The 122844-nt window shown below is 38.9% G+C and overlaps 9 protein-coding genes, 1 long non-coding RNA gene and 2 pseudogenes across 13 annotated transcripts; 7 read left to right on the forward strand and 5 right to left on the reverse strand.

Moving 5' to 3' along the window:
• Window positions 1-26522: 26522 nt before the first annotated feature.
• LOC131333509 (ankyrin repeat-containing protein BDA1-like) lies at window positions 26523-30155 on the reverse strand. Its single transcript, XM_058368071.1, has 2 exons — window positions 29470-30155; window positions 26523-27481 (listed from the first exon to the last, which is right to left on the reverse strand). The coding sequence occupies exons 1-2, from the start codon at window positions 30097-30099 to the stop codon at window positions 26660-26662; spliced, it is 1452 nt and encodes a 483-aa protein (XP_058224054.1). The 5' UTR covers window positions 30100-30155; the 3' UTR covers window positions 26523-26659.
• Window positions 29210-29323, reverse strand: LOC131334966 (small nucleolar RNA snoR100; annotated as a pseudogene).
• Window positions 30156-33083: 2928 nt separating the features above from the next.
• On the forward strand, window positions 33084-49723 carry LOC131332316 (putative disease resistance protein At3g14460). Of its 3 annotated transcripts, XM_058366470.1 has the most exons (8): window positions 33084-33640; window positions 36954-37031; window positions 37167-37309; window positions 38968-39038; window positions 40268-40363; window positions 41304-41396; window positions 41497-41593; window positions 49180-49723. In XM_058366470.1, exons 1-7 carry the CDS (start codon window positions 33158-33160, stop codon window positions 41577-41579), a joined length of 1047 nt encoding a protein of 348 aa, XP_058222453.1. In that variant the 5' UTR covers window positions 33084-33157; the 3' UTR covers window positions 41580-41593; window positions 49180-49723. The 3 variants fall into 3 exon arrangements, with proteins under 3 accessions (XP_058222453.1, XP_058222452.1, XP_058222451.1); XM_058366469.1 differs by lacking the exons at window positions 33084-33640; window positions 36954-37031; window positions 37167-37309; ... (2 more) ...; window positions 41304-41396; window positions 41497-41593 and adding exons at window positions 43527-47491; window positions 47748-47999; window positions 48348-48407; XM_058366468.1 differs by lacking the exons at window positions 33084-33640; window positions 36954-37031; window positions 37167-37309; ... (2 more) ...; window positions 41304-41396; window positions 41497-41593 and adding exons at window positions 43527-47491; window positions 48348-48407.
• A 2693-nt stretch (window positions 49724-52416) lies between these two features.
• LOC131332430 (uncharacterized) lies at window positions 52417-59811 on the forward strand. Of its 2 annotated transcripts, XM_058366646.1 has the most exons (2): window positions 52417-54316; window positions 59461-59811. In XM_058366646.1, the coding sequence occupies exons 1-2, from the start codon at window positions 52593-52595 to the stop codon at window positions 59465-59467; spliced, it is 1731 nt and encodes a 576-aa protein (XP_058222629.1). In that variant the 5' UTR covers window positions 52417-52592; the 3' UTR covers window positions 59468-59811. The 2 variants fall into 2 exon arrangements, with proteins under 2 accessions (XP_058222629.1, XP_058222630.1); XM_058366647.1 differs by lacking the exon at window positions 59461-59811 and having other exon boundaries at window positions 52439-54320.
• On the reverse strand, window positions 57243-59044 carry LOC131332431 (uncharacterized). Its single transcript, XM_058366648.1, has 2 exons — window positions 58948-59044; window positions 57243-58817 (listed from the first exon to the last, which is right to left on the reverse strand). The coding sequence occupies exons 1-2, from the start codon at window positions 59027-59029 to the stop codon at window positions 57250-57252; spliced, it is 1650 nt and encodes a 549-aa protein (XP_058222631.1). The 5' UTR covers window positions 59030-59044; the 3' UTR covers window positions 57243-57249.
• A 5022-nt stretch (window positions 59812-64833) lies between the features above and the next one.
• On the forward strand, window positions 64834-73017 carry LOC131333325 (uncharacterized). Its single transcript, XM_058367787.1, has 7 exons — window positions 64834-65206; window positions 67559-67677; window positions 67775-67840; window positions 67995-68192; window positions 69634-69752; window positions 71006-71111; window positions 72173-73017. The coding sequence occupies exons 1-7, from the start codon at window positions 64981-64983 to the stop codon at window positions 72734-72736; spliced, it is 1398 nt and encodes a 465-aa protein (XP_058223770.1). The 5' UTR covers window positions 64834-64980; the 3' UTR covers window positions 72737-73017.
• A 2191-nt stretch (window positions 73018-75208) lies between these two features.
• LOC131333857 (F-actin-capping protein subunit alpha) lies at window positions 75209-83900 on the forward strand. Its single transcript, XM_058368640.1, has 10 exons — window positions 75209-75718; window positions 75882-75997; window positions 76829-76918; window positions 79438-79502; window positions 80587-80748; window positions 81715-81793; window positions 81951-82028; window positions 82593-82667; window positions 82744-82779; window positions 83485-83900. The coding sequence occupies exons 1-10, from the start codon at window positions 75577-75579 to the stop codon at window positions 83590-83592; spliced, it is 951 nt and encodes a 316-aa protein (XP_058224623.1). The 5' UTR covers window positions 75209-75576; the 3' UTR covers window positions 83593-83900.
• A 3144-nt stretch (window positions 83901-87044) lies between these two features.
• Window positions 87045-88190, reverse strand: LOC131332936 (uncharacterized). The gene is made up of 2 exons (XM_058367244.1): window positions 87830-88190; window positions 87045-87682 (listed from the first exon to the last, which is right to left on the reverse strand). Exons 1-2 carry the CDS (start codon window positions 88188-88190, stop codon window positions 87045-87047), a joined length of 999 nt encoding a protein of 332 aa, XP_058223227.1.
• A 3241-nt stretch (window positions 88191-91431) lies between these two features.
• LOC131332532 (ethylene-responsive transcription factor 1A-like) lies at window positions 91432-92533 on the forward strand. Its single transcript, XM_058366838.1, has one exon. It carries the CDS (start codon window positions 91673-91675, stop codon window positions 92405-92407), a length of 735 nt encoding a protein of 244 aa, XP_058222821.1. The 5' UTR covers window positions 91432-91672; the 3' UTR covers window positions 92408-92533.
• An 8755-nt stretch (window positions 92534-101288) lies between these two features.
• LOC131333130 (chaperone protein dnaJ 49-like) lies at window positions 101289-103336 on the forward strand. Its single transcript, XM_058367482.1, has 2 exons — window positions 101289-102030; window positions 102457-103336. The coding sequence occupies exons 1-2, from the start codon at window positions 101558-101560 to the stop codon at window positions 102998-103000; spliced, it is 1017 nt and encodes a 338-aa protein (XP_058223465.1). The 5' UTR covers window positions 101289-101557; the 3' UTR covers window positions 103001-103336.
• Window positions 103337-107413: 4077 nt separating this feature from the next.
• LOC131333516 (chaperone protein dnaJ 49-like) lies at window positions 107414-108748 on the forward strand (annotated as a pseudogene).
• A 1455-nt stretch (window positions 108749-110203) lies between these two features.
• LOC131334047 (uncharacterized) lies at window positions 110204-114444 on the reverse strand. The gene is made up of 2 exons (XR_009202012.1): window positions 112406-114444; window positions 110204-111794 (listed from the first exon to the last, which is right to left on the reverse strand). It is a non-coding gene; the product is annotated as an uncharacterized LOC131334047 (long non-coding RNA).
• Between the last annotated feature and the right edge of the window lie 8400 nt (window positions 114445-122844).

A 122844-nucleotide genomic window follows, 5' to 3' on the forward strand; every position in this document is an offset into this window, starting at 1 on the left:
CTCCCTCTCTCCCTCCATTGGAAAGGTAAGGATACGAGGCTTAATTTCTCTTTTATATACGTACATGTTTCGTCGAAGATATCACGACCGAAGGTGATCTTGAATTAAAAAATACTATTTCACCTTTTTTCATTCCAGTTCTTTTATTTGAATGAGTATAGAACCACAAATGTGTTTGATTAGAAAAATACAAACCCATTTGGTTACAAATGGGTTTTGGATTTTTTTGTTTGATTTGATATTATTTGTTTTACCCTCGACCTCTTCCTCTCGGCAATGGAAATAGGTTTGATGAGAAAATACAAACGAAAGTATGTAATCAAAGAAATCAAGGAAAGAAAGGCTAGGAAAAGATAGGAAGGAGATGGAAGTGGGTTTTTGCCTTGTGAAGTGGCCGGTATAGAATCAGGAGATAAGAAGCTGAGGAGAGAGAGACAATGGAGTGGGGTAAAATTGGAACCTCAGCTGATCTTGTCGTGGCATTAAAACAAGGGCTGTGCTACGTGCACAGCAAGCTGTGCACAGCAGCCTTTTTCTCCAGCCTCGGGTCGCGCAAAAATGATCGGAGCCGCTCATTTTGTTCAAAATATGTCGTTTAAGGTCTCTGTAAAAAATGAGCTTCATTCGATATCGTTAGAGGCGCTAACAAAACACCCAAAATTACTTCAGAATTTAGGCTGATTTTGGGTGTTTTGTTAGCGCCTCTAACGATATCGAACGAAGCTCATTTTTTACAGAGACCTTAAACGACATATTTTGAACAAAATGAGTGACTCCGATCATCTTTGCGCGACCCGAGGCGGGAGAAAAAGGCTGTTGTGCACAGCTGCTGTGCACGAATCATTTTGTTGTGGCATTAACGACTATTGAAGTTCATCATGTACATGTGTAAGAGAGAGGAGAGAGAAACCATGTAAAACACCAAAAGTGAGGAGAGAGCATGCATAAGAGATGTGTGTGTGTGGGACGTGGGGGGCTGCTGTCCCCGAGGGGACAGCAGCGTGCTGCTATCCCAATTTTGGGGCTCACTTCGGTCTCGCTCTGATAATCTGAATCGTTCACTTTGTAGAGCTCGTCGAGTAGAACAACTATGCAAAAAATCAGCTTAATTGGATATCATTAAGTATCTGATCGGAGCCCATATAACTCTCAGTCCATGGGTTACAGTGGATTTGATCCAGTGTTTCAGATCCATTCTTTTTAAGATAAAAAGGTTCCGATCAGGTACTTAATGATATCCAATTAAGCTGATTTTTTGCATAGTTGTTCTACTCGACAAGCTCTACAAAGTGAACGATTCAGATCATCGGAACGAGACCGGAGTGGCCCCAAAATGGGGTGCAGCAGCCCCCCTCCCTCCGTGTGTGTGTGAGAGAGAGATAAAGGACAGCAGGGGGGACAGAACATTAATGCGCCCGCCCCTGGGGAAGCAGAGAGGAAAGAGCGCGCGTGGGAATAGGCCATATTGGTTAAGTAATTGTGCCCATTTGTGCACAAAGACTTGATGGAGCATAATCCATCCATATAAGACCGGCCGAGAAAAAGCCCAAGCTTGAAAGAGATCTTGATCAACTTGGCCTTAGTGGTCTGGACCTTTCTGGGATTTGAGCTTCTCAGTGGTGAGAGAATCGAACCTTTGAGGAGCAATGGGCTTGTGAATTCCCGGTTTGGAGATTATTATTCTTTTGTGTTCTTCGGCCCCGTTTCGTCACAATCCCCATCCAGGCCCAGCATGCATCTACTCATATCCGTTCAAACCCGTTATGACGATGACGATAAAATAATTTTCAAAAAAATTGACGAAAAACTAATAAATACAAAAAAAAATTTGTATAAAAATAAAAAAATAAGTCACTTGACTTATTTTGCCGAACGGCTCCAATATACCCTTGCTCTCCTCCGCGCCTTCCACTCCTCCGGCTTCTTTCTTCTTTTTTTCTTGTTCTCGGCCTTCTGCTCTCCTCCACCTCGGCTTTCCACCCCTCCAGCTCCTTCTCCGCACCAACTCCCTCTTCATCCACGTTAACCTCCGTCTTCACCTCCACAACCACCGCAGGAAGAGCAGCAGCCTCCCCACCGCCGGCAGCAGAAGCAACGAGGATCTGTCCCCTCCATAGCAGTAGCCGCGCCGAGTATGGAGGTAGCGGCAGTGGAGGATATGGAGCCGGTGGCGGTGGAGGTTACGGCGATGGCAGCAACGGCAACGGAGGAGGAGGCGGTGGCGGCAGATATGGCTGTACGTAATTCACAGAATCGAGATGCTTCCAGTTTTGTTCGAGTCAACTCGGTTGACCAACTCTATCAGCGTCGCCTTCTTCCCCATTTTCCGACTTCGGTGCGTCGCTGGCTTCGTTTTTCTTTTTTCTCTGAGATCTCGTGTACTGTTAAATAGGAAACACACTTGATTTTCCAGTTTATTGTTTTTACCACTTTGATTTTTTCAAAAGTTGCTATAATTTTTTAAAATTTTAATCAGTTGTTCACCAGAATTTACGTTTTTTTTTTTTTTTTTTTTTAATTTCCCTGCAATGAATTTAGAGGGGTGAATTGTGCAATAGTAAAAGAAAGGTAACCACATGCAAAGTGGACCAAAGGCAATCAAACTAATTAGAGATATGTCAATTGTCGACCATAACATCTAGCTAGAGATTTGTGCGACAACAAAACATGACTAATAATCAAACGTAGAAATAGAATTACTCTAACATCCACAAGCACTTCATACTGATTAAATTTGCTTATCCATATCAATTTGATTATTACAATAGGGATGCTCTAAGTGACTATTAGTTAATCATGATTTATAGATAATACCACATAAAGTTTTGAGAGATTTGTCCATTGTAATATTTGGAAGGAAATGCTTGCTTATAGAGCATAACCGCCATGATTCATGCTCAATCTTTCTACTATAGACTATTATTTGGACAATTGTTGTATAGCCATATATAATACTTAGTATTTTTTACCCAACAATTTTTTTGGTTGATTTGTCATGTGAATCAAGTGAGAGAATGTTGGAATTTATTATATGGCTCACATGCCGCATCAATCCTATTTATATTTTATAGTATTTACGTTTATAACTAAAATATGGGTATTAGATTTAATTAAAGTATTGCCTAAATAATTGGTGACTATTCACGAAAAGATTTGGTGACTATTTGTGAATAGATATGGTGACTATTCATGAATGGGTTTAGTGACCATTCATGTATAAAGTTGCAACTATTAATGAATATGTGTCTTATCACTTCTTTGATGGAAAGAAGTATGAAAGGTTGTGTCCATTAACATTTATATAGATTAGATTGGAAATTCTACCAATTGCTCTCCAAAATCAATTAGTGGGAGCTTGTGTTGGTGGACCATATTGGTTCAAGATCGAAACAGTTTCCGGATTTAACATTTATATAGATTAGATTGAAAATTCTACCTGTTGCCCTCCAAAATCAATTAGTGAAGTTTGTGTTGGTGAACCATATTGGTTCAAGATCGAAACAGTTTTTGGATTTCTCAAGACTTAAACACCATGGCAGAAGGTAAGTAATTTTCCGCTGCGTATTTATTTTGATTCTCCCACATAGGTTTATTATTTGGTATCAAAGCTAACCTTCATGCCATTTTGTTTAGTATAGATGATTCAACTGATACCATTAAATCTGTCGAAACCCATCGCTGCTATTGTGCATGCTTTTAGGAGAAAGCCTTTTCTGTCATAATTTTGATCTTGGCCTTCGTGGGTCTGCCTAAAAGTCACAGGAGCATGTGTTTTGTTTCCATGAGTTTACAATCGACGTTGTCCATTTTTTCCACTAATTGATCTATTGGCTAATGGATTGGCTATTGAGAAATTGGATAACTAGCACTAAGGTCGTTTATTTCTCTGTATGATGCCAATCAGTGGCAAGTATTTTATTTGTTATTGATGTGCATGATTGTCTTATTCTACATGTTCATAAGTGTTCTCAAAATTGGGCAAAATTGGGTATCTAGATTTATATGACACAAGAATGGGTTAAGAATACTTTGTGCCAAAGCTTACAAATTTTTGAAATTTGATTGCATGGTTAAAGCATCGTTTCAGCATGCTACAACTGCACCATTTAGGAGAAGTTGGAATTTGTCTCTTGCGTTGCCAACAAAATCTTTGGATTATCCTTAGTGATGGCAGTAAGTATTAGACGAATTGAGTTGCGTCTTTTCAAAATTTGTAAGAAACGGTTTCAATTATGAACAGTTAGTTCCCGTTGAGAAATGCCAATGATTTGTACAAACCATCTATGGATATTTCAAACCGATGGAGTTAATGAAACCTTTGGAGGCAAATCTATTATGAAACCATTACTCAACTTGTGGTTTTTCGAAAGATGTTTAAATAGTATGGCATGTCAGATTTTTATGGGGCACTTGTTCTTGTGGTTTTACTCTTGTGAGTGCTTTGTTTATTGGGAACTTGTTAAATCGTAAATTTGCCGGATTTGTTCTTCTACCACTATTGCATTTGGTGAATGGTAGAGTCTTACATTATGGTCACCACAGTATATGCTTGGAATATTGATGTACTTATCTAAAAGACATTTCAAGATATGAATATGGGCACGCAGAATATTCATATGTGATGTTAAGCCTTATTGTATACCATTAAATTTTGGTTGAGGCATTTTCAGGTGACTTGAACGATCGATGTAGTATTTTGAGATTAGCCATAGCAACTTGAAATATTATGATTTTCCATATGAAGTGTAGTCACGTGCAAAATAGTCATTGGACTATATATGATTGCATTAAATGGTATCAACCATTAAGCTTGAATTAGTAAATTAATTATTTTTGCCCACAAGAGAATAATTAGTTCTATTAATTCATTTGGGAAAATTTCTACGTTCACATGTTATGGAATTTTCATTTTGATGTTCGAAATTCGCTAGTCTTATTGCAGTGAAGTAGATTCAGTGTGTATTGCAGCCTTTGCCCACAGGGAGGTTTGAGTTTACTTTATTTCAGGTATAGATTAGCATAAAAGTTGAAATTAAAGTTTCAGTTAATTCACATAAATAATAAATCGGTCTTGCGAGGAGGTTCTTATTTTTGTGATTTAAGTTGAGTAAGATAAACGTTTGGAAGTAGAGAATAAACTTTTCCTATACCCACAGGTATGAAGAATTTGTTCTCATTGTTTAGATTATTTATCTTATTCATAAAGTGTTACGTAAATTCATGAGTGATGCACCTCTACCTCCAAAAAGGTTAGAATTTACAACACATTGAGAGCTAGTCTTGGTTATTGTAGCCATTTTGTTGTTTTTTAAAGTTGCTTCTTGTATTCCACTACCATTTGTGGAAATTTTATTGATTGCCTACGAAGTACTATAGTCAGGGATGCATGGATCATGTTTTTTGTGTTATGTGGATAAAGCATCATACCCACATGATTGAGTTCACACGCTAGATAAAAGTTTAAACATTAATAGCGGGAGAATTAGTTATGTTTAATGTTCAAAGTAAAAGTATTTGGAGTTCCATTTATGTCGTTAACGTGTTTATACGAAGATCCAATAAGGTTTCAGATAGCATCCAAAAGAAATTTGCAAAAAGATATCATTTTGTTTATAAGTAAAGACAAATGTATGTTCTTTAAAGTTAGTGGAAGCAAGCACATTTTTCTGGACTATATAAATATTGGCTAAGGATTTATTGGATCTATATCCAATTAACCATGGTATATAGAAAGCTACAAATAAAGATTGTGAGGTACGTATAAGGAGCCAAGAATTATATGTACATGCATGCTAATCAAGAATAATTGATTAAGGTTAAACTATAAATCTCTTGCCACGGTGTTGACATTCAATTTAAAGTGATGTTTTAATATGGATGATAGAATTAGTGGGAGTTATGAAACTAGCCTAGCATGCAATATGGGTCTCAAATTGTTGATGTTATGTTGAGACCATTATTATGTTTACTTTGGCTATAGTTTTGTTCTCTAACATAAAGATGAAAGCCAAATAAAGAATATCGACGTAAAGTACCTCATTAGGGGAGAAAAATAGTTCATAAACACAATTCGTGACCATTGGGTATAAAATATTGAGCTAGTTATTGGCAAAGTGTTTATGTCATGTAGTGAATACATGACTTTTAGCTCATTTCATATTTGTTTTCTCTCATATTGATACTCAATTAAAGTTTTGTCATACTATAAGTGTTCTTAGAGAATAAAGACATAAATGTGCACATAAGGTATGAAGTACGTATATAGTTATCCGTTGGAATAAATAAAGCGGACCCTAAGTGACTATTAGTTAGTCATGATTTATAGGTGATACCACATAAGTTTTGAGAGATTTGTCCATTTTAATATATGAAAGGAAATGCTTGCTTATATAGCATAACCGCCATGATTCGTGTTCAATCTTCTACTATAGACCGTTATTTAGACAGTTGTTGTATAGCCATATATAATACTTAGTATTTTTTACCCAACAGTTTTTTTGGTTGATTTGTCATGTGAATCAAGTAGGAGAATGTTGGAATTTATTTATGTGACTTATATGCCACATCAATTCTATTTATATTTTATAATATTTATGTTTATAACTAAAATATGGGTATTAGATTTAATTAAAGTATTGCCGAAATAATTGGTGACTATTCACGAAAAGATTTGGTGACTATTCATGAATGGGTTTAGTGACCACCATTCATTTATAAAGTTGCAACTATTAATGAATAGGTGTCTTATCACTTTTTTGATGGAAAGAAGTACAAAGAGTTGTGTTCATTGGAAAATGATCTCGATCTATCTATATATAAAGGCTTGTGAATACCATCAAGTTACATGTGTGAAGAATATTTATATAGATTAGATTGGAAATTCTACCCATTGCTCTCCAAAATCAATTAGTGGGAGTTTGTGTTGGTGGACCATATTGGTTCGAGATCGAAATAGTTTCTGAATTTCTCAAGACTTAAACACCATGGCAGAAGGTAAGTAATTTTCCGTTGCGTATTTATTTTGATTCTCTCACATAGATTTGTCACATTGACCTTTGGATGGTAACATGAACACCAAAAAAAAATTTTGGATTAATTTTGTTTGTAATGATAATCGTGCTATCGAATTTTTAGATTTATTATATGGTAAGTTCGCCTTTTTCCATGTTATATCCTAAATAAAAAGAATACTTTCACTCTAAAGTTTCTCTTACCTTAGTCTTCTCTCGCCGCCACCGCAGCCGGGGGAGGGCCCCTCTCCCCTCCTCCCCCGGGCTCTCTCCTCTTACCCTCTCTCTCTTGGATGCTCTTTCTCCCCTCCTTTCTTCGTTGGCGTCTTTTTCCCATTTGTGCTCCATTCTTCATCTGCCCCATCGCTTCTCCCATCAGATCCATTGTTAGGTGGTTTCGAGTTGGTGCCTACCGGCGGGGTGGAGTGCAACGTGTTGGTAAATGATGTTTTGGGCGTCGGGATCCCGCCGATCGGTAGCTCTTGGGCCAATCGGTTTCATGCTTAACGGCCAGGGCTCCTCTCATTGCCGGTGACTACAGTTTGCTCTCCTCTTGCTTCAGATCTCAATGGTCCGTCCTTTGCTTTGGTTTGTTTGGTGGTCTGGAGCGTGCTTGCGAATCGTGCTGGGTTTTCTCTAGCTGGCAACAGTGGCGACAAATGGCAGTTGGTGGCTGTTTGGGCGGTGGTTTGCTTGTTTCGATCTGCGGCGGTTTGTTTGTTGTGGCTATTGTGTTTGTCTAGCAAGTACAGTGTTGGCGGCGGCAGGGGTTGTGTGCTATCCTCTAGGGTTAGGTTTTTGTGGCTTGGGCTGTAGTTAGGTTTTCGGGCTTTGCCCTTTGGGTGTTTGGGCTGTTTGGATGGTATTGGTTTCTTACCATGCAACCTGGGCCTTTTGGGTTTTTGCTCTGGTTTGGACTCTATCAGCTTGTTAGGTCTAAATCAGTTTCCTCTGTGTGGTTTGGAAAATAGGGTCATGGATTGTCAGGCTGGTGTATCTATGACTCTATTAGCTCTGTACTTCGTGTTATGAATTAATGAATTTTTTTTTTCTGATAAAAAAAAAGAAGAAAATAATACGTCTCATTCTTAAGGTCAGATCCATTGTGTCGAACGATTGATCCAGATATTGAAACATTGACAATAAGGACGTGGATTATTGGACCAACCTCGTGCATGACGATGGCAATTCTTAGTGCAACAGCATTGTTGAAGATAATTAATGCCTTTGACGTTCCAGTGATTACTGCCCAATTTGTAACTCTTGGCACTGGACACTTCCCAAACAGAATTACAAAGAGTTTGTCTCAAATCCTGGTCCATTCAGTTCGAAGGAGCATGTCTTTGTACGCATATTTTGACAAGGATGTGCTCCTTACATTTGAACGGACAAAAATAGGAAAACTCGAGCTTCGTAATTTTATTTGGGAAGTGTTTGGTGCCAAGAGTTATGAAATGAGCAATAATCATTGGAATGTTCATGGCATTAATTATCTTCAAACAGTGCTATTGCTTTTATCATTGTCATCACCAGGCATATGATTGGTCCAACAATCCACGACCTTATTGATTGATTCAAGATATGTATCATCAACTGTCAACACGATGGAGCTAGGCGGCTGGGCGAGATTAATCGCAGAATCAAGCAGCTAGACAGGATTAATTGGGATATAATATTTGAGTTGTCAAATTTACGGTGGTTAGTGTCGGCGGGTCTTTTCGATTTACCTCCGTTTGGCCATAGATCGCGATTGATCGCTAAGGTTTTATTTGCAAAGATAAAAACTCAAATGTCCACCAATAAAAAGACGGGAATTCAAGTCCAGAAGCAAGACCAAATGAATGCTGAGAAATCCTAAACAACTCGACTATAAACAATTTCGAAAAACCGAAGTCTCCAATCATTTCCCCCACATCTTTACAAGAAAATGAGTGATTTTCACACTCCCTTATAAGTCACATTTCCCTCTTTTATAATCATCGTTCATATGAATTGCATAATATTGCTCTTTCACTTATTTAGGGAGGCTGGGGAATATGTTCCGGCAATGAGGGGTATGGTGACTGAACCGAGACAGCCTAGCATGGGGCGTGGGGTGTTGGAGCAGTTTTGGCGGAGGCCGGCGATTGGAAAATTGAAAATAAATGTGAATGGAGCTTGGGTGCGTAGATCGGAGGGAACGGAGGAGGCAGGTGTTGCGGAAACAAAGGACCGAACCAAGAACACAAAAACACACATACAAACACAGAGACACAAAGATTTACGTGGTTCCCCAAAATCGGGTACGTCCACGGGAGAGGTCCGACGAATTTCTATTATAGAGGAGGAGGAGGATTACAAAATCACTCAAACTCACACTCACTCACAGACTGATACAAATGCATACATATGCAGCTCTCAAACTCTCTCTGATTTTCAAATGCTCTCTCATTCTGTTTTTGACAGAGCCTAGTAAGAGGAGCTCGGCTGCCTCCCGAAGAAGGAGCCCTCACACTGCTCTACTCTCTTTACACAATTTCCCTCTCTGGTCTCTCACTCAAGAGAGATACTCTTACAGAAAACCAAGGCCTTCAATTTATAGGCCATTCAAAGACTTCCTATTCACAAGCCATGCTAGAATGGCAATTACTCCAAACCCATGCCTGAGATTTTTTTCAGATTTTAGGAGTGCCTTTTGAAGTCTACAAAGGCTGCCATCTCTATCCAATCTTTGACCAATGAGAGAATTGGAGCCACACTTCAGCAACCCATGTGCTGATTTCAACAATCTCCACCTTGGCCACAATTCTCCAATCAACGTCGCCACAGGTCCATAATACAGACAACAGATCGTATTGAACTCTCCAGAAGCTCGAACCGATGAGAGTTAAGAGAGCTAAATCCAAGGAAGCAAAACGACGAACTCTCTTCAAACAGACAAAACAAAACAAAAAATTGCAGATAGATATCCATGCTCTTAAATGGATTACAAGAAACGCAGGTTATCAGAATAATTCAAACAGAAGAGCCATCTGAAGTCTTGAGCAAACTTCAGAACCAAATTCAGACAAGTCACGACAACTCCAAATACCAGATTTTGATAACAAATCCAAATGACACCTGAGACGTGTCACCATCTCCAAGGCTGCCACCAATCGCCATAAGGTGTAGGCACCCAACGATGCTCCAACAAATTTCAACAGATCTGCAGCAAGTATTAGTCCAAAACGACTGACAACCAGGTTAGTCGTCCAATGATCTATCTCTACCAATGCCAATGCCAAAATGCAACTGACTGCATTCAATTTCAAAGAAATAGACCCAAGTGCAACGGAACACACATCGACTAACAAACCAGATTGATACATACCACCAAGAGAAGCAACAACAACATCGGCCAAGTCAAAGTTGGCTTTAGATTGCCTCCCAAAAGCACCATACCAAAAAGCTACTTCCCAAAGTAATCGAAATGCATGTGCTCTAAAAACGGTAGTATCCAGAAAATACGGAACTCCCCACCTTGGCGAGAATCCTCGAATTAACGCTTCTCCACCTATGCCACTCACATATGGCGCTAGCATCACCCTCGTTAGATGGAGCTATTTTTAACAATATCTCCACCTTCGCGAGAATCCAATAACATGATTCGAGCCAACTTCATCTTGAGGAGAAAACGCACAAACCAAAATCGGATGCTTGAAACGTATCAAGCCAAAAACAATGGCTAAGACATATTGAGCCAACGGCCAACCAAAACAATCACTCTAGCAAGCGCCTGTGTCACTACTAGCCGTCAGAAGTCTCACCACCCCCACACCGGAGGTGTATATATCAACTGACCAAGTGTCTCCTTGCTCAACTAGCTCTTACGTGACTGATAGCAGATAACAGATACTCTTCAAACAGAATACGGGTCGCTGGATGCAGACGAACAGAAGAGCCAAGTTTTTGAAGTTTCACATTAACTTCCAGAGACGAATTCCAACTGAATAACTCTTGCTATCAACCATTGGAAAATTCCCAGGACAGAATGGTGGGGACACAGCCTCCTTAAAAACCATTCTCCTTCAACCCTCGGGTTGTTTTGACAGAATTTCCAATGTTGCAAGATTACCATATTCCAAACAGGTTCTGATAGTAGACAAACGAACAGATGCCACCTTAGACATACCATCGTCTCTAATGGCAATGACGAGATTGAACAAGTCCGGTCCATACAGAACATACACGGCTCCACCATGAATTACGAACGGACTCCACCTATTGCCAAGTCTCGTAGATGTGATAAACATCTACAAGCACCAGATGCGCTTAATAAAAAAAAATGCCAAATTTGATAGGAGAATCCCAGAGTACCACTCCACAGAATGGCTAACAGATGATAAACACTGACAGACAAAATCAGAATCTTCATCTTCAGAAAACCGTGAATAAACAGTTTAACACAAACTGCTATCGAACAAACAATCCATGGCTAAGCAACCATGGCACAGAACCAGCGACAACAGACAAATGCCAAACACTCCAGGAGGTCAAACCAATGCCTTGTTCACACCAAGACTTCCAAAATACCTCCACCGAGCTTCACAACAGCGTCAAACAGGTTCCCCTTCCAAAACCGCAGCTAACAGAGGATACACCATCCTTCAACTTCAAACCAAGAGAATCGACCAACCAAGCATCCTGGACAAGTTCTCAATGCTCGAAAACGCCGTTTCAAGGCTCCAAAAGAACAATACAGAAACAACGGGTCGGGATCTTGCAAAACGAACATCACGGTTGCATCTGGAATGGCTGATTTAGTCAGAAACAAGCCCATACTTGTTGAAAACAACTTGACAGGTGCTAAAAAAACGTCGGAAAACACATTTTTTTGCACAAAAGCGAGCAGGACAGCAACCTTTGGAGTCGAATCTTGAAAAACGGAGTGCGGGGTTGGATCTGGAACGTCGAGATAGTCAAAATCGACTACTCACGGGTGAAAAACGGAGTCTGAATGGCTTCGGAATCGAGAAAACAAAATCTGGAATATTCCTTTCAACCAAGGGAATATTCCGCTGACTGTGCACGCTGAGTCAGTCCATCAGCTGACATGGCAGCCACGTGGCGCTTATGTGGCACCTCAAACGGCCTAACAGAAGACGTGGTGGGTTACTTGGCAGGTGATGTGGCAGATGACAGAGCGCCATGTGGCACTGATGGAGCGATGACGTGTCGCTAACTGGATGATGACATCTTGCTGGTGTCATCGTCTTCAACCTGCAGCTACATGTGGAAACGTATCAGAAGTGCGTCAGAACCATTTTCCGATTTGACTGCTTACGCGCAACTTTGACCGGGAAGGTGGGGATCACCCCGACGTCGGATGAAGGCTTATTATACCTTCTCGAAATCGTCTCAACGAGATGAACAAGATGGATAGAACAGATCACGTTTTTGAGTAGTTTTGAAAATCGCGATTTCAGACAGAGAGCCGAAAAAACAGATGGTGTTCGTGGCTATGGCACCCGAAAGCTCTGATACCAATTGTTGCGGAAACAAAGGACCGAACCAAGAACACAAAAACACACATACAAACACAGAGACACAAAGATTTACGTGGTTCCCCAAAATCGGGTACGTCCACGGGAGAGGTCCGACGAATTTCTATTATAGAGGAGGAGGAGGATTACAAAATCACTCAAACTCACACTCACTCACAGACTGATACAAATGCATACATATGCAGCTCTCAAACTCTCTCTGATTTTCAAATGCTCTCTCATTCTGTTTTTGACAGAGCCTAGTAAGAGGAGCTCGGCTGCCTCCCGAAGAAGGAGCCCTCACACTGCTCTACTCTCTTTACACAATTTCCCTCTCCGGTCTCTCACTCAAGAGAGATACTCTTACAGAAAACCAAGGCCTTCAATTTATAGGCCATTCAAAGACTTCCTATTCACAAGCCATGCTAGAATGGCAATTACTCCAAACCCATGCCTGAGATTTTTTTCAGATTTTAGGAGTGCCTTTTGAAGTCTACAAAGGCTGCCATCTCTATCCAATCTTTGACCAATGAGAGAATTGGAGCCACACTTCAGCAACCCATGTGCTGATTTCAACAGCAGGTGTGGGGATAGTGGTGCGGGACTCTCTGGTGGGCACTTCGTGGCTGCGAGTTCTATGAATTTGGGTGTTGTGGGTACTCTGTTGTGTGCTGATGCTTTGGCAGGGAGGGCAGGATTTGGCTTTGCTCTCTTGCGGGGATTGGGCACAATTGTCATGTAGGGAGATTCGCAACAGTTGGTAAGGATTATTCGAGTCGAGTTAGCTTGTCCCATTGACATGGAAAGTGGTTGTAGAAGATATCAGAAGATCGGCTCATGGTGTAGCGGATGTCTTGGCAAATGATGGTTTGTGAAGCCTTGGTGTTGAAACTCGATTTAGAGAGAATTTTCGAATTAATTTTTGAATTACAGCTATTGTACAAAGTGATACGCTCAAATTATGGTTTGACATATATAATGCTAAAATAACACCAGCTAATAACATTTACAGCAGTTTATTTTTCCGACTCCAAGTACCATAGAATCCGGTATCAAATATACAGGAGGCTGAGGCTGTAACATTTCTTTAATGTGGAAATGCAAGAGTTACCTTGAAGTTCCCCACTGTTCAAAGTCACCAAGTTGTCCATAATATTCTCTGGTCAGACTACTCCCTTCTATGGGAGTCTATTTCTGTTGTTAACTCCTGGATCTTCCTTGCTCAATCCATGAATTTGCATCTTGCGAGATATGAGATCAAGCCACAGCTTGCAAATTTTCCAGTCACGGGATGCTAGCTTTTGTGGCAGTTCCGCAATCTTCATACAATTTACTGCTAGCACCTTTTGCATATCATTCATCTTCCTGTCACAAGCAGCAAGGACCTTCCGCAACCTCCCTTCCGCAACCTCTTCTCAGCATCATTTGGGATCTTAACGAAAGAGTTAATGGCATTCACGACAACCACCATTCCAGCACAAAACGCCTTTCATGATAACCCATATATATGTGCTTTTGTCATTCACCGCGTTCATTTCCTCCCTTGATATCATGAAGGGAGGAAATGAATGCAGTGAAGGACAAAAGCACATATGGATTATCATAAAAGGCATTTGTGCTAGAATGGGGGTTGTCGGGAATGTCATAAACTCTTCCGTTAAGATCCCAGATGATGCTAAGAAGAGGTTGCGAAAGGTCCTAGCCGCTTGTGACAAGAAGATGGATGATATGCGAAAGGTGCTAGCAGCGAATTGTATGAAGATTGCCGAACTCCAACAGAAGGTAGCATCCCGCGACTAGAAAATTTGCAAGCTTGTGGCTTGATCTCATATCTCGCAAGAAGCAAATTCATGAGTTGAGGAAGGAAATAGCTTTTCGTGAAGAAAAATTCAGGAGTTAACAACAAAAAGAGACGCACGTAGCAGGGAGAAATCTGACCAGAGGAATATTATGGACAACTTGGTGACTTTGAAGAGTGGGGGAACTTCAAAGTAACTATTGCATTACCATAATAAAGGAATATTGTTATAGCCTCTGGTATATTTGATCTGGATTGTGTGGAACTTGGAGTCAGAGAAATCAGACCAATTGTGCTACAAGTTGTTGACAAGGGTTATAAAAGAACCGAGCAGCTCGCGAGCTCGGCTCGGCTCGGCTCATTTAGTAAACAAGCAGAGTTCGAACTCGAGTTTTCGGCTCATTTGACAAAAGCTCAATTCGTTAAGGGTGGCTTGGCTCGATTAAAGAGGCTCGTTTAATAAATGACTTAGCTCGGCTCGATAAGGGCTCAGCTCGTTAAGGCTCGAGCTCGAATTTTGCGCTCGTTTAGTAAACGAGCCGAGCTCGAACTTGTCAAAGCTCGGCTCGGCTCGTTTACAGCCCCATTGACAGCCAATTTTGCCCCACCACTTGCAAATTCAAGTTCAGAACAACATTGCATGGCGCCGACTTCACCATATTTATCTCCGCATTAGAACAAGAATTTTGAAAGTGTTCGGACCCCAATCGGATATCGTTAAAAAATCAGTCAGAAAACATTGCAGAAAATGCATGCCCCACCAAATCATTTTTCCTTCTCAGCCTCACACGCATAATGGCCCACCTAGTAAAACAGTGCTCTAGGAAAAGGAAATCAAGACTAAGTTTTACCTGTTGCCTATAAATGCTCGACGTATTGGGTTAAGTAGAGCTATTTCAAATGGCTCTACTTGATTGGGTAGAGTTATTCGAAACATCGCTAGTTCCACATCATCTAGCTGTGTACATAGGGTTAGCACCACATGGCATATAGCGCCGGTCGAAGTGGTGCTTCTTGGGTAGCGCCAGTTCAAACGATGCTAGAGAGTAGTTTTAAAAAGAGTTTGAAAAGTGGAGTACTTCAGCGAATTGTTCTTAAAGGAGTACTTTGAAAAAAAACTCTGAGATGAGTGAAGGGCTGCGTGTGCATCGGAAGACGTCACGAGTGAAGGAGAGGGATTTTCTTTTTCACTTCTGGCTTGACAGGGTGACTATGAATGGCAGGATAACTGTGGTTTTTAGACCAAAAGAATGAAAGGCTAGGTTTTCACCTGGGTGTGAAGTCATTCAAATATTTATATGGAAAAATCGAACCAAACCGACTGTGTACTTGTAAATAGACCAAATTTTCTAAAATTGGTTCAGTTCGATTCAGTCGGTTTGGTTTTTCGGTTAAAACTTTCATGGTATTGATGGTGAATTGGTGGTGAATCTGATCGGGTAAGGAGAGATTATTCAGTGCCCCTGGGGCACTCTTGTGGTGCCCAAATCCCCTCTCTATCACATTGTATTGGGGTGCTCACACTTAATCTCGAGCCCCATAAAAATGTGTGATTGATGAGAGGCTTGAGGATTCCAGGTGGACATTGAATAATGTTTCTAAAGGGAGAGAGGTGTTGGGTAAATTATACTAGTGATAATAGTACGAATTTCTGATTGATAGAATAGGAACTTCAGACAATATTCACCTACCACATTCACGAAATTAAAATGGATAGAGGAAGAAATGTAAAACCTTGTGGGTTCGTGCACCTCTGGGAATGATGTACCTTCTCTTGCATCGGGTTAGATGGTACTCCCCCAAGACAACGATCAATCTTCAAGCTTTCTTCAATGCAGTAAGCCAATTGCAGCTTAACAACAGTAGTGGGGAGTAGCCTTTGTATAAATACTACTCCTATGGCAAAATAGTAGGGAGTAGTTACTTACACTGAATGGGGGTTTTTTTAATTAATATTGGTTTGACCGTTTCATTCTATAGGCCGGCTTGTAACAATAGTTTGTTAGGGGGAGAGTTATTCCTCCAATTTTTTAGGGGAGATGTAACGAAGTCCAAGTCAAAGTGGTTTATACAACTAAAACCCACGTTTTCTCTTATTAATAAGAAAATTAGAAATTTTCTAACATTTTTCAAAAAATAATGATCGGAAGAATCTTTGGAAGAATAAGATGCTTTATTAAATTTTTCACGTATAAAAACAAAAAAAAATTGAAATAGCTCACTTAAATTTTTTTGATTTCTAACCTATGTGATAAAAGAATTTATTTAATTGTAAATAAGTGTTTTCATATCTCTTATAGATCACATTCGTACTTTTTAAATGCGAAATTACATAGTATGAAGTAAGTAATGTATGACATTGGGTACCGAAACATTTTCTTAGATTCAATGAAAACCTAACATTGCACTCTAGTCCACAAAGCCCAAGAATTTATATGGCAACTAGGCCTATTTTGGTCTAATAAGACAAATGGCTTATTGTTTTGTTTTTTTTCAATTTTTTTTTTTGCATTTGTTACTTTTTCATCGATTTTTTATGTAGATTATTGTTTCGTTATTACGAGAGGAACCTAAAAATTAAAAAGTTCCATTGAACCCCAATTTTTTTTTAAATAAAGACAAAAAAAAATATTGACTTATTAGGCCAAAATAGGTTATGTATGCTAAGTTCGTCCCTTCTAATTGAAATTTTGTTAATCCGCAAACTAACTTGTGAAAATAGGGAGTACTTCTCAAACTATTTATGGAAGTGAGTAAATCACCTTTCTTAAATGCTAGATAGTTCAATCCGCACATGTGAACTACGACGTGCAATCTGCGCCACAAGAGTTTAAACTTTAATGCTTTGTTTGGATGGTATTTTGAAAAAATTTCAGTTTGATTTTTGGATAATTAGTGGATAAAGAAATTAGGGTAATAATTAGAGATAAATGGAGAGAGATAGAGAGAGAACAAGGCAAGTGTACGTCGAAATTGCATTTTTCAAAAAGATCAAAAGGCGAGTTTATTCCACATAGTAAATTTAGGTTAACATTCCTGCAGGTGCTAGCTGTGCGTAACCTTTCTCTACTTGAAGATCACCGAATCCCCAAATTGGGGTGGCCGCTATTCGCAGTCCAGTTCTTGCTACTCACAGTCAATTGCTATCTACAAACCACCACCTTATAAGGAATTGCTACGTACAACCAAGAAATTATCCTTGAACTCCCCTTTTTGCTCTTCTGTACAAAAACATACAGCCCAGCATCTGTTCCTTCTTCAGTACGACGTTCCATTTTCAAACCTAGGTTTTATTTCTCCTGTCCACAGCTCCATAGTCTGTTCCTTCTCTCCAGTCGACAGCTCCAACTCCCACCCCATTACCGCCACCACCAACTCCCACCCCACAGCCCCACCTCCCGTCTCTCTCTCTCTCTCTCTCTCTCTCTCTCTCTCTCTCTCTCTCTCGCGCTCCCCCCCCCCCCCCCCCGGTCCCCGTGCGTTTCTTCTTCTCTTTTTGCCCCGTTTCTTCTTCTCCTCCACAGTCACCAACACCACTCTCACCACACCACAATAACAGTACAACTTTGAGGCGAAGGAGGTGTGAGAAGAAAGCACAACACGCCGGCATCACCAACTATTTCGAAGTTAAACATCGGTAAAATTTTGAATTTTGTTATTACGCGGGTTTTTTTTTTCCCGATTTTTGTTTGAATTTTTTTTGAGAAACCCATAGTGAGTACACTACTATTTCGTATATTTCAGATTTGATCGAACATTAGAGTCCGATTGTTTTCCACAGTTTCGGGTATTAAAGTCTGATTGTTTACTCCTTATTCGGATTTTAATAACTGAAATTCATTGTATTTAAAATTCATTCGGATTTTAATTTCCGAGTAGCCCCCTAGTTGAATATTATAAAAGTTGAATTGTTAGGTCATTCAGAATTTAATATCCAAAATTTATTGTCTCATTCAGATTTTAATATCCAAATCTTTATATCCCATTCGGACATTACAGTCCGATTAGTCCCCTCTATTTCGATTAGCACCCCTTGGTTGTAGACAGAGCTGTAGCTTTTCTTTCAACCAATTTTTGAAGGTATCTTATTGTAAAAGCAAGCCAAATCGATGAGCTCTGTGGTCTGTACACGTGTTAATAAATTTGTAAGATGCAATATGCATGAATAATGCTCAACACACCAATTGTAGCTCTTTTATTATGCTTATAGAGATGCGATATGGCTTCACAACTATAACTCAATATCATGACACGTAGAAACACTTCCAATTTGTAACACAATAATTTAGTGAAAAGTCTGTTTTGATTACACTCCTAGAAATAGTGCCATTAACACAAATGCGAAGAAAACCCGTTTCTGAAATAATTAATTACTTTCGATTTTGATACCAAAGTCCAATTGGCTATGTTTTTTTGAAACGAGTCACCAAAGGTTGTTAATGTAGTCAATTGGTAACTTGGTATACAAACCATTGACATTGTCCAGGAATGATTGACAAAATTTTTGGATTTTAATATTTAGCTGAATTTGTAAGGTAAGGTCATTTGGAATTTAATATCTGAAATGTTTTGCCTCATTCAGATTTTAATATCCAAAGTATTTTACCTCATTCGGACATTAGAGTCCGATATGTTCCCTCTATTTCAGTCATTAGAATCCGATTGTGAGAATCCATAAACATTCATAACATTACCCCACTCGGAGTTCTTTCTTCCCCATTGAAAAAGAATAGGAAAACCTTAGTTTGGCATGAAGAACTTGAAGTAATTTCTTGGAGTTTGACATGTAATCTGAAAATTTCTCTTCTTGTGGTAAGAAATTTTCATTAAACTACAAGGAGGATGAGCCACATGCTGTTCTACTGGAGGATAAGCCACATGATAATGTAGGGGAAGATGAGCCACATGTTGAAATTTGTGAGGATGAGCCACATGTTGATGTACGGGAGAATGAGCATGAGTCCGTTCAATTATTGTAGAGAATCTGAAATTTCATTGAATAGTCATGTCGGAAAATTTTATACACAAAATCCGTTCTCTTATTCGACAAAATCTCGGGTGTCATTTAATAGTCCTGTCAGCACGTATTTTGAGGCATAAATTCGCTGCAAATAACCCATTTTTAACTACAGAAAAATGCCAGCATCATTGAATTTTTGGACACGAACATGTTTTACGAGGAATAAAATTCCTGCAAATGTATATTTTCATGTTGCCACGTTATACGAGGAAGAATTACATCCCATTTTCACCAATAATAAATAAGGGAGTTAATTTCTAAATTTTCCTTTTAATATCCACACTCTTTTTCGTCCATTAAAGCCCATTCATTCGGAGAAAATTCAATTCGGAAATAAATATCCAAAATATATAACAAGTTTTGGACTTTAACTTCTGATTTATATATCAGTACTTGGATTTTAATTTTCGAAAAGAATGAGAACTATCAGATAGAATAACACCAATCGGACACTAATTATCGAACTGGATCAATAATTTCGGAAACAAATATCCGAAAGTTATACCCATGTTCAGACTTTAATATCTGATTTTCATACCTTTAATTGGATTCTAATTTTCGAACAGAATGAAAACTATGAGATATAGCCTGGCACCATTCGGATACTAATGTTCGAATTGGATCAATAATTTCGAAAAGAAATATCTGAAATTTATACCCAAGTTCAGACTTTAATATCTTATTTGTATACCTTTAATTGGATTCTAATTTTCGAACAGAATGAAAACTAGTCAAATGCATGACACCATTCTTGTTTCTGAACAGAATGTCACAGACTTGACAACTATGAGTTTTCAAACAGAAATACAATATAAGAGTTTCATTGACGATCCGAAAACTAGAAGCAAACGTAATCATCCAATTTTCATAACATTAGAACACATTATATAATACAACACATTAAATCGTTTCTTAATCTTCTGAATGGTTAATTGACATGGATGACCTCCTTTGTTGCTACGTCAACGCCGATGATTTCGTTGAACTTCTGAATGGCTGCAACATGTGCTGCATTTCAATTTTTAGCGATAGAAAGACGATATTTTTTCCAATTGCAAGCTATTGACGGCATAGGGGAACCTTTTTTAAGGAATACCTGTCAAATTGCATTACGTACTTATAAAAGATAAATTAAGATGGATTTAAAGAGTGCAATTCATTATATAGATGACAACAAATCATTTACCAAAATAATACCTGTACAAAGTGTCCGCCGTCAACAAACCCGATAGTAATAACCTTTCGTTTCATAGAGGGTAAAGGCTTCGATTGGAAAGGGAGGAACGTAAGACATTGAACATTTGATAAATGGACAACGACACAATTATAAGCAGATGCTATGATGTGACCCATGTCTGGCATTGTCATCCAATGTTCCTGGGGCGCCAGACTTTCATACCATGCCAAGATGTGAAGTAATTCCCTAGCCCTCTGCGTCCCCCCTACCACTTGTTCGTAAAGGTGTAAATGTGTTTCCAACTCTTTCAGCAAATCACTTCTTACCATTAACCACTCATGAACATCGTCTTTCATGAAGCCCGACACTGCTCGAAACCCACAATTCCCATCATCTTCAACATCCTTGACCGATTCTATGTAAGGTCTTATTGCTTCTGGGAACTGATTGATGAAGGGGCATATAAAAAGTTGTGCTAGAACTTTGCTTTCCCTTTCAGATTACGCCGCGGTTTCTCTTTGACGGGTTTAGGGGTTTGAAGGGATGCCATAACATGCTCAAATTCCGAGGGATCCCTACGCGTCGAATTTTGTTCTTTGGCTGCATTTTTTTCTTTCGTTGACTTCCGACCGCGTGGTTGTGCATTCACTTTGGGTTCAAGGAGAGTACTGATTTTCGGATGAGCAAGCTCTTGCATTTTCTTAATATAATTTAGCTTTACATCAAATTGATCTTCATTCAAGAACTTGTTGTAAAAACAATCAAAGTGAGCCAAAAGCGTCTCCTCCATCGAACCCTCATTCTGAGGTGCAAGCAAAGAAAGTCTCTTCCAATGGTCGTAGATTAACTCAATCGGTAGAGGGATATTTGCCATCTTGTAAGGAGCAATCTCAAGAGCGCAAGATAAACCATGGGTGTGCCTCAAAGAACACTCGCATTGACGCTTCAATTCCACAAACCATTCGACTTGATGGGATGCCGCTAAAACAAGTGTCATGGCATTTGACGAAACAACTCCCCTTAGCCTATCAAATAGAGTTGTCCTAAAATCATGTTGCACAGAATTAAGGCTCTTCTCAAACGAAGCTTTGATTTCAGTAACTTGTAACAACATCAATCTGTGAATCTTCTCCCATATAGTATCAAAATTGCATTGCGAGTTTTCAAGATGATTTTTTAGCTTCGAATGTGAACTCTCCGCTCTATGCATAAATATGGCAAGATATTAACCGTAGCAAATAACATGAATAAATGAAAATTTTCCAAAAACTCGTGAATAACATGAATATCAAGGAAAATGCCAGAGTTATGAATGAAGCGCTTACCTGTTACTTGTTAGGTTTCCGAAATGCATGACTTTGTCTGTCCAAGCTCCTACAAACTTCTCTTTGTAGGGTACCAACCAATTTTTCTTGACGTACTCAAGTGCTGCAGGAACCATTTCAAAATTACTCTTCAAAACACAAAGGCACTCCTCATACTGTGCAACACTCGATGAAAGGACGACTAGGCCCCAACTGCAAATAAACTCCTCCCACATCTTGTCATCAAACATCTTTTTACACTTGGCTAATACGTTCTTGCCAATATGCCACCTACATAGGAGGTTGGTAGTTTGAGGGAAAACATGTTCGATGGCATTCATAAGCGCCAACTTTCTATCTGTGACAATAACGGATGGAAGCGCATTGGGATCCATCATGCCTTTTAGCTTCTCCAAGACCCAAGTGTAGTTTTTCGTTTTTTCACACTCTATAAAAGCAAATGCTGCACAAAAAGTCATCTCCGTCGATGTTACACCAACAATTTGAAGCAAAGGAAACTTGTACTTATTCGTCTTGTATGTGTAATCCATCATTAAAACGTGGGGAAAAGCACATAACATCTCCCCGGCAGATGGAGGAGACCAAAACAACTCCGTGACATTCTCAGTCTCGTTCCCACGGGTCCAATGAACGTAGTGGTACTTTTCTAGCCGATCCAACAAATGTTGCATTTGAGATTTTTCAGCTTTCTCTATCACTCGATACTTTTGTCGTACATTGTACACGGTTTTGATAGACGTTACGTTCTCAGGATCTTGAACCTTCAAATGGGTTAAGATTTCTTTGGGTTTCACCAAAGCAATTGACAAATCAACCACCGTGCTAGTCTGCTCTGCCGACAACCTCCCGGCATATGAATGGCCCTCCAAGTACACCGCTGGAGGATGGTTATGGGTGCCATTGTGGACAGAGACAGTCCAACCATCATTGCCTTTTACAGCTTTCAATTCAAATGGGCATTCACATTTTTTTGTGCCCGTGGACCGTACTCTCTTCTTCACAGCTACCTCCTTCCCATCAACTTTCTTCACAAACGGCCTATACTTACCACTCCTTTCACATGAAAATCTCATCCTAGGTGTGCGATTCTTAATACATTTCTCAGAACCCTTAATCACAATGATAAACCCGTGTTGTTTACCAGTGCATCTTATCCAATCTACCAACGTTTCATCGGATAGAAAAACCTACACACACATAACAAAAAATTATAGCCCGTAATATAAGATTGCACAAGATAAATACTCTATCAAAAAAACACTTACCATCTCCGTTGTAAAATGCTCCGTATAATCGTATGAAGGACAAGTTGAAATAGGTATAGTCGATGGCCCTACAAAACTACCAAGGGTTGAAGTGTCAACCTGTAACACCCAAAGACCAACCAGGTAAGTGTAGGATTTTCTATAGTTTTATTCAGATATTAATATCTGAAAACTGGCACTAAATTCGGATATAAAAGTTCAAAAATGTTGACAATATTTGGATATTAATATCCAAAAAGTTGTACATAATTCAGACATTAGAGTCCGAAAAGTTAGTAAATTTTTGGCACTATGTATCCCACTGTAAATACAGGATTCTCTGCAGTTTCATTCAGAGATTAATACTCCCTCCGTCCCTTTTTAAATGTCCTACTTCGTAACTCCAACTTATTAAAAAAACATCATCATTATACCTTTCACATCAACTTTTTCTTCACTTTCCCTACTTACCCATCATCATTACACTTTTTACTCACTAACTTTTCAAAATGGAATCTACTTTTAGGGACAAAATAGACAATATACCAACTTTTACCCACTAACTTTACCAAATGGACACTTATTAAGGGACAGCCCAAAATGGAATACTGGACTATAATAAGGGGACGGAGGGAGTATCTGAAAACTGACATTAAATTCGGATATAAGAGTCCAACAATGTTGACAATATTCGGATATTAATATCCAAATAGTTGTACATAATTCAGATATTAGAGTCCAAAAAGTTAGTAAAGTTTTGGCACTGCATGTCCAACTGTGTCGGGCCAGAACTGAAATTGAAAATGGAGGGCTTTTGAAATTGAAAATGGAGGGCGGGCTTACCTCTTGCTGCGATTTTTGCTCCGTCACTACAACACCTGTGACATGTTTCTCAACATCCATTGTGTGATCTTCCGACTCCAAATTGTGGTGTATTAATGGGTCAACTTTTTCTTGTTTATCAATGGAGGGAGAAGAAGCAATCGAGGCTTCCATTGACAATGTAGGAGGAAGAGGAGAGGAGGAAGATAGGCAGACTTGGCTGCTGGTAGGAGGGGCCTTGTGGTGGGTGATGGCAGCTGGGTAGGAATGAAAATGGAGGAGTTTGAATGGGGGAGGGAGGAGATGTTTCGGGAGGGAGGGATGGACGGGGAGATTTTTTGAGGTTGTATGTTCTGGGAGGGAGGGAGGGATGGACAGGAGATGATTTTTGTGGTTGTATGTAATGAATTATGTAAGAGGATAAAATGGTCATATAACATGAGATTTTAGGGGTATAATGGTCAAACTGAATAAGGGCATTTTTGTTCATAATTGGTAAAAAATTTAATCGGCTGCAAGTAGCAAGAAGTGCATTGCAAATAGCGACCACCCCAAATTGGTGTTGATCTTCCTCCATATATGTTCAGTGAATAAAACGAATGCGGAAGCAGACGGTTAGGATTACCTAAACCGAAACGAACGAATCACAAACGCCAAATACAAATCTACAAAGCGGATGCGAGTACGTGTCACCCACAATATCGGCTGTACAAAAGCTAAAACCAATCTACGATGGTAGAGAGAGAAATCTAGAGAGAGAGAGTATCCTTGGTCTCAATATATAATTGGTTATTGTGTGTGTTTTTTCTTTTGTGGATTTCCAGCAGGGAATTATACAGAGCGAGCATCCTAGATGCGTTAGGAGTCTAATAATCCAAATATGTTTGGATTCCTTCGTCCTTGCAACTCTTCCAACTCATCTCTCCAAGATAAGAAAATCAGATGGGACTCTAAAATAATGGGTCACCGCCACCGGAGTCATGCCGGCACATGGGCGACCCGATTTGGTCCCGGACCTGTCCCAAGTTCCAACAGTATATAATGTGGTGACAACGATCAGCCGGCTGGTTCTGTCATTCAGTGCCTTGGTCTCTGAATAAATATCCCTAATTTTAACGATACTAATGCTAAAGGGCAGTCGTTTCAAGCTGAACAATATCACTAAATCGTGTTTCGGACGCGCAGATGGTTCCCCTTGGCTGCAACGCACCCTTGCGGTGATGCTATTTCTTGGTATCCTTGCATCAAACAATCCATCGGTATTTTGACTTTTAACAATTTTCTCGTGCAATCTGCACTCGCGTTGGTGCACGCCAACATATTGACCTTTGTAGTTCATTAGCTAAACTGACTGTGATTGGCATTGTTCGAATTCATTACTGAGTTTGAGAGACTGTTAACAGGGTTTCCAGGTTTGCTCGATTTGCATCGAGTTAGTATTCTTATTTCTGGGCTTCGCCCAGATATTACCACAGACGTTTGTTTGCTTCCTCGTTTGAATTAGCACTTTGCCAAGAGGACGCAATTATAGCAACAGCAGCACACAAATTCTCTACATTAAGAGCATCCTCATTGTAATAGGCAAATGGATGTAGAGAGCGACATCGTGCAAGGGAGAATGGAGGGCGTGGGATCCTCAGTCCCCACCCTATGTTCCCAACTCTCTTGGTTCAACATGTGTCTTATTATACCAATGGCAATCCCAGTCGTTCAATGAAAATCCTCTCTTTATCGCTCACTTCTCCAGCGATAATCACTGTGTCTTCACCACCTCTCTACTTTGCTGGCGAACTCACCGACCCGCCCTCTTTTTTTTCCACGCACTCTTCCCCTTTCCTTCTCATCTCTCTGTCTACAAACCCTCTCTTCTACCAAAAAAATACAGTAGCGTTGTACAAAGTTGTAGTTTTCGAGTAGAATTAATTTTGGGTTTGTATGTAGTCCATGAGAGTTCCAGAAATCAGTTCGAAACTAAAAATAAAAATAAAAAACTTAGACCGGAAAATGCAATCCATGGGATTCAGAAACCAAACCGGAAACTGGAAAAAAATAGAATTTGAACTCCGACCAGTATAGTGTCAAATTACCGTATGTGATTCGCACAGATGGTAGACTGACTACCCTCGTCATCACCATTTCGAGTGATGCAGTCTGAAAATGAAGATAAAATTCGTAACTTTTACATAAGGGGATATGTATGGAGCTGGGTTTGTGTATCAGAGAGAGAGAGAGACCATTGTTTTGTTTGGATGTCCGCCGTCGGCGAAGTGGAGAAGGTAGAGATGCGCTGGAGATGTGAGTGAGAAAGGGAGAGATCCAGTACTAACGGCTGGGATTACTTTTGGACACATGTCAAGCGAAGAGGGTTGGGAACAGAAGATAGAGACAGGCTTGAAGGACAGGAGATCACACGTCAGAATGGAGGGAGAGGTTTTAGGAGTGACAGGTTATTCAGGTAGCCCAATTTTAACTTTTTAATTATTTCAATTATTAAAGGGTTGAGATTAAATGGTTAACATCCAACGGCTACAAAAAAAAAGTGCATATGGTATGTCCAAAATAAATGGGTGTATCGTAGCAGGACCTTACAGAGCTACACAAATTAAATTCCATGCTATGCTCGAATGGTTTAAAAAAGAGTTTGCAAAGATGATTTAAAGACGTTCAAAATAATTTGGCAAATTCTACAGTACACTTTAATCACTTCTCAGTTCTTACCAGTATTTGTGTAATCCCTCTCACCAGTATATGTATAATCCCTCTCAAAGATCATCGTTCTCGTCATCTTCTCCGTTATTTGGATCCTCTTCCTCTTTGATGTATCCATACTTTCTGAGAAGCCATGTGATCACCCGAATGAAGTTACCAATGAAGACAATAGCTATCAACAACAGCCAAGCCAGCACGGAAATCTTCGTCACTTCGTAAAGGGTTTTCTGATTGTTTTTGGGAGTCATGTGAATGAACGTAATGAAGTACGTGATAGTTTGCGCGGTGATTGCAATCCACATGGTAACCATTTGAACCCACATCCATCTCCGTCGCTTTATAGGTAATCCGCTTACTTGTAGCAGAATTATGCTCAGCGACGCGAGGAATGCAATGGTGTCGAAGATCATGAACTGCCCGTATGCCACTGGAATGTTGTAGGCCATAACCGACTGACCCGCTTCGTGTGAGGTTTTCTCTCCAGACTCGCCATTTGAATCTGTAGTGCTGTCGTTTTGCCAAACGCCACCTGGGGGTGATATTGCTGCTTGAAATGCAACTGTAGCGATGAGTGACGCCACCACCATCAACGAGCTTCGCTTCCTTCCCAGCCAATCTGTGTGTTTGTGCTTCTTGGGCTGCTCTTTTATACTAATGCCATTCTGCAACTCTTTCTTCTTTCTAATCGAAAAAACTTCTGTTATTTCGCCATTGCTGTTAAATCTTGTAGAAACTCCACCTCCCTGAAGGCACTGCTTGATTTCCATGTCCCTTAAATCTCTTGGACTTTGTGATAAGACATCCAATGCTGTCAAACCATGTGCATTTCTTCTGCCTACTTCAATTGCAGTTGTAACAAGCAAGAATTTTATGATCTGCATATAATATGACCAGAAGTTATCACCCAAGTGTATGGTATTTGTAACAACATGAAGATGGGCTTTTTGTGTCAAGTCCACGGACAGGGTTGGTGGACTAGGCGCTCCTTTAGGGGCAGCTATGTTACATGCACTCGGGCATGGATGTCAGAGGCGGGTAAGTGTCCAAGCATCGGATATTAAAAATAGGCCTAAAATAAGTTTCATTTTCGAATATTACTTAAAAAGAGGCCTAAAATTAGTTTCATTTCCAAATATTACTTTGTGTCTGGGAATTTCAGTTAAGGGTCGGTACATTTAGGCCAGAGCAGGAAGGGCAATTTGGCTGTGAATTTTACAGTGGCAAGCTGTGTTGAAATCCCACCGAAGGAAACCAAAAATTGGTTAAGAGATGAAAACCAGAGATGATCAATAAGAAGAAATGCAATATATCACTTGTTCTCTTACCCTTTTCTATTGAGGCATTACGCGTTGAGCAACTATCTGCCTTCATAATTTACTTTAGATTTTTAACGCATATTCGGAACCAAAGATGAAACAACTAATAATCAATATTTCAAGTCTGTGGTCTTACAAAATGTTAACAAACATTGCCAAGAACATGTAACATTTTTCTCATTGCTATGTTTGGATATAGAATTCGAACAGAAAAAATGAAAGGAAACATGAATTGGAACAATTACTAGCACCCATTAGTTTTTCTATGGGTAACCAAACAAAAATTGTATTTTTTGAAAAATGCCTGTTCTCTCTACATAAAAGTTGAATTTTTTCCAAATTTTTTTTAACAATTCTTTATCTTCTTGGTTTTCCAGCTCAGCCAACAAAAGCAATGAATTCAACTTCCTTTTATTATAACTTCCAAACAAGAAAATTCTAACTTTTCGCTTCTTTTGCAACGAATTGCATTTTTTTTTGACGGCTTCTGCAATGAATAACTACATGTTACACAACTCCAAGATTTTCATCAAATTTGTGTTTCTGTTCAAAGCAACATGCATCAATAATTAACAGCCTGGTCACAAGATAAGTGATGATAAACAACATTCATCAAGCACTGGACGCTTGGGACCAATTGACACCAGAGTCCAGAAAATAGTCCAGGCCCGCCCTGGCCATACAGCCCACCAGGCCACTGCCCACAGCCCCCAATTTTACAGCCCCAATTAGGGCTCCTGTGTTTCGAACTCAGGACCTTAAAAACTTCAATTTGCGTATGCAACAACAACATGCCTTGCTTTGCAATAAAACTAGCTAAAACATAATGTGTGTATGTCCATATCTATATATACACAAAATCAAGTTCACTAATTCCCTTGTTTGAGGGGTTTACGATATGTTCAAAATATGAAGCAAAAATGCTACATTTGATTTTGAAAGTACTAAAATCTTTTTGGGAAACATATTTCATTTTCCTCATTCACAACAACATTACGATCCCGACAATATCCCACCTAGGACAGCCAAAAAGTCAGGGTCGGCCCTGAGAATAATTCGAACCAAGGCAGACACATACCCTCTACCCAGTATTAGTCCGGGAATCCCTTCTTCCCCCAAACAACAACAATAACAGAACTCATCTAGCCCCCAATCATTGGGGTATTGGCTGGGAGGATCATAGACAGACTTAACATTCAGCAATACATGCACAAAGTGCCTGCTCTTAGAAAACAAAAGAATAGCCCTCCTATACCTCCTAGAACCAAGGAGCCAAAAGGACGTTGCGCTTTTGCTATGGAAATATGCCCCAAATCAAAGCCGAAAGGCATCATTCATCAACGAGCGCAGGCCTAGAGAACCAAATCAATTTGTGTGCACATTACCATTCTTCCTTCATTCGTAGTCTAGAGCATTGGAAAGCACAAAATTGAACATTTTTTTATCATCAAAACTAAACATAATCTAATCATTAGTTGTTGTATGAACCTAAATAAACTATTCCAAATTGCACAATTTTGAAATGAAGAAGAGAAATATACATATACCTCAAGCTGTTTCTTGGCCACAGCAAGATGCAGAACAGTGTTGCCATCCCCATCCTTCCAATTCACAAACTCATCTTTCCCAAAACCCTCAACCACCACCTTCAAAGCCTCCAACCGGTTATACTTCACACAAAGATGCAAACAACTCTCTCCTCCTCCGCCGGTCACCGCCCGAGCCAACTCCGGGTTAACTCGGAGCAACTCGGTCAGAACCCCAACTCGCCCTTTGATGCAAGCAAGATGAAAGGGAGACCTCCCGTCGCGATCCAACACGAAACCCACGTCGGGATTCACCGAGACAAGCTCTTTGACTATCTCCGCGTACCCTTTGGCCGACGCCAGGTGAAGCGGCGTCAAGCCGTCGGAATTCGGTTTTCCGGCGAGGTCGGGGTTCTGGTTTAGCAGGGATTTGGCGAAGTCGAGGTGGCCCAGGAGCGCGGCGACGTGGAGGGGCGTGTCGGTGGAGGAGGGCGGCGAAGGCGGCGGGGAGGAGGTGAGGACGAGGGGGGTTTGGTCGAGGGTTTGGGGGAGAGAGGGTAGTGAACCTTTCATTGCTGCTTCGTGAAGGTTTCTTCTGTGTGCTGATTTTTGTTGTTCTTGATCGAACAAGGTGAGTAATTGCGTTCTCATTTTTTTTTTCTCCTGTGGTTGGCTTTCTCCTGTGGTTGGGTTTTCTGCGTCGAAGGTAAGTAGAAAAGTCTTTGGTAGTACTTTGACCTTTGTTTTGGGAAACTTTCAAAATGTCCCCATACTTTCTTTAAAATATTTTTTACTCCATAAATGGAAGTTGCGGATTTTGATTTTCGCCCACTTTGTTTATGAAATTAGTCACATTAAAAGTAGAGCGTCATCACTAAAAGATGGAGCGCGAAAATCAATTTCCTTAGACTATATACTATTATAGGCGTCATTCAACTAGGCTCATGTTATCGTCAAATTACATAAATATGGCATTTGACTCAAATTTTCACCCGAATTTGGGTAAAAATATAGATCAAGACTGGAGATACTCTAACATTTATCTTTAACCTAAATTTAGTGTTGTATTTTTTTTCGTCAAAATATATTAATAAAAATGGCATATTGATAAATAATAAAAAATTGAAAAGAGGTGTGAGAAAAAAAGAGTATGGATTTGAGTTTTCCCACATCCGGAGGAGAAAAAGGGTAAAACTCATAATGAGAGGTCGAAAGAGTATGAAATAGGAATTGGATTTTTAGTGTTTCCACTCTAATTTTGAGTTTGGGTAAAAAAAAATGGTAAAACTAAAAATGGGTAAGGAAAAAGATTTGGGCACCTGCTCGGACCATATTTGACAAAGCACGAGGAGTTGACACAGTGATCAGATAACTGTCCTAAAAGGGATTCCAAGTGTGCAAGGACTTTCTTGTACCACCTCATATCCCACGGGATAACCATTACCTATTCTAATTCTACGAAACTACCAAGGGATTCTTGTTGAGAGGGATTCAAAACAAAAATGGGATTGGGATGATTAGTCGGGATTGGACTTGTCCATCATGTGATCCCATACACAAAACAAACACGGGATAGTGAGGATTAACCACCAAATAGTCTCTAGTCTCCGAACTAATAATCCCAAGGCTATAATCCCTCTAAATCCAATCCACCGAATCAAACAGGGCCTAAAGGGATGAGGATAGCTACGACTACTCAACCCGATAAGTTACTTATTGTTCAATTTAGTAACTTAATTCATGTGATTGTGCAAAAACAAAATTAATGAGAAATTGAGCAAGTAAGCATAATACTACTAATAAGCATGAAAAATCTCAAAAATTTAATGAGTTTTGGAAAGTGAACGATTTGATTACCAAAATAGACTCCAATACGGGCGAATTGAGTTTTGTTCACCCTCCACTTCAGAGAGTGAATATTACTCTTCTTCTTATTGGTTAAAATGATGTGGACTCTACCACAAAGTGATGTCATGCTTACCAAAAAGTATATTGCATGATAAGTATGACATGACTTTGTGGTGGAGTCCACACCATTTCAACTAATGAAAGAGAAAGAGAGAGTAATATTTACCATCTTTTAAGGAAGGTAAACAAAATTACACTCAATAAGAGCTCTTACACAGCCTAACAGGACCCTTGTGTTACTCAAAGGATCTTATATCAAAGGGCTCATACTCCCCCTTTTTTGTTTTTTTTTGTTCATTTTGGAAACGATTTTTCTTTCTATTACACATCATCGTTGAGCCTGCTTAGGCACCTTCTGCAAGGACATTCGATAGTTGGCTTCAAGTCTGTTGTGTTTTACAAACATGCGAGGCCAATTAAGTAAAACAACGATTTTGCCCTCGAATGGGGATTGGCTTCGGTCCAAATTAAAAGAAACACATTTTGTCGCGCATCATCCTGTTTGTGTCAAGACCATGAAAAGGCCATTTTCATGATGGTCGTAAAGAACCGAGGTTGTAGTTCGAGGAAGGAACCACTAGTATGCACATAGATAAGCTCGAACTGTCAACCTATCCTCAACATACCCGAAATCATTTGGTCTGGAGGCTCTCCTCGCGGTAACCACTCATCTCATGTATGGCAAACTCTATCGTCTAAGGGAATTGAGGTGGTCCATGTACGATGGGTGTTCATTTGGCTCGGTTACATGTGAACTACCTCCCTCATTGCTTCCCCCATCTACTAGTACGCGAGTGTGCCAGCTTGATCGTCGAACAAGAGCATTGTTTACTTCACAACCATTGCCAATTGTCCAGCCACTAGCTCCGCGGAAACTATCTCATAAAAGTAATTTCTCCGAATTTAGATACATTGCAAAAAATTGCAACGAATCAATAGAAAAGACCGATATATATAAATATAAAAGCTTGAGAACGCTTAACACAAATCGCACTCAGATAAATGAACATTTGCAACATGCGTTTTCAAGATTTCACACATTGTAAAAAGAGCGCTTTTAGTACGGATTGACAGCTAAGTGAAGCTGTCAAGTCCGACACGCCTTAAAAAAAATTTATCTTGAAAATGCGATGTACACTATATTTAGCAAGTATTTTGAAACTGTTACTTACAAATATAAAGAATTGCACCTTTCAATAAAAAAATTCGTTGCGAGTGATTGTGTACACGAAATACCAATATCAGAAGTAGGGCTGCAAACGATCCGAGCCGCTCGCGAGCGGCTCGGAGCTCGGCTCGATAACGGCTCGGTTCAAGACAAAAACGAGCCGAGCTCGAGCTCGAGTCCTGGGCTCGTTTCATAAACGAGCCGAGCTCGAGCTAGTCGAAACTCGGCTCGAATTGGCTCGCGAGCTCGATTATATAATATATATATATATATATATATATATATATATATATTTACATATTTATATTTATTTATATATATATTTATATATATTTGTTTCATATACGAGCCGAACGAGCCGAGCTCGAGCTCCGTAAATACCTATCGAGCCGAGCTCGAGCTCGAGTTCTGCAGCTCGTCACGAGCTCGAGCCGAGCTCAAGCCAACTAAATTTTTGCCGAGCCGAGCTCGAACACTCTAAAACTCGGCTCGGCTCGTTTGCAGCCCTAATCAGAAGTAACCATTGCACATTTTAAAATCTTCCGCATTTTGATCGTTCACCCCAATAGGTCAACGGATAGTTTCCTTCTACAGAAACTATCCACACACAGAGAGAGAGAGAGAGAGAGAGAGATGAGCAAACCGTTCTCTCTCTCAATCCGATTCGCCTTCGTTCTCTCCCTCTCTGTCGCATCCTCCTACACATCTCACTCCTACTCACACTGCCCATCTTCCTTCTCTCTCTCCTCTTGCTTCTCCGCCTCCGCCTCCTCACCCAAACCCACCACTCCCAAAGCCACACCCTCCGATTTACTCTCTCTCCTCGGCACTCCCCAGCAGGCCTCCTCAATCGACCCGACCGTAGCAAAAGAGCTCAAATCCTGCCTCAAGTTCCTCGTCCCTTTCTCTCCGACTCAACACGGTCTCGAGTCGACAACGACGACTTCCCTCCGACGCGGGCTGAGTTCAAAATCGATCGGGAATCGGAGCTGTGGCGAAGTGAACGAGCTCCTGTGGTGGCCCCCGGAACCGGTGATGGAGCTCGCTCGCCTCGGCGTCGACTCCGGTGGCGACCCTGGCGCCATTCATCGTGCCCTAGACCCAACCATGATTCCTGTGAGTGTTCCTTTTTCGTTTCTTTTTTATCTTTTTCACATTATTGCATATTCTCTACTTCCCAATTTATTTGTCTCTTTTTTACTTTGGCTTCTCCCATCCCATGTTTGTCTAGTTTGAGCTTACTAAAAAACAAACTGGGCTAGCCCAATTAGCTAAGACGTTTGCATCTCACTAAGAGGTAGGAGTTCGAATCTTTCCACTTGCGTGTGAGTGCTCTTCCCTTACAGAGGCTTTTTCTTTCTTTCTTACCTATGATAGACTTATATCTGGTATTGGTTGAGTAGTTGGGTTCAGTTATCTTGTAGTTGAGTGGCCTGCTTTTTTGGCTTTATCTTGGATATTTCAAAATAAAATTTCGATTCCTATCATCGAGACGAATCAATAATCCACAAAAATTTGGTGCAAATTTAAATTTAACAAATGGCATTTTTTTTTTTTTGAGTAAGAACAAAACGGCCACAAAACTCAAAAAGCTAAGGAGAACAAGGCCTTAGTATCTCTTGAGGCTCGTTTGACCAGGGATCGCAATCATGAATCCCTGGTACAAGGAAACATGTGGCCCCCATGTTCCCATGGATAAGCTAGTCGCATGTTTGTAGCGGGAACATTCTAGAACCACAAACAACTACACAACACACTCACATGGGTGTGTGGGCTCCACACACTAGCACCAGTAGCGTGTGGAGCCCACAAACCCATGTGAGTGTGTCGTGTTATGTGTTGTGAGTGTTTGTCTCGTCACCTGTGAGATGAAAGATGAGACAGGATTAGAGGGGGACTATTTCGCTCACTAATACCCCAGGTAAAGGATTATACAATCCCACCTGGAGGTCGTATTAGATAATCCGGGCTTTGGGGATCATTTCCATTGATTGTCCCATGACCTACATGTTCCCCCTCATCACCCATCACATACAACTAATTTCATGATTCTTGTAGAATCCTGATTAAATATAAGAGTATTGGTTCTCAAATCAGCACATTGTTGACCTGATTTTGCTAAATCGGTTATAACAATATCGGTATACCCTTTGTACTTGGCCTAATAGAACTAAAAGGTAATGCGATCTGAATTAACAATAGGCATTTATGAAAGAAGGGTACAAGTTAATGAATCCAATACCTAGTATTCGTTTGTAGTTCTTCTTTTTTAGCTAGTCTCAATAATATGATGAGTCATCTAAGATGAAGGGTTGAAAAAGGGGAGTTTGCGCTCTGCATTATGCCTAAAGCTACAAAGTTGTTCAAGATCAAGGGGTTGGCCTTCTGGAAGATGTACTTGCTTAGCAGGTGCGGGGAATTGGTTTCGGAAACAAGAAGGGGCTTGAGTTGCTGTAGAGTGGAGAGTTGTTTAGGTTGTCGATTTCCTAGTATGCTCTCACTTTAGAATTCTCTTGACCGCCTTTCATTAAAGAACCACGACAATGGGATGAGATAATGCTTGTGACTGTGACTGCTATATATATAGAAATGAATGCAGTGATAGTAGGAATGAAGTTTACCAAACCAAACCCGAGCCTTGTGTCTGAATCTTATTTTTCTATTGAGCTCTGTCCAGGGCTACCCAATCACTTAGATTTAGTAAGCCCAAATCCTTCCATATCAACGCATCCAAAGTCAGTTTAGGTCTTTCTCTTCCCATTTTCACTTAGATTGCAGGAATGAAATTTGCTGGTGGAATTTTGTGTTCCTTTGAGGGTGTATGTCATTGGCAACTCGCGAAGACAACCTAAATAATAAAATCAAATTTCTTTGGGGTCTTGTTTTTTAATACAACCCCATGCTTATCTCATACTTCTCTCGGCAAAATGGTCCCCTTGGGTTTCATCAATGATTTTCTTATTCAGACTAAGGTTTGCATTTACATGCTTAAGTAGTTGTACTTGAAAATTATGGTATGCTTGGTTTGAATCCTGAGGTTAGCTCTTATTTTTTGCCTTTTTGCTTAAAATGTTTAAAATAAGGTGAAAAAATGAACCTTTTAAACTTTGTCTTCTTTTCTGAGAACTTTTTTTAAGTGAACCAAGCAGGGTTAACACCTATGCTTGAAAAGGTATCCTCTACTACAATAGCATATAACCAGGGACCCAATGTTGAATGTCTTTGGGACATGGAGGGTAGTATGCAATGTTCTAAAAAGCGCTCGGCGCTAGGCGGGCGGCCGACCACCTTCAAGCTTCGAGACCTATTAATCGGCCATTAATCGCCTTTTAGCAATTAGTCAGTTTTTTTTTTTTAAATATTTTACAACCTCCCTACCATCAATAATCACAGTTTTTCTAGTTGATGTGATATATCTTCTCTACCATCAATACTTACTAGTTACTACACGTCTACCGGTCTACACGGCTACGGCCTACACCAAACGGTCCAAACCATAAATTTACAATACTACACTACTCTGCTACTTAGACTCAAGTGTTAAATTTTGTCAAAAAATAAATAAAATACTACTAACTACAGAGAGGGGATCAAGAAATTACGGAGAGAGAGAGAGAGAGAGAGAGAGAGAGAGAGAGAGAGAGAGAGAGAGAGAGAGAGAGGGAGAAATTACAAACAAAGAGAGAGAGATTACAAAGAGAGAGGGGGATCAAGAAAGAGGGATCGAGAGTTACAGTAGTCAACAATGAGGCGCAGTGGCGGTGAATGGTGATGAAAGGCGTCGGCGATGACTAGCGTCGACGATGACCGGTGTCGGTGATGAGAGGCGATCGTCGATGTACCGGCGTCAGCAGTAGGCGATGACTAGGTTTCTTCCCAGACCCAGATCGATGAGAGGCTGATCGAATGAGAGCCCTAACACAGTAATTCGAAGCCCTAAATAACCTGGTATGAGTATAACAGTTACCCCCTTCGTTTTCTAAAAATTCAGATTTACCTTGCCTAATCACCCATTAGCCGATTAATCGCCCATGAATCGATTAATCGCCTATCGCCGCCTACACGCCGACCAATTAAGCGGCGATTAATCGCCGCCAAAGTTCGATTAATCTTCTAGCCGCCTAATTCAACCTTTTAGCCATTAATCTCATCGGTCAGCCCAAATTTCCGATTAATCGCCTATTAATCGGCAATTAATCCCGCCTTTTAGAACACTGGTAGTATGTAAGAACTGCATTTCTGTTTAAGCAAATATTATGCGCAACTTGTTTTCTGATGATGTTGGTAGTTGGTTGCTGGTTCAGTTCCTTTTTTCAGAAGTCTGGAACTATGTGATGTTGTCGTTTTGTTTAAATTTGTTTTGAAATTGTTACAGTTGTTATGTTTTTCTATGTAGCAAATGATAGATTCTCCTTTTAGTATGTCACAGGTACCTGATGTAGAAGAATCAAAGGAAAATCGATGTGAGCTTACTAGAACCCCATATGGTCGACGCTTTATAAATGAGGTTTGCCTCCAAAAAACTTGCTTCTAATTTTCCTTCATTTCAGCCTCCTTTCAATTACAGTTTTACTTTGTTCTTGTTATTTGATTATCAACATTAAGATTGTTCTGCCTACCTAATTTTTCTTGTCATTTGTAGGAGTTGAATGCCTACCTAATTTTTCTATTCGAAGTTGTGGCTGCTCGGGGTCCTAGCATTGGCTTGAATGTATCATTAACTCGCTTTGACCTCTTTCATGGCCACATGTTTCTTGCTACGAACTCTGGGAGACTTGGTATATTGTAAGTTGGTATACCTCACAAACCTTCCCTTGTGTCAACTGTACACTTTTTGCTGTACTAAACCTTGAGGGTGGGTGGGGGAAATTGCCCATGGTGGTTCCACTTCAGTATTAACTTTTCAAAAGTTGATTAAAGTATTCCATACATGTGGCATCATTGTCATCAGTTCATTACAAAAAAAAAAATGGAAAAAGCTTTGTCTGGTCATGACTCATGAGTGTTTTTTTTTGGTTGGTATGGTAATGTGAAACCATTGTGCAATGTAAGTTGATGAAAGAAACATCAATCTGTCATGACGTACGTGCATTGAACTATTTCTTGATTTCAGAGGGGGGGCCTGTGGGTGGTGGTTTTTGCTTGACCTTCCCTCATCCCCTTCGCTTGCCCCTCCACGTTACCTGCAACAAGACGTAGGGCTATTGGCAGCCTTACGTCCCTCTGACGAGCAAAGAAGTACAAACAGGAGGAGAGAGAGAGTACTGTAGCAAGGTGTAATAGCGTACCTCCTTTAGGGTTCATCCTCTAGTACTTATAGGGCAACGTACTTGCTCTCCAAGTTAGGCATGCGCAGCACATGCCCATGACGTCACACGTAACCGCCTTGGTTAGTGATGTCATGGTGATGTCCGGCCAGCACATGGCCTCAACTCGAGATTGTTCCAGAAGCTTCTGGAATCACCTAGAGGGATCTCCTCGTGTGTCCACGCATCAGGTCGGGCCGACCCATATTGCCGACTTACCCGTCGTAAGGTGGATGTGGATCATGGGCTCAAACATGGGACGCCCGACAGGTGGGCTGTTCGGCTCGGCCCACCACTGTTCGGCCCATCTTGCCAGCCTCGTGGGTTTGTTCCTAGGTCAGGGCCAAACGGAATGTGTGGGCTCGGGCCCACTGCATTCGGCCCAACCTGTTGTAGTTCTATTATTCAAGCATTTTTTCGATTATGGAAATATGGAGAGAAAAATGGAAAAAGATTGAGCTCTTGTCGGATTGCTTCCACCATCTCTCCTAAAACCAATGGGTGAGTGCTTCAATTAAGTCTTTTATGACATTCTACATCACACCTGCAAGTACCAAATCAATGGGGGCACTCCAGGCCAGACAATCTCTCCTTCATGATGACGCTCCCGCGACTTGAACCCATGACTTACTGGCTCTGATACCACTTGTCGGACCGCTTTTCTATCATCTCTCTTGAAACCAATTGATGTTAGGGAATAAGTTTTTTATGGCATTCGACATGAACTCGCAAGTCTATTTTTAGAGCGGTGGCAGGGAGTGACATTGTGTAACCAAATCTATGGGGGCACCCCGGGCCTAACAATCTTTTTGGTTTCTTGTATAAGAATGAAATTAATTAGGAGGTAATTTTTTATTTATTTTTTGCCTTTATCAACAAATCAAAATAAAGCATCACCATGTTTTATTTCTTGAACTTGGTAATGAGCTGAGGTTTGTATGTTGTTACAGATTGCCCATGTAATCCAAGACATGTTGTGATACATGCAACAATATGTTTCTAATATTTTGTTCTGAGTTTCTTCAGAGACATGAGAAATGCTTTTCTGCAATAGTCCCGGCTTTTGAACCCATCTTGATAAAATATAGCTTTATTTAACTTCACATCCTCATTATATTGTGGTGTGAATTTTTGCAGGTTCCATGCGAAAGAGTACCCGATGTATGATAAGGAAGCTTTCCCTTACAATACAGGGTACTGCCAAATAGGTATGATGACTTGATTATGACCTTGCATTAACCACAAAAGATAGGTACTCACCCACCAACCACACCCCTCTCACACATCTTGTGGGGGCCCACAATTAAGTCTGTGGAACCCACACATATGTGAGAGGGATGTGGTTGGAGGTGTGGTTGATAGGTGTGTATGTAGCACTCTGGTCTTTCTATCGCATTCAAAATGCCTTAAATTTTCAGCTGGGTCATTCTAGAATATTTGTGTTTGTATTAAACAAACTTAACCTTGGAGGAAATTTGTCAACGGAATTGGATGGATGGAGTGAATAGTTTATTTGCTAAATAGGACATGCCTATCTAATATAGAAGCCTTTCTACCTTTCAGACACAAAAACTTGGCTCCATGTTTGTGCCATTAGAAAAAAGAAAAAAACTTGTTTTCCATGGAAACGTGTCAGACACTAGGTATAGTGTCAATAGTTTTAGATTAGATTTCACAATTTTCAGATCCTTGACACTATTTTATCTTTTGCCAATACATGGCCTGGCACTTGAAAATAGGATCAGCTCGATGTGGAACCATTCTCTATTAATGGCATACCATGTGGCTTCCAGAGTTGAAGTACATTCGGGATTCTTATTTATCTAGAGGAACAGGCAAGATTGAATTCGTGTGGATTGAAATAAAAGATCATAAAGGCATAATAGGTTCACTCATTGATATTTCCCGATCTTCACCTTTCAAATTAGCAAAAAAACAATTACTAGAAAAATGAGCAACATTCGAGTTTTGTTACGTGCCACATGACGATGCATAAAATGTCATGTGCCCTTGTTTTCTTTGCCTTACTAGTGTTGTATGTTAGTGTGGTTTATTGAGGAGGCTGTTACCCTTGATGTGTCATGTCTGTGCCTATGTTCTCCTTGGATTTACTGCTGCCAATTTTTCTTAGTTTCGCCCAAGTGAATCCATAGTTCGAATCAAGAAGTTTCAATTTTTCAAATGGCGACAGTGGTTCATATTTATTTGCAAAAGAAATCTTGAGAAGTACTGTGTAGAATGAACCCTTGTTGTTTTGCCTCTCTTCGAATATACTAACATGGCTTCTAACCTTTGTTCTTCGTTGTCTAATGACGTACTTATATGAAGTGGTTCATATATGCAAATAAATCTCGAGTACTGTGGAGTGTGGAGAATGTAGTTATTTTATTTTGTTTATCTTCTCATACTGACATGGCTTCTAATATTTGATCTTTAGGATCTAATGTTATATATGATGATTCAATGAATTTGCGAAACATTCTCTGGCTTGCTCCAATGCCGAGCAATTCCACCAAAGCTTGGTCGACAGCTGGTACCTCTGCTGAACCCTTATTTGAGTGGTAACACATGCTATGTGAGAATTAACATGATACACAGTTTGTCCAGTTACCTAGTTCCCATGTATGCGACGGTGTAGCTTCTGCATTAAAGACTAAATCTTCATCACATTTTCACATGCACTGTTTACCTTTCCTTCTGTGAATTATCTCCATGAGTGGGGCTGCCATCTTCCTGGAAGCTGAAATCATGTTCGTGACACATGGCCATGCGTGTGCATGTATCTAAATATTCTTTGGCTGGCCTTTATATCTATGATCCACCTCATGGTGGATGATTCTGCACGCTTAAAAACCGGTAGTTGTATGTAGAGTAATATGTATGTTTGGTGCTGCATTTAAACTACATTTGCATTGAAAACTTGTGATTCCATGATTACTGTATGATCCATAAATTGACTCACATTATAGTGCTTTCATGATTGAGGGTCGTGAGCCATTATTATTTCTTGGAGAAAAATATTAATTGGACTTTCTTGCTTTGCATTGTGGTATCTTTAACAAAGCATGTTGGATGAGCATATCTTCAATGGTAGACACCCCACACATTCTATCAAATTTTTCGGGGTAGTGAAGACACCCCACATTCAAATATGGGGAGATTAGTTGGCATATACCAACTTTGGTTTGATTATCTGGTTTAAGTTTTTACTTGTTTGTGGCGTAGTTCTTACAATTAGGGAAGGGAAGTAAACAATGATAGTAAAGAATTTGACTAGAACTGAAGCCTCAGCCCCCTTTCAGAAGTTTTTGCTTAAACTTTCTCATCTTTCATGCATATGAACATTGTACTTTTTTGTTGTAATTGTAACGAACTTCAGGCTAAGTATTTGGTTTTAGATTTTGGATGTTCAAAAATCATGGCGTATACCTTGAGGCAAATATTTGCCTTTGCTTTGATGTTCTTGGTTACAGGAGTTCTGGTGGTATTGGATGCACGTCCGGGGGGCATCATATACAGAGATCTCATACCTGAATATGTAAATTATGCAAGGACTATGTATGAAGGTTTTCCAGCAACCCTATTTGAGTAAACAAATCTTTCTATCCAGAGCATTAGCTAGAAATCGGGTGCTTATAGTCGTGTAACTATATTGTTAATGCACAGAGGATCTTGGGGAAGTTGTAGCTGATGTCAACTACCTAAATATAGGAGGTGCAGCGCCTGACTACCAGATTTTCATCTGTTAAGAACCTTCCACAAGGTAGGTAACAGTTTTTCCCTTGGTGCCATGTCAAATTGTTTTCGAAAACTGGTTATGTTTCTTTCTGCAGTACTTATAATGTCCATTTAATTTCTTTTAGTCATTATTATGATCAATCTTTTGCTGTTCGTGTTTATCAGTGACGTTGCTGTACTGTGAGGTTCGAATTTCATGAAGATGTCGGAGGTTATCCAAGTATACTATGAAACTACAGGACATGCTCTCTCTCTCTCTCTCTCTCTCTCTCTCTCTCTCTCTCTCTCTCTCTCTCTCTCTATATATATATATATATATATATATATATATATATATCTGTGTGTGTGTGTGTGTGTGTGTGTGTGTGTGTAAACGTTGATATTGTTGTATTTTGTACTTCCCGCACGAATGAAGTATACGTGCTCAGTGAAAAATGTGGCAAATCTAAATTCCTTGCCACTACTTCATTCTTTTGGATTCACTATCATTGTCAATAAAATTTCCCAAAGACTGTATTTTATGATATTTTTTCGTTCGAATCTGCAACTTTCTAACCAGTAGATTAACTACTAGTCTATGCAGAGGGCCAGAGGCAAATCAGTGGAAGAATGCAAGGCTGTGTGTGGATCTTAGATTTGCGCATGAAATTATGGAGGGAGAAGAATAAGTATGAGAAAGATGTAAATCATTCTACGTTTTATCAAACCTGTCCCCTTTTTCTTCTCCTTCTACGATTTCCATGATCCAAAAATTGTCTTAGAGCTTTTCTATGAAATTTCATCATTTTCCATCAAGTTGGTTTCGAAGTTTTCTGGCCCTAACAATTGTACATGCATTAATGATTTGGGTCACGCTTTCAATTTCGGCATGCATAAATGGAGGATCCCATGCTATAACCAGCCGAGAAACGCAAGATTGCATTGCGATGACAAGGATACTTGTTGCACTTCGTATGTTCTTTAACAGTCCGTGAATATTGCATGGCTTGTGGAAGTTAGGAGTTATACTCAGAATGACCGGGAAACATTTGTTTGCTTTTCCCAGTAATGGAATTTGGTCATTGTGACTCTAGATGTGGGTTCTTGAAACTGTAACCCAGTATGAAAATGTGAAGTCTAAATGACCGAGAACTTCTTAGTATAGGTGCCTGTAAGTTAACTGGGCATAATGCTGTAACTAGTGTTTGAGTGTCAATTACAAATGGGAACTTGCCTTGGTTCTAATGTTGATGCATCTCCGTGAGTAATAATTTCATTATCTCAAAAGCAGTCTGGGTAAGTCAAAGAACTTGTGCTTTCAATTCCAAAAGCAAGAAACTTGATCTCAAAAAAAGCTGCAAATAAATGATGTCAAAGATCCTAAAGTTGAATTCAACTACTCTAAAACGGAATTTCATAAACACGGGAAAAGAAAGTAGACAAACAAACAATTAAAGACTTTCCATAGCGATCGCTCCTTTTTATTAAATGTTGGAGAATATTTCATATTTATTGCACTTAACTTGTGCCCTCGGCATTTTTTAGCAAAAACGTAATATTTTTAGTTTCCGTGAAGTTTTAGGTTAAGTTTCCAAAACAGAAAGTCTATGGGTACTATTATTAAATGTTGGAGAATATTTCATCCAATGTCCGTGGAAGGGAGTAATATTTTTCTATTTTATATATCCAGTCACCTGCCAGTCAATGCACTCAATTCACTCCATGATAAATAAAATAGAAATTAATTCCATAGATAGATTCCGCTGCCCGGAGATTCCCTGTCCGACTCCCATCCGGACAGGGGCTGTCCGACTTTTTTCGGCCGTTGATCTCGAAAATCAACGGTTGGGTTGAGATGAGCCGAACACTTTTTGCAACAAAACGAAATCGTTGATTTTTGAGATCAACGGCCGAGAAGAGTCGGACAGGCCTATGTCCGGATGGGAGTCGGACAGGGATCCGATCTCTATTCCGCTCACCCACATCCACATAAGGTTGCAGAGGCTTCAATCTTGGTTTCCCGCACTCTTTGTTTCCCTACCGTACGTCTTGTGATCTCTTTAGTCTGCAAAGAACAGAAAGAGAAAAAAAACCATGGCTGGAGAAGCACTTCTTGGAGCTGCAGTTGGAGTGCTGCTCGACCGTTTGACTTCCAAGGAGCTCATCAACTTCTTCCAGTGTCGAAAGCATAACGAAAGGCTCCTCAAGAAGCTGAAGTTGAAATTGCTTGGACTTAATAAGGTGCTCAATGATGCAGAGGACAAGCAGATCACTGATCGAGCTGTGAAAGAATGGCTTGATGAGCTTAAAGATGCCATTTACCACGCCGAAGACTTAGTGGATGAGATTGCTACTGAGGCTTTGCGGTGCAAGGTGAAAGCCGAGTACCAAAGCGGCTCAAACCAGGTACAGTCTTTGATCTCATCTTTCACTAAACTATTTGACGATGAGATAGAGTCCAAATTAGAGAGCATGATTGAGAAATTGGAAGATTTTACGAAAGAAAAAGATATACTTGGTTTGAAAGAAGTTGCTGGACAGAACTGGTTTCACAAGTTGCCAACAACTTCTTTGGTGGATGAGTCCTGTGTTTATGGAAGGGAGGATGACAAGGAGAAGATAATGAAATTGTTGCTCTCTGATGGAGAAAGTAGCAATAGGATTGATGTGATTCCGGTTGTCGGGATGGGTGGGGTGGGCAAGACCACCCTTGCTCAACTTTTGTACAATGATGGTAGAGTGAAGGCGAATTTTGATAAGAAAGCATGGGTTTGTGTCGCTGACATATTTGATGTTTTAAGTATCACAAGAACAATTGTAGAGGCAGTCACGGGGCCGACTTCTAATGCAAAAGACCTAAACTTGCTTCAGGTCAAGCTGAAAGAATCATTGGGTGGGAAGAAGTTTCTTATTGTCTTGGATGATGTTTGGAATGATAACTATGAACATTGGGACACTTTGATTACTCCTTTTAGTTTTGGAGCACGCGGGAGTAAGATTATTGTTACAACACGCAATGAGAGTGTTGCATCTATCATGCAAACAGTTCCTATTCATGGTTTGAAGGAATTACCAGAGGAAGATAATTGGATGTTGTTTTCCAAACATGCTTTTCAGAAGGGCAATTGCAATGCACATCCCAACCTTCAAAAGATTGGCAAGAAGATTGTGAAAAAGTGTAAAGGTTTGCCTTTAGCCGCAAAAACACTAGGTGGTCTTTTGCGCTCCCAACAAGATGTTAAGGATTGGAATAATATACTTGAAAGTGCGATATGGGAGTTATCAGAGCAGAAGAGCAACATCCTTCCAGCCTTAAGATTGAGCTATCATTATCTCCCTTCCCATTTAAAAAGATGTTTCGCTTATTGTTCCATATTTATCAAGAATTATGAATTCGACATTAAGGAATTAGTCTCAAATTGGATAGCAGAAGGTTTGGTGGAGAAGCCCAAAAATAATAAGACAGTGGAAGAGGAAGGTTATGAGCGCTTCCACGAATTGCTTTCAAGGTCATTTTTTCAGAGGTCAAATGCTAATGATTTTGTTTTCGTCATGCATGATCTTGTTCATGATCTAGCTCAATCTGTGGTTGGAGGTTTCTGTTATAGGTTAGATCATGGCAAGCCATGTGGTGCCTCTGAGAATGTACGCCATTTCTCGTATGTTCGAGGTAGATTTGATGGTGTTGATAAGTTCAAGGTAATTAAGAATGCTAAGTGTTTGAGGACTTTCCTTCAAGTAGACCGTAGAACCTATGACAAACAATGGTTGAGCAAAAAGGCGTTGGATGAGATTATTTCAGGACTGCCACGTTTACGGCTTCTATCTTTGCCGAGATATCAGATTGAGGAATTGCCTTATTCAATTGGCAAACTAATACATCTTCGCTTTTTAGACCTCTCCTATAATCGAATCACACAGTTACCTGAATCAGTTTGTACCCTATACAATTTAGAAACATTGTTGTTATCTAATTGTCATCTTCTTACAACCTTACCAGTAGAGCTTGTAAAACTAATTTCATTGCGTCATCTTGATTTAAGTGGAACCAACTTAAAAGAGATGCCAATGCATATAAGTAGGTTGAAAGATCTCCAACAATTAACTGTTTTTTTAGTGGGAAAATGCAGTGGGTCCGGTATCAATGAGTTGAAAGAGCTTCATAGTCTTTGTGGAGCAATCACCATCGCAGGTTTAGAAAATGTAACAAGTGGCAGCAATGCATTGGAGGCAAAGTTGAAGGAGAAAAAGCACCTTGAAAAGTTAGCGTTAGAATGGGGTAGCACTGCAGAGGATTCACAGAAGGAAAGAGATGTTCTTGAAAAGCTAGAGCCTCATACACACTTGAAACACCTCCATATAAAAAACTATAGAGGCACAAAATTTCCTACTTGGTTAGGAGATCAATCATTCTGCAAGATGGAGTCGTTACGTTTAGAGAATTGTGAGTTTTGCTTTTCCTTGCCACCACTTGGTCACCTGCCCTCTTTGAAGGAGCTTACAATTGCAAGGATGCCTTACATAAGGAACGTTGGGCATGAATTTTATGGAGAGAGTGGTTCTTTAAGCAAACCGTTTGAATCTCTAGAGACTCTACGTTTTGAAGAAATGCCGGAGTGGGTGCAATGGCTTCAGTTAGATGCCGGAGAGTTCTCTCGGCTTCAAAAGCTTGAGGTAATCAAGTGTCCCAATCTGATTGGAGACTTTCCAAAGGTGCCTTCTTTGGTGAAACTTACTATAGAGAAATGCCCAAGGCTTGTGGCTTCACTTGTAAGGGCTACTTGTATACGTGAGGTAGTGTTGGAGGAATGCGAAGGGGTACAGTTCGAGACGCAAGGTGTATCTTCTGTTGAAAATCTAAAGATTTCAAGCTTTGCAAGTCTGGAGGAATTTGCAAGCGAGCTGTTACCACTAACAAATCTGAAGGAGCTGATTGTAGAGAAATGTCCAAGGCTTTTGTCATTTCTGGAGGAAATGATGTGCCTCAACAACTTGAAAGAACTTAGTGTTCGGTGGTGTCCGAAACTAGAGCTCCCGCTATCTGTGGCGATGAGTCATTGCTACACATCTCTTGAAAAATTGACCTTGTTTGGCTGTGAGAGTCTCAAATCCCTCCCGCTAGATTTATTCCCGAAGCTTCAAAATCTATCAGTTGAGGATTGCACAAATTTTGAGACCCTGGTGATTCCAGAGGGGATTGAGCTTCAAAATCTAACATCAATTCAGCGCCTAAATTTTGTCGGCTGTAGCAATATGGTAATTTTTCATTGCGGAGGATTACCTGCTCCAAATCTGTCTTATTTATCTTTCTGTGATTGCAAGAAACTGAAGGCTCTTCCAGGACAAATGAACACCCTCTTCCCATCTCTTGACATGTTCTTATTAGCATGTTGTCCAGAAATTGAGTCTTTTCCGAAAGGGGGTCTGCCCTCCAAATTACGTACTCTTTACATTGTGAATTGCAAGAAACTTGTTGGTGGCTGGAGAGATTGGGGTTTGCAAAGACTCCCCTCTCTTACACGCTTTGCAGCGGGAGGTGAATCTGAAGATGTGTTGGAGTCGTTTCCAGAGGAGGGGCTGCTGCCCTCCACTGTTACAACGTTCTGGATCATATGTATGCCAAATCTCAAATCACTGAATGACAAGGGCCTTCAACCTCTTGGTTCTCTCAAATACATGGATATTTGGGATTGCCCTCATCTCCAATCCTTGCCAGAAGAGGGGCTTCCCTCTTCCCTCTTTGAGCTGCAAATTAGGGAATGTCCATTGCTGAAACCTCGTTGCCACATGGAAGGAGAAGACTGGCATAAGATTGCTCACATCCCTCTTATAAATATCGATGGTGAAGCTGTCTTCGACCAAGTCTATCTCGGTCCAGTAGACCCTACTGTGGTTACTAAGTTCTACGATTTTTAGCCAGGGGAAACCACAACTTTCCACTGAGGTATTTGTTCTGCACTATTTATGCAATAGTTCGTACAAAAATTTGACCTGTCATTATTCATTTCATTCATCTTCGGATTCTTCCGTTATCAATTCTCCAGCTAGCCAATATTAATTTCTCAACCACTTCCTTTTTTTAATTTTTGATTCATGCATTAGAAAATTTGGTATTAACACTACTTGTTTGGGATTTTTAATCTTATAAAGATGACGAAATTCTAGAGGTTTTGATCTTTTTTTACATGCAAAACAAACAGGCTTTCGCGTAGAAGTATGGGTTTTCACATTTATTTATTTTCCTCACAGCAAAAAGTTGATTTGATCAAGCAGTATTGCAGATTGATTCAGCCCCATTTGGAACTATGACTGCTACTACTACTATTACCAACAACAAAAAAAACAAATACAGAAGTTACTTTGAGTACTTCAAGGAACTGAATTTCTTGAAGCTTCTACAAGAAGTAGAGCCAAAGATGTAATGGGCAATTATAAGATCCATTTTTTGTGACGTATAGCTAATTGCAAGCTTCTTTCTCCTAGCTGAAACACAATGTTATTGTCCTAGCTTGGTGCCCACTCTATGATCTTTCGAAATTATAGTACCATTTGAAACTTCTGTTTATGAGCTGGAAAATCAGTGCCAAATACAAGTTGGTTAGGCATGAAGTAGAATAACTTGAAGAAATGAGATATCGTGAGCATGTCCTTGTTAATTCTCTTGCAAATTGAGTAGTTTGCCTTTGAAGTTGGTGCTTGTTTAAGCCTGCATGTTTATTCTTTTCCAATGTCATGAAATTCACTTTAGATAAGGCGATACCGCAGCTTTTCCGACGTTTTATTTGGTGTTCAATTTCCAGGGCTTGGAAGGTAGCTGACTGATAACAAAAAGCTAGAGCCATGTACAACTATATATACAGGTTTGATCTCCAATATTTCTCTTAGTATGTGTGCTTCGTATACTTTCCTGACTTCGAAATAGAGATGGGACTATTTCTCATAGTACGTTCTCAATTCTATAAATAAGAATAGACTGCCTTTTCAATTGGTCCTATGGTGGTGCATCCACTTGTTTACTGAGGAGCTACACAAGGGCTGATTTTTCAGTAGAAGAAACCTGAAGATCTGACTGAGTAACTTACTTTAGACTATGTTGGACTCTTCCCTTGAGTGATTTAGGCAAAGATGCATGTTAGCATTTTTCACTTGCATTTTCCAAATTCATAGTTCCTTTAAGTTTACTTTCCAGAGAAAAATGTGATTTGTTGCATCCTATGATGCACGGATACCGATACGGACACTGGAATTCTAAAAAAATGGGGACACAAACACGGCAGGGGACACGCCACGTGTATATTTATTTATTTATATAAATAAATAAATAAATAAATAATTTTAGTTTGACACCCTGAAATTTTTTAAAAATTACAATTTGGCCCCAAATTTAAAAAAAATACAATTTGACCCTTTAAAATTACAGTTTGGCCCTTGCCGTGTCCCCATCAGTGTCCCCCCGTGTCTCCAGCCATATCCACTTGGCATGTCCCATAAGTATCCCCGTATCCGACACTGCGATACTTCGACCGTCGGTGCTTCATAGGACGTGCATCGTTTCTAATATAAGTTGATTGGTGCTTCTGTAGAACATCTAAGCTACTATATATTATCTAATTCAGTGGTTAATTTTTCTAGGTTGGTATTCTACTCACCATAAGCTCTTGAAGAATAAAAAAATCTCAATCATGTGGATGTACATTTGATATAAGCTTACAAATTTGGTGTGGCTGCAATGCATGACTTCTAAAGCTGGCAGATCTTGGGTTTCCAAAATTGTATAGAGCAATGGCAGATGATTTAGGTCATGTTTGGATTATAACTTTGTGGAGGGAAGCGCTAGTATCGAATTGGTATTACATGATTGTGATCAAAACAGTTTTCAGTGTGTGACATGGTGCAGATGAAGTTGGCTACAAAAATCTGAGGAGGTGCAACTATCTTTATATTTTTCGTGTCTCATCAAATTTAGCGACATTTGCATGGAGTTCTGCTTTCATCAATCCAATTTCCATGAGCTGGAGTGAAAGTGTAATGGACCTACTCTTTGTCATTTTCATTTTTGTTTTTTGCAGCTGTTAATCCATGGCCCCTATTTGAATGTTGATGTTCTACATTTGTAACTTGCTATGAAGGCACACGTTATATCATAATTAAATAAGATGATGCAATTGTTTTTCTATACATTCTCGTTGAGACGAGTCTAAAATAGAAAATCTTTTCGAAAGTTAATCGAAAATGTGAATTGCGATGTAGCTATCCCGCACAACAAGAAGGAGGCAAGATTGCAATGGTCTTAAGGAATTGGAAAGGGATTGTGTTAGATGGGTTTGCTAGATCTGTTAAGGTCTGCTCGAGTCCTTCGGGGGCGCTACTAGCGATAAGAGTTGCTTGTGAAGTGATTTCGAGGCTGAGTCTCATAGGAGTGGAGGTGGAATCTGACAACAAACAGCCCATCTCGCTTAGCTCTGGTTTCATGGGCGGTGGTTCTAGATATTCGACATTTTGCAGAAGAAGGAGCTATCTCTTTAGCTAAGGTTCACAGAGCTACTTAATGTTGGATCAAAAACATGATTTAGTTCTGATCAATTATTTTTGGAAGCTCGGGTCAAATCCAAGAGATCGATGAGCCCAAATGTAGAATATATTTTTAGAGGAATCTTAATATCTAGCTTAGAAGCTCCTTGTAAAAATATCTAAATTTTTTAGAGCCTTTGTATAATAAACTAGAATTCTTTATAAGAAATATAGAGTAATACAAATGGGAGTGACTTCTAGTCATTTTTTATCAAGCCAAACACATTTGAGTTCTATTGTAATACAAATACCCTTTCATCCATCATTGTCTTGAACATTTCTCCCTCTTCCAAATACTAAAAATCTCCTCCTCTTCCAACACTAACAAAGCAGCACATATGAGATTCTTGCTTTAGCCAAGGATTTGAATTCTGTGCCGTATCGATCGGTACATGTTTGATTTGTGTGAAATATGTAACTTGCACCGTAAATACGAGTTGAGTTTTGTTCACCTTCCACTTAAGAGGGTGAACATTATCCTCATTCTTATTGGTTGAAATGGTGTGGATCCCATCCCAAAATGATATCTCATAGCCTCATAGGAGTGGAGGTGGAATCTAACAACAAACAACTCATCTCGCTTAGCTTTGGTTTCATGGGCGGTGGTGCTACATATTCGACATTTTGCAGAAGTAGGAGCTATCTCTTTAGCTAAGGTTCGCAGAGCTACTCATTGTTGGATCAAAAACATGATTTAGTTCTTGATCAATTATATTTTGGAAGCTTAAGTCAAACCCAAGAGATGAACCCAAATGTAGAATATATTTTTAGAGGGATCTTAATATCTACAGTAGCTTAGAAGTTCCTTGTCAAAATATCTAATTTTTTTAGAGGCTTTGTATAAACTAGAATTCTTTATAAGAAATATCTTGTAAGAAGTATCTTTAGAATAAAACCATCCATAGAGTAATACAAACAGGAGTAGTTCTAGTATTTTTTACCAAGCCAAACACATTTGAGTTCTATTGGAATACAAATACCCTTTCATCCATCATTGTCTTAAACATCTCTCCCTCTTCCAAATACTAAAAATCTCTTCCTCTTCCAACACTAACAAAGCAGCACATATGAGATTGCTGCTTTAACCAAGGATTTGAATTCCGTACCGTACCGACCGGTACATGTTGGATTTATGTGAAATAGGTAACTTGCACTGTAAATAGCGTCCAACTTTGATATCGAAGGTCTCCAGAAATTTTGGCCGATCTTAGACGATATAGCGATCAGGATGATTTTGTACGATACCCTTTTTGCACTAACGATGACTATCACTGGGATTTTTGTTAGGCGATTGCAGCCAATCTCGCTACTTCAAGATATGAGAGAGAAACCCTATTCGCACAAAATAATGGACACAACCAAGATGGAGAAGATTTATATTATGAGAACCCTAAAATAGAACACTGACAAAATTACCTTTTTTGTCTCACGTTTAAAATGGTCACGTTTAAAAATGTATGGATACGTTTAAAATGGTTAGACTTTTATGTAATTCTCTTCCTTGTAATTGGACAGTGGCTCCTCATCTATCTCTTCTTCTAATGTTTTGTGGGGAAGTTCCTTTATAGTTCTTTATATGGTGTCTTTGAGGATACAAAAATAAAAAAGAGAAAATTGTAATTATTAATTTGTTTAAAGAGAAACGACAACTCCTAAAACAAGTAGGACTAGCTCGCAATAAACAAGAATTAATTGTGTGTGTTTTTTTTTTTTTCCTTTTCCAAAAGTGAGGGAGTATTGTAAATTCCCTTTTTTCTTTGAATGATTCGATCAGAAAAGAAATATTGTCTATAATTTTTTTTTGGAGGGTTTTCTTTTGAAAATTTCTGTCTATGAGGTGAAGATCTTAAAATTCTTGAAGAGCTTTCCGAATTTGAACTTAAAAAGAAGAAGAGCCTTCTGAACGCCATATCGACTCTCTTTCTTTCCTCAACGCAATTACAGTTGTGTTCTTGAAACTTAAAGTAGTATTTGTTTATAACTTACTATTTTGGTTTTTTTTTTACTTTTTCTAACTATTTTTTAGTTTTTCATCATAATTTTTAGGATTAAACGTTCGTCTGGACGAGACGAGTCGAAAAAGTCTAAAAATATACATATTGAAAAAATTCATATAAAACGACACGTTTGATATATTTTTATTTTTCATGAACCTTTTTATCTATTGGTCCTGATTTTTTATTTTTTAGACTCCTTTCGTAGGCATGGGTGATTAATCCGTAATGCTAAACAACGACAATAAAATTAAAACATGGAGTACTACAAAACACGAACAAAAAATAAGTACTTTACAAAACCACCCTACGGAATTGACCAATTGACCCCTCTCTCTCTCTCTCTCTCTCTCTCCCTACGCATCGGCATCAGTAGTCAAATATCATCGAGCTTTCTACGCACAGACGAACCCTAGGAATCCTCTCTCTCTCTCTCTCTCTCTCTCTCTCTCTCTCTTTCCCCATTCTCGAACAACCACCATGGATCTCATACAGTCCTACGAAGAACACGACACGGACTCCGACGACTCCCCACTCCGCACTCTCCCTTCCAAATCCGCCGCTCCGAAAGTCGACGACACCATGCTCGCCCTCACCACCGCCGCCGGCGCCGCCAACAGAGCCCTAACCAAGCCCCTCGACCCCACCCAGCACGTCGTCAACTTCAACCCCACCTACGACCAGCTCTGGGCCCCCATCTACGGCCCCTCCCACCCCTTCGCTAAGGACGGCCTCGCCCAGGGCATGCGCAACCACAAGCTCGGCTTCGTCGAGGACGCCGCCATCGCCCCCTTCCTCTTCGACGAGCAGTACAACACCTTCCACAAGTTCGGCTACGCGGCTGACCCGTCCGGCTCCGAGGGGTACAATTACGTCGGCGACTTGGACAGGATGAAAGAAACCAGCGGGATCTCGGTGTACAACATCCCCCAACACGAGCAAAAGAAGCGGAAGATCGAAAAGAAGAAAGAGACCCTAGAGGAAGAAAACCAAGGCGATGAAGTGGATGTCACAGAGGTTGAGAACCCTGCCTCGGACGCGTGGCTGTTGAAAAACAGGAAGAGCCCCTGGGCCGGAAAGAAGGAAGGGCTGCAAGGGGAGCTGACGGAGGAGCAGAAGAAGTACGCGGAGGAGTACGCGAAGAAGAAGGAGGACGAGAAGAGTGGAAATAATCGCGATAAGGGTGAGGTCTTCGCGGATAAGAGCACATTCCACGGGAAGGAGGAGAGTGATTACCAAGGAAGGTCGTGGATCGCTCATCCTAAGGATGCCAAGGCCACGGATGACCATAGGTACATACCGAAGAGGCTGGTGCACACGTGGAGTGGGCACACGAAAGGGGTTTCCGCAATTAGGTTTTTCCCCAAGCACGGGCATTTGCTTCTCTCTGCGGGGATGGATACCAAGGTGAAGATTTGGGATGTGTTCAATTCGGGCAAGTGTATGAGGACGTATATGGGACATGGCAAGGCAGTTCGCGATATCTGGTTTTGTAATGATGGGACTAAGTTTTTGACAGCTGGGTACGATAAGAACATCAAATACTGGGATACTGAAACGGGTCAAGTGATATCGGCGTTCTCAACCGGGAAGATACCTTATGTGGTTAGGTTGAACCCGGATGAGGATAAGCAGAACATCCTCTTGGCAGGCATGAGTGACAAGAAGATTGTTCAGTGGGATATGAATACCGGTCAGATTACCCAAGAATATGATCAGCATTTAGGAGCAGTTAATACGATCACCTTCGTGGACGACAACAGAAGATTTGTTACTAGTAGTGATGACAAGTCTCTCCGGGTATGGGAATTTGGGATACCTGTTGTTATAAAGTATATTAGTGAGCCTCATATGCATTCTATGCCATCAATATCCCTGCACCCGAACACAAACTGGCTTGCAGCGCAGAGTTTGGACAATCAGATTCTTATCTACAGCACTAGGGAGAGATTTCAGCTTAATAAGAAGAAAAGGTTTGCGGGGCACATAGTGGCTGGGTATGCTTGTCAAGTGAATTTTTCACCGGATGGAAGGTTTGTCATGTCGGGAGATGGTGAGGGTAAGTGCTGGTTTTGGGACTGGAAGAGTTGCAAAGTCTTTAGAACTCTCAAGTGTCATGAAGGGGTATGCATTGGTTGTGAGTGGCATCCGCTGGAACAAAGTAAAGTGGCAACTTGTGGGTGGGACGGCTTGATTAAGTATTGGTAAGATTTCTAATCCTTGACTAGGAGTAGCACATTTTTATCCTTTAGTTTTCTGCTATGACTGCTTTATGTCGCATGATTATGTTGCTTATTTATGTCTCATCCTGGCTTATTATGCACTATGGTCTCTAGACTCTAGTAAACTTATTACAAATCCCTTATGTGCTCTTCTTCCATTTGCCAAGCCTAAATTACTTTGGAAAATCTCTGAAGTGGTAAACTTTATTGACTTGTGTCTTGTGGTGGCATAAGGATCGTCAGTCACGCATGGGAGGAATCGACTCATACATACTTTCGTAGTTTCATGTAAGGGGTTGCCTCAAAATATTATAGTAAATAATGCTTGAGAGAGAGAGAGAGAGAGAGAGAGAGAGAGAGAGAGAGAGAGAGAGAGAGAGTCATACATACTTTTGTAGTTTCATGTAAGGGGTTGGTTCAAAATATTAAAGTAATAATGCTTGAGAGAGAGAGAGAGAGAGAGAGAGAGAGAGAGAGAGAGAGAGAGAGAGAGAGTTAACTGGTGGTCGTACTGGAATCAGGGTTCCAAGGGTGGGGGTTAGTGATTTTGTTTGTCACACAATTGTTGTGTAAACATTCCTCTTAATCTCTTTTGCTTAAGTCCAAGTTCAGAGTATAATGTGCTAATCTCCAGTAGTGGAGACTATAATTCATCTGATGACTTCTACTGGAATATATAATAAGCAGATGGACCCTGGAAGTTTCAGAAGGGTTTTGTCTAGCTAGACCCCATGCTAGGTTTAGGTGTGTCTTAGGTGTTTTGACTTTTGAGAAGCAATGGTAAAGATCCTCTGCCTGGAAGAAGTTTCATGATGTGTTGGAGATGAAAACTGTGGGACACCACTCATGGTTGATGTGGTGTATTTGATTGAAAAGAGCCTCATTCCTTAATGGTTAAGACCATTGTTTCTTGTATGACGATTACTTTCTTCAGTTTTGAATTCCGTTCTTTCAAGTAAGATTACAACAGGTCAGTTCTGTTGGAATGCATTGTCTTTGGTTTTCATAACAGATTTTCTTGCCGGTATTTTCACCTATAGGTCGCAAGTAAACTTACTTTGACCCACCCAATAAACAAACTTGGAAAACCCATAACATCCATGGTATCCAACAAGAAGTTCCAATCTACCGAATCTTACGCCTTCATGAGATCTATCTTTATAGCACACCTAGGCAATCCAACATCTCTGTGGTAGTTCCTGATCAACTCATGCATTAGAAGCACATTATCAACTGTACTCCTACCTTTAATGAACGCAGATTGTGTTGGACCAATAACCAAAGGCAAAACAGACTGCATTCTATTTGCAAGAATTTTTGTAATAACTTTGTAAACCACATTGCAGCAAGCAACAGGACGGAAGTCCTTAGCCATAGAAGGGCTTGGGATCTTAGGAACCAAGGTAAGAGTGGTAGAGTTCCACTCTCTGAGCATAAAACCTTTATGAAAGAAGTGTTGGACAGCTACAATCAAATCCTGACCAACAATCTCCCAATTTTGTTGAAAAAAACTTGAGCTAAATCCATCCGGCCCAGGAGCCTTATCTCCCTTTATAGCTTTGAGAGCAACTGTGATCTCCTCAACTAACACAGGTTTCACTAGCTCCCCACACTTATGAACTGGTACTTTCCTTCGAATGATTTGTTGTAATGAAGCTCTAGCATCCTGACTTTGTAAGAACTTAATACCAAGTAACCCTTTGTGGAATTGAATGATTTCATGCCGAACCTCCTCTGGCTTATCCAATCGAAGACCTTCAGCAGTAACCATACTCAAGATTTTGTTCCTTGCTCTATTAGAACTGACCTTGTGGTGAAAGAATTTGGTATTTTGATCCCCAAGGGCAAGCCAATTAACCATAGATTTCTGTTTTTTGAAAGGCTCCTCAGCTGCACTTAGTTCCATAAAAACCCTGACAGCTTCCTTTTCCATCTCCCTAAGACTCTCATTACCCAGATTTTAAGAACAGAGATTCTGCAAATTTTCCATTTTGAGTTCTAGCCTCCATAACCCTACCTGAGATGTTAGAAAGCAATTGGCATTCAGATCCCTTAGGACAGGTTTCAACCGTCTAAGTTTCAGAGAAAGTCTAAGCATAGGAGAACCAGTTACAGGGATTAACCAAGAATTCAGGACCAGCTCCTTAAACTGATGATGTTTCATCCAAAAATCAAAAAATCGAAAAGGCTTCTTGCAAGCAACTTCCTCAAAGACAGTAACCAACAAAGAGCAGTGATCAGAGATACCAGGCACATGAGCAAGAGCCTAAGATTCCGGGAACATATCCAGCCAATCCCCATTAACCAAGACCCTATCAATTCTACTCATATTATCCCCCACCAACTCCTCTTTTGTTAGACCAAGTGAACCAACTTCCTCTGGTTGCCAACTCCTCCATATTAATGTCAATCAAACATTGATTAAACTCCCCAGCAGCAGAACTATCAAAATCACCCATCCTCTCAGAACTTCTAAGAGCAACATTAAAGTCACCCAATTGAATCCAAGGAGAGTCACGATAACAGAAAAAAGACATCTCATAGCAGACCATAGGGATCTCCTACACACCAGAGAATTAGCACCATAGACAACAGAAGCATAAAACACTCGCCGAGAACTCAAACAGGTAGCTTGCACACAGATCAACTGGTCAGCACTATAAACCAAAGAAACATCCAAGCAACAAGGTCCCAACCCAAGACAATTCTAGCTATATCACTATTACCAGAATTATCTAAACACTTCCACGAACAAGGAAAACATCGAGTACAAATGGCAGGAAGATTAGTTTTCCTAACCTTAGCTTCCAAGACACCACAGAGTCCCAATCTCTGATAAACAATAAGAGAGTGTACCTCCTTCTGCTTCAAGGGTTTTTTTAAACCCCTTATGTTCCAACTAGCAATTTTGAATGTTAATGATTGTTCTTCTTTCCCCCCCTTCCTTTAGGAAGACCTTTCTCCCCACCTTTTCCTTTAGCTTTCATACCAGCACCTGCAATAGGAGAAACCTTAGACTGAGACTCAACAGGAACATCTGTCTCAACTTCAGAAGAATCTAGTCCAATTTCAGATGTTAACATCGCACCTTGATCAGAAGCTTCATCTGGAAGAGAAACATCCATTTCATTAGATTCACACCCAACACTAAGCCCTAAGGCATCCAATACAGCAAATCTACTAGGTTCAGAGACTGCCTTCACACCAGAGCGCCCTTTATCAAGAGGCCTCCCACTTCCCGGAACATCCAGCTTACTTTGAACAGGGACAGAATTCACCCTCGCCATCAATTTTGGACCAGAAGAGCTTTCCCCATTCACAGGTGACACAACAGTAGGAAGTTGCAAGCCAGAGATAGGTTTACTTGTAGACACTTGTGCTGCCTGGAGAGATACGGCGGATCTTAGACCCCCCAAACCAGAACTATTTTCCTTTCGAGTACCCACCACCTGCCATCCATTGACCTGAACAGCCTTCCCCTGATCTCCAACCACACCTCCATTACCCTGCTCCTTATCATTCACTTTAGATGGACAAGTACCCTCACTATGACCAAAAACTTGGCACACAGAACAAATTTGAGGTTTCCATGGGTGCTGAATTCTAATCACCTCCATATCTCCATTAGCATATTTCAAATCAAAAGATTCAGGTAGCGGGGACAAACAATCCACCTCCACACAGATTTTGGCATAGTTTAGCCTATGCCTTGACTTCGTCAATCGATCAGCATACAAGGGACGCCCAACCGAACAAGCTATGTGACTAAGACCAGGACCTGTCCACATTTCCAGTGGTACATTAAAAAAGTAAACCCAAAGAGGAATTTTGGATAGCCGCTCCTTTTCCAATTTCAGGTGAGGATGCCACAATTTGAGAATAAGCAGTTTATCTCCAAAGTGCCATGGACCAAGCTCCAGCAACTGTCTGAATTTCTCCCCCTCAAACATGAATAAGAAGAAGAAGCCCTTATCATTAGAAAGAATCTCACGAATACCAAGCCTTTCCCATATCCTCATAGCAATATTCCGAACTGCAGAAAAGGTTAGCTTCTTGTCCAGAAAATGCCCAACGATACACCTCTGCCATTTGGGGTGGCCCAACTCCTCAACTTCCACTGGGGGAGTTACCACAATCCTATCATTCAAAATTGTAGGGGGAATATACTCAAACTGCATTCTTTCAGCAACAGCACCAGGAGTAGACCCACCAGCACCTCCAGAAACAATAGTGCTCCAAGAGGACCCAACAATTTGTTTCAACCAACCAGTTCCATCATTATTCTGGCGACCAGTGGGAGAAGTCTGCAAATGATCAGTACGAAGAACCGTAACCTGTTCCAACAAGTCTACAATATTACCAGAAGGGAGAGGGTTCACAATCGGGGAAACCCTCGGATTACGAACCCCTCCAGAATTCAATTCTACTGGTGAATTAAGCATTGGCCAGACAGGGGCAGTAGATAGAGAAGAGGGATGAAGATCTAGGTCAACCACAATATCACCCACACACGTAGAGCTAGTCAAAGGACCACCAATAATAGCATCCGAAACCAGAATACCAGAATCCATGAGCGGAGAACACAACAAAAGGAGAGAAGGGAGATCGCGTACCAGAGAAAAGAGAGAAGATCAGCACGGACCAGATCCAGCGAGGAGAATCAACCAAGACGCATCCCGCAAAATCGCCATCCATCACATGGTTATCTTTAAAAGTGCCGTTCCCAACTTATTACCTGCCTTCCCATGGTTCTATCGACAAGGTTATTAGTTCTGCATTTGTTGAAAAGCTCTTTTGTAGGTTTTACTGTCCTGAGCTTTAGTCTTCACTGGAGTTTGAATCACTTCTGGATTCTGTGTGCTGTGGATTGGGAAATGTGTATACCATGTGTATACCGTGCTAGCGTTGCTTGTTTTTGTTTTCACTTCATTTCTTTCGGTTGCATTTGGCCACTGGACAATTTTGACCACTTAGCAGGGAATGTGGTCTCATGCTTGTATCTTTGCTTGGATTGTGAAACCAAAGCACCCCTCCCCTCTCTCTCTTAGGAGTGTTGATGCTATTACTGTTGTTTTTTAATTTCTTTCATTACTGTGAAGGCTAATATTATCATCTCTGGCTTGCAGGGACTAGTCTTCCCAAAATCCAAGGCACACATTTTAGTGGCTATCGTCTTCTCGAACTGGCGTGGGCAGATTGTATACTGAAACTGCTGTTGCGAGATGGGGTTTTCTTTATAAATTTAGATGCCTCCTGTCCAGAGTGATCAAGTATCGAGAACGATAGCTGTATGGACTTAATTCACTCTCCCAAGCCCATTATACATGCGGCCAAGTTGGATAGTTGAAAAATTGGTATCAATTTGTATTAGTATAAATTGCTCGAGTTTTGCTTTTATTTACCACCTTTGTTACGGGAACTTTTGTTAAACAAATGCAGCAGAATAGGATGCACTACTCATTTGTTGTTTGACCCAACAGTTTCTCTTTTGCTATGAACATGCTAACAAGTCGATCAAAAAAAAGGAAAAAAGAAAAAAAACACGCTAACAAGGTTTCTTTTGTTTTCAATGGATTGGGTTAAAGATTTAGTCGTGGTGCTTCATTGGATGATTTATGCATTATCAAATTTGGAGGCCAAAATCCAGCTTTAGTCATGGCGAAAGTGACCCATGACAGCATGGCAAAACTGGATTGCACCTGACCTACAAGCCGGTTAATTCAGGCATGAGCTCTGAATGTTTTGTCTGCTGACCTTTGTTTGGCGGCTACTTATCATTGGGGTCTGGTTTTGAGTCTGTATTAGTATACTGGTTTATGATGTAAAAGAGTATATAGGATGCCTCAGTTTTCAATGTTTCTGCGGGTGTCTGCTGCTGGTGCTGATATTCTGAAACTCTCTGTTACTGTTTGCTGTTGTAAAGCAATGCTTGAGGTATGATTTTGATGCCTGCTGCTGCTGCTGCTGCTGGTATGGAATGACTTGTTTTGCTGCTGCTCTGCTGGTTTTTGGTTTGAGAATCTTGTCCTTCTGGTTGATATTGCTGCCATAGTGCCATTCAAAGATTTCGCGGTCTTATGCTGTGCAAGGTATGCTGTGGATGACGCCTATTATTTGAGGGTCTAATACTGATGGTTTGAATGACTCATGATGTTCTCGAAGTTGTAATTTCTGAATTTGGGCTTTTGCTTGTTTTCACTCCTGCTTTTGTGTAGTATACTAGTGGTTTTCCCACGTGCGTTGCATGTGGTTTGTTTGATGCCCAGCCGTTGATCCATTTAGATATCTGTTGCATGTGGTTTGTTTGATGCCCTGCCGTTGATCCAATTAGATATCTGGGAATGCCGCTCAGGGTAAATCCTGATGTTGAAAATCTTTAGGAGTTAGCAAAGGAAATGACAGCCTTGTGGGTGAAAGCATCCTTTCAAGTGAAAGACTCTTGGGCCCCGAAGTCCATGACAAACGTAATCCTGGCCCTATTTGATAGGAGGGATTGGGAGTGTGGGATTGATAGCCCGGGGATTAAGGGGGCTGTGGACTAGAGGTTAGAGTTACCAAAATATTCTTTAGTTTTGATAATACGTTCATTACGTAGTTTTTGTGCATATGTGACTCTTTATTCGATCCGTAGAATTTTTCACTGAGTAAGCTTGCCTTTTTTTTCTTTTTTTTTTGCCTTTTATCCGTGCACAACATGGGTTTTTCGCTAGTTATATGATGTGAATTGTGATAAGTTAGAAATTGCAATTGTTATTTCAAAATTGTTGATATTCGTGCAGATACTTCTAAAATTTTGATAAACAGTTGTGCTGATGTGTTAATTTTTCGGCAATTGAAAATTCTAGAACCAGGTGAAAGAAATGTCAAATCCGAAACCTGAGCCTTTTGGTTTTTTATTTTATTTTATTATCATTGGTATGCTCCAAATTTATTTTCTCTTGTGTTCTGGGAACTATTCCCTCCATTTTTAAGAGGATACTCCACTACAAAAATATGCGCAATTTTTGTAAAAAAATAAAAAATCCTTTTGTGCATAATTCTTTAACTTACTGACACTAAATCAAAGAGCTATTTGAGAATTTTAATTTGGTGTCGTCCACAAAAGTACTTTACTATTCTTATTATTTAAAAGTTACATGTTCTTTTGCAGTGGACTATCATCTAGGAACGAAAAAGATATGAGCAATAAGCTTGTGCTTGTTGGAAAAGATCATCATAAATGATTAAAGTATGTTGTTCATGATACATAAATTATTCGCCAAAGCTGCTCTTGTATCAGGAGCGAGGTATTGTAATGCAGCAGGGGAATCCACCATTTCGGCTACTATAATTGTGTATTCCATCGCGCGTTGTTCCTGAAAAGTAGTCACGACTTGATATGATTAAGTTTCTGTTTCACCAAGATTCTTATTTTTGAAGACGCTCATTTACAGTGGACTATCATCTAGAAATGAAAGAGATATGATATGATAGTGTTCTATTTTTGTAAGAATTTATTTTTCGTTTTACGAGACAAATCTTTCTCTTATAATACATTACTTTCAATTCAAAGAGCGCCTAATTACTTATGTGTAGTAGTACTTTTTAAAATGGAGGGGAAGTGATTTTCCAAAATACTACTAGTAGTAGTAAAAAGTGAAAATTTCAAAAAAATCCCTGAATTTTCTGACAACTTGCAAAAAAATACTTGGACTTTCACTATTAACAAAAAAACACCTAAACTTAGCATTCCGTTAGCAATTAAACCCCTGCCATCCAATTTTTAACGGATGGAGCTAACGGAAGGTGTTAACTTTTTATTTTTTTACTTTTTACATTCAAAAATTACTTTTAACTCTTTCTTTTTTTATTGGTAAATAAATATGCAATTAAGTTCTTTTTTTTCTTATTATTTATCGAAAATTACTTTAACCCTATTTTTTATTTTCAAATTTTACCTTCCCCCCCCCCCCCTTATTAGAATCGATTCCACACCACCAATTAACCCCACAACCAACCGCCAAAGCCTTAGTCACAATTTCAGAAATTCAAAAGTTCTTTTAACCTCCTCTTTTTAACCTTTTCTTTTTTTTACTACTTTTACTTCCAAAAATTACTTTTAACTCATTCTTTTTTTTAGTCATAAATAAATATGCAATAAATAGTAAAAATGGGTTAAAGTTATTATTATAAATAGTAAAGATTAGAGTTAAAGTAATTTTTGATAAATAGTAAGAAAAAAAAACTTTATTTCATATTTATTGACTACTAAAAATAAAGAGTTAAAAGTAATTTTGGAAGTAAAAAAATATAAAAAACAAGAATGCTAAAAAAAAAGAGTAATTTCGAATTTCTAAAATTAGAGCTAGAGCTTTGGCAGTTGATTGGTGGAGTGGGGTTAAAGTTGTAAAAAAAAAAAAGAGGGAGAGAGAGAGAAAAGGGGAAAGGTAAAATTTGAAAGTAACAAAAAAGATGGTGGTTAAAGTTATTTTTGTAAATAGAAAAATATAGAGTTAAAGTAATTTTTGATAAATAGTAAGAAAAAAAAGAACTTTATTGCATATTTATTTACCAAAAAAAAGAAAGAAAGAGTTAAAAGTAATTTTTGAATGTAAAAAGTGAAAAAAAATAAAAAGTTAACGCCTTCCGTTAGCTCCATCCGTTAAAAATTGACGGAATTGGACGGCAGGGGTTTAATTGCTAACGGAATCCTAATTTTAGATGTTTTTTGTTAATAGTAAAAGTTCAGGTATTTTTTTACAAGTTGTTAGAAAGTTCAGGGACTTTTTTAAAATTTTCCCTAGTAAAAACTCTAATCCAAAAATTGTTCTAGAACTGGGCCACTGGACCTCTGCTGTAGTCTTGCCTTTCTTCATGACGTGTCTGCCACGTGCCAAAATCTTAGGTCTTTGTTTTAGTATTAATTTATTCTCTTTGGCACGTGACCATAACGGGACCCCAATGATATTTTAGGAACCTTCCCTTATCCGTTTGGTAAATGGTGGCGTGCGCACCAAGCGCATTTTAAAGCACGAAAGTGGCTTGACTGCAACATGCCCCGACTAATAAAATTCACTTTTATGCCCGGAAGTAATTAATTTCTGTCAAATTTGTCCCCAGCGTAATCAATTTAAACCAACCGAGTCCTCAAACTTCCCAAATCAATATTTATGTAGTCTAATTTTTTATTCCCAGCTGCTACTGCGCTTTAAACTATCTGATGCAAGGAGGCGTGTTGAAAAAGGAGATCGGATGACGAGATCGCGACAACTCTTCTTTAAACCTGTTTAGTCTGAGAAAACCCTAAAATAAAGGGACAACAACAATTGGTTGATTCACACTGAATATTCAAAAGTTGGCATAAAAGATAACACTTTTTATAATTTCATTAATCATCAAAAACTGAATAGCCTTAAGGCTTACAACTCAATTTATAGTAGGAGAAATCCTACACTAGGAAATAAAGAAAAAGGAAACTACAAAATTAGAATCGAGTTATTCTTCTTGATCAAATAATTCTTAAAAGGAAACTAAATAAACTAAATTGAAAAACTAAATAATGTAGAAATTTATTTCTATAATTGCAAGATTCCTAACAAAATAAATAAAACAAATAAGGAACTTTATATTCTTTTTTTAAATAATATAATCTTTTCATTTTGCATCACTATCCAAAAGAAATCGGCGTCCTCAATTATAAGCAACTGTTGTTAACCACATTCTCGATGCACCTTTTAAATATACATGGAGTGGTGGTTAACATTTTCCTTGATTGAAAAATCAATTTTGTTAGGGACATTGTTCTTAGTTGTACTATAAAAGCGAAAAGAGAAATTTTTTTGTGATAGCCTCTCCATATATACCCAAAAGATATGCAATTCACTGTTGGCAGCAAATTTTTTTCTCTAATTACAAGATCGATTGACGATAATGATCATCAACAATGACCCCAGTACAAAAACAATGGTTGTTGTTCAGTAAATAGGCTAAGTATCCAAAATCAGACTAAGTGAATGTCAGCCCCCCTCTGCACTAATTTTCTAGTGGTATTTTATTGTTGTATTTTTTGTTATTTTCTCTCAAGTCTTACTAGATTTGGATTAAATTTTTACATCACACCTTTTTTCTCAACAAGAGAAATCCAAAAGTATGAGAAAGCATAGACCAAAATTGAAAAAACTCTATATAATACGACAAAAAAAACCGGAAAAGTCAGTCTAGCTAGATATAAAAAAGACAGACGACTTGGGTGTCTAGATAGAAAAGATGAACTACTTGGGTCTTTTTGTTGTCTTATATAGACTTCTTTTTTTTGCAACTTTAGTTTATATTTTTATATCTACTTTCTTAATTTTTCTAGTTAAGAAGAACGACCTGATGTAAAAATTTGACTAAGGAGTGGTAAGAATTAAGAGAAAACAAACAAGAAGGAAAAACTGCACCAAAAAGTGGCCAAATAGTTGGGCCAAAGGGAATTTGCAAAAGTTTAAGGACGCAGAAACTGAAATTTAGCCCAAATGCCCTTCTCCTCCTCTCTCGCGCTACACTCGCGCTGCGCTGCTCTCTCTCTCTCTGCACAAACCATTAAAACCATCTTCATCTCTCTCTGTATGGAATTGCTCTCACTCTCTCTAGAACCCTAGACATCCCGACTATCATTAGTCACGATGGTTGGAGAGTGGATTGAAAGAGGTGATCTCTGGAAGGACAAGGTTAGGTCACTGCAGCTTCTTCTAAGAGACCGGTTCAGAGTCGCCGTCGACCGGCACCGACGCCGGCCGAGTTTCTCCGACGGCTATTTCTCGTCGACATTGCAACGGTGGCTCCGGCGGTTTCGCAGCTTTCGCACGGACTCATTGCCTTCTACCACCTCCTCTTTCTGTAGGAGGAGAGGTGAGCGTCATTCGCTCTCTTTAGATATACTTGATACTTGATGTCGTGTAAATATTCGCGGATGAATGCTCTAATTCTAATTTAGACGTTTGCTTGAGGAGTGGGTTTCATCTTAGACCGTGTTATTCTGACGGCAAGAACTTGTACTATACACACATGAGCTTGTTTTTGTTGACTTCAGTTGTTATACGTAGTAGTATATGAAAGTGAAAGTGCGCGTGGGGTTGAAAACGAGCCGAACGAGCCACACAGTTGATTGTTCAAGCTTGTTTGTGAGATGAGCTGATCGCAAACGAGATTTAATAGAGTCGATCCCGAATTGATCTCGAGTAGCTTGAATTTGTTATGCATCGTAAAAGTCGAACGAGCCGAGCAGTAGTTTGTTCGAGCTTTGGTTCGAAAGCTTAACGAGCTTTAAAAGTATGTTCAAGTGTTCTATATGCAACAGGCCGTTCTCAAACGAGCTTTTAATGAGCGAACACGAGCTCAAACTTGAGCAGTTTGGTTCATTTATCAGCCCTGAGCACGCGTGCACAGACACAAAATCCACGTATGATCATATCCACATAGGCATGCTAAAATAATTATCGTGTTACCAAAATATGGAACAAAATTGGTTTGTTATAAGTAACGACATCTAAAAGTAAAGGTGTACAAAAAAAGTACTGTAAATGTGGCTTAATCTGGTGGTAATATTTTAAATAGAGTCTTCAAAAGAACTACCATCACTTGTCTTTTGTCTTGAGGGAGTGAATTCAGCACTTCAAAAAAAGAATTGTATCGTTAATCCTTGGTTCTTTTGTGCCATTGTATTGAGCTCCTACCAATCCGATGTTTATTGAATGCTGAATATTGTGTTTGGGGATTGGAGAAATCATGTACTCTAGTTAAATCTTGAATGCAAGAGCTTGAAGCATCGAACCATATCGGTATTTTGTTAGAACTTTTGTTGAGACTTGAACAAGTTAAGGCTGTAGGAGATTGATTTGAGTGCAATGTAGAAACATGAGATCCTCCGAGAAATAGAAGCCTATGAGGCCCGAAAAGGGTTGTTTCAGGCTAGAAATCCAGATTAGGCTCTTTGCCCCTCTGTTCATCTTAGTTTCTATATCTCTCTACTCATTACTCTAAAAAACTTCCCTCAAAACCCAAACCGAACAGGGTCTTAAGTATGATGATTCACTATTAAGTTACCATCTACAAGAAAATCATTCCTGCATCTACGTATTCGTAGGTGTACTCCAGCGTATAGGTACCCTGCTACCATATGCATTGCCATTTCACTCACCAGAGTGATGTACGCTTTGGATTGTTTGGGATGTCTAAAGATACTTTTTGAGGGGCAGTATTTGTATTGCTTCCAACTTTTAATTTTCTCTCTCACATTTTGGTCTCTTAGACCTTTGCAAATAAAAATGAGAATGTATCACTGTTAATCCTGTAGAAAAGTAATGAATGTGATGAACTTCCACGGCTTTCAAAAGTTTGAATAACCCGAGTCAATTTGGGAGTTTCGACACATCTACGTGTTGACCGCTTCATGGGGCGCTTGGAGTATCAATGTGACATAGAACTGATACATTTTTGTCCACTATGAGAACAGAAGACCGACTAACATGTGGCATGTGCCTTTGTAAGTCTTCTCAAATAGATGAAAATGGTATTTTGTTAGCGAGAGGTTTAAAGTACCTGTGGGTATGTGATACACCCCACACCCGGATGTGCCTTCTCCAAGAGCCCCTCCGGCAACCCATTCCACGTGGAACGAGACTCCCGCCATGATTCGACTATGCCCGCACACACTCATTTTGCGATATGAGTATATGCACGCAAGGGGACATTAATGTGGGTATATGATATATCCCACATCTGGATACGCCTTCTCTAGGAGCTCCGACAACCCTCTCCAGGAGGTGAGTATTATGGAGGAAGCCTTGCTCCTCCTGGAGAGGGTCGCCGAGGGTCGCCGGAGGGGCTCCTGGAGAAGGCGTATCCGGATGTGGGAAATAGCATATACCCACAGTACCAAAATTTCTTTGAGTTCATATAAGCAGGGAATGAAAGGTCTGAGATATTCTTATTACTGGTCGGTCCACAATTTGGTAGTTTATGTGCAAGCATGCTGTTTTATCTATTTGGACTTATTAGTTTTCCTCTGTTAGAGAATTAAGGTCAAGTTAAAAAGTCTTAACTTCATTTTGAGGTCCAAAAAGTATTAACATGCAGTGGCTGTTTTCGTTTGTGGATCTTAATTCTTACTTCATAGAAAGAACTTTCAATAGATTAGAAATTGAAAGGTTTCTTGAGTATTCGTACAATGTTTATTTATTCTTTGTATGGACATGCATGCAGTTGGTAAGGACGTGGGTGAAGAGGAGGAATCTGTCATCACTCGCATGCTACAAGCTCTAGCTGTTCCTATCCTTGGAAATGTATGCCATGTTTTTATGCATGGTCTTAATCGCGTCCAGGTAAGGTGAATCTGGGATTGAAACCTTAAAAGTCCAAGAGGCTTTTTTTTTTTTTTTTTTAAAGATTTGCAGAAGCTAATTTTTCTAAGTGATCCAGATATATGGTGCAGAAAAACTACATCAGGCACTGTTAAATAGACCGGATAATCAACCTCTTGTAACGGTATGCAGCAATTGTCAATTTTCAACTGAATTTTCTATTTCCTCCTCCCTTAGCTAGGTTATTCTCGAAATTTACCATTCGATGATCTGTCAATTTGGGTCCCAGTGCATTCATTTGCACATTGTGATCATGGAATGTTTTACACTGACTGTAGGTGAGCAATCATGTTGCTTCAATGGATGACCCGTTGGTCATTGCTTCGTTGCTTCCACCAAGCGTTCTATTGGATGCCCATAGATTGAGGTGGACACTTTGTGCAACTGATAGATGTTTCCGTAATCCAGTGACATCTGCATTCTTTAGGTCTGTTAAAGTTTTGCCAGTTTCTCGTGGCGATGGGATTTATCAGAAGGTAATTTTCCGGTATTACATCTTACTGTAGCATACGAAGTAACTGTGTAGCTGTTCTATGATATTGTGATTTAGAACTATGGGGTGCACTTATACCATTTGATTGTTCAATGTAGCATAGTGAGCAAGGTATAAATAGGCAATCAAGGTATGCTCAAGTATGCTCTAATACCAAGTTGATATGGCAATGTAGCATAGTGAGCAAGGAAGAAGAGAGGAAGCATGCAACGGCCCTAGCCTAACAACTACTAATTTTACAAAGTCCAGGTTTGACTAATACAATGGCAAAGCCTCCTTGTTATAGGCTAATAAGTAATAACCCAAACAAAATAGAAAAGAAGGAACCGGGAACCCATGTTGCATAAACCTACATTGCCTAAGTGTCCTATTTATCTAATTTCCATCTCAAGGACATGGGCATACCATATTACTCGTACTCCTCAATGTGTTTCCTGGCATATTCTAAAGGATATTAATATGCTTACAAGGTGCCTTGGAGCATTTTATGCATGGTATAGAAGTTCTTAGCATAGTTCATGATAGATTTTACAAAAGAGGCTCGTCAGCTAAATGTCCAACTAAATATGTTGGACAAGAATTATATACCCTTGTCAGGATGTCGGGCATCCGGCATGGCTCCTTTTTATATTTCAACGAATCAATGTAATGTTGCTGTGGACAATATGCTAAAAGGAGACAGCCAATAGACTTGTACTAAAAAAAATTAGAATGAATACTAAATATTCTAAAGGATATTAATATCAAGCCTCTGCATGAAAGGTGTTGTGCACATTCATGAACATTGAACTTCTACGCGCTGCATCAACTAGTAGAATAACTTAGTGGAGAGCTTAAAAACAATGTCCTTTTGAATAAAAGAAGTCAAAATTTCAAAGAACAAAATTTGTACTAATGACATACGCACTTCTCTTCCTGGCAAATGGAGACGTGAATGATGTTTAGTTTGATGTGATAACTTTTGCTGGAGGAAAAGTAGCTGAAAACAAACAATTTCTTTATGTTGTTTCTCGAAGCTGGTTCTGCTCAATGCACATCAGACTCAGAGTATGACAGTTGCATTTTTCCTTATTAATACTGCGAGTGATCTAATGATACTGCACCTTTTGTCTTTTCTCAAAGGTACGACTTCGGTTTGTTGCATACCATGATGTGATTTTGCTTGGTTTAGCAACTTTAATTTTACTCTTGTTGCGTACTATGATGTGATTTCTGCTTGGTTTAGCAACTTTAATTTTGCTCTGAATAATAGTGTGCACAAGTTGCATAGCATATGTCACAACAAGATGGTTCTCTTGTAATTTAGTTGGAACATATACATTTGTGTAATTTAGATTTCAATCGTTTTCATTGGCCAATTTAAGTTTTCTTGTGCATTATCGTATTAATATTGGATGTGGTTTTATCTCTTTGGCGTGCTCCAGGGAATGGACATGGCTATCTCAAAATTGAACAACGGCGGGTGGGTTCATATATTCCCGGAGGGTAGTCGTTCCAGAGATGGTGGGAGAACGATGTCGTCTGTCAAGAGAGGCGTTGGGAGGTTTGAAATTTCTACCTATACAATTCCTTGTTGGTATCACATGATTCATTTTATCACATGATTCATTTAGTTTTACATTGACTAATGAGGTACTTGTAATGTAATCCATAGCTCAAACTTGGGAGTGACTGTAGGATTTCTTTTGCGAAATCTGTTCTACCATATAAAGCCAGTACTGAGGTTTGTCCCTCAAGTAGTTTCCATATGGTATTTTGGTGTGACAAGAACACATTCTTGCTAGTGCTGCTTGGAAAAGTTCTAAAAGGTGAACTTTGCTGATACTGGTAATAACTAGTTGGAGAAGGAAAAATAATCCAGTGCAGTAAGGCCACTTGCATAGTGCATGGCCCTGCTCTTATGTAAGTACTTGTGTACTCCAGTTATCATTGCTCTGATTGAGTTCTCCTGAGCATTTTCTGAATTTTTTTCCCGCCAAAAGAAAGCAATAGAAAGCTGGGATGTGGGTACTGGAGAACCATGATGATCAATGAATGTGTAGAACATTCGTTCACAATGTGTTGAATAGATAAAATTTTAAAAATTACTTCTATCATCAGTGCCATAGTCCGGAGGACATTTAACTTCAGATGTATGACTCTGATTTTGTCAATTAAATAATCTCAAGATTGTGGTTTTCCAATGGGGAAGATGCGGAGCAATCTGGAAACATGAGGAACATGGCCTAAATTTTTTGGGGGTGAAATCCTGATAAAGAGTCAGACAGAGAAACCCGACGAAACTTAGTGATTGAGAAGCTCATTAGTAATTGTTCTTGTGAGCATGCGAAAAGTTTCTATGATCTGAAACCTCTATTTGACTGAGTTCGTTTTGGGTCTCTAGACTCAACCCCTCTCTCTGCGCACGGTCCCAATAAGTTTTCTCTCCAATTATTACTCTCATTTCTCTAAACCTCCCTCAAAACTTAAACCAAACAAAATGTTTCCCTTTCGGAAAGGAATCACTGATACTGGTGCTTTAGATGGTCCATACACTAAGATCCTGGATACACATTAAGCCTGTTTTCTTATGTTGAGTAAAATGAGCCGGGATAAGTTTAGTAAGCTTAGCTCAGCCCACAGCGGGAAAAAAGAAGCCAAGTTAGTTTACCGTGTAGCCTGTTGTATGTGTTTTTGTTTCTTTGTCTTTTTCATTTGCATCTCTTCATGATTGTTTGTTATTTTAGCTCTTGTATCATTATTTTTCAGTTGGGTCATAATCAATATGAATTCTAATACATGTTTCAATCTCAACAGGTTGATCCTGGATGCAGACAATATTCCTCTGGTTGTTCCATTTGTGCATATTGGGATGCAAGATCTCATGCCTATTGGAGCCAAGATTCCACGGATCGGCAAGACAGTATGTAGTTGATTTCTCGTATCCATTTATCCTAGACGGTTGCACACTGAAATTCAGCTTCACATGTCTCAGTCCCTTGCCTCTCTTTGATTCGCTCCAGAAATAAATTTCTTAGATCCTGACAGTACCATGGGGGGAAAATAAGCATTTGAACTTTGTTTGAACTTTCAACCACAATGCTCCTCATTAGCCCAAATTCTGGGCAAGCCATAGGAAAATAAATTTTTCGGAAAACCAAAAATCTATAGAACACTAGTAGTATATGAGTTTTCGATTTGTGGGGGTTAGTGTCATCATGGCAAAGAATTCGTCAAGAGGATAACAAAGCCCAGACACACCTGCACGCATGCTCAAACATACAGAGGGAATGGGAGCAATGTTTTCATTTACATTCCAAACTAGATACAGGATTTTTATCTTTAAAGAAAAACAAAGCAAAAGTTCGTTTACGTTCATAACCACAAATTTTTTTTCTTTTAGCCATATCAAGCAAATGCTCATGCTAGGGCATTTTTAAGTTTAGGCTAACACTTCGATGGTCATTCATAACCTGAAGTTTCTTGCAGGAAGCTGTTGTCATGTTATGAGTGTGTTGTTGTGAATCTTTTCTAGAAGAGTAATGCTCAACAAACTTACAAAATATTTTCACCTTCCCTCACTCACTTGAGTTGTCTATCATATCATTTCTTTGGGTCCTATTTCGAGTGCGAAAAAGAGCATTTGTGCATCCCACCATGTGTTTGTGAGTTTTCTTGTGAGATTTTGTTAGTTTGTATTGCATTTCCTTTCTAGAATAGCATGCAAGTTCTTTGCATGCAGATTACAAATAATTGTGCAGTGACGTACTTGATGACTTGCTAAGGGGCTGCTACCTGATTAATTAGCATTTCTGATGCTTAAGGGGTATCATTTTTTGAACTCTTGTATAAACATTATGTTGTCCTAATTGCCACCAATTACATCCATTTCCTGCACGACATTGTTGTTCAAAGTACATTTTCGATTTATGTATTCAGGTCTTGCATTTAACAACTCTTTCATATTCCTTGCCTGATTCGCAGGTAACTGTTCTTATTGGTGATCCAATCTATTTAGGTGACTTATTCATGGAAGGAAACCACAACAAAGCAAGAGGAAACTTGTACGATGCTGTATCTTCAAGGATTGGAAATAGACTACAGGAACTGAAGGTTCAAGTAGAAAGACTAGCTGTTGAGCAATCACTACAATCGCAAAACTACCCCTGGCGTTGCACAGAACGCGCTGCAAGAATTTTGCAGCAAATTGATTGGGAATCTCTTGGTATGAACCATTACGTAATTCCTGAAGATGAAAGTTGTGACGCTGAACCAGGGATGAATCCTAACCATCTGAAAGAGTCGGATTCACCTGAACCTGATTCACCTGAACGATACTTCAGAATGGGCCTGTCCAATGAAGGTGGAATAATGTCGAGGATCCGAGGCTATGTGGATCCAACCGAGCTAATGGGATTTGCAGCTAGAGGCTTATACATGAATCGCGGACTAAAGGAAAATCTAACCAGCAATCAAGGGATTCATCCCGTGACGGCGTGGAAAGATTGTTGGAGGTTGGTCTATGACAAACAGTGTATTTCCTGCTGAAAATGCCCTTTTGGGGGCTCTGTAATTCAAAAATTTTGGTTAACATCACAGTGGAATTATAACTAGAGGCATCCAAGGCCTGAGGAGTTGCCTTGAGAAGATAGATTTTTCTGGTATAGTTACAAATTTTGTCTAGGAAGTTTAAGTTATTTCGAATATTAGGTTATACCGTGTTTGCTAGAGGTTAAAGCCATTTTAAATTGGATATGGTTTTCTAGTGTACTCGTTTTCCCAGTGGGAAGTTCATGGTATGGGAAAATGGTTGATTATTTGTTGTTGCCTTTTCGCTTTGGTTGTAGTTGTTATTTTGAAAAGTCAAGAACATTATGCAGTGTATAGTAGTGACTAGTGAGTTACTCGGATTTAAGAGTTCAACTCCCCACGCGAACCAAGTCGTCAACGCTCTTGATGATGGAAGTTTGTTTATCAAGAACATTATGTTCTGATTTTCCGATTTTTGGGGTACTGGCCATGATTCTGTAGTGATAATCTTGTGTTGGCTCTAGATGGCATCACATATCATTCCATCTATATAATCATGATTCAGAAGTATATAGTTTGTTTTATCTCTTTTCTGTACCATTGTGGAAGATATCATGTTTACGAGAGGAGAAGGCTTGAGTCATGAATGAGCTGGATTGGATAACATCTGAAATGATTTGTAGGTGGGATAATGAGTGTAAGGTATGGAGAGTTTCTTACCTAACAAAACGCACCATAGAATGCATTTTAGTTGAGTGTACAGGTGAATTCTATTGATACTGGGCTCTTTCAAAAGATGTTTCTTGTTTTTTTGGGACTCTTTTTTGGTTTTGTCCCTTTTTAATTTCTTTTTACGTTTGTTAGTTTTGCACTTGATTTTTGTAAATTATTAATTCGTCTCGAAAATAGGAATCGAAAAAGTAAAAAAAAATTTACTTTCACCCAAAAGCCGAAAACTTTTGTTGCTAACAACAAGCAACAAAAGCTAATAACACCAAGATGCTTTCTTTTAGTAACAAAAGCTAACACCACTAAGATGTGTGTTTTTTAACAACAAAAGCTAACACGAACCTTAATTCTTCTCGTAATCACGCAAAAGACTTCTTCTACCAAGTGGGAAAATGTATTATATATCGCGGGTCTCAAAGATAAGCACATTATATAAATCTTAAAATGATGGATATATTTTAGTAACTCATGAGTTGCGAGGTTTCTAAAGAAGTTAAAAAAGTTTTTTATTCAGTTATAACTTTATAAGGTGTTGATTAGATCATCGTGGTTTCCACATGCTCTCAATTATTAACATTAAAGTGGATCACTAATCTTAAAATATAACTAATCAACTAAATATATTTTTGAATTTTTTTGGGTAAAAGTAATAATTTATAATAATGCATAAAAGGTAGGCACAAAATTAATCAACGCGAATTTTTTTGAATAAGGACAAAATAAGAAAAAAATCCCGAAAAGCCTGTTACAACTCACAACTATTGACTATTTATACAGTGAGTCGTATACGTTGTTAAAACTATTTGAAGATGTTTTCTGTAGAACTAGTTTTGTACTATCAATGAGCCAACCAATTATACTTCTTCAGAAGAGAATGCTAAACGGAAATGCAACTTTGTTTTAGTTCCTTTTGATTTGATTATTTTCGACACAGAGACTAGAACTAGGGGACGACGGTTAAGGTAACTAAACCAACACTAGAAACTTGAAAGCCGCTAAAACGACCCCCTCTTTTCTGCCTACTCTTTGGGCTTATGCAGTGCTCCTGGGCCTCGACGGTCTCCTCTTCACTGCACGTTATATATGTGGGGGTTCAAAACAAATTATGGACGAATCAAAATGTGCAGTGGAAATCATAATGACCCGTTGATTTAAAGGTTTTGGATTTTGAATTCTAATTATTATTTTATTTTTTTAAATTATTATTCTCATTTTTTTTCTTAGCTTTTTTTAATTATTACCCTTATTTTCAATTATTGCTTTATTTCAAACTACACTCATTACTTATAAATCCAACATTTCAAAACGAAAGGGGTCAATGTGTGATGGAAAATGAGACTGGCCACATGGTGTTCCAAACTCCTTTTCTGCCACACATTGTGTGGTGGAGATGGAGCACCACGTGACGGTGCCCCGAGGGCATAGAATAATTTTCATTAAGGATTCAAAAGGTCTACTCCCATCGCTTTGTTTCATAGTTCTCAATCTCGCCGTCCAAAAGTGTTTTGGATAGTCCAGAATCATTGATCGGCAAGATGGACGGTGAAATTGAGCACTACAGTAGTTGGTGCAGTGAAATAGACCGGTGGGAGGACTGGGCTGTAGGGTGGCCGATTTGGCCATCTATCTCGGCGATAGACAACTCAGATTTGAATATAAAGAATGGACTGCTCGAATCAATATCAAGCTCCTATTGATACGAGCCATTGGCGTCAAGATGGACGGACAGAACAACAGTCCTAGAGATTTCCCGTCCGCGTCTGAACGCACTCCTAGTTGTTGACCCTTCCGTTTTTGTATTGATTCCAAACTCAAAAAACAAACAAACAGAGAAGAAAGTCCCCACCCCACCGATCAAAATCATTTCGAATCACACACTCCGGCCGCGAGCCCTCAGCCGGCCTTTACAGATCACCACTTCAAATCAAATCCTCCCCCCCCCCCCCCCCCCCACCCCACAATTCCCTTTTACCCCACCTTCCTCCCCTGTTTCAAACCCCCTCTAAAAAACCAACATACCCTTCACACACCCTATATACACCTACTACTCCTATACGTATTGGAGAGAGAGAGAGAGAGAGAGAGAGAGAGAGAGAGAGAGAGAGAGAGAGAGAGAGAGAGAGAGAGAGATGTATAATAATTCTCGTGGGCGAGTGGCGGAGGAAGACGGAAATCAAGAGGAGGCAGAGCTTAGCGAGAAGCAGAAGAAAGAGATCGCCAAATGGTTCCTCCTCAACGCCCCTGCCGGCGAAATACAATACGTAGCCAAAGGTCCCTCTCTCTCTCTCTGGACTGCTGTGAATTATACCTGCATTGTACCTTTTTGTTCCGATCGTCACCATTTCTCTCTCTCTCTCTAAGAAATTGTTTGCTTCTGGATTGATTTTCATTTGTTTTGAACTATTGCTGTATTTTGGGGTTTAATTTTGACCAGATATTAGATCGGTTTTGGATGACGACAATGTGTACAACGCGGCGGCCTCGGAGGCATTTCCTTTGCACAACAAGTCTCACTTGATATCTCTCAAACTGCCCGGCAAGAGTGAAGATGTAATAATTCTTTCATTATCCGCTTTTCTTTTTAGTTCCGATTCATCGCTTTCAATGCATTTTTTTTTTTTTTGATATTATACAAGTATTAGTTCTTTAAGCTTTTTGCAACACACGCACATCAACTTCTATTTACATTTAGGATATGTTTGGTTCGATAGAATCAACGTTGGAATGAAATGGTCATTCCATGGAATACTTATTCCCATGTCTGGTTCACCATTAAATATTTAATGGTATGATCATTCCAAATGGAATCACTATTCACCTTAGTAAAAATTTTTCATTCCACTAATAAAACTAAGGAATTGTCATTCCATTTCTTTACCACACCAAAATTATTAGTGTTACTCCAAGATTCACTATTGCCACACTGAAAATTATTATTGCCACTCCGAAAATTACTATTGCCACAACAAAATTACTATTGCCAGTTTGCCACTCCAAAAATTACTATTGTCACACCATTCTATTGCGGATGAGAATGGCTATTCCTAAGCACAACCAAACTTGGGAATGGAAAGGATATTCCAATTCCATTCCATCGAACCAAACATACCCTTAAGAGTGTACAATGTTGCATTGCATTGTGAGTAACTGACCTGGGGCTAGCTCAATTTGGCCACCCTCGTACACTTCCATAGGATTTCTCTTAATTGGTTTTCAGTTGGGCTTTGTATGACTGTGGGCTTATGTCATGTCCCGTTTGCTGTTGTTCAGAGACTAGTATTCTTCTACCACTTGTAATAAGTAGAAAAATGATGCCTTTTAAGTGTTAACTGCTAAACTAACTAACTAACTAACTAACTCTCTCTCATGTGTTGTTTGCAGGTTCTAATTACGTCCTTTGGTGAGATAGATGAGAACGAATATATTGAGCCTAGGACTGCCCAAGTCGCTAGAGTTGACCATGTCAAGCAAGTAAGTCATTTCATTGCTCTACTTTGAGGTCACCACTTCTGGAGTATTTTGCACAAACACTTACTAAGTGTTGTATTCATGTTTGGCAGGTAGTGTCAACTACATTTATGTGAGTGTGTGTGTATATATATCCATAATATAACAATATGGTGACATTTGAAACTTAAATCCTACAATCCTGGAAAAAATAAACACACTTACCAATGTTAAGTTTATATTTACAATAAATGGACAAACTAATTTAGGTTTATGGACTCTTAAAGAGAGAGGTTTCTGATATCCAGGCACCAATTCAGAATTTTAGACCTTCTTGGCCTGGTAATAAGTTGGTGAGTAAATTGAAATGCAGATGATAATAATAATAGAAGATAAGAACTATAAGAAAGTACCCATAAGTACACACAAGTAATGAGCCAGAGAGAAGTTTGCCCTTCGGTTTCTTATTCTTTTTCCTTGAAGCACCTGTTTTAGAAAAAGTTCAAGCACTGATGATTAAGAAAGATAGAGTCTGGGTGGGTAAGAGAGAGAGAGGAGCCAGAGTTGGAGTTGATTGAGCGAGGGGGTATCTTTAAGAATAAACTATTTTGTGAAAATGAAAAGGGAGAATCTTTTCTTGTTCCTATATGGCGGGGGAATCTTTTGGAATAAGCTTATTTGAGAAAATGAAAGGGAAGAAAATTTTCTTGTTCCTATATGGTTCCAATAGAGGATCAGATTGTCATCTTTCTAGTGTTGAACCAAGCATCCCAACACTGGAGTTTGAATCCCTCTCTGTGGTTACGACTATATTTCTAATGTTGAACCAAGCATCCCAACACCGGAGTTTGAATCCTTCTCTGTGGTTACGTCTATATTTCATAATTCTCTTGTGAAATTCATTCATTGAATCAAACAAAAACATTTTAGTGCATTCGTCCGGTGTCCCCATTGTAGATTGGTATAAGACTTCGATACTCGTCATTGGATGCTTTGACACAGGTTAGATACCCATCAAAAAGCGTGCTTCTTTCGTTAATGTTTTGAGGAATTGCACACGTTTTGCACTTAGAGGGCACATATCTATTTGTTGGAACAAAGAGATCCAGATATATGGCTTAGCGAGATCGCGACACTTGGACTTGTGATTCTATATCATGTGGCCGAGGTGAGATTAAATATGTTTCATATAGATTGGCGCCAAGCATGCTGGCATTGTATAGCCGCGACGGTTATTAGTTGCCCAGGATCTATAAATACCTGTAGAACCATCAGTGTTGCCGATGTGCAAGAGAGCTGCAGACATGTGAGTGCTGTGGGATTGTCTCCTTGAACCAAGGAGGGATGATTCCTCTAGATTTGTCCTTGCGAGAGCAGAGTAATGTGTCTTGGATAAGTGCTGGACCATGGGAGAGGGGTTATGCTGCGTGCGGGCAACCTACGAGGGTCCAAGTATTCACAAAAGAGTGATCAATTCCCTTGGCACACCCCTATGTCAAGGATAGGAGAATACAACTTTCTCGAACCTGGGCAAGATGGTGCCATATATAGGTTGAGACCTTAACCTGGACATTGAGCTTCGCTTTGGTAAACTGGTATGACCCAAGGGATCCCTTGAGGCTTGGTTTTGGTATTGGCAATACATCCTCTCTGGGGAACGCTGGGGCTCTCGTGGTTTGGTGGCTAAAGAGCAAGGGCTTACAATAACCGCCAGGGTAATCATCACGGGAACACCAGGTGGATGGCAATTGTCACTGCTGGACCATTAAGAAAGGGATCATCCATGCAGGTGATACAATGGAATATTTCTAGACTTGGAGTTAGTAGGTTCTCTGGGGTCCCAAGGCAGACCCAATGGCCTATGATTTGAAGAGGGTAAAGAACCAAGAGTGAGAAACCACCAGAGGCCATTCAACGGAATGGAGATACCTTTCAAAGAGAGAATTTGTGGCTCTTAGAGAAAAATACTGATGTTAGATTCTTGATAAGGATAGGTTTGAAGAGGGAGATTACAAGGGCAGATAGACACTTTGCCACTGTTCCCTTGTTTTCCGTCTGCCTCACTCTTTCACTTGTGATATTTACCACCATTCCCGTTGACTTTTACCACTTCTTACCTCACGGAAGCATTAGCAAGTAGTATTCTGTGTTTTACGTTAAATCAAGTTTCGAAAATGATTAATCAATAATCATCACAAGGTCCGCTCCTTTGAACATCTATGCAGCCTAATTTTCGGAAAACACTAAGTCGTGCAAATTTCATGGTATATTTAGCACTACCGCAGCAAAGGTTCTCGGATTTAGACCTAAATCATCTTGCAAACCAAAGTTGGACTCCGTGTGCTACTTTTGAATTCAGATCCTGGTATAGCTAGGGACGCCTTGATCATGCATCAGCATTGCACAATCTTCACGTTGTTTGAAAGTTGTTATAGCTCACTGTGTGTAGACTGTAGCAGCTCCTTTTTTTGTCCATTTCTTTGTTTGATCAGTATTTATCTGTTCCTCCTTAATTTACGCGAGGTAATGCTAAATTGGCTCAGGTTTGTACAGAAGTGAGACCAGCGACTGATGAAGAACTGCCATCCCCCTATGTTGAGGATTATCGGTATGCATTGTGAATTTGTCAATATTCTTGTATCAGAATATGGTATTTTATTTTCCCTTGCAAAAACACCCATATAAGGTTATGCCAATCATATCTCAACTTTGAACACTTTTAACATAGGTTTTTGTGGTATTTAATCATATTCTTTCTAGTAATAATGGATTTCTCCGTGAGATGTCTGGTACTTACTGCTTGGATTTATGTACTGTATTTTACTACTGTGTCTTAACATGTAATTATATATTATGCTCATAATTATCATGACTTTGCCATGAGCTAATGACCTTTATTTCTTATCGAGGGCAAAATGTTGATAATACTGTATCCCAATATCAAAGATTTGGAATTGGAACTATAGAAACTGGAAAGACATTAGGGCCTGAAAATTTATGGAGAAATCAGTCTTCAGATGGTCTACTGCATTAAAGTCTGGTTTGTCTTGGGCCTGCTAAAGGTTGGAAAGGCCACCAGGACCGCTTTGTGAACATGCATAAATTTCACTTGTAAGACTAGAGACAGGGCTATATCTATCAGAGTTTGTGAGTCTGTTATGTGCACTGTATCATATGCATTTGCTTTTGGGCTTACCAGTTTATGGACTAATGAACAGCAACAATATAAAGAAACGGGAAATGATTTTGCCACTCCCTTTTTTGTTAATGCCACTCCCCTGCAAGTGTATTTTTGCACCAAAAATACACTTGCAGGGGAGTGGCGTTAACATTAAAGGGAGTGGCAAAATCAGCAGCCTAATTTACTAAAATGAGTAATAACTATTCATTTCCGTGTACAAAGAGGCGAACATAAGTGGAAGCGCACTCTATATGTACTAGTGTCTTTCCATTCTATCGACTATCGTTGATAAGAGTCTCACAAAGGCTGAGCTAAGATAGTTTTATTAGTGGATGATTGAGATGTTTTAAACATGGGGCACTTGGTTGGTGTTGTCGTGGCAAACTTGTCTTGGTTTTTTGCCTTATCTTTTTCATGAACAGAAATCATTATGTTCAATGATGGTTCGGTTGACCGTGATGCTTGTAGATAACATTCCTTTTCGTACTATTTGGTTTTGTGATTGTGTCAGATGTGCGCTAGATGCTGAAATTATGAAATATGTTGGTGAAGCTTATCCAAAAGGTGTATGTTCAGTTTACTGTGCCAGAGGAAAAGATGTGGAAGAACCAGGATCTGATTTTGAGCTTGTTGTTGTAATTTCAGCTGCTCGACATAGCCCGCAGAATTTCTGGTGAGTGAATTGGCTTCACTTCCTATTCCTTACTCTTTTTGCTTTATTAATCTCCAACTGTTAGTTGTTCCACATCTTAGCCTTTTGTGATAATTGCTTTGAGGTTTTGCTTCATTTAATCGAGTCTTAAATGATTTGTTGGCATTAACACACATTTATTGGTCAATTAAGGGATTGAACTGCAGTATTATTCTTGACTGCATGCAAGACATTACTAACTGATTGAAGATTGCTATGAGGCTGTTCTTCAAAAATTTAGAAAAATATTTGCTGAACAAATTTGGTTTGGTTTTGTCAACAAAGTGGATGGTAATAAAGGCCCATCAGACAAACTTTAGATTGGTAAGTAGCACGGAACGTAGATATAAGTTTGCATGTCCTGGGAAATGGCTAGAGACGGGTTCAAGTAGCTGCACAAACTTGTGATGCAGTTACAACAAACGTAAGGTTTTATGTAATATGACCCGATGTTTTTTCTATTTGCTCTCCTCTTTCTCCGATGGATTTTCACGGAGAGAGACTTCTCTAATCTTCTTTTCCTCGTCTTACTCTTCCTAATATGCTTATTGACGTAGATGATCCTTGTCTGCATTTGCTAGTTCTAGACCAAGTTTGGTTGCAAATTACTATTTACTTGTCGAATTGATCATCATTTGCATATAAAGCATATACTTGGGCCCAAACTATGCTTTGCTGCTTTTATGCCTTGCATTATTGGAATTTATTTGCTAATGCTTTCAGTGCACTATTGCTTTGTGTTGGAAAAATTACTGAAGTTCAATAATAGCAGTATAATAAGTACTAGCTGCATTCAACTGAATTTGGTCGACTCAGTATGTGATGATATTTACTACTACTTGCCTGACCTTGTATTCCTACGTTCTGTTTCCCTTGAAGATGGAATTGTTTTGGTCTTTTGACAGATGTTCAACTGTTGTATTTTTGTTTCCGCATAATGTTATGTAGCAATGGAAGCTGGCGCTCCATATGGAATGTGGAGTTTAAAGATGACGTACAGATAGTGGAAGTGAGAGGCAGAATGCAGGTATATTTGCAGTTCATTGAATGCAGTAATGCATAGCATGTGTTTTAGTGTTGAATTATAAGACCTCTTTTTGTACTATGCCTAGCTAAGGAGCGAACCTACATGCATGGTTTAATTTAAACAAGATTGATTCACTTGTTATTTCCCTTTCATTCAGGTAGGTGCCCACTACTTTGAAGAGGGAAATGTCCAGTTAGATGCGAAACATGAATTCCAGGATTCAACGTTGTTCCAGGTGGTTGTTGGAAACTAACACACACGTGATCTTTTTCTTGTTCCTTTTCTAATATTGTGGCTTGCTAAGTTATGGGTTGCCACTTGCCACTTGCCATTATGTGTATTTCCATAGCTGCTCAATGTCATGTGATTCGGGATTCCCCTTGTTCATACTCCTGTATGCTGTAAACATCATGACGATGTTAGTAAGCATGTCACTGAACAACCACATTGGTCGAACTGACTTTCAGATCTGTCAGGCAGTTGTATCATTAGCTCACTAGTTTCATTAAGGCACATCTAGCAGTTTCAATTAATTTCCCCTCACACAGGTGGGTGATGGATTCTGTATGTTATCTTCCTTCTTTTTGTATTCTGTCTACCAATAATTCTGATTAAAGTGTACCAAAAAAAAGTCGAAATAAGTAAAAAGTAAGGAATATTTTTCTGTCCTTTTCCTCTTGAGTCCCTCTAGCGATCTCAGTAGTGTTCAAAAGTATTTTCTCTAACTTTTAAGTTTTATTTTTCCCTTTCTTTTTAATCTGTGTTGTCTGGCTTTTTGATAATTTTATACTTGTTTCAGTCTCCTGATGACTTAGCCGTTTCTTTGACCAACATTATTCGCCATCACGAGACAGAGTACCTTGCTTCTCTTCAGGTACTCTATATGTTTGTTTGATCACCAAATACCTGTATGTTCTAGAAGACCTGTACTGACAGTTACATATTGGCAGGCATCCTACTCAAATTTGCCAGATACCACATTCAAGGTAATCTCTAGACTGAAGTCTGTGGAAAGTTTGCTTCAGAACTGTCATTAATAAGGGAAACAAATTAGCTTAGCTATCGATGAATGATACATCTGTCATTGCATGGTTGGGATATGTACACGGCCTGTCCCATTTCTAGACTTCTAGGGGCCCCATCTCTGTTATATATGGCATGTTGGGCAAAGAAGATTGTCCTGATTCTTCTAATACATTGAGCATGTCTCTTTTGTCATTGTTGGGCAAGAAGTTACGCTTATGAGTGTGCACACAACACCTAGCTCGTGCATTTTGCCTTATTGCCTTGTCCCGCATTCTTGTGAAATTAGTGTTCATAAGGTTATTTGATCTTCATTTATTGTTATGGGCCCCTTGTGATTTGCAATCCAACCTGTGCACTAATCTTTGTAACGAGTTCCATGTGATCAAATGTGCTAAACAATATCTAATTTATTGGCGTTCAGTAATTGAAAATGCATGAAAGACACCAAATAATAACTTTATTGCTTGTGCTTCCACCATGCTAATGAACCCCTTGTCTGTACTACATCTACATATCTACTTGTCTCATTAGGTTACCATGCTTGAACTAGTTATTTCCTAATTTTTGCAAATTATCAGTTGTAGATTTGAAGCTGGATGTCAATATCTAGACATCTAAGTCCATCCTTGTTTTAGACCTCTTTTCTAACTGAGATTGTTTTGCAGGATCTTCGAAGGAAGCTTCCGGTTACCCGAACTCTGTTCCCATGGCACAACACCTTGCAATTTAGCCTTACAAGAGATATCAGTAAAGAACTGGGAATTGGAAAGTGAAATACGATGATAGACGACATATATTTCCTCGTTTTCTTGGAACTGATGCCTTACAATGGCCATCTGATTCATTTTTTCTTTCCCATTTTCTCTTTGGGAAGTTTGGAATCGGGTGTTCTTTGAGGTGTTCATGGTATCGGTGTTTCAGTGCCATTATTGGTGCATTCAGTTGTATTCTTGATGGTTCTTGTTCTGAAAGCTGTAGAGAACTGTCGTGGTGGAGTATTAGTTTTGATTGGTTGATATTGCTCATCTCTTTGTATATCTGTGAGATGTCAGTTGATATTATTTCTGGCAAGTTTTCCTCTTTTTCTTTTTTTTTTTGAACGGCGAAGCAAAAATTTTATTGATAAGAAAAAGAATTACAAAACAAGCTCTTGTTGGCAAGAAGCCAACGAAGAGAACCCCCAATGGGCAAGCTCAGATCACCTAAATGGTCTAAATAGGGGTAAATATAGCCCACAAGAATCCAAAACCCAAATACAACAAGAAGTTCAAGATGCCAAAATTTTAGTCTAAAAACTGAAAGGCATAGTCCATAGACAACATAGGCTAAGTCGGAAACTAACCCATAGACAACATAGGCCAGCTTAAAACAACCCTACTCCACCATCCACGCAGCCATCTAGAGTGAGACGGACCGCTGTTATCACGGTTATCGGAACTTGGGGAATGAGCCCCTGTACCCTTAAGAACTGCCCGACCTCCCCACCACAAGCAACCCCACCACAACCACCAGCCACCACCAAACACAGAATACTCAAATTTGGCTGCTGCTGCACCACCACAACCGCATTAACTTTGCAACCCCTTCTCCTCCACTGCTACTTCTCAGCCCCTCCACCTCCGACACCACCCCAAATAGATCCACACCAGCACCCGATGGAACTTAGAGAGAGAAAATTGTGTTTACTACATATTTTTCCCTCTTTTTCTTAATTTTATCTTTTTATAACCCCTGTGGTTTGATTCGTACTTCACTATATATGGTCCCCATTGTTCTAACCAAACTTAACCATCCGATTTTTGCCCAATCATGGCCTCTAATGAAATAATAGACTAGAAACCAAATGATGGAAGGTCTATATTTGAACACAACTTCCAGTCTTGGGTCGAGTGTGTTCAAATGGAAATGAAAGGCCACATAGTGAACTTTAAGTCAAACTACAAGGGGGGATGTGTAATTTATTCCTTCTTTATAGTAGTAGTAGCATTTTAACACAATGATAGAAAGTGTAATCGCGGATCAAAAAAATAGAAAGTGTAATCCTTTGCCATGATTTTGGAAAGGAAAATGATTTTCACTTCTTTTCTTTACTATGAGACTCTATTTCTTGTCTTTTAGTAAAGTTTTTTTTGTATATTTTTCTCACTAAAAGATAAGAAAAAGAATGCCATAATAAAAAATGAGAGTGTAGAAATCATTTCCCTTTTAAAAAAGAATAAAAAAGAAAAAGAAAATACATATCTACTACGTATGTTGTTCAGTTTTGTTAGTTACTTTCACAATTAGGTATGTTTAGTTCACTGGAATGAAGTTGGAATCAGATACTTTGAGTGGTTTTGGCTTAATAAGTCAAAATGACTTTTTTTATTCAATTTTTTTTTTGTATTTATTAATTTTTTAAGCTAAAATCAACCTCTGTCCCAAATAAAGAGTCTGCAAATACTTACTACAAAACATAAGGTTTCATCCTCAACCCTAACTTATCTGGTCAAAAAAACAACTGAAGTTTTTCTTCTTCTCTTTTTCCAGCCGCCCGTGGTCTAAAAGATGTGATCCCAGTCGAACTCTCTTCTCTTTTATAATGCTACCAAAGGCATATTTGTGAAAGGAAACTTCAATTGTCCAAAAGGAGACTTCCTCTTCTAATAAAATTCCCAAATCATTGGGCAAATCAATACCCACGTCTAGATCCTTACGGGTAATCTTTTTTTTTTTTTTTGCCATTTATTAATTATAATCTATACTATCCTAGGGGAAAAGGGGGGAAGGGGATGGAGCTAACGGGAATGGAACCCTGCACATGTGCATGTGAGAAAGGGCACTCCACTCCGCCCTTAGGAGTAATCAGTAGGGAAATTTTCATGTGCATTTGTGGGTGTCCACCCTTCGCCTTGGGGATTCGTCCTTGGATAACCCGGTTGCTGAGATCTGTGTACCCAACGACGGGCTCTGGTATTCAGGAATCTGTAGCCTCACGCGGGCAGTTTTCTGGTCGTTCTTTCTTGAGCAATAATGAAATTGTCTGTTATCAAAAAAAAAAAAAAAAATGTAGGAAAATTTCCATATTAACTTGAATTTTACTTCAAATCAACAAATTCTACGACGACTGATATGGGTGCAAATATCATCTTTCCTGCTTAATTAGATAATAATTTCATGTAAATGATCAAAAACATAATAACTATATCTGATTAGGCACAATAAAAGAATAATACTATACGGTATTGGAGTTTTTATATGTCCATATTTAGAGCTCATCAAGGACCTGGTATGGGTGGTGAAAGAATGGGCAAGCAACAATAACAATAACAAAAGGAGGAATAACGAACGGGTATCTGATTCTGCTTGTGCCCGTGCTGGCTGAAAGGAACGATTCTATTCTATTATGTGTCGATTAATGATTACTATTATAAAGTTTTAGTACACGTCTTTCCCTTCAATTTGTTTCTTGTTTCGAGATTCCAACTTATTAAATGGATATAATGTTTACTATACATGAAAATGCTTTGAGTTTCGATTAGTGTATGTGTTGTATGATAATTTTAGCTCGGTTGCTGCTCGCCTTATCAAAACAAACTGGAGTATATAAATTGTCGGCTTGTTCGTTTTGGTATTTGGATTTTGAGCGGAGACAGATAGAAAGAAATAAGAGTAAAATTTTTTTTTATTAAGAACCATACACGAAGAGAGAATCTAAAATCCCAAACCGCACAAGCTCGTTTTTAATGAGTTCACACCAGGAGGATAGAAAAGAGAGCCTCTTCTCGCGCCCCCCCGACACGCCCCCTCCCCCCCGGCCCCACTCCCTTTCCACTCTTGCCCCTTTCTTTTCTGTTTTTTTTTTTTTTTCACTTTAACTAGTTTTTTTTTTGTTTTACTTTTAAAAGTAAATAATTATTGTTTTATTTTTTTTTTTACTTTTACTAATTTTTTTATACTATTAAAAGACTTTAATTACTGTTTTAATTTTTTTTAATTTTTTTGTTTACTTATAAAAAACTTTAATTACTATTTTTTTTAAAAACTTTTACTATCTTTTTTTTGTTTTACTTTTAGTAGTTTTTTATTTTACTTTTAAAGGACTTTTTACTATAATTTTAATTAATAAATGAATAATTAAAAATATAACTTATACTAACATAACTTGTACTAATGTTAATTAATCAAACCAAACATAACTTGTACTAATTTCATTGAAGAGTGAAAATACATGAAAATTCAATTTCTAATCAATGTTTCCACCAAATTCTGCTTCTGTCCCTCTTGGTCTTGTCTCCATTATTTCTTGCCACAAACTAATTCGTGTTGCATAACGAGCAGCCCATCTTTTAGCTTCGTCTGATGAATTGTTCCACCACCATATTGGATAGGATGGTACAGGGTAATGAGGCTGCAAGAAAAGTTGCACAAAGTGATTGTTCCCAACACGAGCAATAGCTATTTCAATGCGCTCTTGGGCTGGAACTGGAGGGGATCTCAATGGGAAGTGAGTAAAACAACCTGAAGGAAGCGCATTAAATGTATGCAGAACAAGGTTGTACGCCGAAGCGATGACAACTCCCATACTCATAGCGTCCATCCAATACTCATCTGGTGCCGAATCTTCAAAGTAATTTAAAGACCGTATTAGGTAGTCTGCCCAACCTATTTCTGGATATAGCGCATTATATAGATCCATATTTTGTTCAATCTCATTAATGAGATCTCTTCGAACTTGAGCCCAACGATCTTCACCATACCCTATGTGAGCAGCTATCGCCCTAAATCCACAATGACCGTCACCTCGGACGTCATTAATGTGAGAAATGTAATGCTGATAAGCTCGAGGTAAATGCTGAATGTAGTCGATACGGATGGATGGAACTGAAAATTCATCACGGTTCGCTTGAGTTTTGCGAACTCCCTCGCCCCTCCCACGTCTCCCAGATTAGATCCTAGATGATGAAGTCGATATTTCTGTAAAGGAAGGAATGCGTCGTCCACTTTGCTACTCTCTATCAGTAAGTCGACCTCTATGAGCCGTGTTATAAGCTGGGCCTCGAACTGTGCTCTGAGATGGATCCGTCATATCAATAATCCTGTCTATCATGTGCACTCGGGTAGATTGATCCATCCCACGTAATCTGTCTACAACTTCATATGTTCTGTCCGATCGTTCTCCGTCGTCATTCACAATGGGCGCACGCATGGACAACTTAGTCCAATGATCGTGGATACTCTGAATCGGAATTGGCATGAAATACCAACGGTAATATGCAAGATCATGTCTGCATGGCAATCCGTGCGTAATTTTTATTGTACAGTCGCACAACTGGAACTGGAGGTAGGATGCATCTTCAGCGCATTGTAGTTGAACATTGATGAGCTCCATTGCCTCTAATGAAATGCGAGTTCTTACTTGTTGAAAAAGTTCGTCATGTATTTGCCAATGGCGGGGGATGTTGATAGATCTCTAAAATGACCTCCGAATGTCCCCGAACTGATTTTTCAGCATCTTATCTATTTTCTTAAAAGCTTGTTGTAAGGATGACATAGTACCCCCCAAATATAGCTTCAGCCTCGCATGTGCGAACTCTGCCCTGTAATATAATAATGAACTGTGTTTCAATACGAAAGTTATAGAAATATTCTTTAGAGTAGTACAATAATGTACGTAATTGAAATAGTAAAGGTAACAATGCATAAAGTAACTATACCTCTGACTTGAATTGCTTCCGAGGTGAATACACGTATTTATCCATGCTGCCACAAACCTATCTTTGTACGGCATTAACCATGTATTGAAAAGGTATTGTAAGAGCTGCGGGTGTTGTTTATAGTCATCGCATATGGCATTCCACTTCTGATAGAAAGACGCTTCGGTTGTAGAATTAATAAGCGAGTGCCATGACATGTTAAAGTTGTTAAACGACGGACCAAGGACCCCTCTGCAGTGCTTTCTTATGCATTGGTTGATGTGCCAAATGCAAAGAATGTGACGTGCCGAGGGGAAACATGCTTCAATGGCGCTAAGAAGGGCCAAATCTCGATCTGTAACAAACACCGATGGCAACAATGCCCCCCTTCCAAGCATCCATTTCTTTAAGGTACTCAGGGCCCAAGTCAAGTTCTCTATCTTCTCCTTTGTAAGATGTGCAAACATGAGAGAGTAAGTGCACATTGTGGATGTGATACCTACAACCTCCAATAGTGGTAATCGATACTCGTTGGTCTTGTATGTGGCATCAATGACCAATACGGACGGAAAGTTCACAAATAAGTCTAGGCTTTGAAGATGAACCCAAACAATATCAGTGATTTCGTTGGTGTATGAATTTGTACGATATTCATGGAGGTATCTTTTCTGTATTAGTTGATTCAAGACAAACTGGGTAGGATTTAGACCGTCTAGTTTTGCTATGTTATCCGTATATTTGAGGTTGTATATGCTTTGGGCACATGTAGTGTTTAACGGATTTTTTTTCTTTATAACACTAAGAATTTCACGAGGTGCTGTGTTGTCCGCCGTGTCGCGCACAATTTCTTTCTCCTTTGGTGTTAACCTTGACGGGTACTCATGCCCATCAAAATATTCTGCTGTTTCATGGTTATGGATACCACATTCAACCCTTACACCCCACATGACACCCGTTGGAGGTATTGGTATACCTCGCAACTCAAATGGGCACTCGCATTTTTTTGTCCCAGTATTCTTTTACGAGGATTGCCCTTCAACTGCATTCCGTGCCGATTTATACTTTCCACTTCTTTCACAACTAAGAATGCACTTTGGCAGCTTGCCACCAATTAAACTAGCAGATTTCTTAATAACAATAACAATACCATTGTCTTTACCGACTCTTCGCACCCAAGCTATCATGTCGTCTCTACTTTGAAAAATCTATAAGCAAGAAAAAAAGAATATGTATAAGTGCAACATGATCCAATCTAATATGCATAATTTCTGTACTTTTAAATTAAATAACTAATATGCATAAGAACAACAGTAATAACTAACCTGGTGAGTTGTGAATTCAGGTGTATAGTCACGAAAATTATGGAAGACGCCTTCCCCACTAAGAACATCATTCTCAATGGACCAACTATCTGAAAATGACAAGTCGTAAGTATCCATAATCTTCTTCTATGTTTTACGAACGGTGTGGAAAAGAAGGGAGGAGCCATGACAGAGGAAGGGAGAGAGAGATAGATGCTGGAAAGATAGTGATATTGGAGGGATAAGCAGGGAGATGGAGGTGATGGGAAGAATATGGTGATTTTGGAAGGATAATGCTGGATATATAAGGATCAGGGGTGATGGATGAATGATTATAGTTAAAGATAAAGAGATAACAAAAAAATCTGAATGTGTGGTTGTAATTGAAGATAAAAAGAAAATCTAAATGAGTGGTTATAGTTGAAGATAAGAAGATAAAAGGAAATCTGAATAAGTGATTAGAAATAAATTAGATAAAAGATATAAATAAATACAAAATTAATAAATTCAATAACATAAAAAAATTATAAAATTTTAATAGGTAAAAAAATAAGAGTAAAATTTCAATAACATAAAGAAATTTACTCACGTATATAATATTAAATAATTTAAAAATACATATAAAGAGTAAAAAAATAAGTGTTCCGATTTTTAATTCGTTTGAACCGGTGCGAAGATCTTATTTTTCTTATCATTTCATATTAAATGGTCGTAATTCATTTTTGGCACTAAGACCTTTTAATAAGCACCCTAAAAGAGGCCTGAAACTAAATAATAAGTCTTAGGGTACTTGTTGAAAAGCTTTCGAGCCAAAAATTCATTATGATCATTGAAGACAAAATGATAAAAAAAATAAGATTTTTGCATCGATTCAACCGGATTGAAAATTGGAACACTTAAATAATATTAAATAAATAAAAATGAAAAAAGATATAAAAGTTATTATTGCTAGGGTATAATATTAAATAATTTAAAAATACATATAAAGAATAAAAAAATAAGTGTTCCGATTTTTAATTCGTTTGAACCGGTACAAAGATCTTATTTTTCTTATCATTTCATCCTAAATGGTCGTAATTAATTTTTGGCTCTAAAGCCTTTCAATGAGCACTCTAAGAGAAACCTGAAACTAAATAATAAGTCTTAGGGTACTTGTTGAAAGGCCTTCGAGCCAAAAATTTATTATGATCATTGAAGACAAAATGATAAAAAAAATAAGATCTTTGCATCGATTCAACCGGATTGAAAATTAGAACACTTAAATAATATTAAATAAATAAAAATAAAAAAAAATATAAAAGTTATTAAGTAAATAAAAAAAAAAAAAAAAAATGCCGTGGGTTGGGTGGTTGAATTATTGGGGTGGGGGGGGCATTTTTGTCTGGGGGTGGGGTCGGGCGGGGGGGGGGAGGTGGTGTCAGGTGGGGGGCGCGCAAAGAGATTTGCATAGAAAATTGTTTTGAAAGGAACAAATTAACAGTCACCGGCCGGGTCCCCCATCCAAAAGCCATCCAATTTTAGGCACGTGATCCACCACCCTCCAATTAGAAGTTTCAAAGAAACTCCCAGAGCTCTGAAAAAGGCAAAAACCATTAACCATATCCATTGGAAACAACTTTAAAAAATTCTGCAAGTGGCAATTAAGAAAACCAGAAATTTCAACGTGTTTCAACCAAGTTCATGAATCCAATCTCCCTAACCCAACCCATCAAATCCTATATAAATCTCCCTTTCCCTTTTCGCCCAACATCTCTCTCTCTCTCTCTCTCTCTCTCTCTCTCTCCCTCCCTCTCCCTCTCCAGATTGAACTAAATAACTACACGTTGAAATTGAATTCAGTACCATATAACATACTGGTGCATTTGATTGGGATATATATGATGGCTTACACAGAATGCGATTTCGATGCCGACTTTGCTCTGCTCGACTCAATTACCCGTCACTTGCTCTCTGAGTCTGAAACTCCGGCGACATACTCGGGCAGTATTACGGGATCCTATTCCCAGATTAACACTTCATTATTACCCTCCTTTACTCACCAGTGGGGAGAGCTTCCGCTCAAGGAAACCGACTCCGACGATATGCTAGTGTACCGTATCCTCGACGAGGCGGCGGACGTTGGGTGGCGGCCGCCGTACGCGGAGGTGGAAACCACCGCCGCCGAGGCGATGAAGGAAATGGAGATTTTGCCGGAGGCGGCGGTGCCGGCGAGGGGGAAGCACTTCAGGGGAGTGAGGCGGCGGCCGTGGGGGAAGTTCGCGGCTGAGATCAGGGACCCGGCGAAGAATGGGGCCCGGATTTGGCTGGGGACGTTTGAGACGGCGGAGGACGCGGCTTTGGCCTACGACAGGGCCGCGTTCCGCATGCGCGGGTCACGTGCCCTGCTCAATTTCCCGCTTCGGATTAATTCGGGTGAGCCTGAGCCTGTTCGGGTGAGATCGAAAAGATCGTCAACCGAGCGATCTTCGTCACCCTCGGAGAATGGTGAGCCAAAGAGGAGGAAGAAGGTGGCGGCGACGGCGGAGCCAGTGGCGGTGGCGGTTCAGCCTAAGTTGGAAATGGAGGGGAGTGGATTTGAGGGCGCTCTAATAACAAATATAAAAGTAAATTAGAAAGGCAGCCGAAGTACTGAACCCATGTTTGTTAGTATCATTGTTTGATTTTGATACATTCTTTTCTTTGATCTTCTGTTCTATTAAATCTTATGGTATGAAAATGTATTACTACCATCTTTTCCATTCTAGGCTTCCTTGTGTTTCACAAGAGATTGGTGATAAACTTATTCACGGAGGTTAGCTCCGTGAATAGTTGCGCAATCTCAGTCGTTCATTCGCGCAATTAATAACTGAGATTCATTTTCAATTTTGACGGATCACGATTAATTATTAACGGCTATAATTGATTTTCAATTCGGACAGTCCAAAAATGCTTTGGACATGCGCGATTGGTTTCCCATGAAGCCTTCTTTACGGAATGGTTCACAAATAAGATTTTCTGATTTCATAATTTCCATTCCCAAAGGCTAAGTGGGTTTTGTTTTTCATTTCCTGCAGGATGTTACAAAGTTCTTGATCGAAAAAAAAGAAATTATGTTCCTGCCACATTAATTTTGAGTTATTAAAATAAAATTTTCAAAAGTAAGGACCTAAAAAAATAATAATAATAAAAAAAAAAACTATTGGCACATTAATCTTCTTTGGTGTTACAGTTATCACGTCAACTATTGTCCTATATTCAGACTATTGCTCTGGAATTTTTCTTTTGGTATTATTGTTCTGGTATTTTTTTGTATTCTTTAATTTTCATAATTTTTTGTGTAGTTTTTTGTCATAAAATTTGGGACTAATCGTTTGTCTCAATCAGAAAAATACAAAATATGGACCGAAGTTGAAAAAAATAAAAATAGGACGACACTAAAAATAAAAGAGAGTTGTTTCAGCCTCTTTTTTGTCATTAGTGTGCTAATTTTTTGCTTTTTGTTAAAAGAAATTTAAACTCCTCCCGTAGAGGCGAATGACTAATTGAAAAAATTTTAATCTAAGTCTAACAAAAATTTAGAAAAGACAAGAAAAACCCGGAAATTATAATTTTGGAAGAACACTAGTCTCTAAAACTAAACGAAAATGCAAGGAACACACCAAATTTTACATCATTTCTTACATCCTTTTTCACAAGTGATGTTGGAACCCTCTAAATAACATGTTGGGGGTACCGCAACGTAGGCCGAGCTGTACATGATGTATGGACGGATTTATTAGGGAAATAGCTTGATTGTAGGGTCAATAGCTTGATTATAGGATATACTGGTGATCCATCTCCATAAATATGTACTTGTACAAATTATTGAATTTTATGAACTTGCAAATGTGAGGTTTGTGAAATTGCAAGGAACCATCGTACTTCTTTTTCATTAACATTGAATAAAAATTCAGTTACTTTTATGATCATACATTTTGATGTTTGGGGCCCATCCAAAGTCACTACTATCTTGAGTGGATTGCATTGGCTTGTTAATTTTATTGATAATTGTACCAGAATGATTTAGGTATGCTTAACGAAGTCCAACAGTGAAGTAAAATTGTTATTTCAATTTTTTTTTAAAATGGTTTGTCGTCAGTACGATGCACAAGTCAAGTTCTTCGCAACGACAATGAAGGTAAATATTTGAGTTCGAACTATTCATCAAACTACTTGTTCTAATACACCCCTGTAGAATGGGGTGATCACTTGTTGGAGGTTGTTCGTGCTTTGTTGATAGAAGCACATATGCATGTCGTTATCCTATTAGGGACTCGTATTTACCTTTCATGCATATTTGATCAACCGCATACGGCATACCTTCCAGCACCATCGATTTCCGTACACCATCCCATGCTCTCACTGAAGCAATTGTTGCTTCAGTCATCCCAAACTTACCTCCCCATGTCTTTGGTTGTGTAGTATTAGTACACCTAGCTCCATGCTACAAGTCGACTCCTCGAGTGTTTTGACGTGTCGTTCGATCGAGGGTATGCTATTTGTCAAAAAGGGTACCGATGCTATCATCCTCCAACCAAACAAATGTTTGTTACATTGGATGTCGACGTTTTCATGAAGACTCGATGTATTTTTCCTCTGAGCCTGAACTCAAGAGGAGTACTAGGAAGAATTTCAAACTCTAGATTACGATTTTTACTGCTCTAAAGAAGGAGAACTCGATATATGAACCTAGTAACTGGAATGTGAGTGAAGGGGAAACTCTCTAAACCTAGTACCAAGGATATGCGGGTGAATTGGATTTGAGTGGTATAACTTTGGATCAAAGAGCTGATGAACACCTAGATTCTGAAGTTTTATGTAACATCCCACATCGATCGGTGAGATATAGGAAAGTAAAGTAATATATAATCGATTGCGAGCAACTACTATATAACATGAAGTTAGCCTTTTGAGCTACGTAGTTAAATTAAAGATAAGCATGTCAGTTGGCGCGGGTTATTACAGGTGTTATGTTATTAGAGCTTGCACCAACTAGAAGCGTGGGACGGGTCCCGCGAGAAGACGTGCTTAGGTAGATCCAACAAGTAAAAAGCTTGAGGTGCTTGTCGTACTTGAACGGATCTCACATGAAACGAGCTTAAGAAATTTGACGTGCTTAAGCGGATGTGTGAAAAGTGAAAATTGCTGTACTATGTGATGCAACGAAGACATTGCAGCCAAGGTAAGAAAATTGTAACATTCCACGTTGTTGACATATAAGAAAGTCACATTTTCGCAATAAAAAAGGCGTACGGTTGAGAGAAATAGCTTATCCGTAATATTTGACCTACAGATGTTTTGACTTTGACTTGCTCTAGCACTCGTGCATTGACATTTTCAACCTTCTTTAGTTCAAAAATAAGACTAGCCAGCGCCGTCCAATTGACCCATGTAGGGTCCAACTGGTTCAATTGTTTATTTCTTTCTTTTTCAGGTTATCCATCCGCAATGATAATAATTAAAATTAATAATTAAAATATGTCACGTCAATATTTGATTATTTATTAAATTATAATCAAATTTAAAAATTTTTACTTTTACATTGGTTATTTTTGCATCTCTAACCAAAAAAATCTCACAATACATAATACATATATGTCAAATAGCAAACGAGTTCCAATCACGCACCGACCAAACCAAATTATTCGTCTCGATGAGACGATTTCAATGTGGGGTGGTTTTGAGTTTGGCTATTGGTAAAAATTGTTAAGTTTGATTATGGAATGAGTGAAATTTGGTTATTTACTAAAAGACTTTTAACTTTGTTTATTACAATGTGACTGTTAAATTTGTTTATTTACATTCATTTGCTTATTACAGTGGAAATGCTCTAATAAATAAATACGTATGGTAACTACATCTAAAATAAGTAAATAAGAAAAAAATGACAACCACTTCTTCTTCTTTTTTTTATCAAAAGAGAGAAAATTTTATTAATCTGAAAGATTTATCAAAAAATGACAACCACTGTTTTCCGATGATCTTTTTTATTGATCAGCGAATTACTATATCACAGGCATCACTGCTAGCATTGTTTTTTCTACTAAACGAACATTAAGGTTGGCGATCAATTAAACAACTTTTTTATTGGAATACCTCTATTTGTCATATTTCTAGGAAAATTACCTTTTCGATGACTCTTTTCCGCGACTACGTATATTTGGTTTAGTTTTTAGCTATTATTTTCAATGAGAAGTTCGATTATCTGTCATGTTGAGTATTACATGTTATGGATGACACAATTTATCAGTTCACCAACGACGACAACAATAGCGTATAGGAATAATAACTCTTACTCACAAAATAGAAGAAAAAAAAAAGAGACTGTTCACAAGCAAATTTCAAAATTCAAATAAGAAATGAAACTTTGTTCTTGACTCTCAATTGCTATTTAACCTTGATACTATGATTCAGTGTAAATATATGGTAAGAAATTATAAATGTAAAATGTATACTTACGTCCAAACTCCAAAAGCTTCAACGAAGACATTTGCAGTTAAAGTGAACAGGTAAAGCAAGCCCCCGTGAAAAATTGAACCCAAATCCACCAAGACAGAAAACAAGACAGAAACAGAATCAGAATCATCCAATATGTTTACTACTTCACTCATTGCAAACAAGCAGATTGATCGGTTTCTTCCAATGCATTAGGCTTCGTTCAGTTGTCGAGAAAGTTGTGTGGAAAATTGGTTCCCAGAAAAAGTGAAGTGAGGTGAAGTAAAAGAAAAAGAAAATTATTTTCCTGTGAGTGTTCATTTGACAAAAGAATTTTGCAAGAATAATTAAGGTTTAGTTGTTCATTTGTCAGGAAAAATAAACTTTCGGGAAAATTTTGTGAGTGTTCACTCATTTTCCTTTTCCCGCGACGCAAAATCCTGTGTTTTTTGCAGGATCACTTTTGCAGGAAAGTAATTCCTGCAGGAAAACTTAAAAACATGTTTCCCACTACTTTCCTGCCAACTGAACACTACAAAAATCATGAGAAAGTTGATTTTTCCATCATTTTCTTTACTTTCCTGACAACTGAACGGGGCCTAAGGGTACATGGTTGTTTACTAATGGTGACAAATTGAACCCAAATACACCAATTAAAAAATAGATTCAATTCAACCCATTTATAAGTTGAATTAGAATGGGTCTTAATCCATTTATTAATGGGTCTCAATTGGACATCAATTGAGTTAACTTAAATGACCCAACAAAGCAAGCGCATAACCCACTAACAAAAAACAGTAGAATGACTCCGTACCTCTCTCGCATAAACAAATAATCCTTAACCAAATTCTCTCTCTCTCTCTCTCTCTCTCTTCTGAGTTGCTTCCCCTCTCCCTCTCTCTCTCTCTCTCTCTCTCTCTCAACCACACCATTCCCATAAAACAAACCCATTTCAAAAACAGTGAAATCCCTTGGAAAAATAGCAGTGATTTCAAAGGATTTAAATTTCAAAGTTAATAGCTGCTAATTCATTTATAATTCGTTGTTCAATACTTAAAAAAGGTTCTTCAAATCCTTATCCAAATTAGATAAAATAAAATAAAAACTTTATCCAAACTAGAAATATTTGGGTCATGAGTCATTAGACCCCATTCCGCTACCTTTTTTTTTTTTAGTACTTTTTGTCTTTATTTAATTTTTTTTGCTTTTGTTCATTTTGTGCCAAATTTTTTTGACTATTTGATTTGTCTGGACGAGACAAATCGTAAAAGTAATTTTTATTTTACTTTTACCCAAATATTTTGGGAAATAACCACTTTTAAGTAAAAAAAAGTCAACTTTTTTTCTTTTCTTTTCAGCGGTGTCGCTCCCCTACCGCAGCACTCAATCTCCCGTCCATTTCAACAATCAATGGTACAAATTTGAAAAATCTCTTCCAGCCCTGGAAGAGTTTTTTAAAATCCGGAGATTAAAAGCAATGAAGAGAGCAGTGAAAGAGAGCGGCAGTAGACTTTCTGCTTAATTTGGTCATTCTAGTATATAGAGATAATATGATAATTTTAGTGTACATGGGTATTTTAGTCATTTAAATATATAGGGGTAATACGATTATTTCAATGTACATAGGTATTTTAGTCATTTTAAAATTTTAATATATACTTAAAATTGGGTTAATGGGCAAGTTGGGTTTGATTTTAGAAAGTTGGGTTGGATTGGGTATGAGTAATTGATCCCATAATGAATGGATTCTAATGGGTCAATGATCTATTAAAGACCCAGTACACTTACAACTTACCTAAATTAACCCAAACCCATTCATTTGACACTCCTATTGTTTACTTACTTGTCCCACTATAATGGAGCTTAAGACCCGTTTGGTAATTGGATTAAAATTAGAGCTGGGAAAACATTTTAATTAATAGTTTAATTCTGACCTTTGGATGAATTAGGTGCAACTTGTCACAATCTAAGATAGAATTGGAGGTTCTCTCCAATTCCATAGGGATCGGAGAGGAGCCGGACTCCACAGAGAGAACTTCCCCCCCCCCCCCCCCCCCCCCCCCGTATTTCTCTCACGAACATTTCTCCACGACATATTTCAGTGAGATCCAGTACTGATCGAGTATATGATGCATCACGTGGCAGTGCCACAAGACCATTAAAATACTTACTCTCTCACATGTGTAGCCAACAACTACTTAAGAATTTCTTTTTTTATCCGCACAAATGCTATTGATAACTCAATAAGGGTACATAGAGAAAAGCAAAGAGGAAAAAACACCTCCAACATGATCTTCCCATAAAACTCTCTCTACCTCTCATAGGCCTCCTTCCCAAACTTACCCACATCTCTCTCTCTCTCTCTCTCTCTCTCTCTCTCTCTGAAAACAAGAAGAGAAGATTCTAAAAATCGAGGAGATATTCAGGAACTTGTTGTTAGAGGGATGAATCCATCTGCAGGTTCTGACGTTGGACCTGCTACGGGTGGTGAGAGAATTGGTAATAATAATAACCGAAGGAATAACGGGTATCTGATCGTTCTGCATGTGCCCGTGCTAAGAATTATCGTATTCTTCTCCGTGTATCTGCTTCTGCTCCGGACCTTCCAGCCGCCACACGATCCGATTTTTTTGCTTTCTCCCGGTCATCATCCTTATCAATACAAGTTTACTGCGCAAAAGGGTACCGATTTTTACGTCAAGTCAGGGCGTTTTGAGCAGACTTACCCTCGAGATAGCCCTCAGAGGGCGAAGCTTGAAGCGCAAGTGGAAACGAATTACGTTTCTACTTGCGCGCATTTTTGTAAGATTGAGGTGCTGGCTTTCCGGGAGGGGCATTATTCAAAAATGCCATATTGCGAATTGCTGAAGCGGTACATGGCGGTGGCTTGATGAATGATGACTTCATTGGAAATCTAAATTGGCTTCTGATTAAGTGTGCGCTGATCGTTTAGCAAGAGTTGGAGCCGAACAACATGAAGATCTGGTGGTTTTAATGGATCGACCACTTTCAATGAGGGAATTTTAGATTAGGGAGTGCCTTAACATAAGGTGGATCATTGGCTAGGGTGTTGCCCTTGGCTATTTGTATTGGGCCCGTAATACTTTAAACATGTCTGCTACTCCGTTACGTTTCTCGCCATTTGCCTAGTTTTATAATATTTCGATGTACCAAATATATATATATATATATATATATATATATATATATATGATTACAATAAGTTTTAGTTTATGTCTTCTTTTGAATTTGTTTCTTTTCTCGAATGTAAGAGAATGCTTTGAAGGAGTACTCCATTGAAGATTTCAAAAGGTGCATAGCAGAGATTAGGCTGATCAAATTTTGGATGATTTTTAGTTTCTAATTGGCTGTGTTCATATATGGCTTCATCCAATGTTTTCTTGGATGTGCTTCTTTTTCCTTTTCGGTTGTTTGGTTTACACATGATTTTCTTAGCCATAGATGCCAATTATAATTAATTTTTTTTCTCGACAAAAGAAATTCATTAATCTTTGATATATATATATATATATATATATATAGAAAGATTAAACGGACCAAGAGCACAATTTCAACCACCACCTGAGATCCACAGAAGGAAGGTAAGATGCCCACCAAAACAAAAAGAACCACCGAAAAGAAACTCCATAGATGTCAAATTTTTGGGATGTATGTCCTTAGTGGGATGCATCCTCAACCTTCTCTCTTTATTTTTTTAATTAATTAACTGCGAAAAGAATTTTATTAATAATCTCAATAAAGATTACAAGAAGATTAAACGGTGACTAGGAAAGAAGGCATCAACGACGATCCCAAGAGATCATCCCGACGACGCCCACCAAAATAAAAAGAACCACCGAAAAGAAATGCCGTAGGTGCCAAATTTTTGGGATGTATGTTCTTAGTGTGATGCATCCTCAACCTTTTCTCTTTATTTTTTTAATTAATTAGCAGCGAAAAGAATTTTAGTAATCTCAGTAAAGATTACAAGATGATTAAATGGTGACTAGGAAAGAAAGCATCAACGATCCCAACAAAATTGACACCTTCTCCCGGGGCAAATTATGTGCACCCCCAAACACCAGAGAAAATTAATGATGGAAAAGTATTCAACCCACAATTCGCGAAAACTAAAGATAACGTAAAAATCCCAAGAATTTTATCTTCGCCGATAAAATAATACGCAAGCTCAGCAAAAAAGAATAAACCAGAAAAAGGAAGCCCCTAAAAGTGCAAAAAATCAAGCCTTCACACACTTGGTCTTCCAAGTCTAAGAGAACCACACAGCCAAAGCTTGGAAACAAATTACAAATTCTCGAAAAAAAATTCAGTGCCGAGTGGGTACCACGTGGTGTCTCGCTTGCGCATTCGAGCCGTCCATTTCATTTTTGAACGGCTTAGATTTGGAGAGAGAAAATGAGAGAGAAAGTGTTGGGGTGAGAGAAAAGAGGGGGTTTTAATCCGAGCCGTCCAAAAGTGTATCGAATGGCTCGGATACGCTGAGCGGGTACCATGTAGGATATACCCGCTCGGCACTGAAAAATCTCTCCAAATTCTCGCATTTACACTCGTTACTATTAACGGGGATCAACTTGCATAGAAAGTCAATAATTAACGGAATAGCATATATATACCCTTATGTCTTTAAAAAGATGCATTTGTTTCGTTAAAAAATTTTAATTTTTTTCACAAATCAATAGATATTTAATGAGTTCTTTCAAATCGCAAAAAAAGTTCTAATTTTTTTTAACGAAAAAATTACATGTTTTAAAGTCCTAAATTTGCGGACCGAATATTTATTTAAGAATGGAAGAAGTATGGAATAATAGTAGCTACTAGCTAGGGAACATGTCGTATTATCCATTACCTTTTAGGCAATAGTGTCATGAATGATATAATTATATATTTTATGACAGAAATGGATGAAGAAATTGAGTAATTACATGCGATTTTTTTTTTGAACAGCGAAGAAGAAATTCATTAATAGATAGGGACGAATGCGTCAAGAATCAGAGGGAGTGAGCATGCATGGGCACATCTATAATTACCTACGGATTAGGATCTCTCCCCATAAAACTCTCCCTCTTATACCTCCATCCTTAACTTACCCACATTTATCTCCCTCTCTCTTTTAGAAAACAAGAAGAGTAAGACTCATAAAAAAAATTAGAGATGAGAATTCATCAGAGGCTTGACAAGTCTCAACACATTTGCATAGAGTATCGATAGAGACGTACTGATTTCGAAACTTATTTTCCGAGAGTTTAATTTGTTCGTTCGATTTTAGGTTTTGGAATTTGGTTTCTAAGATGGGCGGAAACAAAGAAGAGGCATTGAAATGCTTGAAGATCGCGCGCCAAGCGATTGAATTCCGCAACCGGGTCCGCGCCCAACGATTCATCACCAAAGCCCAGCTCCTCGACCCATCTCTATCCGCAGCAGATATCCTCTCCAAACTCGAAGATCGCTCCGCGGAACCATCGAAAAAACCATCTCACGCTCGGCCTAGGGTTAGGGTTTCGGAACGCGGGTCTTCTTCGACTGCTTCCTTGGCTTACACCGAGGAACATATCGCGATCGTGAGAGAGATAAAGAAGAAGAAGAATTACTACGCAATACTGGGCGTAGAAGAGAGTTGTACCGCGGAAGACATCCGAAAAGCGTATCGAAAGCTCGCGGTGAAGGTTCATCCCGATAAGAACAAGGCTCCGGGTGCAGATGAGGCGTTCGCGGCCGTATCAAAGGCGTTCAAGTGTTTGAGCAGCCGCGAAAGTAGGACAAGGTATAAGCATCGTTTGCACATTATACTTTCCTTATAACTTATTGTTTATTTTCCTTGTGTTGCTCTTTGGGGTTTTTTTTTTCTTCCTAAAAGGCGAAAAAAATTCATTAATCTTTGAAAAGAAATTACAAAAATTAAAGAGAAACACGGAAAACGACATCACGATTAAGAAGAAATCATCTCAACTATTTTGATACCCAAACCCTTAACAATCATATGTCCAATCACGGACCCAAGATAGAACAAGTTGACAAAGAGTCAACAAATCAACAAAATACGTCATTTTGGAGGGCAATTATGATTGTGCTAGACATTGGATGTTTGTCCTCATTTGTGATGCTGTTGTGTCCAAGTTTCCTTTTAGTCTTTGCATACGGTTAATTCGTTCAAAGATTAATAAAAAAAAATTTTACTATTCAAAAAAAGGTACAATCAAATGGGATCCGAGTCAGGCGAACAAGCGTTCGGAAGGCGGACTGCCCGTGCCCCGCGGGGGTTTGATGATTTTTCTGCATGTGATGCCGAGGCTGAGGAGTTTTACAATAGCCCCTTGATCTCTGGAGAAATTTTCTATCTAGCTGTGTTCTTGGACCTGATGAGGGGGCGTATTCCACCTGCTAAGACTTTGATTAGACTGCTGCCTGTGCTTCTGATTCTCATCTGGAGCTGCATGCCCTCAAACTATCCCGTTTACACCCTCTCGCCTCAAGGATCGCATCGAATCAAGTTTACGACTCAAAAGGGCGTCGATTTTTATGCGAAGCCGGGGAGTTTTGAGCAGGCTTACCCTCCTGATAGCCCGCAGAGGGTGAAGCTTGAGGCACAAGTGGAAAGAGATTATGTGTCGAGATGCGTGGATGGTTGCATGGTTGAGGTGGAGTTTGTACAGGCGGGATATAGAGGGGATACGCCGTATTGCGACTTGCTGAAGCAGTTTGAGGAGCGCCTTGTGGCTTCGTTCCAAATCTAAATTGGCTTCTTAATTATGTTTCGATTTTACAGTTACAATAAGTGGAGTACATGTCTTAGTTTCAATTTGCTTTATTCGATTTCAACTTATTTAATGGATTGGATAATTACTGTGAAATAAATCTTTGTAATTCTCTATTCAAAGATTAATGATGTCTTTTTCACCTTTCAAAAAGAATAAAAAAAAATCCTTTGAGTTTCCATCAATATTCTTCAAATTCAAGGAAAGAATCCATGCTCTAGATGATTTGGAGGAAGAGTTTATTTCGGAGGAAGAAGTTGATTTCGAGGATGGTGCCCCCCTTTCTTTGGAATTTTAACATCTAGGTAAAATTTGGCAGTTTTGGGTTGTGAGTTTCGGGTTTTTTCTTTTGGTCTTAGGTTGCATGTTCTGATTATTTGGGTTGTTTCAGCGGATGTTTCGGTTTTGTTTTTTCTTTGTGGTGTTATGGTTGGCTCATTGCCTTCCTTTGGATTTGGTTTTTGGGTGGCGTTCGCCGGTATGCTCTTGATCCGTTAAATTTTTGTAATCTCTTTCAAAAATTTGTTAAAAAAAAAAAAAAAAAATTCTCCAAAGTTGTTGTGACTGAGAGTGCACGTTGTCCTTAATTTCGTATTTGACAAAGATAAATACGCAAGCTCAGAAAATATATTAAACCAAGGCTAAAAGAACATTGCCAAAGCTTGGACACAAAATACCGAGCACGTACCTGTTCAATTTTCAGACAAAAAACCTACAGGACGGGGCACATCCGTCGGTGCCCTTAGCATTTTCGTAGTGCACGAATTCAAGATCCAATCAGCACATTGGTTTTGAAAACGAAGTAGCTCCAAACATCTTTTTTTCTTTTTTTTTATCTGCAAAAGATGAATTTTATTAAAACGGAAAAAGGGGATGGGGATCCAACAAAAAGTTGAACAATACACCATAGCTCCAAACATCTTTACAAAGGGTTTTATTAATCTTTGACAAAGATAAATACGCAAGCTCGGATTTGGATCAAAGGGAAATTTGTTGAAGGAGGAGTACTCGGTTGAGGATTTCAAGAGGTGTTTAGCAGAGATTAGAATTCCTGATCAAATTTCGAAGACGTTTAGTTTCTAATTGGCTGTTCATATGGCTTCACCCAATGTTTTCTTGGATGTGCCTCTTTTTCCTTTTCGGTTGTTTGGTTTTCACACATGATTTTCTTAGCCAAGATGCCAAATTTTGGGATGTATGTTCTTGGTTTGATGCATCCTCAACCTCTTCTTCTTTTTTTAATTAACAGCGAAAAGAGCGAAAAGAATTTTATTAATCTCAGTAAAAATTACAAAAATATTAAACGGTGACTAGGAAAAGGCATCAACGATCTGTAAAGATCTTCCCAACAAGATTGACACCTTCTCCCGGAACAAATCATGTGCACTACCCCCAGACACCACCAGAGAAAATTAATGATTGAAAAGTATTCAACACACAATTTGCGAAAACAAAAGAAAGCATAGAAATTTCAAGAATTTTATCTTTGCCAATCAAGACAATACGCAAGCTCAGAAAAATAGAATAAACCAAAAAAGGAAGCCCCCTCTCTACCCCTTACTCAAAATTGAGTAAAAATATGAGTAAAAACTTTATTAATGGCAAAGTCGTAAATTTTGAAGGTGTGAAATTTGCTTTTAATTTGAGTAAGGGTTTGAGTCTAACCAAATTTGAGTAAAAACTCAAATTTGGTATATATTTGGTTTAGGAGTGAAGGAGGATTTTCATTGATTTGTATTCAAATTTGAGTAAAGAGGGGAGATGTTCTAAAATTGCAAAAGCAAGCCTTCCACACTGTCCACCAAGTCTAAGAGAACCACACAGCCAAAGTTTGGACACAAATTACAAACTTCTCGCATTTACCCGTTACTATCAACGGGGATCAACTTGCATAGAAAGTCGGTAATTAATACTCCATAGTTAGTGCATGTGTGTGTATATATACACTATATGTGTATTTATTAGGGTTGGCAATGGGGATGGATCATGGCCTGAAAGTACTATCCTCGTCCCTGATCTTCGAACCTCTTTCCCGTCTCAAAGGGAGAACGGGGATTCCTGTGAGGATTTGGGAATCCAAAGTTTTTATTGAAAAGAAAAAAAAAACATATTTGCTAAATCACAGAGAGCAAAAAGGAAACTTTTAATGAATAAACGATTCAAATAAGGTGCGGAACTTTAAGGATTTTATAGTTGAAGCTGAAGTAAAAAGAAACTTTTTATAGCTAAAGCTGAAGTAAAAAAAACTTTTTATAGCTAAAGCTAAAGTAAAATGAGTACAAATTTGCTTTTTTTTTTTTTTTTTGCCACAACGATAACAGATAGTATTATTAAAACTTTTTTTTTGTAGGGACGGGTCTTCCGCTTAATGTTCGTTATTGGTTTTAACAAATTTGCTTACAATACAGGAAATCAAACAACAGAGAGCAGTAGAATACAAAAGGTGTGTGCGGAGCTAGAAAATGGGATTTGAAAACTAAGAGTAGGAATGAAAAGTAACCCTAAAAAAATATAAGTACGTAATACTAAAAGGTGTATATATATTTCGGGGAATGAAATCGGGGATGGGACGTGACATGGCGGAGAGCAAACCGGGAACAGATTTGAGGAGGATTCAGGGCAAGGATATGTTTGTTCCCACCTCCTACTTGATCTTCAAATTTTTTAAAAAGAAAAAATCTCCATATCCTATCCAATCTCTAAACAAATCTCCAAATTACCGATTCATTCGGGGCAGGGATCGGATTGAATAGGAACGGGTCGAACGAAATGGCCATCCCATGGAATTATACATAGGGTAGTAGGAGCTACTAGCTAGCTACGCTACATGTCGTAATATCCCTAACCTTTTAGGCAATAGTGACATGAACGATATAATTATATTATGACAGAAATGGATGAAGAAATTGACGAGTTACCAACTTACCACTATTCCAAATAAAAGAAACTTTCCACTAATCTTTAATTTTCCCTATGATAGGCTGACCATGCACGTGGCTGTGTCCATGTCATATATGTAAACAAAATAATTCCTCGTGTCTTGGGTTGCATGTATGTCTTTTATATATCTCTACAAACTAGTAATATTTTGAAACTTATACAAACAGATATCGTTTAGATGCACGTGTGGTTTTTTTTTTTTTTAATTATAGGAGATATCGTTTCGATGTTTCGATAACTTTGGTTTGTCACCAGTTCATATATTGTTAGTGAACGTGAACACCGAGTGAGAAAGACTTGTAAGTATTTGAATCATATCTAGTAAACGCTACCAATTTGGAATCTTCGCTCGAAGAGAGGAATATCTGCTTTGGAGTAGAAAAGAACTTAACTTGATGTTTGGCAAGTTCAACCTTTGAAAAGTTTAGCTTCATGTTATTATTTCTTATTATTTTGGTTTCTTAATTTTATTTTATTTTTGGTAGTGATTTTGGTTTCTTATTCTAATTGTAAATTAACACATACAGTAATTTTGAAAGCCCGAAAGCTTCGACAAAGGATGTCCACATTTTCTGCACTAGAAGTCACAGAATTATAACTGTTCTATAAATTACACACAAGCGATACTACGCCCATCGCTCTGTCTTACCGCAACGTTTAATCTCACCATCCGTCTCGATAATTAATGATCCAGATTTTAATAGAACTTTTCGCTCGAAGAGTCTTTTAACATCCGGACCGTCCAAAACACTTTTAAACGGTGAGATTGAGGGTGGTGATGGGAGTGGACCGGGTAGACTTTCTGATTACGTACCCATAACACCTCGACTAGGTTGAAGGACAACCTATAACCTAAATATTCTAATACATATATAAATAGGTTGTTGATGCTTTTGCTATTCAATTCCTTGCTTTGCTCTATGTGCTGCCGTATCTAGTTTCGTGATACGGTCACAAACTTTCGGAGCTCCTCAGATCATGCACACAACATTTTTTTGGAACCCACCTTAGATTCTAAAAAAAAACGATCTATTCATTGTTGTATAAACATTTGTCAATCGTTTTCTACCAAAAAAAGAAAAGGAAAGCTGAATTGGTTATTGGTAATGGCCTTTTCGTTTTATGAATTTGAAAAAAAACCTTACTGATATCCAATTATAAGGATTGGTATGGTACAAAAAAAATTCCATGAAAATCTCCAACCTCCGGGAACGGGAAATGGATGGTGTAACTTTTCCCGTTCATTTTCATATAAAGTTTTCATATATCCTAAAATTTTCGTGAAATTATCTTTGCAGAACCAAAGGTGGATCCAACAACAATGGTATGTACAATGAATCTATGCACATAGAACATCTATAATTACCTACCTACGGATTTGGATCCATCTCCCCGTAAAACTCTCCCTCTCTCATATCTCCATCCCCAACTTTTACCCACCCTCTCTCTTTTAGAAAACAAGAAAGAATAAAGACTCATAAAAAAAGAATTAGAGATGAGAATTCATCAGAGGGTTGAGAAGTCTCAATACATTTGTATATAGTATAGATAGACGAACTGATTTTGCAACCTCTTTTCGAGAGTTTGTTTGTTCGATTTTGGGTTATGGAATTTGGTTTCTAAGATGGACGGAAACAAAGAAGAGGCATTGAAATGCTTGAAGATCGCACGCGAAGCGATCGAATTCTGCGACCGAGTACGCGCCCAACGATTCATCACCAAAGCCCAGCTCCTCGACCCATCTCTCTCCACCGCAGATATCCTCTCCAAGCTCAACAATCGCTCCGCCGAACCATCGACAAAACCATCCCATGCACGGCCTAGGGCCCGGGTTTCAGAACCCGGTCTTCTTCGGCTGCTTCCTTGGCTTACACCGAGGAACATATCGCGATTGTGAGAGAGATAAAGGCGAAGAAGAATTACTACGAGATACTGGGCGTGGAAGAGAGCTCTACTGTGGAAGATATCCGAAAAGCGTATCGAAAGCTCGCGTTTAAGGTTCATCCCGATAAGAACAAGGCTTCGGGTGCAGACGAGGCGTTTGCGGTCGTATCAAAGGCGTTCAAGTGTTTGAGCAGCGAGGAAAGTAGGACAAGGTATAAGCATCGTTTGCGCATTGTACTGTCCTTCCTTTGTACGTATTGCTCCTTGGCCAACCTTTGCATATATGATTGTACATTATGGTTGTCCGAGACGTCGGATGTTTCTCCTCATTTGTGATGCCGTTGTGCCCAAGTTTCCTTTTAGTCTTTGCATACGATTAATTCATTCAAAGATTAATAAAAAAATTCTTTCCTGTTCGAATAAAAGGTACAATCAGATGGGATCAGAGTCAGACGAACAAGCGTTTAAAAGGCATGCTGCCCGTGAGGCTGAGGAGTTTTACAATAGCCCCTTTGTCTTTGGAGAAATTTTTTATCTAGCTGTGTTCTTGGACCTCAGTAGGGGGCGCCGTAGGCATATTCCTCTTGGTAAGACATTGATTCAAGTGCTGCCTGTGCTCCTGATTCTCATCTGGAGCTGTATGCCCTCAAACTATCCCGTTTACACCCTCTCGCCTCAAGGATCGCATCGAATCAAGTTTACGACTCAAAAGGGTGTCGATTTTTACGTGAAGTCGGGGGGAGTTTTGAGCAGGCTTACCCTCCTAATAGCCCACAGAGGGTGAAGCTGGAGGCGCAAGTGGAAAGAGATTATGAATGCGTGGATCGTTGTATGGTTGAGGTGGAGTTTTTACAGGCGGGATATAGACGGGATACGCCGTATTCCGACTTGCTGAAGCAGTTTGAGGCGCTGGCTTGTCGATTTGCTAAAGCAGTTTGAGGCGCTGGCTTGTGGCTTCATTCCAAATCTAAAATTGGCTTCTTAATTATGTTTCGATCGATTTTACGGTTATAATAAGTACTGGAGTACATGTCTTAGTTTCAAGTTGCTTAATTTGATTCCAACTTATTTATTAATGGATTGGATAATTACTATGAAAATCCTATGAGTTTCCATGAATATTTTCCAAAATTTGTAGTAACTGAGAGTGCACTGCACGTACGTTCTCCTTAGTTAATTTCGTGTTTAACAAAGAGTAGAATGCGTTCTTTTGGTTTTAACTTAAACTTATCTTATTTTTTGCTCCCCTTTGGAATTTAAATAAAAATAAGTTAAGTTCATCCAGTCTTCTAAACTTAAACTTAATTGCCTAACACACACAATTATAATATTGCCTTGAGGCTTGTTTGGGAAAGATGGGAAATAAGTAAAGTGTAGAAAAATGAACTGAATTAAAAAAAATATATTCAAATTTAAGTTAAGGTCAAAAGAACACAACCTAAATATGCAAGCTCAGAAAATATATGCTATTACACCAAAAAGGTTAGCCCCTAAAAGTGCAAAAGCTAGCCTTCACACCAAGTCTAGCTAAGAGAACACAGCCAAATTAAAGCTTGGACAAAATACCGAGCACCTGTCCAATTTTCAAACAAAAAACCGACCCCATTCATTTAAGGGTTTGGAATTTTGGATTCTAATCAATATTCTCTCCGTCTCAATTTGTTTGTCTAATCTCGAATTTCCAACTTATTAAGGAAGCTAAATCTGATTCATTGATTTTGAAATTGGACAGTCAATTTGAGACGTGTGTATGTCAAAAAGAGGACAAACAAATCGAGACGATGGGAATAGAGTATTTCTCTGCAGTCATTATTCTCTCTATCTCTTTCCAATCATTGCCCCTATTTCTCTCTCTCCACTCATTACCTACTAATCGAAATTCAAAATCCCATTTTGTTGGTTTTTGCACAAAAGGTAGTGTGGCACATGAAAAATCAATCAATCAACAAAGAGTTGAATGAAAGAAAAAGAAAAGGAACACATACCGAAACAACAAAGCTCGGAGCAAACATGCTCATCATCCAAAGTAAAAACCAAAGTATGCTAAGATCAAACCCGGAACTAATCATACTATTTAGTTTCCTCCAATACATCATTTGACTTTTTTGTTTTTGGATAACCTTTCCTATAATCATTTTAAGAGAATGTCGACAAATCAGGTAAAAAAAACCCCTAGTGTAAGAAATTGACGAGCTAAAACTAGGGTTGCTCCCCGTCAGTTTATCCGCCAAAGAGTATAAATGGGGCATGCACATGTGTCTATCATGAATCTTCCCTCCAAATGCAATTCCTATGAGCTACTCACACACGAGTCATGACCATCAATATATTTTACTAACAATTGGAAGACAATATTCATGACTGCTAACAAGAATAAATTAACATTGAAAAAGACCAGAGGTGTATATACGCATTTGAATATTTTCGCTCGTGATATATTTATTTACAAACAGTTAACGAATGTGTACTTATCATGTTTTATCTAGTAATCTGATGCAATATTCGTGTTGATTGAAAGAAAAAGAGTTGTGCATACGAGCATCACCAAGAGAGGCAGCAAATTTCTATACTTAGGCCCAAAGAGAAAGAGTATGTCCTCCGGAGCAGAGTATGCCCCCCCCCGGAGCATTCGGACTGATCCAGCCCGAAATGGCCAATTGGGCATGCTTATTACCCATGCACTCGGATGTCTGCTCCAGCCATATGCCAGGACTTGAGGGGCCCTACGAGGCTTGATTGTGGAACAAGGATATCATCGTGGCGGTTAGAATTGCGCTTGCGAGATCATCGAGGATGTCGCGAGACTCGGGAACCATGCGACCTAACAATTCGAAAGGGACACATTTCCGAGGTTTTATGAGTCCGCCAATTGCATGAGTACTGACCCAGGTTGCCACTAAATAAGAGACATTCCTTTTATATATCACCACTGATTTCTGGAGTGAGAGAGCACCCATGGAGAGACTTCAGAGATTAGCAAATTTCTATTCCGTAATGTTTGCCTTCTCCTTCACCCCCCAGATAAATCCATTCTCCACCGATTCTTAATCATGAAGAATATTCCACTCCGAGTTGAAACGGTCCTTCATTGGTGAGTGGTCTGTGGATCTCACCAGTCAACATGGACACTGGGAATCAAGAGCAGCATGATTCTTCAAGTCAAGGAGGTGGAGATAAGACCGCCAGTTCAGATCGGACACCAGTGAGCATGGATGCCTTGAAAGCCATCCAAGATTTAGAAGCAGCTCGTTGTAGCTCTTTAACACCCTTACAACTGTCTTCTTTCTGGTGATAGAAAGAGTCCCAGCTAATTCGCAGTAGAATAGCCAGTAGAACCATGCTGGGGGAGTAGCAACGGCAGAGAGATATAGTTCCCCCAGTGCCAAATCGGCCACCAAGACAATCAGCTGCCCAGGTTCAGTGGCATATTGAGCAGTTGTTAACCTGAAAAGCTGTGGCTTTACACAGGCAACAAGGTTAAGGATTTGTTACCACTGTGTGGGGGACCTTTATCTTAATAACCTGGGACAGAACAAGTGTAGCATCTCTTCTCCAACTGAATCTAGTACGCAAGAACGATTTGTGGAACATCTATAGTCTAAAGAGAAGGAACGGAACAGAAGGAAACAAGCAGGTGTGGGCTCCAGTTGCTGCAATATTTTGGAGGTCGTGGAACTGGAATGACTGTACTTCAATAGCTCCCCCAAAACATTGTGCATTTTCTCAGTTGATACACCTGGTTTACCAACCAAAGAAGAGAAAAATAAATGTGTATTAGACATGTATACAAAATACTGAGCAGATTAATTTGAGTTTATGCACAGTCGTTTCTACTTCCCAATATATTTCTCCAGGAGGTTCCACAGTATAAAGTCTTTTTCGTGAGATACCGAATCGATTCCCAGGGAACATTAATTGGGTTTCTACTTGATTCATCATCAGCAAAAACCTGTATGAAGGTTACAGTGGCTTCAGTAAAACAGATTAGGCAGATATAATGATTGATACTAAATGGTGAACTAGAATAAACTCAACTCATTAGTTTAAAAGAATCTCTCTCTCTCTCTCACACACACACACACACACACACACACACATACATACATACATACATACATACAGTCGGCTTCTTATAAGGGCGCCCTCATTTTAAATAAAATGCGGACGTCCCATTTTCTCCCCTTTCCCGATCAAATTTCAATGATCCAAGCCGTTCAATATGTGATTTTACCCGCAAGAAATTGACAAAAAAATGATTGGGAAAGGCTCAATCGGATCAGTTTTTGATAAAAACGCTATAATAGTGTTTTTATCAAAAACTGATCCGACCGAGCCCTTCCCGGTCATTTTTTTAGCATTTTTATCAAAAACTGATCCAATCGAGCCTTTCCCGGACATTTTTTTTGCCAATTTTCTCGCGGGTACCCTTAAAATCATGTTCTGAACATATTGAGCATCTCGGATCATTGAAATTTGATCAGGAAACTCATAGGAAGTTTGGTGTGTGTGTGTGTGTATACAACTACAAAAGATTAATACGGAGTACATGTTTTCCCTCACCAGCAGGGTTCCAGAGACCATTTCTCTATCTTGCTCGTCAGTTTTTTTGTACAAAGAGGATACACTGTCGAGTTCTACTTTGCAAGACTTGCATTCAAATGTATCTGCACCTTTAACTATTGGGAGAAATTCCATCAATAAATTTGTAAAGTTGGTACAAGAAATCAAAGTGTAATATCTCAAAATATTAGAAACACATTTAGGCTACACTTCATCTTTCCCCTTGTTGATTCCAAAAACACTAGTTCCAAAGTTTACGAATTGCAATGATTATCATTGTTGTACTGACGATATTCTAGATCATATCGAGCATTCATATGGATATGGTACAACTTACAAGTTCTCATTATTGGTCAACTTACATTTAGTTGATTCACTAGAATGTAAAGGATTTTTTGGGTATGAAATTCATACTTCTCATTAGAGATTTCACCTGTTGTCCATAGAGCAAGTAGGTATAGATACTTGCAATCAGGTCCTTCACTGTCTTGCTGCAATACCGCCAATAGCAAGGGAACTCAGGATTGATAAAAAGATACAAATGCAGAAGATGGGTGAAGCTACATACCTTTTCTATAAGAGGATGTTAATTTGGAAGCACATAGCTACACTAGAATAGATATTATTAGAATAATCTGCAAGCGTCTACAGTTACGTAAGGGCAAACAAATAATAGTTTTGAAAATGTCATCCACACGCCGGGTCCCTTTGTTTGATGGGACTAAGAGTGACGCAATTGATAATCTCATATGTATGGTGTAATCCCTTAGGAGTAGTAGAGAGTCAATTAATAATACCACACCACACGGTAGTGTATATTCCATACTTTCTTGGTTATAACTTATAAACCAAATGGACATTTAACTTGGACCGTAAAAAGGTTAAGCAAATATTGGAGACGTGGTTCCCTTGGATACATAGGCAGTCCAATTGGATGCTCATATCATGTCAAACAAACGGGCCCGGAGAATAGTGCCCTGCCAATGCTACGCTTCAAGTTTTACTAGAAAAACATCTCTCCAGCTCTACCATTGGGCATCAGTCCATGTAACAGCACAAATTACATTGTTTTTTACGCCACATTCACTTTTAGTCATATACAGTGATCACATTCTTGGAAAAACCAATTTTACTTTTGAATAGAATGCGCACTTACACAACGTGCTCCATCTTATTTTCAGAAGTGCAGAAACTAAAGCAGCTTTTGGTGTTTTACCAATAGATTTTGACGTGTCAACCACCACATCTTCAACAATATCTTCCTTTGTTCTCTTGCAGTCTCGCCAAGGCAATGACTTCTACAAAAAATGGTATCACTTGGAAAGAATGGCGATCGTGATTGTTGGCAATCTCGCTGACCAATAGGTTTACTTCTTGGATTTTTTACTTCATGTCTATTTTTCCCTAATTTTGAATCATATCTGGTAACTAATTTGTAAAAATTGTTTTTATTCTATTTTCCAGTTCACCATGGATCTACTTGGGAACTATTTTGGGTCCAAAATTTCAGAGCATTAATCGCCACAAATACCAGAATTTAAGATTTCATCATTCACCAAAGCTCGCTTTTCCCACCGTGTCAATCCATCTCGTCAGGTTATACTACATTACTTTATACTGATTTTTTATGTTGGCTAAACACCTTTTGTGGATGTTATAGAGAGTTTTTCGTTTATCCGCAATCTTATAGATAGTTGTATTTTTTACTGGTAAGTTTATTGTATTCCGACAAAAGCAAAAGGCTATGAGGCCTGAGATGTTGCATGTCTTGCATACTTTTATAGTAAGTCATGTAGTTTCTTGTGTATTGAAACCACTGCAGGTGCAATCTGGTTTTCTGTTTGGTGTATGGACGTTGGTTATTTGGCTGCTTTATTGCATCATGGGATTTGCCCATGTGCTTTTGTTTCTGTGGGTTTCTTTCGCAGTGAAAAGTGTATGCAAGGTTAAAAAAAATAAATTCGATGAGACCCCTCACATTAGTTCCAAAGCACATATCTTTCATTCACAGTAATATTCTATTTCGTTAACTTGATTTTAGTTGATTTCACAAATGTGCATTCTAGGAACACATCTACTGAACAAAATCAATTTTGACCAAGCTACCTTATCGTGAAATTTCCTAAAATGATGTCAAGCAGATTTAGTAGAGTACTCACCATATATACTTTGGAGTTCACATTATTTGGTCATGTCTTGCACACATGGGACAATGAAGAGTTTAGACAACCTTTGATTAAACATGTCTTTGGTCATGGTTGCAACACTTCCTTTGTATCAAATCTGTGATCAGAATGTAGCTAGATCTCTCTCAAATAATGTGTATTCTATTTGTCTTAAAGCGAATGGGGGATGGCCGAAGTTTAGGATATATCTACTCGGCATATAGTTTTTACCGTCGTTTTTCTTTAGTTCCGTCTGTTGCTTGATTTAGTCTGTTTATTATTCTATGCATAACTGCTATAACTTGAAACAGGACGGAGTTTTGGAACATGTACGTGGGAGCAAAATTCTCCTAGGGATTTGCGGAATTCTTGCCCGAGAGTATTTTCTCCGAGCTTTCAAGAGGAGATCCAACAAAACTTCAAAAAAAAATATGGTAGTAATTTGCATGCTAGGCAAAATTCTTCGACTTGACAAAACGTATGAAATAGTTTCAACGTGCAAGTATACAAGTACGCAGCACGCCTTGGAGTGTATCCTCGAAGAGCTATGAAATCTTATTTGAAAAATAACTCACCCTTGACAAATTCATTCGTATTTGTTTTTGTAACTTGCTAGAGAAAGATTACATGGATTTTCAGAAGTCGAAATATTTGAAACAAAGACTGTTCTTTTACGAGAATATGACTCCACTACGACATTGATTGATTTGGCCAACACTTGTGTTCAAGTAATGATTCTTTATTGAAATTTTAGTGTTTGTACTGTATTACCTCATAGTAATATCTAGACTAATTAACACTCATTTGGTTTACAACATTTCTTGTACAATGATCCGATAATGATCCGATTATAGATGCAGAGTACAAAAGACAACTTTTGAGGATAATAATCGGATCATTTTACAAGAAATGCTATAAACCAAATGAGAAGATAATTAGTCCAAAAAATAAGTGGTAATGCAGTACAAACACTAAAATTTTAATAAAGAATCATTACTTGAACACAAGTGCTGGCCAAATCACTCAATGTCGTAACAGATTCATATTCTCGTAAAAGAATAGTTTTTGTTCCAAATATATAGACATCCGAAAATCCATGTAACCTGAATCTAGCAAGCTGCAAAAACAAAACAAATAAGAATAAATTTGTCAAAAGATAATTATTGTTCAAATAAAATTTCATACCTCTTCGAGGATACGCTCCAAGATGTGCTACGTACTTGAATACTTTCACGTTGAAACTATCTCGTACATACATTCTGTCAAGCCGAAAATTTTTGCCTACCATGCAAGTTACTACAATGCTACCATATTTCCAAAAGTTCTGTTGAACCTCCTCTCAAAAGCCCGGAGAAAAATACTCTTGGCGCAAAAATTCCAAAAATCTCTAAGAGGATTTTGCTCCCACGTATCTGTTCCAAAACTCACTGAACTCACTGATACAACAGACAGAACTGAAGAAAAACAAAAGTAAAAACTGAAGAAAAACAAATAAATAGTAGTTACATAACGTTATGTAACTCCCTGTTACATAACGTTCTCTGTCCTGTTTGAAGTTATAGTAGTTATGCATAGAATAATAAATAGACTAAAGCACACCAAAAATCAAACAACAGACGAAACTGAAGAAAAACAAAAGTAAAAACTATATGCCAAGTAGATATATTCCTAAACTTCGGTCATCCCTCAATCCCTTTTCGAAAAATAGGTTTCAGACAACAGATTCACAAGAAGTTTGATACAAAGGAACAACAGGCTAGTTGTCCAGCAAAAGAAAGTGAACTCAAAAGGTTGTCTAAACTCCTCATTATCCTATGTGTGCAAGACATGACTGAATAATGTGAACTCAAAAGTATATCTGGTAAAAAAGTTCACGATAAGGTAGCTTGGTCACAACTGGTTTGGTGCAGTTAATGTGTTCCTAGAATGCACCTTCGTGAAATTGACTTTGCATTGGGGAAAGATAGTAAACTAGAATCAGGTTAACGAAACGAAATATTACTGTGAATGATGAATGTGTGCTTTGAAACCGATGGGAAGGGTCTCATCGGCACTTTTTTAACCTTGCATACGCTTTTACTGTGACAAAAGCACAGGGGCAAACCCCATGATGCAACAAAACAACGGCCATACACCTAACAAAATCCAAAAAACTAAACTACACCAGCAGTGGTTTCAATATAAAAGAACACATAGAAAACTACATGGCTTTTTCTATAAAAGTAAGCAAGACATGCAACATCTCTAGCCTCGTAGCCTTATGCTTTTATTTGAACACAATAAACTTACCAGTAAAGAATACAACTATCTATAAGATTGCTGATAAAAGAAAAGCTATCTATAAGATCCACACAAGGTGCTTAGCAAATATAAAAATCAGCATAAAGTAATGTAGTATAACCTGACGAGATGGGTCGACACAGTGGGAAAAGCGAGCTTCGGTGAAAGATAGAATCTTAAGTTTTGGTATTCGTGGCGATTCATGCTCTGAAATTTTGGACCCAAAATAGTTCCCAAGTAGATTCATGGCAAACGGGAAAATAGAATAAAAACAACTTTTGCAAATTAGTTACCAGATATGATTCAAAGTTAAGGAAAAATAGATACGAGGAGAAAAATCCAAGAAGTAAACTTGTTTGTCGGCATGATTACCAACCACATCGCCATTCTTTTCGAGTGATACCACGTTCTGTAAAACTCATTGACAGTTTCTGCCGAAACTTTCTCTATCACTTCTTGTCTTCTAATTGGAGCGTATTCACACTGCAATTAAATAACTTTAATCAATGAGTAACAATTGAAAATCAAAAAAGAGTTAACCACATTAATAGTTGTATGCTTGGAAGCCATTCGTATGGAAGATTTTACATCAAAAGGATTTTGGTTTATACGGTCCAATAAAAGATGGGGGGAGGATTTCAATAAAACTAGGCTGGATAGGGTGTTGTGTAATGATTCATGTTATTAGCTACAGGGGTATCTAACAATTATGCTTTGCTTCTAATTGTATTGCCTCAAGTTAATAGAAAAAGCCCTTTCAAAAATTTTGATGAAGAATGGTAAGTTCAAAGGGGATGGTGGAACACGGTCAGCAGAAGAATGTTTGAGGTAATCTTATGTATGTTCTCAGCAATAAGTTGAGGAACTTGAATACAGAGCTTAAGCTTTTTAATAGCAAGTATTATAGTAATGTTCATGGAAGATTAGCACAAGCTAAGGGGGAATTAAAGGATGTGCATTGGCTCTTGATGCAGAATGGAAATTGAAATAATTTGATAAATAGCATTCTCTAGTTTTCCTTATTTTGATTTTCATAATTTTGTTAGGAAGTTTCAATTTTAGGAATAACCGAATAAGTGCTCTAAGAAATATTTAGTTTCCTAGTTTGTTTTGAACTAGCATTCAATTCTGTATTTCTTTTTTAGTATTTTAGTAATACTCTACTATAATTTGAGATGTAAGCCTTGGGACAAATTAGTTGTTTATGAATTAATGAAAATTGAGAGTTTTCTCATATTGTGTGTTCATAGAGGGAGTACCTCTTGTTCATACCCATTCGTATTTGTGTTTCAAAGAGAGAATCTTTAAAATAAGCAAGTTTGTGATCTCTTCTTACAATTAATTTCGTAAAAGGAGGTTGCGCTCCATAAGCTCTATCCGACCCTTTCAGGCAATTCTGCTTTGCATGAAAAGGAGGAGTTGGTTCAGAAATACGTCAAGTTAGATTATGCAGAGGACTAGAGGCAATGTTCTAAATGGCACTCGGCGGTAGTAGGGCGGAGACCCACCTCCAAGCCCCAAGCCGCCTAGGCGGCGCCAAGCAATTCGGCGTTTTTTTTTTTTAAAACAAACCATTATCCACAACTGTATTCCATGTATCCATAATGCAAGTTCAAACTTCAAAGTACAAACCCAAATGAAATTAAGTAGTAACAACTAGCAAATAAGTTGAATAAAACCATTCAGGTATGTACACTTCTGAAAGCTCTCTAAATTTCTTTTCTTGTTTCTTGATTAATTTTTTTTTTCCATTTTGAACTGACATTTTGGCGATTTACGAAATTCAGGCACAATCTGTGGGGACTGCGAAATACCCAACACCAGAACGATCACTGTGTGTGTGTGAGCAGATCATTGTGTGAGAGAGAGAGAGAATGAGAGAGAGAGAGAGAGAGAGAGAGAGAGAGACTCAGAGAGCCGAGAGAGAGAGAGCGAGACTGAAGAGAGGGCCGAGAGAGAGAGCGAGCGAGAGAGAGAGAGAGAGAGAGAGAGAGACATACCGGCGGGAGATAGAGAGAGAGACGATGGCGTCGACTGGAGCTCTGATCGACTGGAGTGTTGAGTGTTGAATGGAGGATGTAAATGTAAATGTAAATTTTGTAAAATTACATAATAAGCCCTTTTAGTTTTTGTACTTTTGATCCTAGCCCTTTTAGGTTAATAGTATACATTTTAGGCCTCCAAAGACGCCGCCGAGCCCACCAAGCTCACCTAGGCGGCCGCCAAACACCGCCAAACCTCCCTGGGCGCCAAATCAAACGCCAAGGGGTATTGGCGTGGCGGTGGAGTACCTCCAAGCGCCTAGGCGGCCGCCGAGGCCGCCATTTAGAACACTGACTAGAGGAGGCTTTAAGAAACATAAGTCCACGGTAAAATGGTTGGTCCTTGGAGACCAAAATACAAGAAACTTTCATCGTGAATTTTCCATAGTAGTGGGAATATGATTCTTGGCCTTACTAGCAGAAATGGTGAGATATTAGAGGAAAAAGCAGATATAATCAAGTAGATTTGGCGATATTACCAAGACTTTCATGGGTCTTGTTTTGTATCAAGGAGTGATGCTAGATGGCCTTTCTACTACAATTACAAGGAAAGTTCCTTAGAATCTTAGAGATAATATGATTAGCCCTCTTACAGTTAAGGAAATTACCATGGCTTTGAAATCAATAGTGGGGAGAAGGGATATAGCTCTGACTTCTATAAGCATAGTTAGGAAGTCGTGGGGAGGACTTTCTAAAAGATATCAAGTAATTTTTGGAAGTGGCCAGATACTCAGAGATTGGAATTTCACAGCTAACGCTTTGATTCCAAAGGTTGGCTCTCCAAACAGAGTAAGGATTATATGCCATTGCTTGTTGCGATCTGACCTATAAATTTGTAACCAAGATTTCGGCTAATAGACTACAAGCTACCCTTCCTTTTGTTATTGGCCCTACACAATCAACATTTATTGAGGGTAGGTCAATGATGGACAATATTCTTCTTATGCAAGAATTGATCAAGGGCTGCCATACTGATAAGGGAAGACCTAGATGTGCTCTAAAGCTTGATATCATGAAGGCTTAAGCAATGTGTTTGGGCCTTTAATCAGCATCTTTTAGGCCCCTTGTTCAAGCATTACAGGGAGAGAGTTGCTTTTAACATAGGCAGGTCCTGGAACTGATAAAGTTGGCTCTACTTCTAAGGCTTGGGATTGGAAATGGCCCTGGGCAAGGAATCCTGTTTTTTCAAGAAATCATGGAGTCTACTCCGGCTGATTTAAAGCCTTGTCTGCCTAATGAGGATGGTGTTAAATGGATTTTGTATCAAGGATGTGTCGAAGACGAGCTTCGACGAGATGGGGATCAAGGACGACCTCTGCGTGATCTACAAGGCTACGAGAAGCCCTCCGCCATCCAGCAGTGGGCCGTCGACACCCAGTTCATAGAGTACGCTCCGGCCAAGTCTTCTCTCTCTCTAACTAGCTGTTGGAGGTCAAAGCTTTGGTTGTCCCAAATTTGGGCAAAAAAATGTGTAAAACCTAAAATGGGAAAGGGTTTGGGTAAAGAATTGGAGAGGATTTTAGTGATTTTTTCCAAATTTTGAATTTGAGTCTTAAAATGGGGTCAAGATTGGTGATGGTCTAAGATACGCGCAGATGCAAAAATTGAAATGTGGAATCTAAAGCATAATACAAGCCAATACACTGGATTTAGGAAGTACAAAAAAATAGATACCTCTCGAGAATGAACCGAGCAGCTCATAAGCTCGGCTCGGCTAGTTTAGTAAGCGCGAGCAGAGCTCGAGTTCTTGAAGAGTAGAGCTCGGCTCGTTTGAACAAAAGCTAGGCTTGTTAAGGGAGACTCGGCACGATTAGTAAATGATTAACAAACGCTTCATTGTTGTCTTACCCTCTCTCCCCCAATCTTCATGGATCGTAATACATGCGTCACATACAGACACTCCGAAACATCACATACGCGGGCGAAAAAATGGAAACGGCACACAATGGCAAACCTTAACAGTCAATTGAAATCAAACGACAGTCGCACAAGAGGAATTTCATTCTTCTTTTTTTTTTTGATCCTAAGAGGAATTTCATTCTCAAGACCAGCAAATTAGAGAAGTCGTACCTATTTGTCTCCCCATCGGGGCCTCTGCTCCCTTCTATTCGAATCCTTGTCGTTGGATACAAAAGGCCTTATCTAATCTCCCAGATTAATAAACGATGAGCTCGAACTCTACGAAGCTCGACCTTGGATTGTTTGCAAGCCCTGTCCGTCTTTTTAATTTGGGATAAATTTATGCTTGTTTGAATGGTATTTTAAAATAAAAAAATTTAACTCAAAAAATACTTATTACTATACTTCTTTACTTTCAATCATTATTTTTATTTCTCTCTTTATATATCTCCACTCATCATCCTTATCTCCGATTATTACTCTAATTTTTCTCTCCACTCATTGCTCAAAAAATTTCAAAACACCATCTAAACAAAGCATAAACTATTTTAATTGTTTTGCACAGGTATTTTTGGAAGATAAAGTGGGAAAACACCCAGGCTCTGTTGGAACCTATGGAAAATGGAGGAAAACAAAGGAAAATAAAAATAAAAATTCCTTCGGGTTTGTTTGGTTCCTATTTAAGGAAAAGAAAAGAGAAAGCTCTGGAATAGACCTGAGGAAAATGGAGAGAGGCACCAAAATTTGAAGGGTGAATTTGGATTAAAAAGTAGGGAGTGACTTCTTTTTTGTCTTTATTTAATTTTTTTTTTGCATTTGTTAGCGTTGCGTCAAACTTTTGTGACTTATTAATTCATCTCGACGAGAGAAACCGAAAAATTATTAAAAAAATTATCGAAAACGTATAAAAAAAATTTTGACTTATTTTTCAGTCTTTTTGACTTGTTTTTTTGTCTTTTTCAAAAAAATTACTGTGTGAGATTCGATCAAACTTTTTTTACTTTTTCGGTTCCTCCCGTCGAGAATTGTCGCAAAACTAACAAATGCAATTTTTTTTGTGAATAAAGACGGAAAAAAGTCACTCACTACTTTTTAATCCAAACCCACCCTAAGTGGCCTTCACATTTTTTAAAGTAGAGAGAGAGAGAGAGAGAGAGAGAGAGAGAGAGAGAGAGAGATATTTTATTTTTGATTTGGTAGCTACGAAATCAAATGGACTTCACAACCCATAGCTTTTTCTGGTTGGTCCTCTCTCTCTTTCATTGATTTGTCTTTGCAGTGCGATTTTGAATGTCGATTTACCAATTACCATCAAAGAGACATGTAAGGAAAATATAATTTATGAAACTTGTTAGGGTTGTAGTATTATACTCAATGGAGAATAGAAACAGTTCATTGAACATCTTAAGTGCAATAACAATATGGCATAACCATGGTCTAAACTCAGCATTAGAAATCGGGAAAACTCCGGCAGGAAGAGATTCTGGGCGGTGGGCAACATCAAACGAAGAACTGTGCTGATTGATTTGGTGGGGGCTTGTAGAGCCATTGGGAGGTGTCACTGAAGTATTTGAAAGTTAACCAAACTGAAAAGGAAAAAGCAAAAGAACAACAAAGAGAGTTGATAGGCGTTGGCATGAGAGACCACAGGCACGGAAGGATAGAAACAAAGAGATTGGGAGATGTCATTGGATTATAATCAAATGGCGATAGAAGCAATTCATCAAAAAACTTACATGCAAAAAATGCTCGTCATGACCAACGCTATTATGATCCAAAACCCAGCATTACACTTGCACGTTTGAGGAATGCTTACAACTTCGAATTGGTAGAACTTTGGCAGGAAGATATTCTGGCATGTGGCAACTGTGAACGAAGAAGAGTGCCAAGGGATTTGATAGGCATTGGTGTGAGAGACTACGGGCACTGAAGGAGCCATTGGGTTGTGTGCAATGTCGTGAGAGGGTCATCCGTATAAATCCCTCTTGAGAATCCAGTGCATTTGATCGGCATTTGTTGTCGAAGTTATGCCTAGGGCTTTGGAATTCGACGG

This window comes from Rhododendron vialii, chromosome 7a (genome assembly GCF_030253575.1).
Source record: "Rhododendron vialii isolate Sample 1 chromosome 7a, ASM3025357v1".
Lineage (NCBI taxonomy): Eukaryota > Viridiplantae > Streptophyta > Magnoliopsida > Ericales > Ericaceae > Rhododendron > Rhododendron vialii.

Excerpts from the sequence above, each read along its gene's own strand:
- LOC131333857 (XM_058368640.1), top strand. The coding sequence starts at position 75,577 with ATGTATAATAATTCTCGTGGGCGAGTGGCGGAGGAAGACGGAAATCAA. Across the intron at positions 79,503-80,586 it reads CCCTATGTTGAGGATTATCG|ATGTGCGCTAGATGCTGAAA; the intron begins GTATGCATTGTG and ends TGATTGTGTCAG. Across the intron at positions 81,794-81,950 it reads AAGTGAGAGGCAGAATGCAG|GTAGGTGCCCACTACTTTGA; the intron begins GTATATTTGCAG and ends CCTTTCATTCAG.
- LOC131332936 (XM_058367244.1), bottom strand. The coding sequence starts at position 88,190 with ATGGAGCTCATCAATGTTCAACTACAATGCGCTGAAGATGCATCCTAC. Across the intron at positions 87,683-87,829 it reads TTATAACACGGCTCATAGAG|TTCCATCCATCCGTATCGAC; the intron begins GTCGACTTACTG and ends ATGAATTTTCAG.
- LOC131333325 (XM_058367787.1), top strand. The coding sequence starts at position 64,981 with ATGGTTGGAGAGTGGATTGAAAGAGGTGATCTCTGGAAGGACAAGGTT. Across the intron at positions 67,678-67,774 it reads ATGGTCTTAATCGCGTCCAG|ATATATGGTGCAGAAAAACT; the intron begins GTAAGGTGAATC and ends TAAGTGATCCAG. Across the intron at positions 67,841-67,994 it reads ATAATCAACCTCTTGTAACG|GTGAGCAATCATGTTGCTTC; the intron begins GTATGCAGCAAT and ends CACTGACTGTAG.
- LOC131332431 (XM_058366648.1), bottom strand. The coding sequence starts at position 59,029 with ATGGATGGCGATTTTGCGGGATGCGTCTTGGTTGATTCTCCTCGCTGG. Across the intron at positions 58,818-58,947 it reads GATCTTCTCTCTTTTCTCTG|ATCTTCATCCCTCTTCTCTA; the intron begins GTACGCGATCTC and ends TGGTTGACCTAG.
- LOC131332532 (XM_058366838.1), top strand. The coding sequence starts at position 91,673 with ATGATGGCTTACACAGAATGCGATTTCGATGCCGACTTTGCTCTGCTC.
- LOC131333130 (XM_058367482.1), top strand. The coding sequence starts at position 101,558 with ATGGGCGGAAACAAAGAAGAGGCATTGAAATGCTTGAAGATCGCGCGC. Across the intron at positions 102,031-102,456 it reads AGCCGCGAAAGTAGGACAAG|GTACAATCAAATGGGATCCG; the intron begins GTATAAGCATCG and ends ATTCAAAAAAAG.
- LOC131332430 (XM_058366646.1), top strand. The coding sequence starts at position 52,593 with ATGGATCTCATACAGTCCTACGAAGAACACGACACGGACTCCGACGAC.
- LOC131333509 (XM_058368071.1), bottom strand. The coding sequence starts at position 30,099 with ATGAGAACGCAATTACTCACCTTGTTCGATCAAGAACAACAAAAATCA. Across the intron at positions 27,482-29,469 it reads TGGCCAAGAAACAGCTTGAG|ATCATAAAATTCTTGCTTGT; the intron begins GTATATGTATAT and ends TATTATATGCAG.
- LOC131332316 (XM_058366469.1), top strand. The coding sequence starts at position 43,642 with ATGGCTGGAGAAGCACTTCTTGGAGCTGCAGTTGGAGTGCTGCTCGAC.